At 32.9% G+C, this 144,179-nt stretch overlaps 6 protein-coding genes across 6 annotated transcripts; 2 read left to right on the top strand and 4 right to left on the bottom strand.

The window, feature by feature from the left end:
* Positions 1-2,552: 2,552 nt before the first annotated feature.
* LOTGIDRAFT_161297 (hypothetical protein) lies at positions 2,553-5,668 on the top strand (the record flags this gene model as incomplete). Its single annotated transcript, XM_009056620.1, has 3 exons — positions 2,553-2,567; positions 4,725-5,088; positions 5,286-5,668. 3 exons carry the CDS (start codon positions 2,553-2,555, stop codon positions 5,666-5,668), a joined length of 762 nt encoding a protein of 253 aa, XP_009054868.1.
* A 4,516-nt stretch (positions 5,669-10,184) lies between these two features.
* LOTGIDRAFT_161296 (hypothetical protein) lies at positions 10,185-44,952 on the top strand (the record flags this gene model as incomplete). Its single annotated transcript, XM_009056619.1, has 21 exons — positions 10,185-10,202; positions 15,979-16,070; positions 16,361-16,424; positions 19,284-19,328; positions 28,238-28,300; positions 29,683-29,757; positions 29,905-30,010; positions 33,596-33,597; positions 39,172-39,207; positions 39,621-39,779; positions 40,429-40,523; positions 40,766-40,770; positions 41,139-41,275; positions 41,935-41,996; positions 42,289-42,538; positions 42,994-43,095; positions 43,390-43,535; positions 43,725-43,836; positions 44,130-44,212; positions 44,430-44,610; positions 44,845-44,952. The coding sequence occupies 21 exons, from the start codon at positions 10,185-10,187 to the stop codon at positions 44,950-44,952; spliced, it is 1,941 nt and encodes a 646-aa protein (XP_009054867.1).
* Positions 44,953-63,029: 18,077 nt separating this feature from the next.
* LOTGIDRAFT_118026 (hypothetical protein) lies at positions 63,030-65,044 on the bottom strand (the record flags this gene model as incomplete). The annotated part of the gene is made up of 5 exons (XM_009056618.1): positions 63,030-63,203; positions 63,736-63,864; positions 64,275-64,464; positions 64,682-64,776; positions 64,949-65,044. Coding segments are annotated over 5 exons (684 nt in total), but the record flags the coding sequence as incomplete, so codon positions are not given.
* Positions 65,045-69,459: 4,415 nt separating this feature from the next.
* On the bottom strand, positions 69,460-100,108 carry LOTGIDRAFT_206444 (hypothetical protein; the record flags this gene model as incomplete). The annotated part of the gene is made up of 21 exons (XM_009056617.1): positions 69,460-71,011; positions 71,248-71,428; positions 71,686-71,768; positions 72,481-72,592; positions 72,782-72,927; positions 73,875-73,976; positions 74,125-74,374; positions 74,581-74,660; positions 76,021-76,169; positions 76,580-76,676; positions 77,250-77,411; positions 77,658-77,708; positions 79,199-79,309; positions 83,336-83,340; positions 86,444-86,621; positions 87,174-87,248; positions 88,894-88,956; positions 94,949-94,993; positions 96,001-96,064; positions 99,736-99,833; positions 100,088-100,108. The coding sequence occupies 21 exons, from the start codon at positions 100,106-100,108 to the stop codon at positions 70,904-70,906; spliced, it is 2,181 nt and encodes a 726-aa protein (XP_009054865.1). The 3' UTR covers positions 69,460-70,903.
* Positions 100,109-107,887: 7,779 nt separating this feature from the next.
* Positions 107,888-124,126, bottom strand: LOTGIDRAFT_232390 (hypothetical protein; the record flags this gene model as incomplete). The annotated part of the gene is made up of 26 exons (XM_009056616.1): positions 123,942-124,126; positions 122,624-122,722; positions 122,350-122,473; positions 121,862-122,018; positions 121,545-121,646; positions 121,244-121,333; positions 120,929-121,007; positions 120,500-120,625; positions 120,241-120,312; positions 119,778-119,971; positions 118,788-118,925; positions 118,202-118,311; positions 117,764-117,866; positions 117,071-117,445; positions 116,647-116,754; positions 116,344-116,410; positions 115,875-116,004; positions 115,550-115,625; positions 115,165-115,343; positions 114,778-114,933; positions 110,507-110,566; positions 109,934-110,090; positions 109,447-109,537; positions 109,150-109,230; positions 108,687-108,844; positions 107,888-107,955 (listed from the first exon to the last, which is right to left on the bottom strand). Exons 1-26 carry the CDS (start codon positions 124,007-124,009, stop codon positions 107,888-107,890), a joined length of 3,168 nt encoding a protein of 1,055 aa, XP_009054864.1. The 5' UTR covers positions 124,010-124,126.
* A 1,375-nt stretch (positions 124,127-125,501) lies between these two features.
* LOTGIDRAFT_161292 (hypothetical protein) lies at positions 125,502-127,942 on the bottom strand (the record flags this gene model as incomplete). The annotated part of the gene is made up of 6 exons (XM_009056615.1): positions 125,502-125,676; positions 125,898-126,016; positions 126,405-126,518; positions 126,773-126,853; positions 127,359-127,486; positions 127,825-127,942. The coding sequence occupies 6 exons, from the start codon at positions 127,940-127,942 to the stop codon at positions 125,502-125,504; spliced, it is 735 nt and encodes a 244-aa protein (XP_009054863.1).
* Between the last annotated feature and the right edge of the window lie 16,237 nt (positions 127,943-144,179).

The raw sequence follows: 144,179 nt of genomic DNA, 5'->3' as shown, positions 1-144,179 counted from the left end.
TATAACTAAGCGCTAACTTAATGTTACTATCAATGTTCAAAATCTGATAACAAAGTCAGACAGGTAAGTTTTTGTGGCCAATATCGATGCCGTATCAGGTCCGCATATAATACAAATAATAATAAAACAGTTAAAATAATATAATGAATGATGTGCAGGTTTATTCACACCATATAGCTGCTGTCGCTGGTCTGACACAAGTCGAACCACCAAATAAAAAAAGTATTAACATTAAGAATTTGAATCATTGGAATAAGGTATACTTCCTACGTGGAGGAAGATAAATGAATACACAGTAGAGAATGGGGGTTTCTATTAAAACTTGTAGTAATTAGAGAATTGTCATATTGATTTTATACAGACAATAGGTTTAATAATTACAATAAGAACTATCCACCTTCAACGAATATGTTATCGGCAGCATTATTAGCTGGCCAATATTACACGAACGTCTCGCTAAGTGGTGTGGAAAATTTCCAGTCATTATGACACTTTAATTCTCATGGGGGATAACTCTTGTGACACGTGCCCTGAACACGAGCTGCGCGTGTTTTTCACCAAACGAGAACGTGCTTTGAACCGACACGTGCAAGCAAGCATAAAGTCATAGCATGATAAACATGACAGATAATTATCGGTTTTATTCCATGTTCAGATTATTTCACTTTATTGTTTTTCAGTCATTAGATTGAATGGACACCCCAGTACGAGTTGGCAGGCATGAAATTAGGTGTTGAAAACAATTAACTAAAAACCCGACTAAAAATCTCATTCCAGATTAATCAAGTCCAAATGCCTTATTTCATCAATAATGGTGAAATATGAACGGGTATCAAATCAATTGAAACATATGTCTGAAGGCTTTATTAACCAACGGCCTCATATTAATTTACCAGGTCATACGTTTCATATTTAATGACTATTTTCATTACTTATATCAGGCTATTTCAGAATCGCTTTTAATTCTTGTGGTTTCAGTTTTCAATTTTAATAAAACTTTTTAATTAATATTTCCACTCAATATTATCATGTATACCTGTAAATGTCACTCAAATAGGAACATAGGGCCTAATTACAAAGGAGAACAGAAACATATCCTGGGACCCAGCTGCAATCGGTAGGCTACGGATAATCCGAGAAAGATCAATGCCGAAAGGTTTTGCCAAGGACCACCTGGTAGAAAAGATCCTTGAGTTGTTATCCTTGTAAAATATAGTTGTTTCTTTCTTTCTTTGGAATGTCTAAATTGACAAAAGCTCTGGCATGTTCTTTAGATACAAAATCAAATCATCAGGGCAGCTCTTTTAGGTGGCTCAGTGAGTTAGACGCTTGCCCGCTAACCTGAAGGTCCAGGGTTCAATCCCGGCAAAGGTCGAGATAACACCTTCGGATTTTTCAACCCGTTTTCCACCTGTCAGTGATGCAGGTAAGAGGGGCTGACATGGAAAAAGCGTCTAGTCGTTCGGATGGGACAATAAACCGAGGCCCCGTGTGCTACAGGCTGTGCACGTTAAAGATCCCTCGACAGTTGGAAATCGAAAAAGAGCAGGCTAATGCCGCTGTCCTGGCAAAATTTCCCTCATCGCACCCTGCATGGCGTTGCATTAATCTACATGGTGCAGAAAAGTAGGACGTAAAACTCCATTCATTTCATTTCATTTCTTTTAGGGAATTTATGTTAACTTTCGAATAAAGACTTCCGGAATTTGAGCAAAGGGTTGGAGTATAATGTCGTATTCTCCTCAATTATGGATGTAAGGCTGATTATAGAGAGGAGGCATAAGCAGAGTCTTAACGCAACCTTTCTTCCTATGAAGTAATCATATGGTATTTGCATCCATTTAGGCAATACTTTTTCTTTTTACGAACTTGACAATACAGGTGTTAATGTATGCCAATAATTCTCCATAAGCCACTGTCTTTTTATATAAACTATTTTATAAACTTGTATGTCTTTCTACTACATTTAGATGTTCTTTCAAGCCTGCAAAAAGTTACAACTATATCGTGCGAGAATAAGTCACCATGATATGACATTGTGCACAGGTGTTCTATTATTATACCTATCTAATTATATCATTATCCTCACTTCAGGTAACCTATTTCATCTTTTTCTTTATTTAATCATCTAATTACGTTATATGTACAGACCCTATAAGAACCGCTAATAACATAACCACCATGTCTCCTTCAAATTTAGCTAATTAATATATGATAATGGTCAAACTGCGTCCTTGTTATCTTCAGTCATGTTTGACCATCGGCTACTCGAATTAGTCTTCCTTCGCTGGCGTTTGTTAATTGCTTCTTGCATCTATTTCGAACACTATTATTGCCCAGCTGCTGAATTCAATGAATTACATATTGATACATTTGTATCGTATAGATTACTATAAAATTGTTTTGAACATTATTGGCACAGCACTCAGTGCATGCACTGCGAAACAATTTTTGGGATACATTGGGTCACTTGCTCACTAACCTGAAGATCCAGGGTTCAATCCTGGCATAGATCGAGATAATACCTTCGGATTTTTCAACCCGGTTCCCCCATGTCAGTGATGCAGGTAAGAGAGGCTAACATGGAAAAAGCGTCTGGTCGTTTGGATTGGACAATAAACCGAGGGTTAATTTGGACGGTTGCAAATCAAAAAAGAGCAAGCCAATGCCGCTGTCCTGGCAAAATTTCCCTCATTGCACCCTGCATGGTGTAGAAAAGTTGGACGTAAAACTCCATTCATTTCATTTCTATGGCCTTAATAACAAAGACCCATCAAATGTTATACATGCACATTGTCATTTGGCTACATATAATATTTAATTTAATTTTCCAAAGAATACAAAAACATTATTAAATGAAATGGATTGAAATAAAACAGGGGATGTAATAAAATAATCAGACTAGGTTTCAGCATATCCTGTCCAATGATAAATATGGGATTAAACTTGCATTTATTGGATTTTGAGCCATTTTTCTGTTTTTCTTTGTTTGAAATTCACAATTCCTGGAAACACGAATGGAATAGATAATATTGATAATAGACCAAGGTATATGAGAAGACAATGTGACTGATTAATCTCCATATGTTCAGGTTGATAACCCACAATATCGGAAACTAGTAGGATTTAAAATGATTTATTTTCATTGTATGTCCAGTATTATTCTATATTATTGACATATAATAGTCGAAAGGTTCATTTTGCCAACACAGCCGATAAGTTTTGATGTGTTCCTTGTTTGGTCAGAGTTAATGAGTGAAGTATTGGACCAAAATATCTGCCATTTCTTATCAACTTAACTCTTATATATGCAGCACGTATTTGTGTGAAATATAAAAGAGCGTCTCACCAACCAGTATAAACGCAATCTAATGATGATACAAATAGACAAATTATATGAATTAGACTAAATGTTCGGCAAACCTCTCCAACCAGAATTAGTAGAATGGTTAAACAGTTCGACAATGAAATGGTCAATGTATTGGTGGTGGTTAATTTGGTCTTGCAATCGATGAGAAGTGATTAATATTGATGGTGAATATTAAAGGAATAATCACTAGAATCTCCTGAGAGGCTTCTTAATGTGTTATATTGCTCTTCAACAGACAAACACATATCGATTAATAGACTTGAAGAAACAACAAAGAAGCTGTCTTTTACTGTAAGACAAGTATTAGGTTTATTCCACGCAAACTAATCATTAATTCTCACTGAACCTTTTTTTAAAAAAAAGAATTATAAGGAGAGTGGGGGAATTGTGATTGAAGAGAACAGAAATATTAAAGAATCAATAAAAGACTAATGGATCATTTTTTTCTCTAATCCAATATGGCGTGTTGTGTCAAAAGTTATTTAATTGTACCGTTTGTTCAACTTAACCCATTGATTGCTGCTTTAAATTGTAAAATTAGACCTTTAAGGAAGACAGTTCAGTTTCAAGAAAATAAAACAGCCAGAAGTGTCGTGTCAATCTCATTATAATTCATGAATCTGAACACAAACGTCTGCCGTCAAATACTGAAATAATCTTCGTGTTCATCCTTAATTATGAAAAATTTCTTTAGAATCCACCAGACTCTGTACTTCTTTTGAAGAATTGTGCCAGCCTCATCTAGTTTTTATACAACCCATGGGACTTCTCGAAAGATAAACGAAATATACCAAAACTACCTTGTAACAATCAGGATTTGTTCCTGGCAAAACCTTCTATTACAACCTGATGGTTATCTTCGACATAAATAACAAAAGCAATTCTTCAAAATATCTAAGAGAAAGGGGTTTCACATCACATCAATGCCATCTTAGACAATAAGACATTTCGCATCAGTAACCATAAACAGCATGTCTAAACTATCCAGATCATCTACCATTTAAAAACCAATCCTGTTCATTTACCATCAACATCAACTCAAAACAATCCAGATCATCTACCATCATCAGCAACTTAAATCAATGTAGGTCTCAATCATCAACAGCAACTATTAGCAATGCAGATCATCGACCAACAACAGCAACTCTTAACTTGATTGATCATCTAACATCAGCAGCAACGCAAAACAATCAAGATAATCTACCAATAACATCATCTCTAAACAATCTATATAATTTACTACCAACAGCAACTCAAAACAACCAAGGTCACCAACCATCAGCAACTCGAAACAATCCAGATCATCTTCCATCAACAGCAACTCCAAACAACCTAGGTCATCAACTATCAACAGCACAAAATACAAACCGACCACCGACCTACCATCAGTTCATATCATCTACTACAAACAGCAACTCAAAACAACCAAGGTCACCAACCATCATCAGCAACTCAAAACAATCAAAATCATATACCATCAACAGCAACTATCAGCAATCCAGATCATCGACCAACAACAGCAACTCATAACAATCCATATCATCTACTACAAACAGCAACTCGAAACAACCAAGATCATCTACCATCAATAGCAACTATCAGCAATCAAGATCATATACCATCAACAGCAACTATCAGCAATCCAGATCATCGACCAACAACAGCAACTCATAACAGTCCGGATCATCTACTACAAACAGCAACGCAAAACAACCAAGGTCACCAACCATCATCAGCAACTTAAAACAATCAAAATTATATACCATCAATAGCAACTATCAGCAATCCAGATCATCAACCAACAACAGCAACTCATAACAATCCGGATCATCTACTACAAACAGCAACTCAAAACAACCAAGGTCGCCAACCATCATCGCAACTCCAAACAATCAAGATCATCTAACATCAACAGCAACTCCAAACAATCAAGATCATCTAACATCAACAGCAACTCCAAACAATCAAGATCATCTAACATCAACAGCAACTCCAAACAATCAAGATCATCTAACATCAACAGCAACTCCAAACAATCAAGATCATCTAACGTCAACAGCAACTCCAAACAATCCGAATCATCTACCATCAACACTAAACAATCTATATCATCTATTATCAACAGCAACTCAAAACAACCAAGTTCACCAACCATCATCAGCAACTCGAAACAATCCAGATGATCTACCATCAACAGCAACTCCAACAGCACTAAATACAAGCCTACCACCGACGACATTCCTTAACAATCAATACCATCCATTCAGCAATAAGTCTGAAAACACCATCCGCCCTTAATTATAGACTGGAATTCAATCACAATTTGGCGAAAAGTGATACTAAACTACAAAAACTGTGAATTTTAAACATAGTGCTGAAACCTATGCTATGGCATGCTACTGCCTATTTAATCAACTTTAACAAAGATCCAATAATCCCTCGTATTTTAACGCACGAAAGGAATAAGAGAATGTTAAGCGATCTACAGAAAACCCACGCCTATAATAAGAAAAATTTTAAGCATATTTACATTGATGTATTTTTTTGTGAAACAACTATAAAATTGTGGAGTTTCTTGCAGTTGTTTGACCTTGTGTTATTGTCCATGAGATTATTTCTCCTCACTTGAACAGCGGACAACATTTTATACCGTCTCGTTCATCCAATGTTGATTTAATCGTTCCAATAGTTTCGTTCAATATTGACTTTTTACACCAATGTCTATTGACATTAGTTCATCATTGTATTCAAATCCGCGAGTTGTATTGGTCGTAGATTATAGCCACAATACAAATTTCCTTCTATCTTATATTGACGTTTATCTTCACCCGAGTCAACATTAGTTTTTAATGAATACCTTAGTTATTATTACCATATTAAAACATTGTTTATACAGCTTTCCTTCCTTCTTTATTGAATTTCACCCAGATCGATACGGTTTCCCTCCAATAATTATGCTGTTTTCATCAATTTCGCATTATGATTAATCGTTTACTCGAGTGCTAAGAAAACGTTTTATGTTTCTTTAAGTGACCTATGAAACAGCACACAAGTATGTAACAATAAGGTTAAATGTTTAAATACAACTACTTATAACATTAATGACATGTTTCAAAGAAAAGAGTTTCGAGAAATTTCCTAACAGAACTTAGCCAAGTTCCTGCTTCATAATTTCTCAAGATCTCATGTAATCGCCTTAAGTCTAATACAGTTTCTTTTCATGCAAAAATTCCTTGATGTACTCGAGAGTAAAAATAGTCAGATCTTAAAGAGATGGAAAGCACCGACCTAGAAATTGTTTCAATAGCCCATCTACGACGTCACTTTGATAATTCCGACGAGCGCTTGAGGCCTTAACATTACCAGAGAGACCATGTGGGTTCTCCTTATCTTTTCAACGACCACTCCAACATCCCAAAATCATTCTCCAAGCCATACAAATACAGCTCTTTAGTTAAGAAGGGGCGAAGTGAAGACGATAATGATGGAAACGGAGTGGTCACATGACTTGAACAACTCTCAACATTTCTCGGTAAGTGCTCTTGAAGTAGCGAGAAGATTAGCATCTCTTTTTCAATCAAATTCTGTCAGAAATTCGATGTCCTACTTTTATGCATCTATTTATAAAAGAGATTTGGGGTGCTTGAACCGATCAGAATTCGGAGGTCTTTCATCATTAGTAGCGTCAATCGGGTCATACTTTAGACGCCCTGGGATCTCTAGGGTAGACATGGAGAGGCCAGTGTATGGAGTTGTAATGTTCTTAACGTCAACACGACTGATTGCGTCTGCTTTAGACATTATAACAATATTGACAATGGCGATAATGAGACGAATATGGATGCTAATGCTTCTTATCGGAGCAGATCCGGTAACGAGCTATAAGCTCTTTAACCGACCTTAATTCTGACAATGAAGACGAATAGACAAGACGTTACCGGGGTTAGAAATATCATCTTATTGGAAATATCGGTAAACCATTACTCAATTAAATCGTTTCAGGTCTAATGTGATTTCCTCCGAGAGACTTTCCACGGGAATTCCAAATGACCTACTCAATATCCAAATATAAAATAAGATCATCTTTAACCGCTTATTTGTAAGTCATTAGCCTTTGTGCACTTCATACCTTTCCATAAAAAATGAAAAGAACTGAAAATAGACTCGCTTAATATGATGCTATGCGATTTTCTCAAAAATGTAAAAACAGATCGCTACCAAGATTTAGGAACTTGCTTCTATGATCGAAATTGTTTATACTCCTCCAGACGTCCAATGTATCTTGAACAATTTTGTACGGTACCATTTCGTGTTCACTTCACACGTTTTTTTTAAAACAGATATTGCGATATATTTGTAATGTAGAACGTTTGGGGACATGCAAAGATTTATTATTGGTTCATCTATCAATTTCAAAGCCAAATAAAGTTAACTTGCCTTTTAATGGTTTGATATAAAATATAAACCGGAGGTAGAATATACTTTTTTTAACAAACGATCGTTTGAAAATAATTCTCATCAATTTTTACGGCTCCGAAATTATTTTTTCAAACAACAAGCTCCGTGTTATGAAATTTACTATTTCCTGAAATTAGTAAAATCCATTTGCGCACCATATTGAGTTGGATACTAAATCCCTCTTTTCGGAAAATGAAGGATGCCCAGTGATAGAAATGGTAGATGTAACCTATGGTTGTATCTGCCTGAATAGAAGAGCATACTGATTCAGATAGTTTTGGTAGACTGTAAGACTTTTCTTTGGTCACGGTGCTCGGATGTGAGTGCATGTTGAGTTTGTTCCTTCCAAGAAAGATGCCACCCTACTGTAATCCATCGGTGAAATCAAGAAAGAATGATAAATATCCAGCTTTAAACTCTAGACTGATATAGAAATTTGAGGCACCACATTTAATTTGTCTTCGATTTAAGAAATCACAGCAATGCGGACTTCAAGTCTCTCTCACTTCCTTGATATCGTTTCTTTCAACTATCAAGTGTTTGGAATCAGAAGAAAACTAAACGTACAAAGCATGAAGTGGCTCTATTCTATTATTTTTCCATTATCAAGACAAGACCTTGGGTCAAAAACACCGACATTTGATTGTTTGGAAAATGCGTCATTTGGACAATGACAAATGAGTCATGTTCGAGACTAGATATAATTTTCATGACAGAGCAAACGAGATTTTTGTAAAAGAAACATACATATCGTGACGGAGCGTTTCATTTGTAGAGCTTTGTCTTCATTTCAATTTAAACAAATATCATTTCTCATCTGAATTTTCAGTTGGTTTCTTGCTCTGGGATCAACTTATCCAAAGATTTTAAATAGTCGACTGCTGTCCAACTACCCCACGTTTAAGCTAATCCTTCTGACAATCAAACAAAATAGATTTTAAAACAAAGGTCTGTTTAAATTCCAGAGTAGTCGATTTTCTCTTCTGAAACTATAGTATTTATGTTATTATTGCACAAATAATAGACAAACATTGCTCATTTTAAGAGATATAAATAATCAAAACCTATTCGTCCATTGTGAATCAACTTTTTATTGAATATTGGTCCATATGCTTCAAATTATATTGAAATCTGCCCTGTCTGTTGAATCTACTAATGAACTAATTATAAAAATGCATTATTGACTGATGATAACAAGTTGGCTTTTAATGTTTCGTTTTCCAATATGTTACATCTATGATTTTCAGATGGAGGAAATGGGAGGAGTTTTTATTTGACAGTTGTTTGTCAAAACCACGTGGCGCAATTAATACCATCCAATCGTTATGTATGGTTTTGCCACCGGTATTGGAATCAGTTAACTGGTTCAGACTTGGCCTGTATGGTCCATGGCTCGATGGAACTATTCCTTCCAGAAAAAGCAGGAGAGATAGCCTATTCCTATACCCCATGACACATGACCAAGTGAAGCCAGTCCTGGTCTGGACAATGCAGTGATGACAACACTAACAACCTTGATAGATATACAATGCAAACAAACCGGTATGGCATTGTACTATATGCACATGCCTGCATATAATCAATTTGTTGCGCAGAAAATTATGTAATCAAAGCCATTATTATGGCTGTACGTGATAAAGAGTGGATTCTTCACCACGTTACTTTGATGGACATTAATGTATGCATGAAAGGTGTTTGATTGCCAAGTAAGTCCTGCCCAGTCTCCGCCTTTTGTGAATAATCATCTACCCCACGTGGGTTGAAATTGAAGCGAAAATGGCGTCTCTTGTTGATATGGCCAATCATTCGTTTCCATATATGGAAAGTTATATTTGCTTTCTAGCATTGTTAGTGGATTGTACGATGGTTTAGATTATGTTGATGTGTGTGGTATTATCAATAGCCTGTTCACACTCACTTTTTTCTTTTCTGCTTTTCTGACATGGAAACAATGTGTGTAGAATAACGGTATATTTTTTACAGTGTATATCTATATTGCTTAGTTCCCGTAACATAGTTATATACACAGATTGTGCTATCAAGTCCTGTACGAATGTTACCAATAACAGAAAGCCAATGTGAATGTAGCGATGTGTGCTAATTTTATGAATGATCGTTAAATGAAGGATACTATGAAGACACGTTCGACTTTACTCGTGTTTTAGTTACTTGGATTATCGAGCGATAGAAAAACCAACTCTCATTCCTCCATTTGATGAATTTGTTTCGCGTTTTTTACTGCCATTCTGTATGACGTTAGAAATGGATTAGAAAGGCTACTTGTCTTGTGCTTTAATAGTGCTGCTAAAATTCTAGACATTTGCAGGAATTATATATACAAAAACAGGAAGTGAAAATGTATCCTAACAGACATGTAAGTAAACAGGGTTATAAATCATCTATTACTCTCTTTGATGTTTTGATTTAATCACTGAGCCATATCGAATGAGTAAGGAAGGTTATATTATGGTTAAACCGGTATATTATTTGCTTATTGCCCTTATTTAACGGGATAACGGTTCCAGATGAATGATAACACAGATGATGAGGTCAATATGAACTGGGGTGTATTAATATTGTTATTGCTCAGTGTATATATTCAGAGAAAATGATACTGTGGCAAACAAGAGGGATTATTCGGGTGAGAAGGGTTTAAGATGACCCCTGTGACTTGGAAATATGTCAATATGAACCAAAGTAGGCTTATATAATTATTGTTGTTACTCAAAATGGATCAATTATATTTCAATTTAATCACTCCATATACTGTTATATACTGGCTCAACATGGTGGTATTTACGATGAGAGATAACCTGGAGTAAACTCACTGGGATCTATATCATTGTTATCACATTGGTAATGCAATTACCAGAAGTAATTTGGTGTTAGTCGAAATAAGTGGTTACTCACATAACAAGCCAACAATTTGAAGGCCATCAGTGTCAATTATTATGTCCTGCCACTGTCTATTATAAGGTCCTTCCAGTGCCTTTGATTAGGTCCTACCAGTGTCTATGATAAGGTACTATTAGTGTCTATGATGAGGTCCTACCAGTGTTTATGAATGTCCTGTCAGTTCCTATGATAATGTCCAGGAAGTGTCTTGCCAGGGTCTTTGATTAGGTCCTACCTGTGTCTATGCTTAGGTCCTGTCAGTATCTATGCTTAGGTCCTGCCAGTGTCTTTGATTAGATCCTACCAGTGCCTATGCTGAGGTTCTGCCAGTGTCTATGCTTAGGTCCTGTCAATGTCTATGAGTATGTCATGCCAGTTCCTATGATAATATCCAGGAAGTGTCTTGTCAGTGTCTTTGATTAGGTCCTACCAGTGTCTATGCTTAGGTCCTACCAGTGTCTATGCTTAGGACCTACCAGAGACTTTGACTAGATCCTACCCTTGCCTATGCTTAGGTCCTGTCAGTGTCTTTGATTAGATCCTACCAGTGCCTAAGCTTAGGTCCTGCCTGTGTCTTTGATTAGATCCTACCAGTGCCTATGCTAAGGTCCTGCCAGTGTCTTTGATTAGATCCTACCAGTGCCTATGCTTAGGTTCTGCCAGTGCCTATGCTTAGGTCCTGCCAGTGTCTTTGATTAGATCCTACCAGTGTTCTGTGATAAGGTTCTGCCAGTGTCTTTGATTAGATCCTACCAGTGCCTATGCTTAGGTTCTGCCAGTGCCTATGCTTAGGTCCTGCCAGTGTCTTTGATTAGATCCTACCAGTGTTCTGTGATAAGGTTCTGCCAGTGTCATGTGATAAGGTCCTGTCGGTGTGCATTATTGTGTCTTACCCGGGCATCTAATATATATCTAATATTAGTTCTTGCATGTCTATGATTAGATTCTAGACTAGGACCTGCTAGAGTCTATGTATAGCTCCCTTGATAAGGTCCTGTCAGTGTCTATGTTATGATGATGCCACTGTCCTTGATGACCTCTTGCCAGTGTCTATGAGTATATTTTATTAGGTCCTGTTAGTGTCTATGATATGGTGCTGCCAGTGTCCATTATTAGGTCTTGTCAACATTTATGATAAGGTCCTGCCAGTATCTTTAATTAGCTGCTATCAATATCTGTACTGTTATTGTCAGTGTTCAACATTAGGTCCTGTGTGTGTTTATGATTAGTAGTCCAACCATTACGATAAGGTCCTACCAGTGTCCTGTTCTGCCAGTGTCTATGATTAGGTCCTGGATAAGGTTCTGCCAGTGTGTACAGTTAAGATGTCAGTGTTCTATGATAAGGTCCTCCCAGTCTACGAGTAGATACCATATATGTTATGATTAGGTCCTGTATGTGTTTATGAATCAGGTCCAGCCAGTGTTCATGATAAGAAACTGTCTACTGTATGTACTGACAATTGGGTCATTGGAAGAGCTTTGCCAGTGCCTGAGTGAATATGGTTATCGTTAAATACTCAGCTGTAGATCAACAATGACCTCAATTATCTCAACTTCTTATACCAATTTCATTATGTCTGTGAGTCGTGTGTACAGACAACTACCAGGCAAATCATTTTCTTTAGTAATATTGATCAACAAATTGCTGGAATAGTCTCAAGATTATGAACAACTTAGATGGAACTATCCATTATTACAGCTATAAGATTGGCTATAAGTGCTTTATAATTAGGTCATGGCAATTGTGCTTGGCATGATGCTCCTTTTTGGCATTTTTGATGATATATTATTTAAGTATGCAGATTTAATTTATGTGTATGAAAATGATTCAGGTTAGGCATCTAAAGTGTTTGAAATACATAAGCATTATTTGAGTGAGATTCTTGTGTGTACTCAAACCTTGAAACTTTCTCACAGGCTGAATATTGGAAACTGTGTTATGGACAGTATCTATTGAAGACCTGTTAACAAAATGGATTAGGGATCAGGCTTTAAAGAAAAAGTCCCCTTAATGGCCATTATTTTGAACCAGTTCAAAATTGAGTTATTTGTTTTTAGCGTTTTGTTTATACACCAAAGAACACAATGACATAAATTAGTGCAGAAGTTGGTGCCTGCTGTCTAGAATCTGTAAAAAAATTGCATTGATATCTTTCATCAATTTCAAACACATTTAAAATTCATTAAACATTGTGTGTTATGGATGATAACAGCTCGGATCAATTAATAAGACAGGATTATTGAGTCCAAATGCATAATACATCATCTTACGCTTCATTGACTGCTAAATTCTCTAGACTCTGTCATCCAGAATTGAATGATTAGTGATTGAAAGACTAGATGATCTGATCTATGTAATCAATATGAGACTTGTTGAATATCATTGATATTGCTTGTATATTATTGAACTTGTATATAAACTGCTAGTGAAATATTGTCCTTTGAAATACTGGCTATAGTTTGTATGTGTTCAATAAGAAAGATACATTGGACTACTTAAGTGTCATAAATGATTGAATGGGTAGAAATTGCTCTTGACCTAGTGAACATATTTAGCTCTACTTTTATTTCTTATAAGGCCTATGTATGGTTGAGTACAAAACAATTAATAATTGTTTATAAAAACTACTAGAGAAATATGATTTAAATCACTAAAAACTAAATCAAAGCGTTTTGATCAAGAGCGTTTGTGGAATGTTACCTCTGTGGTATTGTAACTGTTAAATTACGCATCTTTGCACACAAGGGGCTGATTGAGCACAATATATAGTTTTGAATATTGTGTAATGTTTTCTGATACAGCCTAGTAAGTAAGCATTGAAGCTAGAAATGAATTCAGTTTTGTATTCTCAATTTTCAGCATCAAATTTGGACAAACGACTGATATGCCTGATAGTTATCAATTTTCAACTGTTGAATTCTCTGTAAAAGGTGCCAGATGATAGTATTTAGGGATTTTAACAGAATTAACAAAGTCATCTACCAGCTGATGCTTTTGGCGTTAGGCATTCCAGATAAAATTCATTGCCATAGATATGCAAAACCTCAGCTCTTCATCCTATCCAAGAACCAAGACACATTACCTCTGTCATCTTCATTTCGAATATCCCAATGTCGGCCATCTTATTTGATGAAAGGAGCCTATATAGAATATACCTGTTGAATATGATTGACTATTTTGAATTATCCAAAATCCTGGATTACTGCCTATCATTAAAATCAGATCCTGTTATCAATATCAATTTTTGTCTGATCTATATTGAAGAATCACTCTAAATATTAAATGCTCAATACTCTTAAGAATAGGGTAAAAATCATGGGTGTTGACCAAATTATGCCCCCAAAAAATTTGTAAATAGCTTTAAATTTAGACAAGTAACACATTTTATACAATTTTATTTTCATACAAGAGGTTACTAAGGTCAGCCATTGAAGAATAAACCAGTTCAATTTGTAGCTTGTCGAATTGTCAAACTGTTTTTTAATGACCATCATAAAAATAATTCATGACTAGAGTTTGGTAGTCAGAGTGTTATCGACTAATATTTGAATAAAGTAAAAACTTGAGTTTCAAGCACATTATATTCTCATTACAATCTTCAAGTCTGAGTTTTGAATGACAATGAAGAAGAAGGAACAGATGGTTCAGACTAGTTTATTTTACTTCATGCTTCATCAAATGTTTCACTTCAAGTCTAATTAGTTATTCAGTGTTGTTGTTTTTAAGAATAAACTTTAATAGTTTGTTTCTTTATGTATCGCCTTTGAACAGAGGGCTTGTCATCAGATCACACAAATATAAAAGTAACATTTCAACAAACTGAACATAAGGGGATAGAGGAACTGGTTATGACATCAGAATTTGTTTCAACTTATAAAGGAGGATTCGAACCCACAGCACCTAATCGCCATGCAGACAACAATCTAACTTGCTACCAATAGTTTGGTGGTCAGGATCAGTTTAGCTTGTAACCATCTCACGATAGGCAGATCCAGGAATATGTGTTCAACTTAGTGACTTATTGAATAAACACTACCGGTACGAAAATTAAGAGCTAATGAAACTATGTAAACAATAGTTTGAAAACATTATCAACAGATAGACCATTGCCCAGCACAAACTGGAGTTGAATATTATAAATATTTTGAACTAGACTAGATGACATTTGTGCATAAACCTTCCCAACACGCTTTAATCTTTCCATTAAAAGCCATTGGTCTGTGATATCAGAGAAGATAATACATTTCCTGGCATCCATTTGTAAGACTGATTCTTTTACTGAAGCATGGAAGTCAGTCAATCAATTTCCGCACAAATGGGTTCTCCTCAGCAATGAAGGTACCCATGCATCACTAAACCAATTGATATACAGACTGGCACCTTTAAGCTTATGAATTTGATGAAATATGATTTATCATATCCTGAACAATGACCTTTGACCCCTTTCTCACATTGTGTCATTAATCAATATATAGAAATGTATATTCAACAAACTGGTAATTTGACTGGTAAATTGAATGATATTGATTAAGTTATATAGTCATTCTATATCAATTTGTTCTGCTCCAATTATAGCATAATGGTAGTGAATTGTTCTGAATAGAAATTAGTTACAAAGTTAAGTTAGGCATATTTGTAGAACCATTCCTGTGAACTGAATTAGGCTTAATTAATGCTGCAATCAGTGCAAACTGAAGTCTATTGTTGCAGAGTAAATTTAAACATAATTTTGTAGAAAATACTGAATTTGGACTTTCAAAATCTTTTAAGACATGAGCATTAGACCTATGACACAAGAAATCTCTCATTTTAAACTGACACTTTTGGTTAAAGAACAGATAAATTGAAAACATGTCTTCAGTATGATAAATCGTGGATCCTCAGAAGCTGAATTTAGTGTTTGCAAAATGAAAGATAAATAGATTGAGGTCCTGTTGCACCTGTATAAATAAAAGGGGCCCAACTTGAGGATCAATACTGGTGCCATGGCTATATACAGTATATTATATAACATGCAGTGTATGTTTGTGTGTGTGTCTTTTCAACTAAAATCATACTAATGACTAACTAATTTTCACATAATTAATAGACTTATCTATTGCTCTGTGACCTAGGCCAGTGCTTTCATTGAGACTCAATACACCCTAACACTGGCAAAATGTGTTTAAGACCCAAGCTTGGAAACTAAATGTCATGTGATCCTAAACTTCACAAAAATCAAAACACTAATTCTTTATTTTGCTTTTTTGTAGAATACACCAGGCCAGCCTATAAAATTTACAGTATCAGAATCATGTGATCGTATTAAAGAAGAATTCAGTTTTCTCCAAGCACAGTATCACAAGTAAGTGTACCATAAGTGTTAAGTGGAAAAGCATCAATCTGTGATTTTGGTTCTTGGGATGTTTATGATCAAATTCGCACAAAAAACTAAAAACAAATCTTTTTTTATGGACAATGTTTGCGAAAAAACTGAATTTGACATCTAGATGCCATATTGTTTACAGTTAGTAGCTCTGCAGAAAGCCACAAGAGGTGCCCAGTTGGTAAGTGTGCGCTGAATGGAGCTGGCCTTTAAATATTTGCTTTTGAAAGCTGCTCTTGTATTTAACTGTTTGTAATTGTCTCTTTTAGTCTGAAAATGGACTGTGAAAAACTGGCTCAAGAAAAAACTGAAATGCAAAGACACTATGTGATGGTAAGTATCAATATTCAAAGTATTCCGTACAAAATCAAAAACCATAGCTTTGATATTTAGATTCATTGTTATTAATTTTTATTTAAATTGCCAGCTACATCCAATTAATTTTTGATTAACCATTAGGACTTGTTGGTTTGGTTTTGTGTTCACTTTTCCACCTTACCCCTTCTATATAACTAGGAACAAGCCCCTCTCTTGAGCCACAGTATCACCATCTTTCTATCAGGTAGAAAGGTATGGATGTAATAAGGAAGATAATAACTGATAATTAATAGGTAGTTATTGACCAAGTATATATAATTATACAATACTAATGAACTATAGATTACATCTTAATGTCCGTTTTACTGGGATAAAAACAGGTCAAAATATTCACCATAATACTCACTAAACTATTTGCCCTACAGAAAACTATAAATTACTTAATTATAATTTACTCAGATCTAGTAGAATTATATTAATGGAGTTTTACTTCCTGTTGTTTTATTTGACCTGAAAGCACGAAACCACTGTAATTGGATTTTTACAATATTATTGTCAAAATTTCAGGACCATATCAGCAATTTTGACCATTATGAATAAATGTTAGGGCAAAGGCAACAAGTATCTATTTTAATGTGAAGTTAAGATGGAAATTCCATAAAACTTCTAAGGAACTAAAGATCAAAAAGATTATATTCATTATATATTACCTCAAAATTACTCTGAAATTGAAAATCAATGTTTTATAAAATAATGAAAGTGCAGCTGAATTTCACAGACTATGTACCTTAAATTGATAGCAGACAACAACTGGTTTTGAAACAAATGTCGGGAAACGATGAGGCAACAAAAGATAACATTTCCTATAAACTACTATCTTTAAATTGAAGCCAATTGGTGAATCTAGAAATAACTTGATAATCTTATCTGCTTTATGTATTCGTTTATTGGAATTGGAGCATTCTTAACTAAATTAATGAAATGTAAGAAAAAGGCTATTGGCAAGTCTACAGCAACTTAGTTAACTGATCCAGTTAATTCTAAGATTGGCAGATCAACTAATAGTTTCTTTCTGCTGGAATATTGAAATAGAGATATCTTTTTCTGAATGTATTTCATGCGAATTTTGAGACTTAAGACATGTATTGAAACATTTGGAGGAAATATAATAAAGTAAAAGTTTGAGTACTGTGAAAAGCTGTAGATGTGCAAGGCAAAGTCTAGCACATGATCAATATGAGGATTAAGCAGAGGTCACGTAAGACTTTGCAGAAAAGTACGAGTACCTAAATCAGAATTAATTCAAATACTGTATCAGAATTTATATCCATCTGTTTCACACTGTTAAATTTAATATAATAATTAAAATTGTGTAATCAAGTTAAATTTTCTTTAAAAAGAATAACAAATTTTACTCCATACATCTACCTAATGAATTTCAAACTTCAATTTGTCAATTCTAACAGTTCAGTTTGAGTTTTTCCCCCGCTATAAAAGCCTCAACTATCATTTTAGCCTAAAATTTTCATAATAAGACTAATTTATAAACCTGGTCAAACTATCCTCCCAAAGAACTTGCAAAATAAGAATTTTGTATCAAAATGTATATCCACTACCTCAGACTTGAGTGGGATTTTCAAGTAGGTGAATGACAAAACAATACAATCTGTGTGAATGAACTAATTAAGATAGTGAAGTAGCCAGAGTAAAAATAAATACACAGAGAAAATATTTATTGTTTATTTTCTCCTCTTCAATCTACACCTGCTTATCAATTGTTTCTCGGCTTCCTCTTCCAAGTAGCCGTTAAAATGATGTCAAAAATAGCACACTGCCAATAACTGCATAATTTAGCTACAAGACCATGTGAATTCACGCAAAAGAAGAGATAATTTCCTTCAAGAGAGACCCTTATCTTTATCTAAGTGGTGCTTGGATTTTCTTTATACCAAGCTAGTCTAATCTTTTGTCGTTTGCTGAACGTCTTGACTAGAGAGAAATAATCATAGCACAGCTTTAATTTTCTGATTACATTGCACTGCCGACTGTCTTGTGTTAAACTTGCCTGCTATTTATTGATTTTTTCTTTCTCGCTTTTATCTTTTCTCCTTCACTGCTCAAGCCAATCTTTGGTCTGAATAATTATATCTAACTGCACATATTGGCTTTTGGGAGGGATTAATTTGGCCTGGACATGAAAGTTTGCATGTTACGAGTGTTGATTGATCTTGGTATTGTGATGAAACTTGTCATTGTGATACCATGATTGGCAGGCAAACAATGATAATACCTCAGAAAGAGTGTTAACTGTAAAAATATCCCCTGAACAATAAACTTATTTCTTTTCTTATTAAATTAAAACAATCAAAACAATAAAACATCAACTCATAAAATCAATTTTTATAAGAATTGAATATTAATTCTCATAGAATTTATATAATCACATTCAATGCTGACTAGACATACAAAAAACATACTCATGAAAGGCTGCTTGTAACCTCAGAAATATTCCTTTTTTCAATGAACATATTAAAGACTTCATGAGCATTGTGACACACAGACAGAGCAAATGACATTGATCTACTGGCCTTATTATGAACAGCAACGAGTTAAAAATATTCTTGATGAAATTCTGGGTAGACTTCACAGATCTTTGAAAATTGTTCCTCAGAAAATAATTTCTAATAAACTTTTCAGCCTTTTTATCAAACATCAGTCAGAAACATTATACTTTCACAGAAGTAATACCTCTAATTTTCCTATTAATTTATCAGAGGTCATTTCATTATCAACCTCCTGTCCCTGTATTCACTTAGATCTTAATCTGATGTTTCCACTAGTTGTCTAATATGTCACTTTCCTCTTCCATTTCAGTATTATGAAATGTCATATGGATTAAATGTTGAAATGCATAAACAGGTAAGCACCATCCCTATTTCTATATTTTGAGAACTGAGAGAAGGGACACAGAGTTTCTTTCAGCAAGCATGACACCAAGGCTCCTGTATGATTTTTGATACAAATTTTGATTGTTTGGCCCCTGACCAAATGCATCTTGGTAGGCCTATTATTTTATAATGCAACAACCTGATACCAGAGATTTTTCAACAAGTTTCCGAGGTATTCAAACTAAAATAACTGTCAAAGTTAACGAACAATTTCAGAAAGAAAAGTGATAAAAAAGAATTTATGTATTTTTTCTATAAAAAATAGAAATAATATTCGTCTCAGTATAAAAATTAGGCTTTGAAAAGAAATGCATAAAATTGTCTCAAAGACAAAGAAATAAAAATTGTATCAATAAAGAGAAATCTTTTCAATCTTCTAGCTCAATAAGCTCATAGAAAACTATTAATAAAACAAAACTTAGACAAAATCAATAGCTCTGACCAATATTATCATGGTCTTTGCTTTGCATTATTTATATTTGCCAGATTTTCTTGTTAAAGCAGTAAATTAGTGGAGTTGATCTGATATAATGTTATTAAGACAGAGAGAAAGAAGCTCAAATTACTCATAATGAATTAAGAAACATTTTATTGTTGTTTTTATTTCCTCTGATCAATGATCATGTTTTATTCATTTAAATGTGATACTGGTCGATTGTCGTGTAGGCCAGGGGATTTTACCTTCAATACCACTACTTAGTAAGCTTCTATTAAAGGAACAATGGATTATTCCTGGATGTTATTAATGGTATTTTAGGCATTAATTCCATGGTGACATTGTACCAAATTGTCATACAGAATCTGACATTATTTCCAGGGTGACATTGTACCAAATTGTCATACAGAATCTGACATTATTTCCAGGATGACACTGGCACTAACTATCAGACAGAATCTGAAATAATTTCCAGAGTAATTTGGCATTAACTATCAAAAAGATTCTGACATTATTCCCAGTATGACATTGGCACTAACTATCAGACAAAATCTGATATAATTGCCAGGGTGACATTGGCGCTAACTATCAGACAAAATCTGACATTATTTCCAGAGTGATCTTGTAGGCATCTGACATTATTTCCAGAGTGATCTTGTTGGCATCTGATATTATTTTCCAGAGTGATCTTGTAAGCATCCGACATTATTTCCAGAGTAATCTTGTAAGCATCTGACATTATTTCCAGAGTGCCCTTATTAGGCATCTGACATTATTTCCAGAGTGATCTTGTAAGCATCCGACATTATTTCCAGAGTGATCTTGTAAGCATCTGACATTATTTCCAGAGTGATCTTGTAGGCATCTGACATTATTTCCAGAGTGATCTTGTTGGCATCTGATATTATTTTCCAGAGTGATCTTGTAAGCATCCGACATTATTTCCAGAGTGCCCTTGTAAGCATCTGACATTATTTCCAGAGTGCCTTATTAGGCATCTGACATTATATTCAATGACATTGTTGATGACAGTGTTGATTACTACTGAAATTATGAAATATAAAATTGACTGGATATATTTTGAAACAGACCCTGATGAGAAATATTTTGCCTGACTATATATAAATGGTTTGAAATGTCTACATGACATTAACATTGTAGTTACTTTCCTCACTGTACCTATATATATATATATATATATATATCCAATCAGAGGTTTGACAAAAGTATAATATTTATATATATTGTTTATGTGACAAAACAATAATTTAATTCCTAAATACATGTATAGAGATAAAATACCTTCTAGAAATTAACCTGAAAAAAGCTGGAATTTATTATTTACATATCAATACTATCAATAAAGTTGATCATCTTATCAGCATGGCCACATGTTACACTTGTATCATGGTATTGATATTTACCATTCAATACTGTAAATGTATTTAGTTAATGTTCAGTGGATATACCAGGTGTAATCAATCCATATTTTATTTGAATATTCTAATCAGTTTGTTAGATATAATTTAATCATTTAATCATGGTTGAGGCTAAGCATAGTCTGAAACTCTTGTCTGGCTTCTCATAGTTATTGTAAATCATCGGCTGGACAACAAAGGTTGAGATATATATTCTCCTGATCCATTCTAACAATTATGGATTTTTCAAACACTCCAAAGGCAATGAGACGCTGAATCCACTTTATCCTGATCCATTCTATCGATTATCAGCTATAATAGTCTCAAAACAATAGTTGGCATCAAAAATATATTAATACCTTATTAAGTAATAAACAACTAGACCCTGAGGGGTAACTACCAATCCTATAAATTGACAAATTTTTGACAAACAATTGTTGAGAAATTGAGAAATTCTCCAATTTTACATTTCTTTCAGTGAATTGTTAGTTATTTATTAAGAAAATCTAACAAATAGGTAATGGCAAGAGGGCTTTCGACTGAAAGTTGTGGTACATGCATGTTGAAGCAATTGTGGATAGAATGAGAGGCTGGCTTTAGATTATACCATCTGAACAACATAATGGCAGCTCGTGATCTTCTTAAAAAGATAATTTGAATGATGAGAACTTTAATAGTTTAATATGGAGTTATTATGCATGATTTATATCTTAATTCAAATATTTACTCTATGTAAATTGAATTATCTCTTAATAGCATAAATAAATATGGTCTTTTACTACACTTCATCGGCAATCTATAAATAACTATATAACTCAGTGAATTTTTAAGAAGGGCTGTGGAGTTGACAAATCTAGTTGCATAGTGGCATCAGGTTTATGGAAATGTGAACATGTCTGCTCAAAGTCCTATACATGTATGTATATGATTTCAACATTTGGTTGCTTACTATTTGGAATACTGACAAATCTAATCACAGACTTGCATGAGGTGATCTGAAAGGGGGTGTTTACCCTACCACTCTAGCAACACCCATTATGTCAATCATTTACAGTAATCCCAGGAGGGGTTACAAATAAATGACGGATAGCACAACTATTCTGAACTATTATTCAGTAATTCACACTGGTCAATTATTCACAAACCTTATCGTAGAATCTAATAAGGTGAGTTTAGCCTGTTCCTCCAAGACCACCCTATTGTCAATCACTGTCATGAATCCCAGGAGATGTTACAAGAATTTGGTGCATAATGCAACCCTTTTTAACTATTTTTCACAGTTGTTAATTATTCACAAACCCAATCACAGAGTAGGTGATCTGAAAGGGTGAGTTTACTTTGTTCCTCTATCACCACCCTCTATGTCAATCATTGTCATGAAGTGGAGATATTGATGCTCCTGAATTCATGGAGTACTCTTGGACTGAGTAACACAGGTTTAACGAATAATTTTAATCTTCAACTCATCTGTAGGCAGGGAACGTCAATAAGCAACACAAAGAAGCAAATACTCAGAACTAAACGAAAACACTGCCTGGATCTAAGAGCCATTTTACATTGAAATTATATGCTTAGTAAATATTGACATTGTTGTGTAAATATTCCCTTCTTTAGCCATTAGCCATCAGATCATTATTGGTATTTTGTGTGATTTGTCTTCTATTCATTTGGAGTGTTTATCTTTATATTCTCATAGATTTTATAATGCTAACAATCTATCAAGCAAACGTGTCGACATGTGTGCTTATTCGCTAGTATAAATAATAAAAACTTGAAATATTAAACGTACGTCTATTTCGTATTTAAGTTGTTATCATACGCGATCAATATTGCCAGTATTTGAAGATGTGTCCTAATGTAAGCATTATCTAGTTGACACAGCTCTTTGAAGTTTTGTTGTAACTACTTTGCATTAGTGTGATTAAGTTTTGTTAAATAAAGTCTGTCGAATTCTTATTTGAAAAAAATTTGAATGACAATAGCAGGTTTTTTTTTTATTAAAATCTAGACCTTAAGGAAAGATTTTTTTCAATGTGAAAAAGGTGTTGGCTTTGTGGAAATGAAAATTATATTGAGTATTTGAAAAATAAGATTTGAATAAGAGATTTAATAGAGCAAATGTCATTAGGTGTAGTTATGACGGATTGTGAACTAACTGTGTAGTTAATTTTGGGGTTTTCATACTTCAATACTCAAGCACTTTCTAATGCAGAATCTTTAACTTATAACTGTTTATCAATCCCAGATAAGCTTGATTCAGACTGTTGAAAAATTGTTTTATCTCATGAGATAATGAGAGGGATGCTCAACACCTGCTGTCATTCTGCAATTAAGATTGGTAGCTCCTTTGAAGAAAGTCAATATAGTAATTAATATATGGTACATTTGTAACATGAAGAATTCAAAAAAATAGTTTTTAATCACTAGTAGGAGTGCAATATTGATGGAATAAATGGTTGGAGTTCTCTTCAGTCTTTCTGATGAGTCCACAAAAGGTCCTCAGTATTTGTGTGAGTGTTAATATGAAAAAAAAATAACCTGCCAAGCTGGTTGCAGCAATATGAATTAAATATGTCTCTATTTAAAAGCAAAACAGTTTACGATCAATAGAAAGAAAGAGAAAGGTTTTAATAGGTTTTTTGTGGAGTATAAATCCTAATGAAAATAGATTTCAATGTTTCGAAACTAAAGACTTTGGCTTTATTTCTCGAGAGAAGTTTATTTCTTCGCACTAGTGAATGTGTGGCGTGTAATCAGCATACAAGTAATAAAATCAAGCTTTCAATTCCATCGAGACTGTCATTATTATAACAACTTCACGTTGATTCTGTCCAGTTCTTGAATCCTAGGGGAGACAACAAAAAATATGGCAGATAACGTAACTCTTTCTGAACTATTTTTCACACATGTCAATTATTCCAATAATGTAAAATTCTGTCTCCTGAAGTCTTATATTTAAAAATTTCAAACTTCCATAGGTAGAAACTCTGTTGTGAAATTACTGTAAAAAGTCCTTAATTGAAATTTTTTTTTATAGTCTGTCGGACAATACGTTTCAAATGAGGTAGCTCCAAAATGCACCAAATCTCATGAGAAAAAAGAAATAAAATGATCTGGTGATTTACTGCTTACTTATCTTCAATTTATTGCGGATAAAGTGATACACCAATTTAGTAGGGCAAGCAGTTCCCGTTAATATAGAAGCTGCTATCTTGACAAAATTTTCACTCCATGCAAAATAAGAAATTTGATTTCAATGGACTTTAGTCTTCAGATTTCAGTTATCACTCCAGCAAAATAATTTTCAATACAGTTTGCAATTTTTGAGAGCTCGAATCGTTGGATTAATTACGAAACCTTTGCACTGAAAAAACTGTGTCCGTCAAGATCTGATCTCCAATTAGTATTAAGTTGCATGTATAGAAAATTTTCATCATAATGAAACAAACAAGGAAGTTATATTAGATACTGAATATCTGTATTACTCTTATAAAATTAATCAAATCAAACTATATTAATTGTAATAAAAGAGATAAATTTGTGATTTGAAGTGAAATTAAGATGAGGATGAGGTCTCTATTACTTAATGGAAATTAACTCCAGACAAGATTTCAGTCATTTATTATGCTTGGCTAAAAGACTATTTAACTTTCCTTTTAAAAACTGAGTTATTGAAAACCGATGTCTGATTTTAATTCCAGAAAGAATCTGGTAATTTTCTTATCAAAATACACTACTGCATGAAAAATAATATTTCTTTCTCAATTGAAGTCAAAATATTGAATGAGATCTGAGAGACATGAACCTCTCAATTCTGCATACTAGTTAAAGAACCACATAAAACTAGTATATGGCAAATCCAAATAATTTGTGACTAATTGTTGATATGTTGATATGTCAAAGTCCAAATTTCAAAGTTCTTGTTGCATTAAATTTTTTTTAGAAAAATTAAAAAGATCACCTGATGAATGATGGTCTCACACTAAACATTCCTGATATGAATACTTATATGTGGACATTTAAATAGTGAGCCGATATGGAAATCATGTTGAACGTTTGTAAGTTCTGTAGAAACCTGACAAAATCAAGCCTGACAATACAAGTAAAGTTTATGTATAGCAAGGTGTAATAATTGGATACTTACTTTTCATTGATAGATTACATATGAATGTAAATACTGAAGGTATTTTGAAAGTGGGTAAGTCCAAAGAAGGAAGTGTGAATGATGAAGGTGTGAATAGAATATATAAGAATGTTTCCATGAGCTAGAAATATCGAGAAAGTAATTAAGTTGTAGGCTGTTCTCTAAGGACATTCTCTGTATTGAATTATCTTGCTGATGATTGTTTGAAAAATGGTTAAAATGATTAAGAAAGTATAATTAATAGTCTCAAGAGATGTGACACTCTATTGATAGCTTTTTGATGTAATTTTAGGTTAATATATTGAAGATTGATCAAAGTACAAAAAAAGATATATATGTTTCTTGACACTTTTTGCAACCACATAATGACACCTAATACTGCTTATTGGCGATTATAGAAAGTCATCAGTGTAAGTGTTATTAGTTTTGCTGATAGACTTTCTTATAAAATGAAAATTAAATGGAGTTATACATTCTACTATTAAGCTCCTAACTTTGTTTAAGAAGAATATAGTATTGGGTATTATATATGATACATTACTTCAAAATTTAAAGTTCTTCACTATGCAGGCATGTAGCGTGTTTTGTGCTTGTTTTTAATGTCCAGCTTCTTGGTTGAAACATGACTGAAAGAGTCTTTGGTTGGTCCTGTGCTGTGAACTGCGAACATTGGTTTCCATGAATGCAATGGTCAAGCCAGGAGTAATAAAGAATCCTTATTCTTTGGTTGACAATAATTTTGAGGATAATATAGATCAGTTATAGTCGACCTATGGATATTTGTCTCAATGAAAGCAATGACAAAGCCAGAAGCCATAAAGCAATACTTATACTGCCAGCTTTTATTGAAAAAATGCTGTTGTTAAGTCACTGAAGGAAAACAACAATCATTGTTATTTGAAAAATAAAAATTTGTTGAGTGCTATCCTATGGATATTATGACAATAATGGTGGTGTCAGCCCCTTCGCTATTCTGTTCAGCAAAGATAGATTCATTTACAGTGTCTTTGTACAAAATTAAACAGATTCAGAGCCTTTAATTCTTCAAATTTCTGAGTACAAAATCCGAACCTCAGCACCAATTCATTCCTGGGGAAGGGTCTGGGGGTGTGAACCTTTAAGTCAGCGAAGGATAGGAAAGATCAGTGTAATTTGACGAATGTGTTCAAATCTCCTATCATCTAAAAATAATTGAATCACATTTCCAGACTTTCTAATTATTGGTAGAAATTAATACAGTCATATCTTGAGTGTTCAAACAACCAGAATCATCAATTTGTAGGTTGATCATCCTGTCACTGATTGCTGGACTAACGCTCTAATGGCCAATATTGTGACTAGCCTGCGAGCGATGTCATTACATGATTACTACAGATCCAAACTGTCTCACACATACTGTAATTTGTATATACTTGTAAAGTTATTACTAGTTTAAAATAATATTGACTGACTCGATTTCTGCTAATACAAAAGATGGATGAATATTTTTTATGGCAATTATAACTCCAGTGCTCCTTTTGCAAAGTTGGAACATGAAATTTTGAAAATTGAAGCTCTAATTTTTGCAATACAGAAATGTATAGAATTAAATATTTTGCTGCAACTTTTGTCTCAATCTTGTAAGTAAGAAGATATTCCCTTGAACACCTGATATCAATTATATGAGATATCCAACTCATTTATTTTTAGCTTCAGGGGAATATTACCTTGAAATTATGCCATGTTGATACGTGCTTTGTGACAACCTGTAGCTTGATTAGTTTGTATAACTTTTGCAGACAATTCTTAGTGACTTATAATTTTTACTTTGCCAGGTCAATGTACCTTTTCTGATGTTCAATTTGTGTGGTGATTGGTTTGAAAAAGCAAAGCCTTTTGAAACAATGGATAACATCTATAAACTAGAATGATTGCATGTCCACTATAATACTTGATTCATATTAGGAGAAATCTTTCAATAAATAACCTAAAACTCATTGTGATAATTCTGTAAGACGTGAACAAAAAGATTGAAATGTTTTCATGGTGAGTGAAGAGTCACTAATGAAGATGAAGCACAATAAATTTCTATTAATATGATTGTATTTCTCTTTCTATGATATTGTCTTGAAATACCAGGGGAATATTCTTCAACCATCTGACATATTTCATTGTCTATTATGGCTTCTTTTCGCGCTCCAAAATCCGTAATTTTAGACTTGATATATTAAAGAAATACGACTCCATACAAGAGAAATATTGCCTGCATTTACTGTTCAGTGAAGAAGCCCCATGGGAGAAATATCTTGGAGTATGACAGTTATGATAAATATAGGAATATTATGAAGAAAGCAATTGCACTGTATCACATTTGGAGTGGAATTAAGACTGAACTCTCTGAAACAGCAATTTAGAATATTTCAATACCGGTACCACAGAATTATTTTAAAATCTTAATTTCATTTGTTGCATTTGTTAATGTTCATTTGTGTTATAAAGCTAACACAGCAATTAGAGAAATGGAAAGGCTTTAATCTGATCCCCAAAACGAAACCTGCAATCCATAATAACAGTTTTACATGATGAAATGTGGTAACAGTGAGCATATACCATGCCTGACTGCAGAAAATCACAACTAATTAAAGAAATGCCTGCTTGGAGTAGCTAATTTTTCATGAAGCTTGATTTCTGTTAGCTTTCATAGTAAGCTTCTTACCCTCCAACATATTTGTATGCTTAAAATGCTTAATCTGCTTATGTCAGGATTATCCAGTAACTACCTGTATAAAGAGGCTTGATTATCCAGGGTATAATGATAGCTTGTAAATCTATTGTAATAGGACTATTGTTACTAGTATTATATGTTGATTATTGATTTTTTTGACGTTTTTTCTTTATTCTAGACTGAAATAGCCAAGAGATTGAATGCGATCTGTGCTCAAGTTATTCCGTTTTTATCTCAAGAGGTTTGTATCTTGTTTATATCTCATCTTTTAAAGTACACTCTATCAGTTATCTCTCCAACCACAGTGGATTCTCAATAATCTTCAAACCCATCTGAAATAAACTCAGTAATTCCCAGATTCATAGAGCTATAAACATCATTAGCTAAAATCTTGGTTATCAGATTTCTCTGTATGAACCACAAATATTAAAATGTATATAACTATAATTTTATTGATATATCTGCAAAATTCATTTTGATTTGAAAATTTCATTATTTGATATTAATTTATTCTCATTTCCCAATCTGACTCTTCAGCTTGGTAAATATTTATCATAAATTCTTAGCATAAACAATTTGACTCATGAACAATTAGTAAGCTAGATTTTGTAGAATATCTTTCTGACCTGGCCTGCTGGTTGGTCTAAACCACCAGAAACACCAAAGTAATTATTTAAGGGAGAAGCTACAGTAGACAATATAATTCTATGAAAGTAATAAATAACGAAAATAAAAAACAATATTAATTACACAAGACTGGATCATGAATAAATTTTCTGCCCACACAGAACTGGTGATTGGATCATATTACCTCTCATTCTGTCTTCCAATTTATTACCAACATTTTTTTCATGTCAGATTCTATATCATCAGAAATAATAAAGAAAATTTAACAATTCTGTAGACATGGTCTACTCTTTATATCATTTTTATACAGTAAGAAACCTAAAAAATAAAGAGGTTCTCTGAAAGTTAAGAATTTGGGATTCTCCAAGATCATGTCAGCTGCTACCATTGATTATCCCTACACATATACAACTAGGTCAACTGAAATGCAAAAAGATATCCGGGTCATCAAACTTTGGCACATTGACTGAAGTTAATTACGAACAACCGCAATTACTATAACATCAACACCTTCAAATACAACTAGGGCATTTATTGGAAAGAATTTGTTTTATAATTCCAAGATTGTACCATTGGCAGAAGTTCTGATTCTCAACAACCTCAAATCCTTTCATTAATAACTTACATTTGCTCCATTCAGAGTCTACATTTGCCCCTATAGTACCATGGTGAATGTGTAAGTCTAGAAATTTTCCTGTTGAATTGAATGAAACTTTTGAAGTTATGATAATACCATATGTTACTTCTATTAGTATTGTATCAATTGTTATGTTTCATATACTACTTGTAGTATTGAGAATCAGGGCAAGGGGTTCTTCACAATCAAAAGCATTTACGTAAGTTTAGTGCTAAAGTGCTAAAATTGAGGCATATTGGCTTCTTTCAAGGAGAGAATGTATTGTCTAAAGAGCTACCTGACCTGACTTGAAGTTTGCTTGAAAACAATGTTCAATTTATATTGTGTCTTTATAATGTATTTTTTCTATGTCTTTCCAGCATCAGCAACAAGTGGCAGCAGCAGTGGAAAGAGCAAAACAAGTCACGATGCAGGAATTAAATGCTATTATAGGGGTAGGTTACAAGTATTTCACTTAAATTATTGGTATCAGTTGGTTTGGTAACAAGACAGTTTATTTTTGTACAGTCCCTAAGTAAAAACTATAAGTTTTGGACTATGGGACTACAGACAAATTGTGACATTATTTTCTCTTCTTGCAGCAACAGATGCAGGCCCAGCACCTACCACATGCCCATGCACCACCCATCCCAATGACACCTCATCCATCAGGCCTCCAAGCACCAATACCCCCAGTTTCAGCATCAGGTTTACTTGCATTATCACAAAGCTCATTCTCAGCATTGGCACACAGTCATGGATTGCTCAAAGAAGAAAAACGTAAGTATCTGATTTATTATAGTTATAAAGAATCACTTCACAGCAATATTTCACAAAAATTACAACTGGGATTTGAAGTGCCTTCCCAGATTCAGCCTTTTACATATTTAGGTCAACTAGAATAATGAAGAAGACTGTCCCTTTTTCTGGGATTTCTGAACCACATTACAAAAGAGTTAGTATGACATAAGTCTCTACTAGGCCAGTGCTTCTATAGGAGAGTATCTTCTATAACACCTATAACTGGGATTATAATGAGCCAAACAAGATTAAGGCTACCATATTTTTAGAATAAGCTAATGACAAAATGTTTATTGGTTGACAAATAATTGTGGTTTTTCTTCTCTTGATTTCAGATGATAAACACGTAAGTTAATTTTCTATCATTTCAAATATATTTTAAAATCGCAAGGATCATCAAAACATGTTCTTAGTTTAAAAATATCACTATGTAGGATGATAGCTTTTCAGAGCAGATATCTCAACACCTGATATCAAAAAGACTCAAGACTTTTCTGATATTAAATATATTTGATAGTCATATAGCATTGGCCATCATGTTTGTTTCTTATCTCTATACTTTGAATAAAGAGATTTTCATGATTCTAGAATCATAATTGATTGACACTGACAAAAGCAGGAATATCAAACAGTAAATTAACTGTGAGAGAGTAGAAGTGTGAAACCCAACACTCCCCCCAGCAAATTACATGTTTTACGAACCTGTTGTTTGAAGCTAAATGACTTGCAACAATTATCATTATCATTAACATTGTAAAAATAGAAACTCAACTAATTGCTCTGGCTTATTACTTTAATATTCCCTATCAGTCTGCCATTTTTAGAGTAATCACTTGGAAAACCATTTTGTTAAGAAAAAAATCAATACTTTTCACCCTTTTACAAATCTGTCACTTTTAATTTGATTAGACTTGTGATGAAGGTTTCAACCAGTAAATAAAAAAAAAAATCATCACATTGGGTGTTAATGTATCCTTGAATTTTATTCAATTGAAACGTATTTTTGCTTTTAAAGGATTTGTGTGAATTAACAAGTTGTGTAAAATATTTAATATTGTGGTGTCTTTGTGTCAATATTTTTACTGACAGTCAAGTGTTGTACTAGTAGGGCGATGAAGTTTACATCGTTTATTTGTTCATCCTTCTTCGTATCGCGAAGGCAAAAATTAGTTTGTCTTCTGCGAGAAAGTATTTTGTTCTAAGAATAAATAGAGTTTGAAGGTAGTGATTTTTCCTCAGGGTTGAGAGAGTTAGCAATCTCTTACAATGCCCAAGTGTGAAGTGTAAATATTGAGCTAGGTAGAGTGTTGTTAGAAGATATTAACTGTTTACCCTTCTTCCTCTACCACAATATTTAATGTCTGTGGAGCGCAATTCATGTTCCCTGCGTTTTTCCATTCTCTACTCTTGTTGCACGAATGAGAGGCTTGTTGAACAAACATGGAAGCTTCTTCTGTCCACATGCAATGTTTGGTCTTACTGGTGACAAAAGATTACTTCTAGCTTCCCGCCAAATGAGTTTATTTTTCCCAATGAGCTTTTGTTATTTGTATTCAGTTCTATATTTCTCAAGTTTGGAGTAAAATTAAGATGAAAGGTAAGCCAATATTGATTGTTTATTTAATGACAAATGTTTCTATTGCTAAATTCTTGACCCCTTTCAAATTCTTACACAACAGTGTATTTTTAACTCGGTAATGTCAATATCTTAAAAGATTGGAAGACTTTGATTGTAATAAAATATTTAATCACAGCAATCTATATTATCATTCGTGTACGTTTTTATATTGATTTGCTGGTTGTGTTGATGGTGCAAAGATTGTGGAATTTTAAAGATATTCCAATTGAGATGACAGTTATTATGTGAACAGCACTGTATACAATAACTGAAAATTTTTAACTGCCATTTGATTTATTAAGTAAGAAGTGCATTGTCTGTGAAGATTTAAATCTAATGATTGGGAAAGATGTAGTCATATGGAATTGACACAGATTTAAAACCAATCATTGCTATCAAATCATGCTTACAAGGATGGACTCTCTGACCAAGGCTTTGTGACATGAAGTCAAGATAACTTTGGTTTTTATGGTAAACAGAATACAATAATGTCAATCTAATTAAAATTAGGTATTAGATTTTAGTTTTAATATAGCGGAATATTGACTTCCAGGAGGGCTGATGTTAGGCCCTAACTGAAGTGGCTATATTGAAAATAAAAGCTATTAAAGAAACAGAACGAAAGTTTTGTCTAATTTTAATTAGATTGACATTGATATACTCCTTAAATACTATATGAATAAATTACAGAAAAAGGTAGAATAAGGTAGCAAAGTTGTCTATCAAGGTAGAATAGTGTTGGTTTTGGTTGGAAAAGAGGTTGAATAGCTTATAGCTGTGGTCAGAATTAATAATGAATGTTTATAGAAAAGACAGAGTATTAATGAAGGAAATGTTAAAACTGTGTTTCTATAATACTAATGTCTCAATCAAATAATCAACAAAACAAATAGAACCAGATAAGCCAAATAACACTGTGTGTATTGGCTGAATGAGAAAAGTTCAAGCGGCTAATATTTACTTTAAGACTTTGTGTTATTTATTGAGAGCTAGGCTTGTTAGTTTAACGAAGGGAGTTGAGTCCAAACATACATTAGATAGATATATACCTCCTATCATCTCTATATACTTGAAGTTACATGCGGAGTGTTTACCTTGACTTTATTACCTTTAACGAGTATTTTTACCTACTGTCTTCGTGCCTTTTAATCTGTAGAAATCTGTTATTAATATAAACTTATTATATCGAACACCAAGATCTATTTAATTTTCTTAGATAAATAAAAGCCTCATTAAACCCACCAGATACTGAAACTTTTTAGCCCCTGGGAATAAGAAGATCATATGTTGAGGAAACAAAGCACTTTTTTTGTGATCTAAACCACCTTTCCAATGGGTTTGCTTACTTTGCCCTTCAATAATGGAATGGAAATTATGATCATTTTGTTTGAACTCTGTTATATACTTCAAATTTAACACACACGAAAGCACAATCCACAGACAATTTTTTAATTTAATTACGAAATGAAGAATGAAATTTACTTATCAATTTTGCATCCCCCTTGTGTAGAGTTCATATAGTTTATAGTGTTAAATTGGTACCGTTATTGCACAATGTAGCTTTACTTCGATGAAAATAGAAGAATAATAAGGTTAAATCTAACTAAATATTTTTGTAACGTTTTTCGTATTTGACGTTAATTCTTTATTTGATTTAAACATTAGACTTGATCAATGCTAAATAATAGATATTTATTGATGTATGGCAACAAAACCAATATGTCAATTCAAGACATTGAAAAACACCATAGAAGTTGGTGTGAATTCCAAATGATCTATATTCTGTTGATGTTTTATGTTTTAGGTAAATTTCTATTTTTGATTTAGTAGGCATAGCCTGTTGCAGCACGTTTTACATTCTAAAGCTATTATAGTGGTAAACTATGACTTCTTTAACAAACATGAAGTGGACAGTTGTCCCTGCATTTAAAAGTCATTGATATAAAGTGCTTTTGGTGAATAATAGGTCGTCTTCAGTCTACCCAGCTGTAAATGGGTACAGATAATCCCCCAAAAGTGATTACAGTTGTCATCCTTCGAAAATATTTTATTCTTATAATTGTCTGATAATTTACCTACCTACCACCTATCTCTAGGTCTATTCTAAAAGATGATCCACTAATGACATTGCTTATCGTCTTTGTTCTCTTAGGCAGTTTTGATTGGAATATATATATCAGTTGTCTCTTTGTGTTCAGAGTTGACTTTTAAGACATGGAATGAGAGACAACAAGCAGCAGATCAAATTACTGGACAAATCATTTGGTACCATAAACAAGAATCCATTAAGAATTAATTGATAGCTACAGATCAATCAATAATACAACAGACTAAATGATGATAAATTAAATATTAGCTCTTTACCTTCATACAAATTACAATATTTAACTTTTTATAATAATACCCCTTAGTTCAGTCTTGTTTCATGCTTCATGAAATCTTTTGTCAAATTTATGGGTTTTGAATTAGATTTTTTATTTTGATAAATATTTGCTAAAACATTGTTTGGTTCAGTGAGTTTTAAGTTTGTATATGAAATGGAAAATTTATTCAATGACAATTGATTTTGTTTGGCTTCATTATTGTCAAAATCGTTTTTCCCACAATTTTATCAGCTATAATCTGCATAACTATAATAAGTTAAAATGACATGCTCAGGTCAGGGCAATTACTTTCCTGTTGTAAAATTATTCACTTGTTTTGTATGATATTAACTGCTGCATAAACTCGGCAGTATACAAAATCTTTGACTCACCATCATTTAAGAATATGTTGGTGCGGAAATCCTGTTTAATGTGAGATCCTCAAATCTTCCCCATATTCATGTATGATCACAGATGACATCTTAATATTTTGTATTGTGTCACGATATTAGTACCCATCATATGACAAAATGCCACTTAAAACTTTAGTATCAGATACTAAACTTTATTTCAGTTGTCTACAAATCCACTTTTATATCTATGATTTTTCGCTTTCGAAAACTTCTTCCTGGTTTTTCACTTTAACCAATTTCTTTTTGTATGTAAATCATAATGTTTACTTATCATTTCTTTCAATTTCCATTTTTCACAATAACTTCTCATTCATAGCTTTTTAATCCACCAGTTACAGTATGGCATAATTGAAGAGCCAATTTCTTGACTTGAAAACATTAGTTTAATCAACACTGGCCAATTTGAGTGTTTTCAAGACATCTGACTATGAATCCATTTTTATTTAAACCAATGAAAGATATTATCTTGTTAACATTGTCAATATACTGGTACTTCAATCAGTTTCTAAAGCCCGTGAAATCAGGAAAATTTGACATTGCTTTAGTAAATGTGACTAAGCAAATTTTTAATATCTACTGATCCATCAAACCATGTATTGCAATAAAGCAAATTTATAATGCGTTTACAGGAATTCTTTGCAACGTCTTCATTAGCCACATGGTGCAGAAAAGTAGAACGTAAAACTCCATTCATTTTATTCGTATTGTTGTCTAATTATAACGGCTGTTATTTTCTACTCTGTAATCTCTTTTTAGTTATCATTTTACAATTGCATCAAGTTCAAGCTTGTTTTAGAAACCCTTGTGTATTTTTTTTTTTATATAATGACTATGTTCTATTTAAACTATGTAAGCTCTTTTTAGTTATCATTTTGCAATATTTGAAAATTTAAGTTGTATTTCAGTGGAAAATCATTTTAAAATCTGTGTCAATGTGAAGTATATCCAGATGATTGCCTTGACTAGTTATCTGTTACAAGTCTGTCTGTAGTTCCACATGATTAACAAAGAACACTTCACCAACCATTCTGATGTTCTTTAATCAGGTTGTCTGTAGCACCATTGTAAAGACAATACAAATTGAATTGTAGTCTATATTTGATTATGTGTCTAATAGAAAGTTAATTGTTACTTGACTGTAGTTATAATTGGAAGTGCACTTACACTGATTTCATAATCAACAAAGAGCATGGACTGAATAAAAAGAAGACACTATAGTGTTCAGATATGCGGTAAAAGTGACTGGAGTTTTTTTTAATAGATTAATTTGCACTAGGTAACATTGTCGATAGGAACCTTGTTGACTATTGGAAGATACAGAAGATATTTTTGCTGAGAATGTAGACTGTATGCTCTACCACATATTGAGAATACTTATGAATCGTGCACAAGAAGTTTCGAAGAGTTAAAGTAAATAAACCCTGTGAGTTATGTGTTAGATTTGGCTTTGGTAAACATAACCTAAGTGTTTACACAGTTCAAAATTCATACGTTGTTAGTTAGCATTCTCAACTTAATACATACTATTTTATTTTGTTGACTTTAGATTTTTATATTCTCAACCCATTTTATCTGTATCAGAAAAATCCTAATTTTAATCTCTTATTGCCCACTTGAAACAGTAATACTGTATGAATTATTAAGCATCATCTAGCTGTGGTAATGAAATGGAATACTTAAAGCATGTCTGCCACTTGTAACACTGAAGAGGATGGAGGAAGTTAAATATAGAAACTTTTCCACTTATCAAAATGCCTTCAACACTCTATAGTTTATGATGAGTTAAGATTCTGTTTCTAGATTTAATTATATTGAAATGAGACATTGGTTTTGAGAATTAGGTTAACAGAAAATTAAGCTGTCTGAATAATTAGAGGGTAGAATAAAATGCTAAAATAACATTAACAGCTCTGTGGACTGGAAAGGGGTGTTGAGTTTTTAAAACTTAGTTCCGGAGTTGCAATTGGTATTCTGAAAGTGTGAGCAAGCTTTGTTAGCTTTACTAGAGACTATAGTAACTTAGACTCACTAGATGAAAGCTAACAGGTTGAAGAATGACCACTGGGTCAGCATCAGCTGTATCTGGTCAAGAACTACTTTTAAGTTCTAATTCATCATTTCAAAATAGCAACCTTGGAAAAAGCAGAAACAAAACTTCCCAAAGAACAACCAAGACATAGATATCAAGACAATTACCTTCTCATGTTTGCACAGTATCATGTGATGATAGGATGATGGATTTAAATTGCTCATCAATGGCAATCATACTTTAAATTATATGATAATGTATGATACTTGAAACATTATGACAGACCTAGGAATATTGGTACTTGTAGAATATTGGTTGGTGAATTATTGTACCAAGTGTTACTTGTATTGTCAAGATTAGATAACTCTGTTTATTTAGAGTCAAGTGGATCAAGTATGTTCTCTCGTAATATCCACCATGGGATTTCAATTGTGGATAACGATAATGAATTTGTTTACTTTGTGATTGAGTCTTTGTGATAGATAGCAGAATTTTCTTCATTTATTTGAAATAATTCTTATAATATGATTATTGATTCTACTGCTTCTAACAATTTGCATCTGCAATCAGTAGCCACATTAAATTTTACTTGGTTGTAGCAAGCCTGCTGCATTTGAATGAACTTTTTCTATGATTTCTTGTACATAACCATTCACAACTGGTTATTTTGCCCCATCATAAATGTGAATATGAGATCATAAAGGAAAGAAACAACCATGTTTTACGAGAATATTACATTTTAGTTTTTTGAGAAATCTCATTTTCCATCCTTTTGGCAATGATCTTTCCTGGATTATCCATATCCAGTTAGATATTACTTGATCAGTTTTCCCCTGTGGATTTTGTCTTATGGTCTGTGGTGTAGATAAATACATGTCTACTTATATCAGTTTTATAAGCTTTAAATCTGTTGATAAAACTTTAATTTCTGTAATTTCAGAGATCATCAGCATCTCCTGGTGACCGAGACAAGTATCGTCATCGAAGTCGTTCTCCTGAACCAAGTAATTCAACAAGCAACTCCAAAAAACGTCACCGTACAGATGAAAAAGCCACAGTAAGTAAAAATACACTATGCTTTGTTTTATAAATAATGATACAATTTCATACAACATGGCTCCTACAGCCAAAGTGATTGGTGATTTATACTTGAGGCATTGTAGATGGTTCAAGAGCTGAGGAAAGGTGTCCTTTTCAGAAGAAATATACTAAATTACACTCTCTATAACATGCTCAGGTCAGATTTAACTGTGATTTCATCATGAATAGGTCGTCTCAGTTGAATAGAAATCCTAATAGTCTAGTTAAGTTCAACAATCTGTAATAAATAGCTATGTGGACTATCTGAAAAGGATGCCGAGTCAACACAGTAAGAGAGTGGCTCCTAGTATTTGAGCATTTTAATGACACCTGTCACAGCACTTAAATCATAGTTCAGCTAAAAAAAATAAATGATTCTGAAGTAGCACAAGCAACGTGACTATGTAGTGCAACTCCAATACATATTCTGAACATTCTAGCTAGTTGATTTATATACAATGAATGTCAATTGTAATGTAAGGAAACACAACATATTTCTGACTACAGTATAACATAAAACATAAAAACACACTTGAAGTTATGTATTGAGTAATACCTTGTGACAAGACATCTTCTACTAAATTAAATTAACTCGCTTTGATTCTTACCAACTTTAACACGTGACACAAATTTTGTCTCTACTTGATTATTTTCTAGTCAACTTGAGAATTTTTTTATACATCAGGACGACATTTTTTTTCAATTTCCTTCATTTTTTTGTGGACAAGATCTTGCGTCATTCGATTGTATAAATAATATATCATTAAAATACAGACTGCTCATTATTGTCATGTGGCTTTCTTTATAATGACTTCTAAAACTTCATACGAACATTCATTTTCTTTTTTTTTATTTTATAGCAGAGTCTATTTTAGAATGTGGCAGATGAACACATTGTGAAAATGTCTGATATTTTTTCCTTCTCTCTTGATGATGAAACTTGTAAAAGATAAATATATTTTTTCTCTTTGATTTCAATTTTATTCCCATTGTCTGATACATTCATTCTCATACGTAAAACATTATAGTACTGTATTCTGCAAAATGCAACCAAAAGATTTCCATCTTTGTCTGTTTTTTTTACCAGTCACTCTTCAGTTCAGTTCAGATTGTTTTTTGTGCCCACTCACTTCCCTATTAGACAAATAAACAAACGATAGTCTTGGAGTATATGTGTCATTTACTTGTAACAAATGTAATAAATGACAAAAAATTGTATAATTAGTTAATAACAAAAACAACCCTAATAAAACAGATTAAGGATGATAACAATAACATAATGGAATTGTGTTAAGGCTCAACAAAAACATTAAACCCTGCCATACAAACAACAGAATACTGAGGATGGATTGGGGAGGCGGAGAGCATATGAATCTAATTGCTGTTTGATATCAGCGGACAATCCACTGAGTCGTCTTGCTGGGCAGTGACTGATAAAGTCAATGGTACTCAATCCCATACACATCGGTAGCCTTTGAGGCTTGAAAGGTAAACAAATCGCAAGTAGATGGCCAGCACAAAAACCACTTTACTATTTATTTACAGTAATGTTCATATTATTTCAGGAAAGTGATGCCGATGATCAGGATTTAGTGGTTGATGTAAGTTTCTTCTGATTTTCTCTTTTAACTATTTATTTTACAACATCATCATTTACCCTAATTGTATGCTGATATGAAAAGCAGGAGGAACAACTCCATTTCGTTTATTTTACAAAATTAGTCAGAATCACACAATCTGGACTTCAGAAACATCAAGCTAGACTATTTGTTAATGATGAATTCCTTTAATTGTTCTGATAAGCAGCTGACTGAGTAATATTTTACCTTCCCATAGCACTCTTTAGACTCACCTTAACTGATAGCTATAATAATGTATGGAAGTTAGGTGAATTGATCATGAAAACCTTTTATGTAGTATGTAAAAGAAAGATTTTGAAGAAGTTTTTAAACACCATTAACAAAATCTGGCTACAACATATATTTATTTAATGGCATAATAATAATATTTGCAGGATGCTGGTACATCTTCGCCTGTCAACGGTGACATTTCACCCAGAGAGAGAGAAAAATCATCTAAAGAAACAAATCATAAAAAAGAGGAGAGAAATACAGGAAGTCCCCGCAGTGATGCCTCATCTCACGCTAGCTCATCTTCATCAAAACATAAAGAGGTATTTTAGTATTTATTTTCACATTTACACAAGGATGTGCACATGTTCAATCAATAAAGCATATTTATCATTTTTGTTTGAGAGTGTAGTTAGTGCTAGAGTTTCTAGTCATATATCAGTAAATGCAATGCATTATGTCTGGTAATATAAATTTCGAAATTTGAGATATTATTCATTTATCCATTACATTTCGCATTTGTACTAGTTAATTAGTTCTATCAACATGTACAATGTTTATGTTTAGTCAATATTCTTTAGTAAAGTATATTATTTGAATTTTTGCTCGTATACATTTATTTATGACACTACATGGAATTTTATTATGATATATATAACAAATCTTAAATTCTTGTGTTTAATTACTCTTTGGCGTATTTTCAATGAATACTTAAATGAATAATTGTTCGACTTGCATCATTCAGAGTATAAAAACTCAAAACTGTTTTCAAAGAAAGTTCAAAGGATTAAATGTTTTAATTAGTAAAAGTTATATATTTAATTAAATTATATTTGTAACTTGATCATCTGTTTTTATTTTGATAATATCACACTAACATCTTATTTTTATCAAGAGTTATGTTAATTTACTGATATAAGTATATCAGCACGCTATGAGAAATGGAATTTAAAAATAAATTATTTTTTTCAGAACGAAAAATCAGCAACCCCTGTTTCTAAATCTGTGACTCCCACAAGCTCTGGTAATACTACGCCTGGACCATCTGCCAACTCCAAACCGGGTATGTTTAAAATAGATCTCAACTACAAGTTATTATCTTGTATATTTTACAGTAAATTTATACCAGGTGGCTAAATGTTCCACTATCAAAATAATAAACATTTTCTTGTATCCTTATTTCTCGAAATAAAAATTTAGATTTTTCTCTCTAAATAACATATTCTTTTACTTCATGTAAACCGATCATATTCTTGGCAAAAGAGAATTCATGAATGAAACTTTTCAAGAACTAATATGTTCTTTTAAGGTTTGGTTTGCATGACTATCCATGTTAAAATTAGAAATCATGGACTTACACATCATCTTAAGAATCTTTGATTATACCAGTTTTATTTGACTCTTTGAAATGTTTTTTTTTTTTTTTAAATCCAACAAATGTTATACTTCTGTTCTATTAGCTTGACATAACAGAAAGCCATATTCCTGCACTTTGGTCTATGAACCAATGAACATTTGTTTCTGCCACCATACTTCTCTGATTTCTCAATCCAGCCAACTTACTAAGGTAGCAAGCCCAACGATATATAAATATTCATACATTATTCTAAGAAAAATTGGATAATCTGTCATATTGTTAATTTGCCTATGTCTTCATTCCTCATTTGTTTGGTTATTTACAGGAGCTTTTCCTTTTTTACCTAATGCTAGTCATGCTGGATTACCAACAGATTTAAGTGCTAGTGGAGCAGCGTTTGCTAATCATGTTTTACACAATAATATATCACCAGGACCATTGAATAATTTTCCACGACCATTAGTAAGTTCAGTTTCTTTTCTTACATTTGTCGTATCAACATGCTGTGGAATTTAATAAGATATGGTTCATACTATTCCTAAACATCAGCCTCTACTCCAGCCTCTGATGGATATTTTGACAGTTGTCAGCTGGAAAAAGACCTTGTTAAATGGGAATTTTCCACACCTCCAAAGATGCATTTTTCTCGAACATAGCCTTGAATTTAGATGATTGTAAATTATTGTTGGGCATCACTATAACCTTTGAACTTTGACGCTAGGTCAGTTTCACCAAAAAAAAACTTTGATGGAACAGGAGACATGACATAAATGGTGTAGGGAGTAAATGTTGGTATGACTGAACTACAAAATATTCACCTTTCCAAATATGCAGATCCGAGGTGTCTATTTAGGTTTAAAACCTCTGCACTCAGGGAGATGCATAATGTTCCCTTTAAACAGTGCCTATTTTTTTCTGTCTCTACACCAGTTGACGAAATAGCTATCAGAGGCTGGAATAGAGACTGATGTTTCGGTCTAGGTTCATACCAGAAAGCACTACCCCTGTATGTTCCTAAGAGATTGCTTTGGGTTTTCTTCTGATATACTTCTGAAAATCTACAAAGGCATCATACAGGTTAACATTGTAGTATTTATAATTTAATGTGATATCTGCTTCAGGTTGGATTTGAACCTCATACAAGTATTAGACCATCTCTTGGTAACATCCCTGGTGGAAAGCCGTAAGTATTCAAATAGATCAATTCAACTGTCTTGTCCTTTGATTCTGGTACCACATCCCTAATCTTCAATGTACAATCTTGTCTCAATATACCACTGTATGCTGAGATCTTCCTTTGATGAGGCAGATAAGATCAATTTCAATATGTTCTTGGTCTTCAAAATAGTAATTGTCCTGTTTTTTCATCTTCATAAATGACTTCATAATACATAATACTATTGATGTATTCTTTCCTCGAGGTAGCAGATACCAAAGAGGGAACTTGTGTTCATCTTAATTCTGTTTTATTTCAGAGCATATTCTTTTCATGTGAGTGGTGATGGTCAGATGCAACCAGTTCCTTTTCCACCAGATGCTTTGATTGGTCCAGGAATTCCAAGACATGCTCGTCAAATTAATACTTTAAATCATGGGGAGGTTGTTTGTGCAGTGACAGTTAGTAACCCAACAAGACATGTATATACTGGAGGAAAAGGTTGTGTTAAAGTTTGGGATATTAGTCAACCAGGAAATAAAAGTCCTGTTTCTCAACTTGATTGTTTAGTAAGTGTCTTCACATGATACTTTATGCCCATCTTGTTTGGTTGGTCAGTAAGGACAGTAAGCTGTTGCTGTAGCTTGATAAGCACTTGCTTTATAATGGTCATGGCTTGACACTCAAGCATCAGATAATCTTAAAAAGAAGACATTGCCAAACAGATGGAGTATGAATCATTATAGGGTGTCCAGTTGAGTATATTTAGCAGGATTTTAGATGTCAGAAATATTAACAGGAAATGTGTGGATGACAATGCTGACTTTTTCTTTTCGTGGCTTTATCTCAGAGCTTGTTTTTTAAACTCAACCACAGAAGTGCCATTGCACTTGTTTTACATTCCATCACAGTAACATATATTTTATGCAGTCTATTTGCATTTTTACTATTACTCATCAAAATGAGAGAAACACAACCAATATTTTATGACAGTTTTATGATATAATTTCCATCTGTGTTTCAGCAAAAAGATAATTATATCAGATCAATAAAATTATTACAAGATGGTCGAACATTAATCGTTGGTGGAGAAGCCAGTACATTATCAATATGGGATTTAGCAGCTGTAAGTGTCTAACATTCTTATTTGAAAAGTAACTTTATTATAGACTTAGTATTCAAATTCAAAAACTTTAATTACTTGCTAACTGAACTAGATGGTATTGAACAAATAAGATGCACGATCATATTTTGTCATAGATCATATCCTTGAGGAAATAAACAAGAGTACTGGTGGGCAACAAAGTGTATAAAAGTAATTGGCCATAAACGTTGTTGTAGTTCAGCACCCTCATATTTTTACACCACTCTGAGTCGATTTATGATAATTCTTTTAATTCTTGACATTCTTTAATTGCAGTCAACCCCCAGAATAAAAGCAGAATTAACATCGAGTGCTCCAGCTTGTTATGCTCTAGCTTTAAGTCCTGATAATAAAGTGTGTTTTAGTTGTTGTAGTGATGGTAATATAGCTGTATGGGATTTACACAATCAAACTTTAGTCAGGTATATATAAGATATCAATTCAACCTCTTGAATTAAAGTCCCAGAGTTCATTCCATGCTCACTTTATATTAGTCTGCAAATAATAATAAATTTCATATACAGGTACCTCAATCCCATTCTGTATTCAGTGTTTTTTTATGATATTGTCAATCTCGCACCATTTAATTCATCATTACCAATATTTTTCAGACAATTTCAAGGGCATACAGATGGAGCTAGTTGTATTGATATATCACCTGATGGTAGTAAATTATGGACTGGAGGTTTAGATAATACAGTCAGATCCTGGGATTTAAGAGAGGTCAGTTGCCTTATCTTTTATTGAAAGCTTTGAATGTTTTATTCATATAAAGATATTGGCCCAAGGAAACATAATAGGATACAAATTCCCATTTCTTTTTAATCCATAGCCAGATCAGCATCTATGAAGCCTACAAAGGCTCTGTACTCTGTAGACTGATTTCAAAAACTCATTATCCATTTTTTTACATGCCTGTCCTTTCTATTCAGCAGACAGCCAATAGTACAAACCCTCATTCTTTACTATTGTGAGAAAAAATAGGTCATGTGAACTTGATTTTCATTTCATTATAGGGGAGGCAACTCCAGCAACATGATTTTACTTCTCAGATATTTTCACTAGGATATTGTCCTACTGGTGACTGGCTAGCTGTAGGGTAAGTTGTGCTACTTTTATCAAAACATAATTTTGTATTATATCAATTGACTTGAGCTTATCATATGCTGTAAATAAGGGTACAGTTTACGAACATGTTAAGTTTTCTGTTTTGTTGAAGGATGCATAAACAAAGTAAGCAATTGTCTGAAACCCGAGATCTGAAGAGATTTGTAACTTTTCAGTTGTGTTATATATGTGTTTTTGTTACTTTTCAGTATGGAGAGCAGTAATGTGGAAGTTTTACATCACGCTAAACCTGACAAATATCAACTCCATTTACATGAAAGTTGTGTTCTTTCTCTTAAATTTGCATATTGTGGTAAATGGTTTGTGAGTACAGGAAAAGATAATTTACTCAATGCCTGGAGAACTCCATATGGTGCCAGCATCTTTCAGGTAAGTTGGAATTATAGTATGGGCTTTAAAATCTCAAAATTACCTAAATCTACAGTCTCAAATTTGTGCTTGTTCTTAATCAATGGACAGTAAAAGAAAGTAGACTCACCTTGTTAAAATTTTCCTTTCTGCATACTCTTACTTGATGATTTTTCCCATCTTCTTTATTTATTCTTAATATTTTCTATAATAAAACAATATTTATTATTAACATTGTATAATTTGTATTTTTAGTCTAAAGAATCATCGTCAGTGTTAAGTTGTGATATATCAGGAGATGATAAATATATTGTTACTGGATCAGGAGATAAAAAAGCTACATTATATGAAGTTATATTCTAAACTGACTTGAATTCTACGAATATTTGGTGTTCATTGTGAGTTGTGTTCACACTCCCAGAGTTTCTTTACACTTTGTTTTCTTCAGTATTGTTTTGTGGATTATAATAACGAATGTTTGGAACAGGACTGTTTTATATCCAAAACCTAAATCATCTGTTTTTAAGTAATGAAAATCTGGAGATGGAATAATCATGCTATTGCTCAGACTTTTTGAGATTTTCGAAACATTTAAAGATCACTTTTCATTCTATCCTGTGGTTTATGAATCTTATGTTTTAGATGACTTTAGTTTAGTCCTGATTTAAACTGTGTTCTTTTGGATCCGTTCATAATCACCAACTTGTGTACCTCAATTTTAATATATGTGGGACTTGTCCTTTCAACATAACATGCACTGGTATATAAATTTTGAGAACTGTTCTCATAACGAATCAGTCGGATGGAAAATTCACATAGGAAAGATTCTCAGAATGATCTTATGTTGAAGAAGTTTGTGTGTCTTCATAGTTTTGAGCATGGTGCAAGTCAATTCTTTTTCAATACCATTTTTAACAAGTGACACGACACATCAGTTAGAATATTTATGTATGGTATCGATTAATGAATCAAGGATTTATTCTGTTATAGTGCTATTCTTTATTTATTATGTCTGTGTTGTCAATTTTCAGTTAGGGACTTGGTTAAAATCTTACATTTTGATTGTTTTAAGATATATTTAACAGATTTGCTATCACACGTGGGATTTTTATTCAACACAAGGATCCTTGTTCTAATACTCCTCATAATGGGTCATGAGGTATTAAAGAATGTCGTTAAATTTATAAATTGGTTCTAGACTAATTTACCTTTAGTCTCATATATGAGATCAGGCTATCATTTACTGTGTTATGGTAGACTATGAAGTCTATGGCTATCATTTTGACATTCCAATAAGAAAGAACAATAACTAATATAGAGATATAAATTGTATATTGTGTATTTTAAAGAAGAGAGAATTGTATTATTTGTTATTGTATATTTGTGTGAATAGTAAATTATAATAGTTCAGTGGTTTCTACATGCATTATTGTGTTAATTATATAGATATCATAATAACATATCCTTTTTATTATTTCTAACATAAATTCTATTGAATTCAATTCAAGATTTCAGACAAGACTTGGGAAAAATTTTTATGACACAAATGTATAAATTTTTCCTTAATTGTTTGCTATTATAACAATATATGCCCATCTTACGTGTGGGCGTATAAAAATCATATATATGTCTTACCCAATTTCATGAACAATTCATCTCTATCACTAAAATCAGATCTGAATACTATAATGGGTTACATTTGTGTGAAATTTTTCCCTCCTCAAGACTATTGTCATAAACTTTAAGTACTGATAATCATATTAAAATAAGCTTATCAAAAATTAATAATAATTTTGATTGATGTTCTTTCAGTGTCAAATATTAGGAATCAACCATTCCTTTTTCCTTTCTGCAAAATATCTGAAATTGGCATTATGGCATGAAATGAATTTAAAATTTTCTTTATGAGACAATAAATACATCAACAATTATCATTTAATTGTCTTACATATTTTTTTTACATTGAAATTGTCTAAGCTTATATGAGATATTTCTCATACCAATCCTGAAAAGTCACTCATTAAAATCTAAGAAGATATTTCTTTAACTGAAATTTGTGTTATGAGATATCACTTTGTTTAATTGGTGATATACCAGATACTTTCCATTGAATTTGTCTATAGATATGAGATATTTCTCACAGAAATTGTCTATATCATCCATTCATTCTGTGAAATTTGTCTAATGAGTTAGGAGTAGGAGTTAATTCTTCACTGAAATTTGTTTTCAAGAGATTTTTCATTACTGAAATTTGTCTTAATAATATAATTGTTAGTCATGTTGTTTTCTACCTCGGTTTGTACATCTTTGATCACTCTATATATACTGTATTTCACAAATTCTGTACTAAGTTCTGAGTTTTTTTGTAACTTGGTGCTTTATATTGTTCTTGGTAAAATAAATGTGCTAAGAAATTATGTCTTTTGAATTGCTGACTTTGCTACTTTTACAGATTGGGAGGGCTCTGTATTGTGTGACATACAATTTGATAGCCTGATGATTAAAAGTGCTATCAACAAGGCCAGATATCCACCTTAATAGTTGGCTTATGCTGTCCTGTCGGTGCTTAAGTCTGGCTATGCAGTGGCTCAGTTAATCATTTGGTGTAGGGGACACAGAATGGCAAAAGGACAATTACAATGATACGAAAGTGGAGTGCTAAAGACATAAAGCTATGTTCATTGATTCATTCCAGACCGATCGGCCTATTTGCAACATCCAAAGAGTCATAGGCCTAATGCAAATGGGCTATGATTACTCAAATTTGATCTGAATCTTCCTGGTGGGTTTGTATGAATACTTCATGATGCCTATTATTTCCATCAAATACATTACTTACTTCCGTTTGAATATGATCTACTGCCGCTGGTTCGATTTCTGTCTTCAAGGAGAGGGTATGCGTCAGCAGATTCAATTGTAAACATAACTCAAAAAATTGATCGTTTGGATAAAATAAAAAAATTGCGGGAAAGTCAAGAAGGGAGAAGTCATTGCAATAGTAAGGGAGTAGCTTATTGTTACGTTCTGAATCTGAATGTGTACGTCGCAGGTCCTGTTACAGCATATACGCGACGGGAAGAGAGTGCTTAAAACTTAATTGATGAACTTTGTTGGTAAGAGCACTATGCTGTCTTCCAGCTGGTTCCACTCGATAATTGTATCGGAGAAAAAAGATAGCTTATAATGTTCACTTTTACATTGTAGTCTTAAAACATCTAGTATTCTTTGTCACTTGATTGTCTATGATATTATTCTCAAGAAAGTCAGGGTTATGTGTTGCTTTTATGCGCCGTTTAGATTCAATTTGAGTTAAATAGTCATGACAATTGAAAGCTGGCATCAGCCCCTCAACCACCCTGTAAAAGAAAGTGGGACGGATCACCTTCCGTCTGTCTTGTAGGGATGTAGTTTTTGTGACACAGCCTCCTCCTGATTTGTAGTCTCCATAGGAAAACCTTGCAGCTTGGCGTTGGACTCTCTCAAGTCTGTTGAGTTGGGGTCTCAGACTACTGAGCTGTACTCTAAAGTAGGGCAGACTAAAGCTAGTCAGGCAGATCTTCTGCAAGATTGGGGGCAGTATTTGAGATTGCGCTCGAGGAACCAAACTTAAGAGTTAGCCTTCTTGACGAACTCTGTGCATCCCAATTCAGGTCTTCAGAGAGTGTGACTTTCTGTTGATGCTCATGATGTAGCATTTCTTTGCATTGAATCTCATTCCCCATGATTGTGTTGACCCATAATTCAAGAGCTTTGAGGTCCTCTTGGCGGGTTTGATGATTTTGACGAAATTTGATGGCGCGATAGAGTAGGCAGTCATCTGCAAAGAGTCTAACCTGGGATTGACAGTATCTGGAAGGTCATTTATGTGGCTTAAAATGAGTAGCGGTCCGTTATTCATTCAGATGCAAATGATACATTACACAGAAAGGGTATGTTATTAGGCTTAACATATGTGGACAAATATCTGAATGAAACAATAATTTCAAGAGATTAAAAAGGATATTGTGCCTGTTATGGTATTTTAATGAAGCCAATTTTATCTACAAGGTTGTTTAGATTCATAATAGTCTCCAATTTCTTATCATATTTCCATAGAATGATAATAAATTATGCCAGTGAAGTGAAGAATGCTATTTGATAACGATATTTGTTTAAAATCTGAAAGTTTAATTAGAAATCGGGCTAGTTTTATTTCATGTATCCCACCCCGCACTCTGTTTATTTAATCAATTCACCAGCATTAAATCTCTCTTACAAACTATTTCTATCTTCTTGCCTTTCTCTATTTATCTAGTCATTATTTGATAATTCAAGTCGTCCAATATCAAATATACATTTATTAAGAAAATATTGAGATAGTTTGTGGGTGCTTGTATTTATCAAAGTTCACCAAGTACTAGCTGGGTGTACATATTAAACTTTAGCAACAATTTAACGTGTTGCAGTTTACACCAAAAGTTCAACTACAAAGACTAAATTACATTGAGTAAACAAGCTGGGATTTACTTGAGAAAGGTCAAAAGGTTTGACAGCGAATCGGATCCATTAGAGTCGAGCTGTCGAGTTAAAAATACACACTTGAATAACAACAAATAGCGTAGGTCAACATCAAAGTGCTGGAAAGACGAGAATTGTAATGAAGACTGGAATTTGAATCTACCTGTATTGACTTAATATATCTATACGTACATTGGTACGCTTAGTACTCATCCACCCCCGTCTACCCTTTTAGACTGATTGAAATAGTCAACAAATATAGCAAAAGGACTTCAACCATGTGACAATACCAACATTGGTTTAAACGACTGCAAGTAAAACGACTGTTTGGACTAAATAAATACCAGGGGTGGTTTGTTAGACAAATATTTGAGCAAAGTTAAGTGGCAATCGCCAAGTTTGGAGAAGAAAGACCTCCCCTATTGGACACAATAAGGAGAGATTTCCACTAAATGTACCATCACTTGAATAATGTCAATATCCCGATGTTTGTTTAAGTTGTAATATCAGTGAATACCATACCTGATAAAGAATTGAATTTGATAAAATATTAAAGTTGAGCTTAGTAGTGCAGATTACAGTATCAATTATCAGATAGAAATATTTAAACTTTGGAATTTAAACCTTGTTAGAGTTAGATTCATGTTACGGTTACACCACTTCAAGAACTCCACAAAACTTGAGAATTTAGCTATCTGACATTGTTAACTTTGGCTTATACACAGAGAAATGAATAACATCAAATTGCTATCAAAAAAGTGATTTTCAGACAAATTCAGCTTAACACTCCTTTGAAAGCATCCATCCAGATCCAGCTACTGTACTGTGGGAAAATGTTATAACATCGCATTGCTGCAAGATGATTTCCAAATCGTATGCCATTGAAGAAAGATCCCACGATCCCCCTAACAGAGCAAAGGTCAAAGATTGGCATTCCAAAAAAAAAAAAACTAAGTTGTAAATCACGAACACACTTGTAAAGTCTGAAGAGCCAATTTACCTTCTACACAATTATTCAATATTGCCTGTCCACAGACAATGTAATGGTCAACATATTTCATTAGTGCTGGGTACTTCAACTTGATTGAATGACTGTCCGTCTACTCAAACCTCTTCTTGTTTAAAGATTATTGAAAATGGCATCTACTCGTAAATAAGTCAACTATAGTTGGAATTTTCATTAGAACATTTAATGACATTTAGGATGTTTAGTAGTAACAACTATAAAAACTTCCTGAAATCTAAAAAATGATTTGTTTAAATCCATGTTAGGAGACGATTCACTGACTATCGATGTGGGGAGTTCCTGGTTTTTAATTACAAGCATCACCATCTAACACCAGCAAGTTTAGATTGCAATGGTAATGTTCTCTTTTAAAATAACAGCTACCATCTTTGTTTTAAACAATGAGTGTGGCAGCTCGAAATAAGCTGTTTTGTGATTGTTGGATACCAATGTTAAAAGGGTAAGCTCGGAAGTTACTTGGATTGTTACTGCTCATGATTTATAAGCATCGTCAACTCTTTACGAGGAATTTTACAGCACATTGGTGTGAAATGTATACTTAAGTATATATATTACATGTTCCGACTGTGAAATTGGACTGTCATCACTAACCTTACGCCCCTCCCTTAATCCACCAATCCCAACCCTATCAATAACCACAGCATCATCAACTCTACCCTTTTCACTGGACATGACATGGGTATGGGTAATGTTCCAAAGTGTGAACTTTTATGAAACTTACGTGCCTCAGCATGAACAATCTATGTAATAGCGACCCCACACTGCCAGAATAAACTGTATTTAGGTACACGTAAATGTGAAAACAATCAGCTTCTCCCTGCTTTTATTATATTAAATAAAATATACTTTTCGCCAGAATAAATAAATACCAAACGATGACCTTTCAGGCAGTGTTATTATATATCATAGATGTTGTAATGTTCACATATTTCTTAGTCATGTTCTAGCTCTATTTCAAACAATATGGTTTGAATGGTACACATCCGTTCTCTAATCTACATCATATTCTATACAACTTCAACCAGAAAACATAAGTCTTTGTTTATTTGCCTGTAGCCGGAATCTAGATTGGTTTTTGACTTTATGAATGCACCGACTAACAGTCACTTAATCTGTAATAACTGAAACCAAATCAACCTTCCTCTAGCGATGGATTTCTCTCTCTGTCTTATCTATTTTCATAACTCCCAGACCCATATCTGGTTTCTCATTTGATAAAAAGATCATTCATTTAACAAATAACAGTTCTAGAACATGTGTTGATATAAACGAACCGGGCTAGAGGCCACACATGATAATACATTATTGGTCAGAGGAAGAATGACCCTGGGGAACAGGTTGCCGCAAATGATATATCTTTCGTTGGTGCTAATTGCCAGTATAACCTTCACTGCACACAACTTTATTGCAAGGTTAATTATAATTGGAAAAATGCGCAATAATTTTTTCAAGTGTGGAGCTGTAAGCTGTATAGGTGCATTCGATTCGTCTGATTCCAGATAGCAAGTGCAATTGGCCTCTAGAGTCTCGAGCTTCTGGCTTTGTTGGACACGTTGGAGCACATTAACGCTTACAGACTGGTATGTGTAAGAAAACGAATACATTTGCACTTGAATTGACTGGACAAAAAACGAAACGTGGTCTATAAATGGCTTCAGGGGATTATTTAACCTTTCAAAAAAGACTCAAAATAAGCAAGCACAATCTGTGTGGAGAATTTAGGGCGTAGGTCTCTTGTTTATTGAATAAACTTTCTTTACAGTATTAATGTAAGATAGAGGAAATAATAGCAAGCCAAACATTTAGAGAATGATACCACCAAGTGTTGCCAAATGAACACAGATAGTGTCCCTGGAGAACAGGTTCGCGTTATATCTGGGAACAAGAACAAGAATTAATTAGGCTCAATTTACTTGGCCTAATTTAAGTGGATTTCACATGAAGATGAAGTCGTTATCTAAACAGTGTAATTGGTTCATGAGCTTATTATATGAGAACTTAATCCAAAAAGAATCATAATCCATCGCTTTTTGCCCTTTGAAAGGCAAAAAGGGAAATAAACATACATGATTTGTAACGGCTCCTTTCTTATACCTGGTTGTCCTTAGACAATAATACCCAGCCACTCTTAATATCAGAACTTATTGGTAATTCTAGATACCAGAGTATAGTGGAAGATGATGTACCAACACTCCGATTGATACTGCTCCATTAAGTTAGGATCCTATTATAGAAAGACTACTACCAACGCAAGGTTTATTGAATGAAATTGGTTCAACCTTCATGCACGATAACGTTTCTTTCTGTTTGACCATATCGTAGTGGATCCTCATTGAGACAATATCTACTCTTTCCTAATATGATTGCCAATATCCAATGACAGACCAGTCTATATTTACTTTGAACATTGAAGATTGAAAATTTCAAATTGGCTGTTCACCCCAGACACTCCTGACTCGAATTAAAAAGTAATTTGAAATGTTGATATATTGAACAGTCTGTGATTTGTTGCAGGTTTTATCATCAAGTGTCATGGTGAATTATTTATTTATAAAATTCGTTTTTCTCAACTGGCATGTTTGTGATTATTGGAGTAGATTTGATGGTGCTCGACTTCTATCAGTCTTACCTCTTGAACACAGCATGTTCCCAGAATATACACAAGAAATATGGCGTATTTAGTTCTCATGTTTAAACATGTACTCAATGTGAAGACAGGAGCCTGTTTAACCATGAATAATTGTATTGTTCAAGTCATTTGATTGGTGAACACTTAAATCGATTTTATCAGCTAATCAGATATCTTTATTTCTTTAAATCTGTGTGGTATTTTAGTTACAATCTTGACAAATAGGCCCAAGATTCATTTCTTAAAATGTACGAGCAATTGCTAATCCACACCTCAAGTGTGTTAAATTAATACCTTCCTATTTGGAGATTTGAAATTTACATAAAAAACTTAAATTGAAGCAGTATTTGAATTAGTTTTGGTAAGTTCTATGTGTCAAGTGACCCATTGACCTTAAATGCTGTATCCAGAAGAGACCGGAAGTAGATCAACATCGTCACAAACCAGGAGAAATATTAGTTAAGATCGGACGTATTCAGACATACTATTCTTTGTTGTTTTTTTTGGGGGATTTTAACACAGGTAATGAAATTCGGTAAATGACATTATTAAAGTTTAAATATTTCAGTTGGGCAGACAGCTTCATCATACAAGAATCAACCATTGTTTACTCAATTTACGAAACGAAACTATGTTGACATGAATAAATACAAGTATTAGAACATTAGATCATATATCTTCACATTTTAAACCTAGAGACAATAACGTGTTCTTTTATATCGTCTTGGTTAACCTTCTTATTTTGAGACGGAGAAAAAACACAGCCTCATTAGCCGTTTTTTATATGTGGGCGTTATGGATAGAAGTATTTACTTAGTGAAGGAATACAATACCTACTTTATTGTATTTTAGTCTCTGAACAAGCGTATTAGTCATTAAAGAACTAATCTTACAATAAGGAAAGGATAGGGTGTGTTTTGTTCTCGTCTCTTCACCACTTGCCAACTCAACAGTCCAGCTATTTTAACAACTCTCTTTGTACTAAAACTAGCGACTGAAACTTCACACCAATTATACTGCTGGTCTGATTAGCTTTTCAACATTTATCTGCAAGCTGCGTTACCTTCTCACTATACACTGTAAGAATTCTCAGTATAAAGTTGTGTTAGTATTCTAGTCTGAGTATTGTTTTGCTGCATACCTTCGGATTTTTCAACCCGGTTTCTCCCTGTCAGTGATGCATGTAAGAGTGGCTGACAGGGTTAAAGATCCCTCGACTGTTGGAAATCGAAAAAGAGCAGGTTAATGCCGCTGTCCTGGCAAAACCCCATGGTGCAGAAAAGTATGTTGAGTCATAACAGAAACATCAGCGAAGAAATATAGTACATGTAATTACGTTATACTGCGCTTTTTGACACGTATATGCCTATATTTAACAGACATTGTAATGTAGTCCTAACAAGTATTGTACTCGTATTGTTACTAATACTTCAAAACACCAATAACAGATTTGTCCATGCGTGAGTCAATCAACAGTTTTTGAAACATTCATGTCGACGAAAGAGAATCATTTGACAAATAGGCTGCCAAGGTTGTAATGTATTTTCACTGGGAGTTTTACAGTGCAGATATGTCTAAAGTATTCCATGTGTTGAGATTTCCCTCATCTTGTTCAGTCTGTGAGATTATATTACTAAAATAACATGAACTGTGTTAGTATACAATCGTTGAATTTTTCATCCCTCTCGAGATGGTAAGGGCATGAACCTTGAGGCAGATGTGGGCTGGTTTACTGATAACGTATTTTAATATCAGCTGGGTATCTCGCCAACGTTCTTAAACAAACCTCTCAATGTGTTCTCACCTTCCTTATTGGCTGCTTCCACCGTCAAATTATATTTAACATTCTCATAAGATGTTATTGATGGAAAAGACTTGACTTTGGGGAGGTTTACATGCCGTGTAATCGACAGCGTCAGATGTCTTCTAAATTTCCTCTTAACCCCGCCTTTATACCAGAGACATACTCTGTTTTCAAGATGCCAAGATGTGTAAATATTTAAAGTAGACATTGATGGTCGAGTCTGGTACATTCTTAGAATTATTTGGATTTAGTTTTTGTAATTTACTCGATCTGTTTCCGTAAAGAAACGTGTAATATGAGTTAAGAAAATGGTGGTTTCCATATCCTGACAACAACCTGGCGATGACACAAATTGCTGGCGAGGAGTGTGTATTACGGTTGCTTTGCCTGTTACTTTTGTGAATCGAGACAAACTGGTTCATAAAATTGCACAACTTCCTTGCAGAATTTCCCCATTTAGTACACTGCAAGTTTTTGTCCAACCTGTGTAAGATTTGGAACGTTTCTCTGACTATAATCTGGTGTCCTAATAAGTGCTTTACTTATAGCCTGTATGAAAACTACTTCCGGTCGGATCTCGCGCAATCCGAACCATCGAGTTATTTCCCTTTTCTGAATCCGATAAAGAATCATATCTTGGGGAAAGTTTAGAATTTCATGATAACGGTATGCACAAAAATTCTGTGAATTTGACACAATATAATCAGCAGGAGGTCAGCAGGTTTATGATGTCTGGCATATTTGATAGAGTACTTTCCATATAAGGATGTTTAAGAACAATCTCATTATTGTTATCTTTGGCATCTTGACTGAACATTAATAATTAATGGCTCTTGCCTCGTAATATCCGCATGCTCCAGAACATGAAATTATCATTTAACTGAACGAACTTATTAACTGCTGTAGATCAAACTAGCAAATAACTTGGCCTAATAATGTCGGTAATCCTACTCTCGTGTTTATTAAATTAATATGTTCTTGCTTATTACCTCTAGTCCGTCGCTTATTACTTTAAAAACCTTCTCCTCATTTCACTAGAGCGGTAAATAGATCTACCATAGACCAATCTAATTTTCTTACATCTGTCACAACTTAGTTCAAATCACGTAGTTTTCTTTAATGAGGATACATGCCAATCATTCTAATGGGCGGGCTCTGATTCCCTTTAACTCATCTCTTATCTCTAAGGCTATTTGATTACAGTTATTTATAATTGTGGCCTATAGCTCTCTCTAACGATAGTAATACCACGGATGCTGTAACCATATCTGTCCATGATATTTGCGTCATTTCTAACGTATTTCACATGACAAAAGGCTTCAGATAACGCAAACCTTGAATTAGTCCATCAGAGCATTGAAAAGCAAAGATCATTTATCTTTGGGGATCACCCTTATCACATTTCACAAGATGACTAACTGATACACTGCTATTAAGACGGAAAGACAGCTATCTGTATCCGTCTATATCGGTCGAAAGTTTATATTAATCAAGCCTGCTGGCATTTCTGACAACATTATTTCGAGAAGACCACGAATATTTGGATGTTTGGAGATTCGATCAAAGTATCAACTGACTAGATAAATGGCTTTTTATCTGGAAAGATGTAGAAAAGTATATACATACAACATACGGTAGCCACCAACTCGAGAATACAACTAAACAATTCAGCCATCAGATATCATTGTTTTGGCACTAATCTAAGAATTGTCTATGTTATTTACATTTGATTATATGCTTAAATAAGATACATCACTGATGCTTAGACTAGCAGCAGCCCGACCACCTATATTACTATTATTTTAAAGTAATGTTTATTAAACAAAACTGTATCACCTTCACAACTAAAAGATGTTTTTCGATGCAAAGTAATCCAGCAAATTGAAACAGATCTTTTGGCACAATTTACCGACGTTTTGTATTACAACGTACACAATGGAAACCTGGGAGGTCCACTCTTTTCTGGAACAGTATCAACAAACATGCGTCTACATGTTGGAGTAAAGAAAGACATGTTATGTAACATTTGAAAGCTGTAGTAAGCGAAGACTTATAAAATAAACTTGAAAGCTATTTAGAGACCAATTCTATATTATCACAGATGGTCTGGGTGTTAATTATATATATAATGACGTAATAGTAACTATATTTATTATGATGTATCGAAGGTAGATAATAATAAACACAGCAGAATATCAGTTTCATGACCTAGCTGGTACTGTATATCAATATTAGTTTAAATAAATAAATCATCATTAGGATAGTCATAGGACGTTACAGAAGAGCTTCTACGGAACCCAACAGAACCCTGCTGATATATCAGCAACTGAAAGATTTCAGTAAGAATTAGAAAGTTATAGATGCTTACAGAAGAGCTTCCACGGAACCCAGCCGAGTAATCAACGATTGCAAAACCTTTCACTCACCGATGTAAGATCAAATGCTTATTACTCGAAGAAAAAGCCTAAACTTTACATAATAAATGTAGATGTATGCAACTTCGCTGACAATTCATTTTGCGCGTCCTTTTATTTGTAAATAGATGGCCTCAAAGCACATGTATCTGTTTCTTCTGGCACTACGAAGTAAACTGGAAATAGTTAAACATTCGAACAACCCAGTCGATGCTTATATCACATACTCAGTTGTTTGAACTTTGTTTTTATCATGATCATCATAAATTATTATATTGGTGTTAAGGTGTTTTAAGACGAGTCCCAATAGGTCACAGAGCAATAGATAAGCTTAGTAATTATGTGAAAATTAGTTAGTCATAAGTATTATTTTACTTGAAACATACACTAGCACTCTGATATATATTATACTGTAAATAGCAATGGCAGAATGCATTTACCGGTAATTGTGTACTTTTAAAAAAAAAGTTGTCCCCCTTCTGAACATTATGAACAACAATAGTTCTCGTAACATTTATAAATGTAAAGGAACTTAAAGTGGATTACGTGAATGAAGCGAAGGTCAAGAAGTCTGCGAACCTTTGTCTTAGCTACTTATCAAGAACAATCTACTCAAGAAGCACCTATCAATTGTAACCAAAAACATGTTGGACACCTATTTTAAAAATTATGGTCATTCAGAGGGGGTCATTCTTGTCTCTATGACATTTAATATCCTTAGACACTTCAGATAATGTATTCCTAGTCTTAACAAATAAATATAAATCAAATTGGACTTTGACTATTTACTACCTAATCGTTATTATATTAAACTAGTACAATAGGTATTACTGTAGAGGTTGAAGGTCCCCAGTTCATTGTCAGGTAAAAATTTGTGAGATCTCATGCGTTTCAATGACATTGAATTCTTCATTTCGATTAAGTTTCCAGTGATTAAATAAAACAAGATAGTTCTTGGTTTACGCCCTTTCACAAGTAATATCCATAAATTAGTTTATACCCAGGGCGATAATAAGTGGGGTGAAAAGAATGTTGATAATGCGGCTCCAATTTGATAACCATCTCACAATGATCTTACTATATACGTGGTACTTATCAGATCACTGGAGTGGAACATATCACAACATTTTCTCCCTTTATATTTAACAGTTTTTACGTATAATCAAGATATACTTGAACAAAGTAGGTTTGAACTGAAGTTATCCATCCAGAACAAAATGACCTGGTAGATCAACTCGTTGAAGTACACGATAAACGAGCCGGATTGATATAGTAACGATAATCACAATGGCTTAGTAAAGATTATAAAATACTTGGAAGATATTAGAACTGACATGGTCAATATCAATTCCTATATTACTAACTGTATTAATATCTTAAGGATTCTTCTGTCAATTGTCATTTGTGGTCTGTAGTCCACATTGCACAGCAAGATCCATAAAACCAAAACCATGCTGATTATTGAACATACAATCAGAAGACGCATTGAAGTCTACAAGTTGGTCCCTGGCTAATCGTCCGAAGCAACAGGATTTCCTCCTACGATGCATCTTGTACTACAGATTCAACTGTTTAAGTGAGTTCGTTTTGGAGATATCTTGAAGGTTGGTGTTAGATTGGTCAAATACATGACCTGATTCGAAAGAAGGTATCATCAATAGCCAAAGTTACATGCTTTGAAGTCTTGAAATCAAATTTAAGTGACTCTGAGCTCTGTATAGTCCAAATGATATACAATTGATAGTCAAATCAAAATCAAATTATATTACAAGCTTTTACAAGGTTTCCTTTCTGGTTCACGTTAGCGTTTCAAGTCCACGCAAAAGCACATAAATATTCCAGAGAACATAGATAAGCAACTATGTATGAATAATGAAACATTTGGTCTTTCAATATGATAATTTATTCAGAGATCAATCAGATCAAATATCGACCTGAATCACCCCACTTGATAACATTCATTGATCCCACAACCATTGTAACTCTAACCCGACGATGACAATATCAACCGGTATCGTAACTTTTCATTGCGAGATCTTTGTTGCAAACAATACTGCTAATGCATCAACAGTAGAGATTAGCAGCCATCGAATAGTGCAATGTGGATATTCAGAAAGAGTTGACCACATCAATAACCCAACTTTGCCATTGTATTGTATTGTTACTGAATGAAAGAGTGCCAGTAAGCAGTAGACAGCGAACACTCCGAGAGAGACAAACCCAGCAGTTCCTGAAGGGTCCGTGTGTCCTACCTCGCCAGTAACATAATGCAACGTGTTTAAACCTGGGACTACTAGCTCTCCTTTCCACTATCCAGTGTTGATTTTGGAAAAATCATGGTGGAACTTTGAGGTTACTGCTCTGTACGTGTGCTATTATTTAACTGAAATATTCCATTAAGCTGCAGGTTACCAATTGACCACCGATTAAATCACTTGAATCTTCAATATTTGAATCCTCATAAGGATGGATGGGCGGAAAGTTTACCTGCTCCGCCTTCCGTGTCATATTGTAAGTTTGACAGGTAAGAACATGTCCAAATATTTGAACAGACTATAGTGTCACGCCTTTTGTATCAGAAAGCCACCAATGAACTAAGAGAAGAGTTGTTAAGATTTTACAAATTAGAGTAAGAAGATTAGGACAGGTGGGACCACTGTTTGTACTGAGAGACAAGTTTACACATTGTGAGCAACCCAGAAAGACACGCTCCGTTTCCCGACTCAACTATCACCTATAGTATGACCAAAGGGCTTAACGTTTCATGGTTTTATTCGCCTTTAGCAATATATATGTTCTGTTTACTTCAATGTACGATTTTGAATAAGAAGATGAAATTACAACTACTTAATCACATGCGATTTTTTAAAGATTCTTTTCTTTCCTTTGTTGGTGGGTAATCTAGTGCACCCTTGATGTACGTGGTGGGTTTCACTGAATACCAAAGAGCTTTATAATGAAGTAGACTTGTAAATCAAATCTTGATCAGAATAGCCTTTAATTAGCAGCCATTAGCAGTTCATTTTCTTTTGGTAATTTTCACCTATCTCAAAGCTTATAACCAATCATTGCAAATCAGAGTTGGAAATTTAAGAGGGTAAGTGATATGATGAACTTGTCAATTACCTACCAAAATATTTCAGTCTTGAGTTGCCGGAGAGCCACAGTGTGGGAAATAAAATGAATATTTCATACACGTAGCTAATTAATTAGAATTACGCGGTTGTTAGGTGCAAAAATAATTGGGTAGTTACGGGGAAGAAAAACCATTCTAATAACAGGCCAATGAGGAATTAATGTCAAAATAAAATGTCCCGCCCAACTCTCCTATAATTGACATGCGACTATTTCTCGCCATGGGCAATATTCATGCTATTTCTGTAGTGTATTTTCACCGTGAGATAACAAATATAATCCCCTTTGGTGGTTTGTGTTCAGTGAAACGAGACATATCTTTCACGCCTCTGTAGTTGACAGGGCTATAAGTAATGCGAAGTGCTGGGCTGTGGGGTGACGACTCGCTTGACCAACCACATGGAAAGACTGGCTTGTTGGACGACAATGAACTCATCTGTTAGCCTAACTTTGCCAATGTTATCGGGTACACCACTGATCAACGATCAAGAAAAATAGACAATCTTAAACCCACTATTTCTCTTTTTTGAAGACACAAACAAGCTTAACACCTGAAGACCAGTATATTTATAACTACATTGTGTTTTTATTCAACATGAAAGGTATTTTCTTATCGCCCTGTCTATTCCCACCACTAAAATAAATTGTTTCCAGACGTCTTATTTAATAAGCCATTGTGAGAAACTTTATAAGAAAGAATGGAGTGTAATTTGGGGGCGCCGTCAAGCTTGAATAGTATTTCATTTAAAAGGCGGTAAAATTCTACTTAAAAGCTCATTTGCATAGTTTTAAATATGCAGAATGGATGGACGGTTTGATATTCTGATCTTTTAAGTACTTAAATGTGAAAGATTGCACAAGATTGTCACCGTTGAAGCAACACCCACTTTCAAGTCCACTTGTGGTGTGTGGTTCATAATCAAATTAAAACCCTTTAGATTCATAGGAAGGATATAATGAAAACCACATATATGTATTATATTGTAATACCCATCCCCAAAATTGTTATACCACGTATTTGTATAGATCCATTGCTCCTATAATCCGGAAATCGGGATGCAGAATTGCACATCATAAATATGAATATGGTACTTTAATTCAGAGATTGGTCTATTGTTTCTAAATAATTCGGTTGGTAGTTAGATTGTCGTCTGTTAGGCGATAAGGTGCCGTAGGTACGAAACAAAGGCAAGACAAATTCTGATGCCTGTGAAAGTTCTTCAGAGAGTCGGCCTCACTTCCTAATAACTATCAAGATATCAACCTGTTAGTTCAGACTTGGATACCCAATATCAACACAAGATATGATAATATCTATGCCATCCTGATTATCAAGGATGTGACCAGCTTGCTGTTGCACCCTCATCCTGACAAATTAAGCCAAGAATAAATTTAGCCATGAAAACCTAATCGTTTCTATTGTGTACAGGAAATGTCATGATTACCAGATTCCAATATCACCTTCTGTGTGATTGACATGTGACACATTATCTTTCTCTCTTCAGATAATAACATGTAATATTGCATGGTGGTATTATCAACTACCAAACCAACAGCACCAATCATCCAATTTGAACCAATCTAACTAACAACTACTACGACTATCAACAACTACCTAGTTAGCGATATTAGCATCCGCTGGAAGCGAACGTTAACTTTGCCATCTACCTCCCTACCTGCTCGATGATATAGAATGAAAGATATGTGGTACCAGGACTGGTTTATGCATGGTATTTTCATTGAAGTAATATTTTCCCCGATGGCCAACGAAATCTAAGAAAATTAGAGAATGTTAGATTGATATCAACTGCTGAAATATTATGATGATAACTCTATTGGGAATATAGCATCACAAAATTATTCTTCACCCAACATTAATTATTACATCACACTGTTTCCCTAGCATAGTTTGCAAACCATGTTTAATTTTGGAAGATTTCTCTTGCAAAAGCTGTAAGGGTCTTGCCATCTTAATTTTGATTGGATTTTGTTTTACCCAACTTCCCGACAACCAATATAACAAGGACACCGGAAATTAAGATTATGTTTGCAATTAATGGCGGTGATTGGCCACGCAAAAAAAATATCTTCCTTTAAATAGCTTGAAATCACCTGGATTTAATCTCTCTATCTTTATTTTCACTAATCACAAAAGTAAAACAGTCTCCGAATAATTGTATTCAGGACGGATTGAAGTATGTGTTGTGTCATAAAGACCAACAGCTGTTTAATAGATCATTTAACTGATAGAAAATATCTCACTACACGCATGTAACTCGAATAAAGCTGCTTCAAGGATTATATCATTAAGAAAGCTGAAGTTGTTTTGAAAATAATCGCTTCAATGAATGTTAAAGGAACGTTTTACCAATCGTACCTTAAGTCTTAAAAACGAGAATTTTTAAGCTCAGCCAATCGACAATAGAGTCCACAGGTCAAGTCCATGTCAGGCACATGGAAGTGACCATTGTATTCAGAGTAGGCTACATGAGGGCAGTGGAGGCGCTAGACGTCCGGCTGAGGGTACATAAATAGGGCAAAACTGACTTAATGGTTGAGGGGCGTGGGGGTAGGGAACAACTGTCAAGGTTGAGATTCAAATGAGGAGAAAGCCTCCCATGGAGCTCTGAGAGGGCTCTTCCCCAAGAAAAGTGATATTTTAAAATTTGTTAGAAATTAAGTGGGGATACAATTGGGGGTACAAACAATATGTCTAGGGGGAACCCATACCCCCCACTGGTGCTGCAAGTCTAGTCAATCAACCACATTGATCTAATATTGATATATGACAGTGGTCATTCACAATGGCCATATAACTTTAAAAGATTCTTCATAATAAAGCTTCCCATATCACAAATACAATATAAAAGAAATATTTAATTATGTATATATCCTATAAATAAAAATTTAAATGAGCTAGAAAAAATGCCTTCATCAATCACACTTCCCCTTATGTTCTCTTTCTTCTTTCTCTCTCTTCTTCAAAACTGATTTAGGTAACCGCTTTGTCCATAATCCATTTTTGATCTTATAATCTCTACTCTCCTGAGCCTTGGCACCATGGTCTAATTGAAATTTAACTAAAGCTTCTAATGGTCTTGTTAATATCTGAAAACATAATCAAGTTCTTAAGCAAAAAATATGAGTGTAGTGACTCATGGTCCTTGACCCCTGTTACTCACAATTGGGTCAATTTTAAAAAGCATGAGCCACAAAATTCACATGGATGGTTTTTTCAGAGGCTATTCAGTTACACAATCTTCTTTTAATCAGATAATATCATGTAATCACTCATCCTTGCTATGTGCTTTACTTGAGGAAACAGATTCAGGGGCTGATTTGAATCTTGAAGATATGGTAATAGTCTTCAGAAGTACTATAAATTGCATAATTCCTTTAAACATACCACAAAGTAGGAATTTTACTGTCTATTTCTAAATATGTCTTTTCTATATTTGGTCTAAAAAAACACTGATTAGCTTAGCTAAAAAATACTTCTGTTTCTTAGACTATGGTACGATTGGTCAAGGGGATGGCAAACTTATCCCTTTAACAACTATATCCTGTAGTATATATAATCCTTAAAAAATAACAGCCTCTTTAATACTGCAGCAACAACAAACAGAAAAGTTTGACTTACATCAGCTATTTCTGGTTTCTCTTCTAAAGTAGATAGAGCTAATGCTACTGATTCTAATGTAGATAAGGAATGGTCATTAGGTTGGGTTCTAATACTATATTTGCTTCTACCAGTAAAGTGTACCTGTACCTGAATATATAAGGTTGAAAACTAATAAGTTCTGAGCACTCTTAAAGATAGGGCTACTAAAGTATTGAATCTATTGTGAGAAACCAAATTGCAGATCAGCATTAGATTTTCCTCAAGGTAATCCAAAACATCTGGCTCTGTTCCAGCCTCTGATATTTGGACAGTTGTCAGCTAGAGTAGAGTCAGGAGAAATAAGCCCTGTTTTCAGTTAAAAAGTCACATAAGTGACTTTTTAACTGAAAACTGTCAAAATAGCTATTGGAGGCTGGAATAGAGGCTGATGTTTTGGCCTATCCAAAAGGCTGAGCAAACAGGATAAAGTCTAAATGCTCAATCTGTTCTACTTTTGATTTTAATATCATGACAAATCTACAGCCCTCGACCTAAATCACAGGAAATGCATGGCCAACCTTTTTTGGAATGTGTAACACTGGATTTTGGTGATAAATTCCTTTAGCTTGTTGCCAGGTACCATCAATAACAATTAGATTGTATTGAGTTGACAAATCATTTGATATATTTTCAATATTCACAGCATCAGGACCTGGAAATAACAGTAATGTATTTGGTGCATTTATAACTCCTTCTAGATCTGGAAATCTGCAAATGAAAAGAAAGTTATGGCTATCAACACTTTATTTACTGGGGTTATTTTTAAGCGTTGACTAAAATCCCTTTTTAACCATTTGATCATTCTCATTGCTCATATATCTTTTAAGTTCTTGCTAGTTTCAAGAAGCCAATTGAATACATGTTTCAATGTTTATTTGGCAATATTTGCTTATCCTTTTCACATTGTAAAAATACTGATACTTACTTTGAGCGTGGATATTTTTTGCCTTGAATGAGATGACATTTGTGTGAAGGTAAACTTCTCACAAGCATTGGAGCAGTTCTCAAACATCTTGTTTCCTGTAAAATGATGAGTAATTCAATTTCCACATGCGTGATTTAAGTGCGAAAAAAATGTCTTTGCAAGAAAGTATTATATAATACAAGTTTTAACACAAGAATGACTTTCTATTTTGATCAGTGGACAGTTTATAACTGTTGCTAATACCATTGAAAATATTGTTATTATTACCTCATATGGATGTTGTAAAATGTATAAATTGGTTTCAATTGCAATTGGCTCATTTGGTAAATAGGGACACCAACAAACTTTGATGGGACGCCTGCAAAACACGAAATTATAGTTATTATTTCATTATGGACTTTGGTAAGACTATTGTCTGAGCAATTTTTACCATTATTTGTATGAGGATTGAAATAACAGCTTCAATATTGTACCGTTAGTCTAAGAATGTCTTTGTGATGATGAATATAAACATGAGCACACATTATGACCTCAAAATATTTTTACCAGAGGACAATTTTCAACCAAAATTTTTGACTTTTTTTCAGTTGAAAGAGAGGAATGTGGTTTTTTTTCAATGTAAAGTTTCAAAACTAATATTATTTATCAATGCAAATACATTTTAAGACTACCAGTAGACTATTTTGAGGCTGCTATTCCAATTCTTATAAAAATAAAATAAATAAAAATATTTTGCTGTGCAAAGACAATAGGCCACACCTTACCAATGTACTATTTTTATGCCAATTTGCTCACTTATGCAGTATTTAAGGCAATAAGTCACAAATCATAAATGGTACAGCCTGTTCGGTCTCTGTTTTTCGTATTATCCATTGATCTACGATGAAATATCATTCTCGAACTCGAAAAAAACGAGTTTTCTTACGAACATAGTCTGCATTCTTCTCTGCGAACATTAAGAGGCTGGTAGGTCATTGTTTCCTCTGCTAGGATGGATATCGATGACATAAAATCATCCGATTCATCCTCACTGTCTGTGAAATTGGAAATATTTCCATGTTCTTCTAATTCAATGTTTACATTCATGGGCGCAGCCATTTTGAAAAGTCATGTAACTCATTGTGAATAATAATCTAGACTACAGTTAATTCTTTTCTCAGACCAGAAATTTTGATGATCTAAAACATTTTTCTTTGACCTTTCAGGCATATATATGTGAACTTCTGCGCATTTGAAATGTTTGATGGAGGTCCATTTTGAAGGTCTAATAAGTGCAATGGCTCTCTGGATTTTACACAGGCTATAAATATAATATTGAAGAAAAAGGATGAATCTGACTGTTAAAATTGTGTCAGGGAGACTACTAGTAGTAGGTTACATTGAAGAGTGTCAATAACCAATAAGTATCGGATAAAGTTCTCTTCAAGTGAATACAACGGAAATTGACTTTGGCACAATAGGCATTCATTCAACAACGTATAGTCATATTGAAACAGTTGAATACACAAGAAAACACTGATCAGAAGAATTAAAGGGGGGATTGGAATAGGAAGAAAATATTTTGTAGTGAATTGACAAAGGTCAATATTTACAACTCGATCTAACATTGACAGAGAGAGAAGTTTGTCGTACTGTGATAGTATTTAGATAGTGGTTGGTCTTGTCAACAATTTATCTCTCTTGTGTTATCTTCAACGTGTTTTGAATCGTCCTCAATCCATGAATGCAATTGAACATTTGCTTCTATAACCCACGAGCTATATAGATGTATTACTGAATGCCATCGACAAATTCCATCCAGAATAAGGATGATTATGAATGCAGATTATGAAAAATTTATAGCGAATCATCAAAGCTGCATTTAAAAATATCCCCATTCTTATAATTATCAAAAAACTACAAGTAAAACTAAAAGAGTGACGTTGCGCACTTCAACTCGGTGATAGATGTTATTTAAGTCATTGCTTCCGCGGTGGCTCAGTTAGTTAGATGCTTACGCGCTAACGTTAAAGATCCCTCGACAGTTGGAAATAAAAAGAGAGAAGGTCAATGCCGCTGTCCTAGAAAATTTCCCTCATTAAACACTGCATGGCGTTGCCAAATTAGGTCATAAATCTCTACTCATTTCATTGATATGTTGATAAACCTACTCGTAACAATACACCTTAACCTCAATCCTGTAACAAAAACTTTCTTGCACTAAGCACTATTGGAATTTGGACACAATATCAGTCTCCAAACAGGAAATAAATCAACCCACCAACATAACAGTCCCATCTTCTTTGTCTGATTCTCTGAAGACGATCTTGAAACATTTGAAATAGTTCGCATATATCGTTCAGATTCTAATCTAAATGTCAATTCTGCTGTAAAATGACCCCCGAGTTTCATCAAACAGACTGATTAGCACCGTGTTGAGGCAAGGTGGTGAGCAGGATAGACTCTAAAGTGCCAGCAAACATCAAGTCAAAACAAAAAATGGAGGATCACTTCAAAATAAACATTTTCAAAAGCATTTAAGAACCTGGTTTAAGTCGGGACCCTCATTGCAAATATTTCGTATTTACCTTACCCATGTAAACAATGTACACACAAAATATGTTTTCTGTTGAAGCCGTTTAATAAATAAACATTTTCTACCTCGCAGATTAAACAGTTTTTGTCTTTTAACAAGTTTGAAAAACAAATATTTTATTTCGTTGGGACTTCCTGATAAATGAACAGTGATAACAAGCGACAGTTTGTCAAGCTTATGCAGATTATTGATATAGAGACACGACATTTCCAGAGTTCTTCACATTCCACGAAACCGCAAAAAAAAGCGTATTTTGGGTTTTTCTCAAAGGTTTTTATCACTAACGTTGATATCGCATAAAAGAATCCCCCGGATAATATGTTTAATAGCGTGAGCCAAAGTTTGATTTGCTCAACAGTCAGTTCTCAAAACACAACGCTTTCTGCAAGGATACTAATGTATCTGCAACCTTTCAAAATTAATTCATTACCAGTGATAAACGTCTTTAAAAGTTCCGATTCAAATATTTGAATGACACCTTCTGATCTGCGAGCAACTGAAAAAAAAAACACCAGCAGACTGATATCACGGTCATCTGTGATTAAATCGGTCCAAAAAACTCTTGGATTGAACAACACCAACTGTGTCAGTATTGTCAGTACGATCCAAAAGGGTGGTTCGGCGCATCGAATGAAAAACAAGACCTCTCATGGCGTCAGTGGAAAACATCTTTTATTTGCAAGCAAATATTATGTAATTATATGGAATTAGAGATTTGTTTGTTTGGAGTCAATGTTGACAAAAAGGGAAGTGAATTCCTTGGGATATTTGTTTTGATTTGAAAATAAAGGAAAATCGGAAATCAGATAAAAATGTTTGATCTCGAACCCGTACAGTGGCGTTTCTACGGAGGTCAGGCTCCCCAAACCCCGGCTTCGCCAGAAAAAGAGGATGATCCGGTTTTGGCCCCAACTTTCAAAATTTGTATAAATTTACATAGTGAAAGCATAGCCTGTGCTGATCAGTAGAAAATACCAGGATAAAATGACCATCCGAAAGGCTTCAAGCTCCAAGTTGCTTGACTTTAGGACGAAGATCCCTTTCAAAAGAATGAATCATTGCAGAAGAATATGATGAAGAACAAGTTGTACTCATTGAACTGACGACATAACCAAGATCACAAATTAAACATCACCGTTCGAAAACCTCGTCGTATGCACGATGTAATACGTTCTTGTATGAGTGAAGTTTGAATTACTCCCACTAACAAAACACTAAACACTTTATGTTGGACTCGAATCGACAAGAAAGAGATATTTGGCCAGCTCAGGCTCAGTGTGTATTTACTAGTCAAATAGTCGTAATCTGATTGCTTCTTCTTATTTATTGATAAAGGCCAAGGAAGTTTACTGTGGTTAAATTTGAATAAGCAGAGTAACACACATTCCCGCCATATTGACTTTGTTTCAGAGATGGTTCTTGTATACACATGCGTTAATTTACACACATCCCACATACGACCTGCCTGATATGTTTACTCTCTTTCTAAATATAGGGTTTATTTTCAAACTAATTTGTATTTGATATCACAGAAACCCTTTAATCTGAGATTTGAAAATTCATATTCCATATCAAAATACCAACGATATGATTCCTTTCCATTGCTCTTAATTCCACATTGCTGCACCTTGCTAATAGCTTCTGATTTACGTAGCTTTTTTATGACTTTCACAGACAGGTAGGAATTAACAGAATCCTCATTTCAAGATACAACTGCAAGTGGTGGGTTTATTGATACCTACAAATTCAAATTCCTTCTCAGCTTATTTGAAGATAGGTGAGTTGTGTACCTTAAAAATAATTGCATTCAACAAATTAAAGTTTATTGAATATTGGACTCTTATACCAGATAATGAAAATTTTTAAACATTACTTTGTAAATTTGTTATATATATATTATAAGATATCTTACAATTTTAAGGTAACTGTATGAGGCTATAATTTCAAACTGATCAAAGTGTCTCATGTAGGACCAAAATCAATCATGAATAGTGGACAAGCATTAACGGCATATGAAATTAAAATGCTTGCTGACAACAGAAGACCATGGCCCCATTCCTTCAAAATTGGCACTACTACCATGTCATAGTCTAAGTTTGGAATTTTACATTGAGAAATACCATAGCCTACTTAGACAATATTGATTATAAGATTAAGAGTCAGCTCTAGTTTGTGGATGGGTCAATTAAAATAACAAAATTTTATGTATAATAGACAGTTTATTCAAAGCACCAATATATTTTATCTTGAAATCTTAATCCAAGTTAACAAATATAACAGAAGAACTCATGTGTTGCTCTAGAAGGTAGGCCTAAAAACTCATAGGTTTATATTATTCACAAATTTCAAATCTATTATGGATGGTGGTATAGCCAGAGTAAACCCTAATACAATGATTATTTTGAATCCAAAATACACATTTACTACACCTGAGAAAGGTTCCATTAAAACTAAAGTAAGAAAAAGAGAAAAGAAACAACCATTTTTTACAAGGATAACAACTTATTTTTGCGATGATCCTTTCTACCATCTGGTCCTTTACAAAACCGCTTGGGGATTGATCTTCTAGTATTATTCTATTGGACAATAAAAAGTGCTAAACACAGAAGATAATTAAATAAAGTGAGAAAAAACAAATACAGAAGGTAACAGTGGCCTTATAGATACATAGTTTGTCAAGTCCACTGAAAAATGACCAAGACTACATGCCTGCCAAAATGTAAGAATGTAAATATGGAACACAATAAGAACTGTACACGTTGATGAAGTCAGCTAGACTCCCACTAGTATGAGTTAGAAAGAAAGCATTCTGGAAATACTCAATCCATAAACTAGTCTTATATGGTCAAGGTCATAGACTAATTTCACCTTCTATTTGAAGAACAACATTAAAAAGTCTTCATTTTCACATTTAGACAAAAAGAACGAACATGTTACAAATGTTTCCGTAAACTAGGAATGAACTTATTACACATGTTAATTATCATATTATTATGCTTCATATACTGTACATGTGTTATTTTATATTATACTACAATCCTGGTTAATCCAGTCACACAATATATTTATAGAATGATTATCCAGACTTCATATTGATTCGATATATTCTTTTATTAAAACTTAGTCATGAATCAAGATACTAAGCAAGTCATTAATTTTTTGTTGTTGATATTTTCACATACATCCATTCACAAGTTCCACATCCTTGGAATAACATTTAGCCAGACTGGCTATTGGCTAACCGTCTATTTGAACACTGTCATAGAACATCACTTATTTTACATCCATAATGTAGTGCAGAATTTTAGCACTTTTTTGTACAATATTAAATATACACCAAATTCACTTCTGTTACATTCAGACACAAAATACTCTTGATTTTCTGTAGGTCCCGACTTATCCATTAAGGCTAGCAGCATCTATGCTATGTATATCCATTTAAGGGTAATCATTTCCTTAAGTCCCTCAAGCAGTTGCTTCATCATCATCTTCTAGAAATCGTATCATTTTACTAAAAAATTCCAGTATTCATTACTATAGTTTGTTACTCCTGCTTATTCCAAATTAGCATCCACAAGTCTTCAGTATGCCAAAGGTCACTGATACTTCTCAACTTTAATACTGTGTTTAGAAATGACTTAGTCAGTTTAAAATATAACTTCATATAATGTTGCTTTTTTATCTCCTGATCCAGTAACAATATATTTATCATCTCCTGATATATCACAACTTAACACTGACGATGATTCTTTAGACTGAAAATACAAATTACATTATGTTAATAATAAATATTGCATTATTACAGAAACACCTAATGGACCAATGTAGACGAGACAATATCACACTGTGTACAAAGAGGAGAACTACGCCAGGACGACATCAAAGCAATAATAGTCTGATCCACTCCACTCCAAATTGCTATCTGTCATGGGATTTTAAACAGTCAAAGTCTGTAGCATACAATATAATTTACAGTATAATTCCAACCTACCTGAAAGATGCTGGCACCATATGGAGTTCTCCAGGCATTGAGTAAATTATCTTTTCCTGTACTCACAAACCATTTACCACAATATGCAAATTTAAGAGAAAGAACACAACTTTCATGTAAATGGAGTTGATATTTGTCAGGTTTAGCGTGATGTAAAACTTCCACATTACTGCTCTCCATACTGAAAGGTAAAAAACACACATCAATAAAAACAACAAGTCACAAATATCTTCAGATGATAATTTGATTACTTCCATTCAGTAGGTCTACGTTTCCTTCCTTCATTTTGCATACTACACTTAACAGAGTAAATTTGACTTGTTCTTGTAATGGACTGTATGAAACTTATATACATTGACAACCTGAGATAAGCTCATGTCAAAATTATTTTATTTTTACCAAATCTTTATGTGCCAAATAAGAAACATAGCAACTTACCCTACAGCTAGCCAGTCACCAGTAGGACAATATCCTAGTGAAAATATCTGAGAAGTAAAATCATGTTGCTGGAGTTGTCTCCCCTGTAATATAAAATAAAGAGTTGGTAAACAAAGGAAGGAGGTAAGAAAGGTCAGTCAGGCTATAAATATAAATTATTTAAATCTAGAAAACTCTAGAACTCAATTTATTTAGTTAATGAAGACAGGTAACACCATGCAGTGTGTAAAAGTCAGTAGACATAATACAGGATATACATAATTCAAAACTAGAACAACTTGAACTGAAATGAAAAGTATGGAGCTTTATGTCCTACTTTTCTGCACCTTAAGGGCTAATGAAGACAAGCAACACGAAGCAGTGTACAATGAGGGAAATTTTGCCAGGACAGCTGCATTAGTCTACTCTTTTTCGATTTTCAACTGTCAAGAGATCTTTAATGTACACAGTCTGAAGCACACCAGGCCTTGGTTTATTGTCTCATCCGAAACGACTTGCCCCTTTTTCCATGTCAGCCCTGTCAAGGTGCATCACTGTGAAGGGGAAACCGGGTTGAAAAATCCGAAGGCATTACCTCGACCTATGCCAAGATTCAACCTTGGGCCTTCAGGTAAGCGAGCAAGCGACTAACTCACTAAGCCGCTGTGGATCCACTAAAACGACTTGAAGAAAATCTATGTTGAATATCAAGCAATCAATCAATTGTCCATGCATTATAACTAATTAAATTTATTTAAGATGTTTAATTTTTTCCAAGGTGTAAAGTTTATGTAGGTGCCACTATAGTAGACTAACCTCTCTTAAATCCCAGGATCTGACTGTATTATCTAAACCTCCAGTCCATAATTTACTACCATCAGGTGATATATCAATACAACTAGCTCCATCTGTATGCCCTTGAAATTGTCTGAAAAATATTGGTAATGATGAATTAAATGGTGCGAGATTGACAATATCATAAAAAAACACTCAATACAGAATGGGATTGAAGTACCTGTATATGAAATTTATTATCATTTGCAGACTAATATAAAGTGAGCATGGAATGAACTCTGGGAATTTAATTCAAGAGGTTGAATTGATATCTTATATATACCTGACTAAAGTTTGATTGTGTAAATCCCATACAGCTATATTACCATCACTACAACAACTAAAACACACTTTATTATCAGGACTTAAAGCTAGAGCATAACAAGCTGGAGCACTCGATGTTAATTCTGCTTTTATTCTGGGGGTTGGCTGAAAGATAGAAAATACAAAATAACAGAAATCATTCAATGGTGAAAACCCCCCAAAAAAAATAGCTCTTCCATTCTTAAATTGTGATTCCAACTTCATGATATATGATCGGGTGATTTTACAAATGCAATACATATATAGCTTATATGTTTTCTATTATAGACAATACTTCATCGGTTAGCCGAGTAATTAATAGTAATAAAAACTTAATTGATATTCAACACTGTTATTGAAGTGAGAAATTTACTTGATATTATATTATAATATTACCAGCTGACAACAATAAATAGGCCTATAATATTATGAACAATATGAAAAGGGAAATTTGAACATATTACAGATAAATGACCTTGAAATGACCAGACACTGACAGTTTCAAATATCTGGTCCCCACTTGAAAATGTTAAGCAAAATCATGTGGATGGATAGAATGTTTAGTCCTATTGGCCCTAATTACTGAGGTGCCAAAAATTATAAAAGGCCACAAAATGTATTAAATTCTTGTGAAATAATCTCAAAATATCCCAAAATTTCCAAAGTGTGTTGGAACACTAATCAGAATGTATGTATTCTTTGAATAAATTCACTGGAGGAACGGACATGTGCCTGCTTGCTTAGCTTAGTCTTCAAAGGCAATGATGTTTATGTCCAAAATTTCTCTGCAAATCATGTAGGCTCTAAATGCATTGATGTAAGAGCTCATAATTGTTTCTCTTTTGAACTATTCACCATTATCTCACCCAAAGTTTTTCAATTAAAGCATGAGCAGATTGCTCATTCTATATGCCATATATTTGTAATCATAATAAAAAGGAACTTTCTACAAAAGTTGAACAAAGTTAGGGTAGGAGGGCATATTGATTCTCCAAGAACACTGGCTAACTGTCAAACATGTGACTCACACCTCACAAGTTCAAACTGAAATTATTTTAAAATTAAAGACTTACAGCTGCTAAATCCCATATTGATAATGTACTGGCTTCTCCACCAACGATTAATGTTCGACCATCTTGTAATAATTTTATTGATCTGATATAGTTGTCTCTTTGCTGAAAAATCAGAAATGATCTTTTTACAAATAATCTAATTTTTGGAAATTTTCACATAATCACAATACTTACATTTGCAAATAATTTTCATGCTATTATGTCAAGCTGTAAAAAATTCAAAACATCAGCATAAACTGAAGACACTTACTAAACAATCAAGTTGAGAAACAGGACTTTTATTTCCAGGTTGACTAATATCCCAAACTTTAACACAACCTTTTCCTCCAGTATATACATGTCTTGTTGGGTTACTAACTGTCACTGCACAAACAACCTCCCCATGATTTAAAGTATTAATTTGACGAGCATGTCTTGGAATTCCTGGACCAATCAAAGCATCTGGTGGAAAAGGAACTGGCTGTATTTGTCCATCACCACTCACATGAAAAGAATATGCACTGAAAAATAAAAGTAAATTCATTTCATTCAGGAACAGTACTGAGATCATCCTAATGTCAGTGGCCTTTTTAAAAATTATAGTTATTACTAAATAAAAAACAAATTTGCATGTTCTAATCTTTTTAATCTAAAATTATTAAATGATATTACTAATTGAAAATTACGTTAAAATTAATAAAATTAATAAAATTAAAATTACACTTACGGTTTGCCCCCTGGAATGTTGCCAAGTGCGGGTCTCATGTGTTCATGCTGGGAGGGTCCATCATATCCCCCACCTCCTGGCTACAATAACATATAAAAAACACATCATCTTTATTAATAATTCATAAGGCGTCATTATCATAATATAATAAGTTATATTTCAATTGCACCATAATTTCATTACCTTATTATCATCAAATTATATTTTAATATTTTTATGGGTTTTTTTTTTATACTATGCAATAACCTTATGTTATATTTTCACTATGTTATAACCTTATAATGTTATAATTTCATTATGTTTTAACCTTATAATGTTATATTTTCACTATGTTTTAACCTTATGTTATAATTTCACTATGTATTAACCTTATGTTATAATTTCACTATGTTTTAACCTTATAATGTTATATTTTCACTATGTTTTAACCTTATAATGTTATATTTTCACTATGTTTTAACCTTTTGTTATAATTTCACTACATATTAACCTTATGTTATAATTTTACTATGTATTAACTTTATGTTATAATTTCACTATGTTTAAACCTTATAATGTTATATTTTCACTATGTTTTAACCTTATAATGTTATATTTTCACTATGTATTAACCTTATGTTATATTTTCACTATGTATTAACCTTATGTTATATTTTCACTATGTATTAACCATATGTTGTATTTTCACCATGTCATGTCTAGTTTTTAAAATGTTCTATTTTCACTATATCATTCTATGTCCATGTATACATGATATGTTATTTCTAAATATTTTTATATTTCTATATTGCACTACAATTTATGTATTGAGCCCTACTCTTTAATAGTAAGTTTTTTTGTAATTCATCAATTTTTTACATTACTAACAATGTTATAACTTCTTTTATGTTCATGACATCTGTTGCTGAAATTTATTAATAATTTCTGTGTTAAATTCAGTGTTGCAGAAATACATTGCATTCATAATTATTTTTCTTTCCAGATCTCTGACTTGGAAAATAAAAATTCATTATATAGCATTTTTCATTAATACATGTACAACAAATTTTAACTGTTTTCTTCCCTGCCACAATGTAGATTGTAAGAATATTCTTACTAGTAACAATTTACACAGGCACTCATCCAACCAAATGGTTTTAAATAATTTTAAAGCAAAAATCCAATATATCTTCATTTAAATTCTCTACTTAACAGTTAATAGGATGAAAAAAACATGCTTGACTGTCAATTATAAAATGTTCTAAGATAAGTGTACTATTAGTTCCATCAGTGGTTCATATTTCTCAGAAGAGAGAAAAATATATGAAAAAGTTTGTATTAAAGTAAAATCTTCAATGAATTTTTCCCTGAAGTGCCATATCTTTCATGTAAATTATAATCAAGATAAACTTCAAAAGCCTTTTTTGAGGTTCAGATTCTTTAAAAAAAAAAAATACTTACCATGCTGGGGTGTCTTTGACCAAAATTATTTAAAGGGCTTGCACCAATACCATTATGCATCACACCATTGGGTGGGTAACCATTTGGACTCAGTTCAGAGGGTAAGCCCCCAGGAGTACCATGAGTGGGGTGAGGCATAAATGGGTACACTGAAAATCAGAAGATTATTGTATAACTCCTTGCACACATGTTCTTTGTGGATTTAAAACTTTCATACACAAAACTCAGGGATCAAATTAATTGGGCCAATATTGTGAGAAAACTACAGTAAATGATCTTTGAAAACTTGTAGTGCACTCTCACAATGGTACAAATAGTGAGATTTTCAGGATCTTCAGACATTTTTTGCCAGATACGGAAGTATGAGTGATCATGGGAGAAAAAGCAGAAACTGAACTAAAAACCCAAGAAATCCATAAAAAACGAATCCCCAGAAATTATACTGATACACAATATGTCAACAAATTTATCAATAATCAAGTCTTGGATAAAAAAAAAACCCATCAATTTATGATGATTATCTGTTTCAAGGCAGATAAAGACTATAAATAGACTGTACCTTTATTAGGTGGTCCACCTACTGATGGTCCAGGTGTTATGTTACCAGTACTTGTAGGTGTATTAGGTTTCGATACAGGTGTCACAGATTTATCATTCTATAATCAAATATACACACAAAATTAGCAATATGATATTATTCCAAACTAATGTTATTCAATACGGGACACCATACCAACATAAAGGATTCACAAAACATTTTTTCAGCTGCATTGGATGTTATAACACCTAAAGCATCTAATTGCACGAAATGAATTCAAGTTAAATGTCTCTTATTCATTGTAATTTTTGAAGAAACTTGCCATCCCTATCCTAAAATTTCTCTGACCTTTTGGTACTTGATAGTAGTGAAATATGATCTAGTCAAGTTTTTTTGGACTTGTAGAGAAACAATTGTTAAAATCATCTTTTAAGCAAATTTAATGCTTCATGAACAAATGTAAATGGATGAAGTTTGCAAATAAAACTGTCTCGGTCTGCACTATGTGGACTAATGATTATGACAAAAGGGATTGTATAAAGAAACAAACAAATAAGAACAAAAGCAGTTAAATTAAACCATAAAAACTTCATGGTGATTCAGATTTAAAAAATAACTATCAATTATGAATATAAATAGTAAACAGGATATTGTTTTTGCAAATCTAAAGGGAAGACAACAATTTATTTACCTCTTTCACCTTGGCTGAACCTGAACTGGCATGGGATGATGCATCACTTCGCGGACTGCTTCTATCATTCATTTCTTTTTTATGACGAACTAGTGCTGGATCTTTACTGTCTTTAGGTCGTGGTGAAATTTCACGGTGTCCATTCATTGGTGAAGTGTTATCCTGAAATTGATATTAATGGAGATTTATACTCAAAACACTTTCTAATCCTAAAATGTCAAGTTGTACTTGAGTCAGTTTTATTAGGTTATTATAACCATGTCAAATGCATTTACCATGTATATATCATTATAATGTAATACTTCTTAATTACTAAAGAAAATCTGATTTTTTGAGTATTTTTAGAAACTTTACATTGTTTCATGTGTACATTTCAAAGCAAAGTCAGAAATTTGGAAATAAGCCTACCTCTCCAACATCAACAACTAATTCTTGGTCACTTTTATCTCCATCATCTTCCTGTAAATACATTATTTGAAATTAATGAATAAATTGTATCACCATGTTCATCATTATTATCATTATTCATTATGGTTATCATTTTATTATAAATTATCATTATTATTATAAAATGAAACTGTAATACTTTAGGCCATATTAATAAACAAAAGCTGAAAATGGGTAAGAAGGTAACATGTTACACGGCTAACAATAGGAATAACATCTTCTCTCCCAGGGACTACAAAACCATGCCTTCCACTATCTTTATAAGCTGTTTTTTATGATACAATTTAATAAAAAAAAACTTACAAAATGTCTAATTGTGTTAATGGTTTTTATTTATGGGACTAGTGTTTAAAAGATAATATTGAAACTACTATTTTTTACTAATCAAGCGTTCTGATATTGGTTTCAAATATTTGCACTGGGCTTAAAAGAAGCAATACAGGATAATTGGAGAAAACAAAGTAATAATAAGAATGAAATTAGAAATGGAAATTCTAAATTGGTTTTCAAATAATGATATTTAGAAAGAGTCTAGCGAAGGAACTGCAAACAATTCTTCTGCTTACCAAAATGGAACTAAATCAATTGATTTTCCTTTAGGGAGAGTCATAACAATAAATATTTAAAAATATTAGTCTCTGTTGATCGAAGCCAACAGGCAACAATTTTACTTATTTATTAATTCATTTTATTTCACTATCCTTTGGCTAAAAACGGGAAATTCTTTTCAGAAAAATCTCCAAATATTGATTAAGCCTTCAGGGACAGTGTTCTTTTAACAAGATTTTTTGTGGGAATTTTGAAAAAGTTTTTAGAGAAATAAGGATGATAAATAACATTAATTTGTAAGAAGTTTCCGATGGTAATAAATAATCAATGGGGAAAATGATTGAGAAGGTTTTGAGACCTTTGACCCCATTCTAATCTCCTATATTTTAATCCATTTTTATCAAGATTATTCTAAGAAGATTACAGACTTTTTTTTTTAAAGACAAAAATCAATAATTTAAGGAAAAAATCTTATTTCCTTCATTTTTTTCCCTTCAAGTTACAACTGATTGCTTAGAGACTTATTCTTACACCATGGGTACTCCTGAACTTCCTTAAATTTCTTACAATTTGACATTTAACATTTTCCAAAATCAAAAGACTTTTAACAATACTTTTACAGAAAACAATGTTGCCTATCTTTGAATATAAAAACATTGCATGATACGATGGAACAATACCAGCGATATTTGTTGTGAAAAATAATTAATGATTGCTGCGTGACATTTGACAACTATTTTTTTTATTTCTTATTTAACATAGATAACTTGGGTTGCTTTCAGCTGATAAAGACCCTTTTTACGGCTGGGAATACTGGAATACTGATGAAGATGACTTAATTCAGGTCACAGTCTTTTTTATCTTACTAAATATATTCTTCAATCAAACTCTCAAGGCTCTAACAAACTGCCAGGCTAGAGTTTTCTCTATAAAAAAATATACTCAATACTTACTACTTTTTCATCTTGTCTGCGTTTTTTGGGAGGTTCACCACTGTTTCTGACATCCGGTGATCTACTTCGAGGACGGAATTTTTCTCTTTCAGCTGGAGATGCTGATCTTCTCTGTAAAATATAACATAAAACAATAGAGATCTAAATATCAGTCTTACTGTTCTATATCTCACTAATTGTATATTATCTTGTATTGTCCTTCTATTCTGCATTTACTATTATATACAGACATTTGTTGGTCTTATTTTCCCTTTATATTAAGAAATATTGAATGAAATTTTTCATCGTTCCTTTTTGCACTACTGTATAATTTGACAACTCTTCCACCAATTTCACACTTTCTATAGAATTCTTAAGCATGAAATTGTAAATGCACCACACAACAGAAAGTAATAACTTATTCAGAGCTTGATGTTCCATTCAAAGCCAATTTAAAATGAATTTAAAACCAATGAGAGGGAAATGGGGTCATTGTATTAAAAATACGATCAACATTACACCTTTCAACTTGAACTAAGATGTTAAATAAACACAGATTGTATTCTATTTGAAATCTGATTAAAAAAACAGTCAATAATTGATCACAAATTATTCACAAAGACATCAACTGAGATTCTCTACCATTGATTCAACGTAAAGAAGAAAATAAACATTTACTTAAGACAATTGAGACATTGGAGTAAGCCTGTGGAGTGGATTGAAGGTAAACACTAGAATAGTTTGTATTATCATCTTCATATTACCCACTGACCCAACAGTTCCTGTGTGGTAGCTTCAGGCGTTTGCTGTCTATATTTTGTTACATACACAACAACAGGTGGGGCAGAATCAGATCTTTAATATGTTAAATTTTGTACATTTCCAGTTCCTTGTCAAAGTCTCCAACTGTCACTGGAGATCGAAATTATCTGCACCAACAAGAACTTTTTCTCTGGTAGCCAAGTGACCTGTATCATTAACAAAGGACACTGGCTTGATTCTATCAATGCAAAGAGTTAAACCCGGAGATATAGTTAAGGGAGTTGAAGTTAAAAACACTAAATGGACTAAACATGGATTTATTCTATTGGCCTAAATAAACTGTAAGTTTGTGATATAAACTAAACTAAGATCACAATCAAGTGACTGTCAAGTGTTGATAAAGGATATGATAAATAATATTTGAATAAATACTTGAGCAATGTTGACGCAGAAACAATATAGACCACCTGACCAAACGTACAGTTTACACACATGCTTTTCTCACCATTCACCCAACCAATTTCAACCAATATATCAGCAAAACTAAGTAGCCTTCAAGAGCTCTTTTAATATATTTTACGACAGGCATTAGAATAAATATATTAATAGGACAACAACCAGTTTATTTAACTTTATGAAATTTTATCGATGTCTCCACCAAGATTACTTATTCACTTATTGACTTCTATTTACACAATGAAATCTTTTTAATTTAATGATTGTTTGCTTTAAAAAAAATTCTCTTTAACTTTTAATTACTTTTTATAATCTTTACATTCATATCTCAGCAAGGAGTGTCAAAAAAATAGTATTATGTGGTTAAATTAAAAACTCCCAAACCACAATATTTAAGTGCAAATTACAGTTATAATAGTCAACAAATAAAAGGTGAAACACAGGTATCAGATATCTTTGTTACTTAAACAATGGTGAAATTCAAACCAAAAACTGATCCAAGTGCAATTTTTAATAGAAGTAGGAAATACCTGTACTAACACTGATTGAATGGAATAATAACACACTGTCATAATTGAAATAGACTTTGTTTGATCTGAAGTATTCAATTGACCTTTTACAATGTAAGGCATATAGGTGCACATTTACCTCTTTTCTTGAAGCAAAATGGGGACAATACAAGACATGGTTTCTTGGTGGATGAATTTTCCTTGTTTCTGCTGTTTAATCTAAACCTAGCTTATCGTAACTCTTACTTTAGAGTTCAGTGGCCATGTTGTTTTGATGCTGTCTGACAATTTTGAGGGTGTGGTATCTATTTGAAGTCCTTTTTTTAAAAAAATAAGTTGTGAACCAAACTGGCTCAAGAACATAACTGATCAACAAAAGAAGTCTCAAAGTGTTAATTGAACTTCAATTTTAGTATCCAAATGGTATAGGGTGTTATGGAAGCACTGGCCAACATCATAAGAAGAAAAAATTGATTTGATGAAACACAATCGATCCAATAAAAGACAGAGTATATTCAAGTGAAAGATAACAGTAATATCTTTATAACCTGGTATAAAACTACAACTTGACTTTATAGATTGTTAGTTTAAGTACATATAGATTAGATTGTCAGTGTAAAAACACAATTAACAAATAATAGACAAGACTTTTAAACAGTCAATAGGACTATTGAAAATATTTATTCTTTTCTTTCAAGAGAAGTTGTTATGCTAATTTGATGTCTTTAATGGATGTCTTGTCAATTGCTTGATTTTTTTCTTTTCTTCAATTCACCGTCTTAAGTAGATGATTAGTTGATTGTCTTATGCTTCATATAGAATTTCACATTTTAAAAAAAAACTACATAGTTTGCAATCTTTTTCAAATTAGTACAAACAATACATGATTTTGCATTATAAATCTTATCTTCTGTACTATGCTCATTTATGTCTCTTTGCAGTGTTTGGTAATCTTGCATAAAATTTGCATAGAAAACCTTAATGAGACACTTAAAATTCTGCCTTTCTCTACAGGGTAAACTCTATTTCAATTCTCACCAGCTCATTCATTAAAATAAACTCATTTGGCGGGAAGCTAGAAGTAATCTTTTGTCACCAGTAAGACCAAACATTGCATGTGGACAGAAGAAGCTTCCATGTTTGTTCAACAAGCCTCTCATTCGTGCAACAAGAGTAGAGAATGGAAAAACGCAGGGAACATGAATTGCGCTCCACAGACATTAAATATTGTGGTAGAGGAAGAAGGGTAAACAGTTAATATCTTCTAACAACACTCTACCTAGCTCAATATTTACACTTCACACTTGATGCATACTAAACCCGGCTACCTCTACACAAACCAATGAGGAATTGGAGACAGCTCAATGAACGAAGAATGTCATTTACTTAAGTTTCAAAGTAATACAAAGCTGATGAAAAACTATTTGTAACATTTGTTCAGAATAGTTAACATGACAGAGGCGCTTTCATGTTTACTATAGTGTGAGTTGCCAAGCACATATTTACTTGCACCTAATATTTGTTAAATCTTTTACGCCAGATTTTTTTTTACAAAGGTTGTCGAGAATCTATATATCAAGCGAGTAAACTGAAGAAAATGTCAATAATTTTCACTGTCTGATTATTTAACCAAAAGCTATTTCGCCTCTTCTATGCAAATATTGAAGAGAAAAAAACTTCTGACAATATTTTGTGTGGTAAAGAATTGATTTCTTCTGTCAAAGTCGCCAAATAAACAATGAATAAATTTTGCATAAACCCATAAATTAGACTAAAATATCTAAATGTGATATTTCACACCATGCATCATGTCTTAAATCAGTTCAATACCAGCTTTGTGATTTCTCATTCGTCTAGAATCATTCAGTTTATCTAACCTCTGAAAACTGAGAGTGCTTGTCTTAGCCATGTCTGCATTATAAAAGAAACTGAACAAACTTGATCAGTTATACATGTATATAGACTCCCCACATTTGACAAACAGATAGTTAACTGAAGATGGCATGAGACTTTCTTGATAGATGTTGAACTCAATGCTTAATTAATGAGATCTAATGAGTCCACAAGCCAATAGGAGGTAAAGCCTAAAAGATATTATGACATTACTGATGAAAACTAAAAATTGTCCATAGAGAAAATTATAGTTACGCCCCTTGAATAATACGAAATTGTTCAAATTAAACTAATTCAATAAACAATATACTTTATATTGAATAATCCACTATATACATAAACCATAAACACACTCAAATACCATAGGATCAATTTTAAAAAACATCCTGAGATCCATTGGAAAAAATTACATGAAGCCCCCAGCTAGTTTGGACGACGACATGTAGTATTTTCTTGGTACAACTATGTAGGATATTGATTAACATGGTAAAAGAAACATGTTATAACCTGAGGCTATTTACTATCAACTAAGACATACAATTCCTATAATTAATACAAATATTTGTACACATAGCAAAACAAACTTTTATATAAACGTTACAAATACTTCAATATTATTAAGTTTGTGGGATGTAAAATTGACATTTTTTTTATTACATGTCAATCAATACGCTGTCTCTCTCAAATTTTTTAAAACTTTAATCTTCCATAACTTTTTTTTTAGTCAGAATAGTACCTTGATATTACAGTTGGACATAACACTTCAGTATATCAGTTATTCAGACGAAAATTCAATAACCAACAAGGGCAATAACTCTGATTTTTAAATTTTAACTTGACTGACTAGAATGACTAGCGAATATAGTCAAAAAAACTTTGCTTAAAATTCGTTTACAATCTTTACTATCAAAGTTTTAACTCTTAACATTGGTTTTTCGTTAAACCTTCAGCTGATCAATTTAGACACGGTATTCAGATGAGAATTCTGAATTTTTCTAAATTCTAAAAACATTTGCAAATCTAATCTGAATTGAAACCTCTCAACTCTGTGTCAGCTTAAACCTTAGATGTTTTTATGATGCGATTAAAAAGTCGCCAGTTTTGTCAGTAAAATGTCAGCCATGTCAATACCAAGTGTTCAATCTTTTCTCGTGTATGATAAGTCAGTGAGCGTCATCTAAACTTCATGCACTAATTAAAACAAGATTAAACGATTTGAAATTCTTTAAAATTTTACATTTCACCTCCTCTAGCAAACAGACCCACAAGTTGAAAAACTCGCGCGACCAAACCTAAAAAACAAATTCACCAACAATTTGACTCAAGAAATTATCAAGTATATCTTAATCTCCACTGCACGTTATAGAAAAACAGCAAGTATTGAATAGCAAACGCTCAGAGACATGAGGTCTCGGGAGTTTTAATTACTGTCGACAAAATGAGTGAAGAGTTTACTTTAGATCAATCGTTTTCATTCCTCCAGACTCTTCAACCATTCAACCAATAAATGTGAAAATACGGAATGCATCAATCCAACAAAAGGTGATTTTAGATAGATGAGGATTACTAACATGTCAACATTGAAGTAATCTGATTCTTCTATGATAGACAAGCACCTCATTTAACAAGTAGTACCGTTGTAGACATAACACTTAGCTGAGTAAGCCACGAGTAAACACTCATCATAATAGAGAGAAGAAAGGGAGGAAAGGCTTGAATCAACATCACGACTAATTTGAAAGAACAAATATGAAGAGAGTTTTACACATCTATATTGCTCTCAAGTTGCTGTAAAATGCCTGTATCACAATTACCCTCATGAACAGAAGCCACATTTCAAATGCATTAGGCAAATGAGAATGAACTAATTCCATCAAAAAGTTCTTGCTTATGCTTTGCTTAAAGTTCAAAGTATTAGGCATGTAGCATTATCCAGTATTTTTATCTGGTAAGATTGAGCTAGAAGTATCATTTCTGGAAGACCTCCATTATCTCTCCAAACTTAACACCTTACTGATCTTGAGAATAACTGAATTTGTTAAGTAATATTATTTAGATTTATGGTGGAATATAGGCATATCTCACCAACCAGTACTTCACTGGGCTATTGTATTCTATAATACATGTATCCTCAATTCATATCACACATGATGCTCTGCTGCATTGAAATTTTTGTCTAGTACTCTTACTAATACAACTATTGTTGAATTTCAATAGCTTTCATAATATTGACAAAAGTACTAGAAATTATTACATACAAATATTTCAAATATGTTTTAACTGACATTTTGTTTACTTTTTTAAATGAAAAAAAGAATATGAGTAATTGCATCATTCTCTAATTACAAACAGTTAATTAATAAGCATATATACCGTACTTTATGAGGTTTTTACAATACAATAGACACAGAGAAAAGATTTCCAGCTTGAAGTTGTATTTCAATTGATAGAGATCATATGACTACTAGAATGACTAAGTGAACTCTCTGCAAAAGAGACAGACTTGCCAGTTATATGCAGCCATGCTTTATGTGTTTTATTTGACTGATGTTGATGACACTTTTTCTCATTATCAATCCTCATGAAGACAGCTACTTTTGGAAATTTTGTTTAATTTTCCAAATTAGGGATCTAGACGAACTGGTGAAAGCAAAAAGGATGCAAATTCTCTATCTAATATATAATGTAATTTCTCCAAGAGAAAAGTAATTTAATTGACATTGAAATATCTCTGAACTCCTAAAAATATATCTTAGTATGAATGTAAATGTGTATGACAAAATGTAAACAAAAGGCAGTATAATAACTTACGTGTTTTTCTTCTACTGAAACAAAAACAAAATAAAATGTATTATAAAACAATATATTATTATATAAAGCCATTATTAAAAATATTATCTGTGAAAGGTCTAGAAGGGGTACATATGTAACAATTGAACTGTTTAAAGTGTAGCTAAGCGATATTAAAGTAAAAAACAATTTTGAATTCTTGGAGACAAAAGTCTGGAATCTTTCTAGGTATGTTAAGCAAGCTGGCTAAAGTCTAGCCAATTGAACTTTTGTATCGGTAGTTGTATCTATGCAATATTCAGTTCTTGGAGACAAAAATCTGGATTTCCAGCTCGGAATCAATAGATGCACATTAAGCTTGGTTCAATGACTCATAGAAATAGCAACAGGACAGCTGTTCATACGACTCATTGATCAAAATATTGGACGCTACTGGTGGAATGCTTTCAATGTTTATAGAGAATGCAAGCTTATTAATAAGATTTGTGGCTGTGAAGTAACCCAGGATCAAAATGGCACAGGTGTCTGTATTTTCACTTGGATTAACAGTCATCACATAAAACTAAGCAGTCTAACAAATTGTCTATTTTTGCCTCCATGGCAGAGAATTCATCACTTAGAGAATATCTCTTATCATTACACATGGCTGCAATTTTCTTCTCTTTCAGTTTCAAGTTTTATTCACTATTTTCCTATTGCAATTTATTTACCATTGTGAAAAACAAAGATGGCTTCCAATGGGGTCAAAGGGCAATATGGGATGGTATTTACCTATACCATTTACACTCTGTTCATGCAAATGGATATTGGTCCTCCTTTCTAACCCATTCACACTCAAAGAATGCTCAAGACTTACCATCTTTCAATGCACTGAGACTGTGAGGATGTGTTGGAAATGATCCATGAGGCAATGATAATAATCCTGATCCACCAGGTACTGACGAGAGACCACCAGGGGGAGGTAATCCTGCAGGATGAGGTGTCATAGGTATGGGTGGAGCATGTGCATGTGGTAAATGCTGTGCTTGCATCTGCTGAAATATATGGAATTTATATAATGTCTGGTAGAAATTGGTCAAAAATTTTACTGTTCGGTTCATTTTCCACATCTTCAATGCAGTATTAAAAATCACTGCAAAAATTCATTAGATATTCCAGACAAGCATGCTCTTAAGATAAGACAGACTTTTGTCAACTTGACATTCCCTTTTCAGAAGATATGACTTAGGGTTTTGTTTTACAACAATGGACAATGAAACTCCTGTAGAGTTTTGTGCAAAAATGAATATTTCTCTGAACTACAGAGTTGTAGTTTTATTTAATTGTACGTTTGTCAAAAGTGTGTCTTTGAAATACACAGCAGAAATCTTTCAAGTTTTCATGCAAAGAAACGACATGTTTCTCCAAACTATGACATTTGACAAGAAGAAGTTAGTTGTGTAAAACATTACTGTGGTATCTATTAAGTTTATTGACCAAACAGGTGATTCAGTTCAGGTCTTAATAACACTGAATTCTTCCTGGTCACGATTTTAAAACAGGTTTCAATTCAATCAACAATTTAAAACCAACATGAAATAACTTACACCAATAACAGCATTTAATTCCTGCATCGTGACTTGTTTTGCTCTTTCCACTGCTGCTGCCACTTGTTGCTGATGCTGGAATCAAAATGAAGATAAATGAATATTTTAACAATCCATTTGATTCTGACAATCAGAAATAAGAAATATATCACTGTAGTCTTTGGCTAAAAGCCTATTGACACCTACATGAAATGAATTTATAAGTTATAACTGTCAACAGCCAGTGAATTTATTATAATCTTACTTTTACTTTCGATGGGATACTATAGAGGGCAGTAACCTGATTTTAAAGGGAATGTCTGCCTGTACATTAGTATGATGAAGCATCAAACTTAGACATTGATCGTGGTTCCATAAATGAATGTCTGTATATAAAAATTCTCAATAATTCTAGTGTTTTTTTTACCATAAAACTAACAGAATTCTGGACATAAAAGAAATATCTGAGATAAAATTTTACAAATTGAATCATACCGAGCGTAATTTATTTAAGATAAAAAGTATGATAGATGTAACAGGAATAAAGGAACTCCTGCTTGATTAATGAGAATAAGGTTATGCTATTAATGGGAACACAGACAACCTTGAGACGGTGCCGTCACAGTTCTTATAACTAAATACTGTCTGTCTACCAATGTATTATACTCTGGTTTCATCTCCTTGTACTTAAATTCTACTATATAACAAGATTTTTTAATTAGAATTTATGACTCAAAAGCAGATGAATCCCAATTTTGAAAATACCCAGGATTATATAGCTATGTCTTTTTTCACTTGAGCAATTGAAGATAATAATTGGAAGGATCAAGATAAGAATCTAGAAGTCAAACACTCATGACAGCCTGATCTTTGCAAATTTTTTCTATTATAAATATTTGTAATTAGGTTAGAAATTTCAATAAACAAAACTTAATTCAATTTCATATAAAAATTATCAGCTTTTAGCTTTAAAATTAGTCATAAAATTGAAATAAGGAATAAAAATATGAAATAAATGAAGTTAGACTGATTTTAATCTCTTAATATAAATTCATCAAGGCGTAAACTTATCAAAAGAAACACATTGAAAATAAATCACAGCTTATTTAGCTTGAAACGCCAATAAAAATTGTAAGAAACCTTGTCCAAATCAATCAAATAATTCAATTCAAACTTTATTAATAACGGTTTTCCTTCGGTTTTCCTTCTATCGATGAAACAAGATTTAACCACAGCTGTAAGCTGTAAGAAACGGTTGGTGGAATATGCCCCATAATATCAAGTGAGACTATTTGTGATTTTTGTAAATCACTTTTTTAAAATAAATCTGGGCATGACCACATTCAGACATGAAGTAACTAAATGCTTTTTAGGACATCTGCAATAATTTGAGAATGAGATATTTGTCCAGGGTTCTTGCTAATCGAAAATAATCCAGAAATGGCTTGCTAATGAGATAAACATGATTTCATAACTGACACTATGCTAGTTAGGAAATTGATCTTCAAGTAAGAAAACTGTAAATTTTTAATTTTTAGAGGTGTATTAGCAAAGTAAGCAAAATCTATTCATATGAGCAAATGATCTTCTTGCCTATTCCTAAAGCCAATGGATATTTTGTGAGCAGTCAACTCTTACTTAATTCTTCAATGAAAGTTCACTGGAAGCATCAAGGCATTTTACACTCATCACAATATGAAAAATAAATCAATATAAAATAAAGAAACTATTACAATCATACCTCTTGGGATAAAAATGGGATAACTTGAGCACATATGGCATTTAATCTCTTGGCTATTTCAGTCTGAAATACAGAAATATTTACAAGTTAAATTTGATAGGCTATCAGATTTCACCACTGAATTTGTTGCAGACACAGACCTTTCATTATCAACATATTTCATAGAAATATCATTTTGTGCTATAAAGTTACATATAGCACTTCGTTCATGTTGTCTTGAGCTTGAAGAACTTCAGTATTACTTGTATATACAATCGTTTAACCGTGCACATGCATCAGGAATGAATAACAGGGCTCCGCACATGCATCAGGAATGAATAACAGGGCTCCACTGTATAATGATAACATATTGCAACATGTGTAGCAATTTGCATTTTAACAAGACCATTTGTATGACTCAATACTATATGAGCATCATTTCAAATTAGTTTCTCTTTATAACTCATTACTTATCTTGCTGATTTGATTGACCACAACAACAATCACCAACCCCATATAGTTAAACAAACAAATTGGAAGTTACATCAATAAAGCTGAATCAATCATAATTCTACAGCATTGCATGCATTGGCTGCTTTAACTCTTAATAATCCAACCTCTTAGTTTCATTATTGTAAACATTCATGACATTGACAATGAAATATAATTCCCAAATGCTTTTAAAGCCATTCAACCATTAAATAAGTATTTTGAGAGCTATTTATACAACAAATTTATCTCAATTTATTTTTTATAATTCTTTCCCACTGGGTAGGCTTATAAACTTCAAATCTTTAACCATAAACACAGTAGATAGTGGACTAATCTACTCCTTATCCATAGAAGTACTAGAAACTGGACTAATCGTATAGTATTTATTGTTCACAGACTATATAAAGCCTAATTGTGTATTCCTAGTCATAAACTGGACCACCTAGACTTAACTAATCTTCAGAACAATAGTCATTCCTTCATTCACTATTACAATTACTTTTAAACACACAATCTTTTGTTAAAAATAAAATGAATTGAAGTTTTTATATTACAGAGCTTTTGCAGAAACAATGAATGATTTGAGAGTGCAGGATCGTATTTAATGTTGTTATAGGTGTTATAGAAAATACTCTCGTGATATACTGCATTTAAGGATCTTACAGTATTTCAAAAATAACAATAACTGTGGAGTGTAAGAAACTCTCATATAGAAGCACAGGCCTAGGTCACAAGTTGGGATTGTGGATTTCAGCATTGGAATACATCAATTTGATAGAAAATTACCTACAGTGTAAGACTTAACTTCAATGCAAATATTTTCAGCTGTATAAGGAAAGTTGAATCCGTTATAACTATAGTGTTGGGTGTTATAGAAGATACTCTCCTATAGAAAATGACCATATTATAGTGTATAGGAAACAACGACAATAAGGCCTACACGTAAAAACAATTTTTTGTGGAAGCACATAACAAATTTGAATTCTGAAAAAAAGCATGATTCCAAGATAAACTGTTCCTCACATTAAAACTGAGCTTGTAGCTTATAACCTGGTCATGAAGATAGTATTTGGTTCCATAACAGTATTAGTAATCAGGTAATCAGTGTAAAATCTGTATTTTGACTTCCGTTCAGCTTAATTATTTCCTGATAGTATTGGAGCCTACCTTAAGCTTATAAACATGATGAGGACTAATAGCTCTGTCACATATAATATTTTAGATTGGAAGTAAACATCAAAAATATCAACTTTGATCCTTTTCAATTTTCTCTAACATAAAGTTGGCTTTGACTTTTTCTGGATCTATCATGGATAGTCATAAAGTCATAGGCAGAAGGTGCAGCCGCCCCCCTCGCGGCCCCAAAAGCAAAAGTCTCATAACTAATTTAGAAATTCGGGCAATCTCAGATATTTCACCCTGCAGACGTAAACCTGGCTCCGCCACTGTAGTATTACAATGATGAACATTGGTTCACAAAAACTGAAAAGTCAGACAGGATTTCACACATCAATCTAAATTGAAACCAGTCAAATGTTACAACCCAGAAAATGAGAAAAGAAAAGAAAAGTTTTTAATAAAAAAAAATGAAATGAGAATAAAAAGTCAGACAGTCCTAGCCGAGGCCTAACAAAACTTAAAACACTTTGTAGTGTTGAAACAACGTATTTAATATTGAAATAGGTTGATTCGGATACAATAAGCTGTGTACAAATATTGACTTAGTCAATACAAGAGATGGTATCGGCCGAGTGGGTGCAGGTTCATTTCTTTATCAAACACACACTCTATTGTCAATAACCTTTTTCCTTATTTCAATATTAGTCAGTTTTAAATAGTTTTCACACAAGCAATGCACCAATGTTATTTAGATAAGATTCAATATGCCATACTTTACATATTTTCTTTTTAATCCCTACAGATTTACCAAATATTGACTTAATCAAATATTTATTGGTGATTTTTACTTCAGCTTTTCATAAATACATCTTGTAGTTTAAGTAAATATAAATTTTAGAAGCGTATCCAGTATCCAATATCTTTTTTGCCTTTTATCATCTGTTTCAGATCAGTAACCCATCACTTAAAATCTGAATAATACTTTTTATAAATAATAAATGTTTGTCAATTTCTCTGTATTGTTCTTTTCAAATATTTCTGTCAGTTTAAATAGAGCAAAAAATTTCGGGTTCATAGAAGTCAGCGAGAGTGAAATAACCACACCCATGTAGATTTTCAATCCAGTCTAACAATTTAGAATGATATTTTTATTATGAAATTGAATAGATGAATCGATTTGTTCAATCTTTCATTATATTCCATGAAACTGCCAAGCTTCATAGTTTATGCTCAATCTAAATTCTAGATGTGATTCGGGTCGATGGGGCAGTGTACTCCTGGTCTCAGGCCCTCAAGTCACAGGTGTTTTGTGATTACTCTTAAAGGTGGACCAATCAAATTGACCCTTACAAATCAAATGTAATTCGTTCAATGGTGTTTATGTTGGCCCACTCAAGAATAGTGTTATAAAAAGCAAGGAGTGAGAGAAAGTACTTGAATTCTTTTGTTTGAAATCACTGACACCAAGATACACATCACTGATTTTTCTCGTAACAAATTTGTTTCATCTTATTATTATGGCCCAAGTTTTAGGGAAAATTCAAAATCAGATCAGATCAATGTATTTTATATCAGATAGAGTAATAATTTGATTCTGTTCTTTGAACAGATCACAACGATAAAGTTTCATTTTTTTCTCAAAATTTTTAAATCTCCACATCAAAATCATCAAAGAAACTTTTTAGGAAGAAAGTTGCATCTTAAAAAGACATTATTCTACTAGAAGAAAGGAATCACTCAGAGAATTTTAAAATTTCTATTAAAGAATAGAGTAAGTGAAAGTAAATTAGAACTAAGGTGACATAAAGAGTAAACATAAAAGGGGTTGTATGGCTTTTTCTTGACAGTGCATGGAGCGTATCTGCAACTTCAATAAGCACAAATCCTACTTTTAACGATGAAATTCAAAACAGACACTATACAAGAATTAATGCTGTGTCTTTAATAAGAAAGGCGCACCTTAATTGTACCCAGCAGTCACTTAACTTTGATACCTGATGAAATAAGGCTTTGTTTCTATATTACCAAATGGCGAATATTCAAAGCTGAAAAAATATAATGCCCAGTTTGCTATGACAGACAAGTGCCCATATTCTAGCAATGCTTTATCATCCATGTTAATGTCAGGTTTAACAAGCTTGTGAAAACTGCCTGATAACTATATATTCAGATCATACAGCTTAAAAATAACGAATAGTTCGAGTACATTTTCATTTTGGCCACTTCCTGATCTTTCCTTGTTATAAGAATGTTAAGGTCAAATACATGTGCCCCTTTTCACTGTTCTCTTTCATCTGATCTTATTTAATAAGAATTAAAAAAGATACATAGATGAAGGTATTCACATGAGTATAAAAATTGGGATAAATGAAGTATTTGGAGAGAAAAAAAGATTGAAGGGCTTTTAAAGGAAATTAAATGTTCAGTAGTTGATGAATGAGAGAGCTAAGAAAAAATCAATACGTCTAAAAGGTCTTCACAATCTAACCTTAACACTTTTGATCAATAGTGCAGTCAGGCATGACTAACTAAGCGCTCTGACTCTCAAATAGCGTGTGTTTGGTGAAACGGAACACTATACCACCTTTTGCTAATTCAAAAGTTTCTCAAGAGCAAGCAGATGGCTGGTTAAATGACGGGTGAAAGAGGCGGAGCTAATTTCTCGAATATTCACATCAAAGACAGACGTGACTGATATTATGATTTGATTTCATGTCTATATCCAATCTTTTTCATGTGTTTTTAATAACTGAGGAGGACAAACGAACTCAATTTAATTCTGTAGTAAAAACTACAAGTTTGAATCAATATCAATTATCAATGAAGGATGCTTAAAAATTTGACCTAACTTTTTACCGGAATTAATCGATTTTAAATGAAATTTATTGCAAGGCCATTTGACATTTTTTTATTTTTTAAGAAACATTCGTCAAGAGCACCTTGTTTTCAAATGGATAAGAAAAATGTTAATTACAGAAAAAGGCAACCTTGATCTTGTTGAATTAAGAGAATTATTCATGAAATACAATACTATAAAAACATATTTATGTGAACTGATTCATTATTCGTACTAAGATTTTTTATACTTTGTTGAAACTATCATTTCTACATTATTGTTAAAAGTGTCAGGTATTTTTTTTTTTAATTTTACTTTTATTTTAATTGGTTAAAGTTTTGATGTGTAAACAAGGATGTTGATTTGACAGTAGAAAATACATAATGAATATATGATTTACTGGTATGTTATTTCTTATGCCAATGGCAGCTTTTTTTTTTTATGTGAAATTAAAAGCGGTACTAGGTAAAAGCAAGCCAGACACAACTGAATAAGAATAGCTGTCATAACCTTGGACTGCACCTCTTATGCAACTGAATTTTTAGTTGTGTTTGGCGCTTATGACCCCTTTCATTATTCGCAAACCAGTACTGTTAATTGTTACGCTGCGAGGGCACCTTCAGCCGGGACTGATTATCAATCACCACAGCTCTTAGTTCATACAATGTTCTTGTAGTATGAAATTGTATGTATGTTGGGTTAAATAAGCAAATTGATAATAACGTAACATTGCTTAATCCCCTACTGATGGATTTCATACAATAACTACATAAAATTTGTCCTATATACAAGAAGACCAAAAAAACTAAAAAAAAAAGTAGCAAATTACCAATCAATATTATTAGTTATAAAAATTATCTTTAATAGTCAGCAATAAATGGATGATCAATGACAATGAATTGATAACAAAGTTAAATTGGGCAGAACGATATAAATTTATTGAATTAACGAACATACTTTCATAGACACAAAATACTCTCTTTATCTGAATTATGTGGAACATGCATTAATTGTCAACAAGCTGGATCATAATAATGTACCATATGTCATGAATTGACTATTAAAGACATATTTTCATCTAATTATTTGCATCATCAGCCGATTTCAGCTATCTTTATCACTTTTCAGGCAAAAAATCAAATATCTGATTCTCAGGCAAGAAATGAATTAGTTAAATTTCAAGGATGTTATCAGTATTCTCAGGAGCGTTAATGACAAACAAAGATATATCAGTTATATCAGCATGTGAAATGTGAAAATTAATATCTTTCATCTGGTAAAGTAAATAATTAAATGACTGTATCCCTTCAACAATGTATGCATTTCATCTGAATATCAAATTGTGCTAGTTTTCAGGAATTTTGCACATTTTCATGCCAGAATTTCATTATAATAGATTATTATCGAACAATATAAATATCAGCATGATTCATGTGGTGAAGTCAGAATAGAGATGCACTAATCATGTTCCTCTGTAAGACAGCCAAACAACTTATTAATATTGAAGTTTTGAGTTGTATGATATCTACATACAGTGATACCTTTTTTTTTGTAATTTTTAGACCCATTTTTTTCAGAACTCTGTTGAACCTTTTAATCAAATTAATTTCAAATAAAATTGTTGCTTACCTGTTTATGCATTTCAACATTTAATCCATATGACATTTCATAATACTGAAATGGAAGAATAACTTAGTATTTAGTAAAGTGTGAAGACTATTTTCTATTAATTGTGAAGCTCAACATTACACACCCAGAGTAGACTAAATAGCACCAAAGATCAGAACATTCTACAGCATTGGTATGCTGTAAAAACTCAATATGTCATGTTTCAAGTTGGAATGAAAAAAATGTAGTCTTCATATGCATGTATGCAGTGGACATAAATTCTCAATCATTTATTTTGCATCACATATAACACTGCAAAAAGTCATACCTCTTGTCGATAATATTCAATTCTAAAGGCAACTAAGAAAAAAGTCCCCTTTGAACAAGCGACCTAAATTTTCTAATTTGAAATAATCAGTAGTACGGTTTAGTTGAGATATCTCTTTTGAGACAACTAATTCCATTTTGGAAGCCAATTTACTATCTCTAGTTTTCATTATTCAGTCGACATAATCAAAGAAGAGAAAATTCTGACAGTGTTCGGAAATCAATAAGACTGGTACGCTGTGCATTTAAACCCAAATAATCTTCCAACTTTCAGACCAACATATCAAAATCTTCACGAAGCCAAAAAATTAATTCTTGAATAAGATAGAATGACTTGTGAGACGAATTTCTAAATTAAAAAGATTAGACCTCCACATTTTTTTTCAATTCAATCAAATTATGATGAAGGTTGACATGATTATTCCAGTTAATTCAATAAACTGATAAATATGGGCCACTCATCATCACAGAATAATCATGTGAACTCTCAAAGAGGGATTCATAGATAAAGTTCCATTACAGAGTTGCTTCAGGTTCAGCATGTTTACAGACTTCCGTGATATAAGAAAGGCGGCTATTGTAGTGAAGACAAAGACACAGTTTGTAATAGCTTGACATTATGAAGATGCTTAACATGATAATGAGAACACTTCTATTGCGTCATAAGTATTGCAAACCTCATTTGCACTTTTCAATGTACTAATTTGAGTACGAACTTCTGAAGTGATCAATAAATTAGTACTTACCATGACGTAGTGTCTCTGCATTTCAGTTTTCTCCTGTGCCAGTTTTTCACACTCCATTTTTAAACTGCAAAAAACAATCACAAACTGTTAGAATCAGGGGAGAAAATCGGCACCTCCACTTCTAATTTCAGCTTTTGATCCCATTATATGACCTTCTGAACACTTAGCTTTTACCTCAAAGGTTCCAAGAGGTTTGGAGTACAGGATATAGATGACAATTAGGAACATTGATTGTTTGACAAAAGTGACAATTAGTATAGATATGATTCTCACAGTTAGTGTGTCACCCGAGCAATTCTCAACCCTATGTTATTGGGCCTTATTCTTTGAGCTTTATCTAAAGATGGTTCTGTAGTATTCCAGTCATCTGATTGGACAATCACTAAAATTGTGTTTGAAGGCAAAACATTGATTGCAAAATATGTTTTATCACATAAGGCTTTCGTGATAAGTGACGTCATCAAACTCTTAGTTTTAGTGGAATTGCAGAAACCACAGACGTCTGATTGAAAAATAGAAAAGGTGCAAATTGATGCTTTCAGTGTCCCTGATATACATAAAATTTTTAGAAAACCTCTTTACGATCCCTTTAAGATCAACCCGTAAAATATTAAATGCCTTGAGAACTGAGATATAGAGCTGGTAGAACCAAGAATCTAAGGATGAAGAGTGACTTTACTGCTTATATTCAAGCATTGAAAATGGAATAAGAGATTCGCATTTTATACTAATAACATACTGCACACTTCAAACTAATACTTTAGCATTTTACAGCTAATCTCAATCACATGTATCTTGATTTCATTATCACAGTCATGTGCACTGTATCTCTATCATACACTCAAGTTGTACTTGCTTGATAATATTGTTGATTGTTCTGTTGATAAGATTTTCAGTCATACTTGTTTGATTAGTCAAGTATCGACTAAAATTGTCTTTGGTCATTAATACTGTTAGATTACATAGTGATATCTCATAGCTCCCCTTTAATCATTCAATAGACTTTAGATCTGTCTTATCCATTTCCTCTCAACCAATCAATACTGGTGGCTGTAATTTCCCCTAGCCTACCCTTCCTAATCCATTCAAATTTAATTCTTCTGCCACAAAGAAACCAGACTGAGATTCTGCAGGAGCTTACAAGACAATCATAATATACAGTCTTCTGCTAAATGTTATTCTAATTATTCATATTTGAAGGGTCAGAGGTCAAATTTCACCACCAACAATATACCAAATACATGTACAATACCAATTGAGATTATACATCATTAAGGTAAACAAGATAATTCAAATAAGGTTCAAATTCTGCTTCACATTTGACCTTGTGATATCAGTCTGTTTTGAAGGGTTAATACTTTATCTAAACTAAGACAAGGTGGTCAAAGTGTACATGATATGCCTTGGTGATGCTCAGTATATTTGGCAGGGTGGTAGGTATGGTCTTAAGTAGGAAGATGGCCTTTACAAAAACCCAACAGTTTACACCCAAAGACATTGACATTTTCTGCATGAACTAGCTTATTTCATTTCAAATGTCTTCTAAAACTAAAATACCCCCCATCCTACCACCCACAATTTCTTGTCCCAAAGTCAACCACAAATGGGGCATCTACAGTGTCAACACCAGGTCACCATGCTGGATCATGCAATAGAGTATCATGGGACAAATTCCAGCAAAGTCATTTTCAAAATGTTGTCTTTTCTTTAGTAACTACATGTCCAATGTCCAGCAACAATGTCATACTTGATGCTTGCACATCTAATAATCAGTTATTACATTTCTTAAATATGGTACAGAATTGTAAACTCTAGCAAGAAACTCCACCCTATATTAACTTCTATTTGAAGCTAAAGTATAATTATTTAATACAGAGTTGATAGAATCACAACCTGTCAAATTAAGAAATGTCATTTCCTTCCTCATAAACTAATGATATTTAAATATAGAACTTATTTATCATCTTAACCTAACACTCTACCAAATCTTTCTACCATGGGGTGAAACAAACTCCTACATCAAGACACCATATTGCTTTCAAAGCAGGATATCCTTGCCAACCTGGTTCCTTATTCACAATTGATTTTAACATTCTTTTCATCTTATTGATCAATCAATAAAATTGATCTTAAATCTAAATTTTTAACAGATTAAATTATTTCCTAAACTATGGATGTTATTGATGTTTGGCTTCTGAAAGAGTGATAACCTTGAAAAGACATCTTTCCTAATTCTTCCACTTGATCCAACTGTAAATAGGCATCTTTCAGGATCCTTGTGAACCTCAGTTGCTATACAGGCTTTGTGACAAAAATAAATAACTAACAAAATCTCACAGGAGAGTGTTCAACTGCATTGTTTTGGGGTTTTATGTTTTGATAATTTTCACAACAGCCACTGGAATGTACCAGTTTCAATTCGTCTGATTATTGCATTAACATCATAAATATAGTAAACAGCTGATGTCCTTGGAGGGAGTAAAAGTGAAATTGAAACTTGTTTTGTCCAGCATATACCAAGAGCCACAAGGACAGAAATAACTAGTTCACCAGACTGGAAATGTCATCATAATAAACCCATTAATAATTCATGTAATGAGTGACAAATCTAATCGAAAAAATATTACAACCACTAAACTGGAAAAAATATGTTCCCATGGAAACAGTCAATTTAATAAAATGGATGACAGGATTTGGCTCCTGATGTCAATAATGATTAGAAAGGTTTTTTACTCTAGTGATAATCCAAACATTCTGTCACCTGGACGAAGATCAGACTTTCTTGAAAGACAATCAGAATAAGTGCTAAAACCGTTTTAGGTATCACCAGCTACTGACAATAAGGAGCCATGGTAGCTCAACAGGTTTTAAGCTTTTGCTTACTTATTGATCCATGGTTATGCTATGGGAATAAAATTATGTGTAAAGCACATGCTCTATAAGAAAGGAAATGAGTCTTTCATCTAACTTTTTCAATAAATGATTCCTTTTTCTACGCATGATCCTATCATTATTGTAAACCAATGAAATGTACAAAATGAAATGAATATCAAATCCAACGCCAACATGTGACCAGTTCTAACTCTCTGCTTCAACAGATGGTTAATCACATGTGACATGAATTCAAATGATCTAACAGTTTTTCATGCTGAAAGTATCAGCAATAGGAATATGGTACATAAAGATTTAACAGTGATGACAATAGTAACAATATGCAACAATGATATACTACTGAGACACAATATCAATTTCATGTTGACTTTCATGGAGCATTGTTACTTTGAGCTCAGGATTTCTCAATAATAAGCTTAAGCACTAAGCTTACAATACTCAGACTAAGCTGAAATATCTATCAATATGCTAAAAGGGGAGGGAAATGTTCAACTACACTTCAAAACAACTTTAAAACTCATGATAAGGTAGAAAGTGGGTCATAACATTACTGTTGTGTATGAAGTGGGGTATATCAGTGATATTGACCTGATTCTTAATAACTGGTGGGAAATACTGAAGTGATATATTATACTCTTAATGTAATAATAGTTTAACCACCTTTCACTGTAAAAAAAATTATGTTAAATTCAACAACTTTTTGCATTAATGATCCAGCAAGAAATGAGCAGTTGTAACTGGGTGTTAAGAGTGACTCATGTTATATATAAATATACACACAACATCTATACATCTTGAACTTTGTAATATTATCCATTAAACAAAATATTTAACCCTACTAACTTGTGATACTGGGCTTGGAGAAAACTGAATTCTTCTTTAATACGATCACATGATTCTGATACTGTAAATTTTATAGGCTGGCCTGGTTGGTGTGGTCCCTAGGAAGAAAAATGTATACTTTGTATATCAAGCACATTACTATATAATCCACATTCAATAAATAATACGTTTGAAAAAGCTAAAATAAACATACAGGCCGACTAAAACCTGGAGAATTCATGGTACGTTCTTTCACCTCCGCTGCTAGCCCACTTCTCCCGGGAAGACACAAAGCGGGTTACGAAGACAAAGAGCGAGAACAGAAACGGACGGCTGAGTCGAAATTACAATACAAGAAGATTATTACACTTACAGGGTGACGGTTAGGGTACATGGTTGTAGTCCCCGCCCTCAGTTCGAGGCGTTAACGTTTGATATCAACTTATTATTTCTTCTGATCAACGTTCACTGTAAAAAATACTGAGTGAAATTCAGCTAAATCCCTCCACGAATTCTAAAAGGTCAAATCCGTAAGAAAAGCACTCAATTAACCATCGTTGAAACCCAAGTCATGCGGCGGGCAGATGCCACCAGAACACATTAGAAGATTATAACGTAGACTATATTCCGTTGGAAAGTGTTCGGATCAATTCCAGTAATATCCAATGTTTCAGGGCAGTATAAGAGTCCAATATTACACAGAATATACACAAAATTAGGTCTTGTGAACACAACCTTCAAAGCCACACACTCAGTAGAATTCTACACGCCGTATTGCCTCAGTAACAATAGAAAGGGCGAATATTTTCCAAGATTAGGCTCGCAATTTGATTGGTCAATTTGACCACACCTTTTACAGTTCACCCCACGTGGGTTAATATAATATTCACACTTTTCACACCAATTCAACCAATCAGATATCACAGAGAGCTGAGTCACCTGACTTTCTGTGAATAATTGTACATAAATAAGGAAATTTGTACATAAATTACTGTCAATCAAAAGCACGTGAATGGAAATGGCGATATTGCGAAATACTTTAAAATAGACATAAAATCCTAATTAGAGTTTCTAGATGTGCAAAAATAAGTGAAAAGATAAATTCTGAATTGAATACTTATGCTTTATTTCACAACATCCACATAAATTCGCAGCTATACATGCAGATAACATGTAGGCCCTATTAGGGGCATACGGAGCAGCTATGCCTAAAGCTTGAAAGCACATTTACTCTGCAATGCTATCAATTCTGTCAATTCGTAGCAATTGGTAACATGAAAAGTAAAGACGTTGAACCGATCACAAACTTAATACTTCAAAACCACCTCCCAGAATTAGTCTCAATAACCAAATGATATCTAACCCTCGTGGTTTTGATGTTCAGCTGTCAAAATAAACCCCGCCTACTTGTGTGGTAAGTGGAAAAACCTGGTTAGAAATCTAAGAAGAAACGAAATCTAATTACTGCGATAATTATAAAAATAATGTAATTATTCACATGTAGAATTTCTAAAATGTCTTTATATTGATTTTAATTCACATCATTCCTCGAATAAAAATTACCGCCATTTCAATAAGATTCCAGACGTACAAGTTGAAAATAGACTTTTTGAATAATTAAAGACACAGGAAGAAAGTTGGAAATTAATTAGCACGTGAATAAAATCCCTGAAGGCCAAAGGGAGATTAATCTTCTGGCCCTTTACCTTATCTCTGTTGCTATCTTCATCATTAATAAATAAACAGCAGATATCAGATGCTCAAAATGGAAGTGGACAATGTTGTAACACAGCTCTATGCATATATTAAATCTCAGACCAGTTTTCCAAAGCCATTTTTTTAGCTGTAATATGTTCTTGTCACGCTTTTCACCTAAACAAAGGACGACACGCAACCGTTCACATTAGAATCCAGACATTCGCAGACGTCTCAATGAAAGGAAACGAAGGAATGAAACGTGTCTCCATGGAACTGAAAAACATGGGCGTACGCACGCGACATAGTTCAAAAAGAAGAAGACGAATGTTGATAATGAAATCAAAACCAATCTTAAAACAGCTTCATACACATACAATGATCAATTCAAAGTCCAGAATGAGGTTAAATATACCTTGTGACTTTAATATAGTCTATATATCAGATTTTTGAAATAATTTCCAGTGCGGCAAAATTTCGTTCCACCAGGCTTACGCATGAATGTATCAATTTAATTTTGATAATTGAACAAATATGAAACTTTTCCATTCATTGTTACGGTGACAGATGGGTGGCAAACACAATAGACTGGAATTAGAGACACCCTTTAACCAGAATAAATTATCATAATTGTCACGATTGGAAAGACGCCAAATATGAGATTATTTCAATCCAGTGTTTGTGCCTTTAATCCCCGATGCTTGACTTAACGTAATCTTCTAATATTGCCCGGTTTTATCATTGTACTATATCAATAAGCTATTGTAATGAATAGTTATCGAGTGATTTGTAATCTTCTTTCTTATAAATATCATTTTCTAAATTGATCTGAAAATATTTTCAACACCAATAATCAGGGAGATTATCTTCAATCGCTTTCCAAAAATAGGCAAAATCAACAATTTTGAAACATGAATAATATATGTATATATTTAGACACTTAGAATATCTGAAAAAAAAATTGAAATTGGCAAACTTATAATAGTTGATACTTTATTCATAACAATAATTTTTTTTAAATCTATACAGTCCAACCAACCCAATCTAGTAGTTCGACCTACCAAATCTAGACAGTTATACCAACCCAATCTAAATAGTTCAACCAAATATAATAGACGCCAAATATGAGATTATTTCAATCCAGTGTTTGTGCCTTTAATCCCCAATCTAGATAGTTCAACCTACCAAATCTAGATACTTCAACCAACCAAATCTAGACAGTTCACCAACTTAATCTAGCTAGTCTAACCAAACAAATCTAGACAGTTCGAAAAATTGGACCAAGATACTCCAACCAAACAAATCTAGGCAGTTCTTTCAATTAAATCTAGATAGTTCAGCCAACACCACGAAATGTATACATATATGTATTGTTCAACCAATTAGGGCGAAGTCATTTAATCCAGAGGGACCGATCAACGAAATCTAAATAATCGATCAATTTACTCCAAATAGTTAAACCAGACAACCAATCGAATGAAAACAACCAATTATAGAGAGTGTAACCAAATCTAGATAGACCGAATAGCCAAACCTAGATCTGTACAACAACCAAATCTAGATCTGTAAAACAACCAAATCTAGATCTGTAAAACAACCAAATCTAGATCTATATACCAACCAAATTCAGATTTGTAACACAACCAAATCTAGATCTGTATAGCAACTAAATTCAGATCTGTAACAAAACCAAATCTAGATCTGTATAGCAACTAAATTCAGATCTGTAACAAAACCAAATCTAGATCTGTAAAACAACCAAATCTAGATCTATATAGCAACCAAATTCAGATTTGTAACAAAACCAAATCTAGATCTGTAATACAACCATTCCTTGATTGTTCAAAGTTGAGTTGTTATATGATAAAATTCAACCGCCATACACCATTTTTATTGAAGTGATAAAATATTATTTACTCACATGGCAAAATAAAACCCAAACACTTGAAAATAGTTCTATGCCATTTTGTTTTATATCTTTGTATAATCTTTGTCGAGGTTGCCCACGGTATCCGGTATTGTCTCCTCGATATCCTTCTTTAAATCAACGTTTTATTATTTTTTTAAAAACAGTATTGAGAACAACATTATCCTAGTGGGAACATTGGAATTAGGTTATTGTACAAACTGTCAGAACCATTGAAGCGATTTACAATAGTGGTACTGACAATCTATTTCCCTTGTTGCGTTATCGTGACACTAACCTAAAGGCACTTTTACACCATTCCTATACTCTTAATGACTTTTATTCAAGTTGGAAGTTAAAACCGAGGATTCTTTAACATCGGCACATTGGGAACTGAATTGTTGTTCCATGCGATCATGCACGTGATCAACATGCAAACCCTCAGACCTTCACCACTGTCAAGGGATATCCGGATTAAATATGATAGGTAATATCCCCGTCCTTCCAACTTAGAGGCCTACATCTACGCATTATACACGCAAATATATGGTATACAGAAAAAATATATTTTCTGTGCTAATTGGAATTTACTTTTTTTAGTCAATTTAACTTAGTTGTTGAATAAATTAGTGCTTCGGAATCGATGCCCCTTTAGATTAAAGCAGTTTCTTATACCATGATCTGTACTCTTTGCCAGTAATTATGTCATTTAACTGCGCATTATACACGCGAATATATTGTATATAAAACATAATGTGAACTGAATAAATTGATGTTTACTTTCATTGGTTGCAGATTTGAATTTCCCTCAAGACTTAAGATTTTTTTTTATTATACCAGTTTGTTTTTTTACAGTCAACACGAAGTCGACTTTAAATTTTTTCCCGAATCCATTATGATGTGAATCAAATTAGAAACAATTATACAAACATTGTGAAAACTGAGTTCAATAGAGGTTTACCTTGTGTTGTAGAGTGTTCTGTTAAAGTATAGAATGATTTATAATAGTTATTATACACTCCCGATTGTTATTAATATATGTCTATTTATCTAATCACTTCCAATACTAAAGTCAATATTGGCTGACCAGTCAAAGAATAAACACTTCACTTCACCTATTTACTTAGCCAGCACATGTCTACAGCTCGAGGCAACGGCTAATCAATGGAAATCTGTCTATGGGAGTGAAAGAAATGTTTTAATCAAACTCTCAAATCAATAGAGAGTTTTTTGTCAAACATTATTACAAGGTTCTTGTTTCACTCATTTACAATATTTTATAAAACAAACATTATTTATTGATAAATTGTTCAGTAGGCCCATGTTTATTCATGAATAATAAAAACCCGTGTCATGCTCTTTCTTAACTAAGTATGTTTGAAAACTAAAGTTTCGTTCCATTGACATAATATCATGTGTGACATTTTTAATCACTAATTAGGTTACAATCGGCAAACATGAAAGTGCCAATATGAATTGGTTGTAGTGGAGAGAAGAGGATTATAATACCTCAGAGTTAAAAATCACCATTTCCAGGACCTGGGGCAAAAGTCTACCTCGAGGAAAATGTCTTCAATTGCATTTTATATAAGGCTGCAAAAAATATGGTAGGTTTAAATCTTTACAAACCGAAAGAAGATAACCAGACCTGAGTGTAGGACCATTTTTCTATGGAGTGGTGTAAGGGAAGTAAATCTTGTTTCCAGACCACAATAAAATACTTTTCACGCTTGACTTAAGTAATTGAAACAACTTTATTATTCACTATATTGACCTCCCAACATAAAACAACAATAAAATGACAAAAATTAACAATTTTGGACATGGATAACTTAAAAATAAAAGCGAAGCTGGCTGACATTAATGAAAGGGTCTAGTTTTGTCTCAATCATAGCTAAAGCAGACCTGGCTAGTGCTGGTCCAAGTTTCAAAAAACAATATGGACTGGCAGCCAGGAGTAGTTCGGTGAATCAATATTTCTGTTCATTGGAAGTGCAGTATTTAACTGTAACTACCATTTTGATATGAGATTTATGACATCACCAAAAACCAAAACCACCATATAAGGAATAATATGTTATGTAAGGTGATATCAAAAATCTGATATCAAAATGGGAAATATGGGGATTTTTCATTCAAACTTTTTGTAAGGCTAAAATAAAGCTATATAGATTAACCTATTATACTCAAAAATATTGACCATGACATGAGAAAACATCAAATATATAAGATTATTATTAAATAATACAATAATATAAATATTATATTAAATACCACATTAAGAATTCTGTTTTATTCCGACGGTCTCATTAAGAACTAAAAATTAAGAATTTTCTTACAAGCCTTACTTTTGTAACTGTAATATCAATAAAAAGTCACCTACAGTTTCAACGCGTTACAGAGCAAATCACAAATACAAGACAATATTATAGAATAAGAATAAAATATTAACACAAAATGTTTCAACACAAATTACACCTGTCGTCATAAGACGAAAAACATTTTTTAATTTGTTCGTCTTAGGGCGACACGTGTTATTTATGTTGAAATATCATGTGTTTAATATTTTATTAAAGAAGTGTGCTTATTCCATAATATTATCTTCTGTTTGTGATTCCTCACTTCTAAATGTTGTTCAAGTCATATACTACAGAACAAAGGTAAAATGAATTTAAAATAAAATATTTGAAGACAAAATATGTTAGTGCTAATAGGTCTTCTTTAAAAGAATACACAAAGCCAACATTAGAAACCAATTTGTCAATCATTGATTATTAAAATTATCATAATTAAAGACTATAATTACATACTAATTAGAATGTAATGAACTCAATAATGAAAAATTGTCTAGTCAATACAATATATAGATTATTTTAATTTGATATCTTCAGAGAGAGATGATTTACCATATTTATATTTCAGCCATGTACAAAATGCTATATTCATCCTCATCTTTTACTGTTTGTTAACTATGCATATTCATGGATACAATACTGAATCCTAGTTGAGGTCAAGGAGCTAACTACAATAATACGACTATCTCCAAAATATCAAGCTATTACAAACCATGTCTATTACAGGGACATCATTAGGCGCTTTTCTTGTAAGACAGTACATGTAGTTTGTAAATGTAGTGATTTGATTGGATCATACACAGGCGAATAATGCCAATTATAGCCCTAGACAGAAAAACTGTAAACAATGTGACTTCACTGCACATGTATTGGAAGACTTTGGCTTTATTTGCTAGCCTTCAATTCAATAAAATTGCTGCATTTTGAACCAACTGTGACATATGAAAAGTGTGTATTGCTGTCAAGGTGCTAGATACAGTTTGTAATTGCTAGTCATCGTGAAGATGAAGATCCCTCAGAAAATAAAAACTCTAATAATAGATAGGACATCTCAATACTCAATAATATTATGCAGATGCTGTTTCTGTACTCTCTCTCTCTCATTACCACATAAATAAATTGACGTGGAATTATATTTTCAACTGTTTTGCAGATTACAGGACTAAATAAAGACAAGCCAAAAAATGCTATAATAGAAATTTTTACCAAGGACTGGAATAAAGCATTCGTGACATAAAAGGGTATGGAAAATTAAAACCCTTTGTTTTCAGGAACATACATGGAAATATATTCAAGAAAATACATACATGCAGTAGTTCATTATAGATTTTTGGGGTGTCTAATATATTGCCGGTACACTATGCCTATAAAATGCCTTGCAAATTTCTGCTATCTAGCTAGCCAGTTATGATCAGAATGAATAGAGTTTGCAATCACAGGTCATCCAGAACATTTGAGGATGTAATATGGGTTATGGCTTAATATACAATGAACACTAATTACAGAATCAATTATCAGACTCCACTAATTAGAACTAACAAACTGATAGAAGACAATCATGACTTAATAATAGGGTGGAATCAAATAATCAATGTTAATTTATCCTTCATTTCTATAGCAGATCCAGGTACCAAGGTCATTACTACTTTGTGATGTTCTGAAACCTAGGTCATTGCTAATTACAATGTTTGCAAAACTAGGTCATTATTGTTCAAAATGTACAGCAAATCTAGGTCATTTCTACTTACAATGTATAGCAAACCTAGGTCATTACTACTTACAAGTAAGTAAACCTAGGTCATTACTACTTATGTATATCAAACCCTGGTCATTACTACTTACAATGTATAGCAAACCTAGGTCATTACTACTTACAATGTGTAGCAAACCTAGGTCATTATCTCTTGTAAACCTTTGGCAGAATGTCAACATTGAAAATTCAAATTTCACAGGGAATTGCATCTCACATTTGTCGTCTGTATATGTTAACCGGAATAGAATTGGCAATTTTCTGTTCTCAAGCTTTTTAGATTTCTTCCTTTTAGTACTCATTCATTTATTATCTTCAAGATAAAAGAGTGAATCTGTTACTGTTAGAAAGTGCTGGAGATCCCTTCGTCATTCTGTTGATAGTTGATTTTAGACGCCACGACCATCATTCTGAATTATTCTGCATGATGATTAGATATGATAAACCATACTAGATCAACCAGATTCTTCAGCCGCTATTTTTGAATACATCTTTCCATTTCTGTATGAAGTCTTTGATATTTTCAAAACAAACTCCTGTAAGAGAAATATACATGTATCATCTGATTTAAATACACCCCTGATTACCATATAATCAAATATATTTGTAATGAATTTACCCACTAAAATTGATCTATTTCATTGGGAAACTCTGAAATTGGAATGAAAGTTGATTCTTACATAAAAACTACAGGCACAAGCTTAGTTGACTGCATTTCAATAATTACAGCAGACTAACTTTGTGAAATTTTTTGAATGGTCAAAATCATTAAGCATTCAAATAACTGGTAGTATACTTATATTTTTCATTGGCTGCATGTATACAATGCTATAGAATTTATGCGTAAATTTGAATCAGCAAAATCACAAAATGGTCTGTGATTAATTAAAATGGTGGCATCCACAGACTGAAAGTCAGATTCAACAATAGATTTTTTGCTTCATTTTATAAACTAGGATTCATCAGGTAATTCACTCAAACAACATTGGTTTGATGCAAACTGTTGAAATGAAATTAAGATACTACTTTTGTTTTACTTTGTCTTAAAAAGAACCTCACGTTTCCTCTTTAGAACAGTGACGGTAGTTTAATTTGAGCCACGTTTTTCAAGAAGTATGATCCAAGTATATTAACTAGGTCAGGAATGTGGTTTCGTATGTGTGTATCAAACTGTTTTAAAATCCTGTTTTTAACTTGTGCTAATAATCTGTTAATATAATCATCAATTATTAGCAATACTGTAATATCTGGAAAACTGTCACCTTACCTTGTTGTTGAGTAGTTGTTATAACTTGATTCACAGTTTGAGGCAAATTATCAGTGTTCATTGTTTGTCCTAATATCACAGTCACCAGTTTACCATTTGATATACATCCTGTCTGCCTAGCAAAATACTGGGCACATCCAGACAGCTCTAATAAACACCTGTAATATACAAGGAAACTTAACAGATAATAAGGTGTAGAGAGCACATTGCAATATAATCATCACATTAGTATTGTTAACTATAGACTCTGAAAATGAGTTGCCAAGTGGACAAATCTGTTGAGTAAGCATGTGTTGTACAGATCATGTTTAAGACTAAAATTATCTGAACATTATGTAGCTAAGACAAGTCAGTCTACACACTGCTAGTAGCCCTACAGTTCACAGGTGAAGGGGGTGATACCTTCCTGATTTTTTAACTGAGTGAACTGTTGCTAGATCTCTACATTAAAGATTTAACATACCAAATATCTCTTTTACTTTTCTTCAAACTTCTAACATTAACACCATGAACTGTTTCTTGACCTTTCTGAGCTCTGATATACCTAATTATTAATCAAAATTAAATATTACGGAAACCAAGGATAGCAAATATGGACCAGAGTGATCATGCTTACGGTTTTGGAATACATTATTGTATAGATAGTTGCAAATGATACAAGTCACGATGAATGTATTGACAATTTCTTCTGGGCACACAGGAGTATTTGGACATTCATGTTACCCCTATATCAGACCTTATATTATTAAAGTGAACTAACCTATTTCCTCTTTTGAATTCCATCTCTAACCATCTAATTGCTTCCCTTGACTTACTGTTTTCTTTCTTGATATAATCTAAACCATCAATCACTACAAATATTGATAGAAAAAATGCAAGATCACAATCAAATACTGTTTGTTTTGTTGCTTATATAAATACTGGTAGGGGAATATACCAAAAAATATTTACTCATTGTATGAATTGTTTTAAAACTAAAGCAACAGAGTTTTCCATTTTCAATGACAAAGGCAAGCACTCTACTTTCAATTTATACTTAAATATCAATACGATTTCATATTTTCATAAAATCAGTTGAAACAGCAGGAAACAATAGTTATTTTGATAAACAAATGTGAATAGGTGTCTACAATCTTTATCCATATAATGAAATTCTCTATAAAATATGTCTTAGCGAAACCTTGAAAATAAGTTATGAAAACATGATTAAGAAATACATAGAGCGATATCATTGAATATATACTAACCAGAGAGAGGTATTATAATGATACTGCATCCTAGCTGTGTTAATTGTTTAATATATTGTAATGATGTACACAGTGTGGTAGTATCTGGTATGATATAAGGAGGAAATGTTGGTTGATCTGGAGATTGTAACGATCCTTCCAACTGGTTTACTTCATCCTACAACATAATCAAATATCATTCTTAATTATAAATTTCACTCAGAATAAGGACTAAATTCATTGGACGATTTTAATGTTTAAGCCATCTTAAGTCAATTATGAAAACTGGCTTTAAATCAGGCTGTTGATTCATATTTATTTGCTAATCAGACAAGATCAGGCTAAAAGGCAAAATTCAAAATATTTTATTTGACAATGCACATAAATACAATGTAATTTACTTTCAATTTCTGCACTATTTGGATATTTACAATACTAGTATAAAAATCAAGAATAGTATGCTATCAAAATTAAAACTCAATTTATGAACAAATCAGATCCAATGATAACCAATTTATTGTTGCTTCATATTGCCCATGCTTCAATATCTCTGTAGACAATTATTATAATAATCATAACAATATGTTAATTTACTTGTAGTCTAAGTTGAGCCATATCTTTCATTAACTGATTTCTTCTTCTATCATCTTCTCTCTGTAATATATAATGACAAATACATATTAAAAACCTGAGAAATATACAAAATAACACTAAATGCTGTGGACAAAGAATCCACAAATAAATTATTATAAAGAAATCCATGACATTTGGTTTCAATCAAAATAACAAAATGTTCTATTACTAGTAAAATTCTACTTTGAGGAATTGTAAATAACAACACTATTCTGGATATACCTTCTCCTTTCTTTAATTTAGTAACATTTCATTTCCCATACAGAAATATCTATCGAGCTTAAACAGAATTACAATAATAGTATATCCATAATAATGATTAAATTTCTAGTGTCTAGTGTACATTCTACTTTCTAATGTCATTTAAAGATAATAGAAGTGACTAACTTCATTGCATATTGACAAGTTAAATAATAAAAAAGCCACCTAAAAAGATATTTACCAATTAGTATTGAATCAGAATAAATATCACATGACATGACCTAACTTACATCATAACCTTATCATCTCCATCAATATAAACTTCATCTTATTTTTACCCACCCAAAACTAAACATAATCTACTCACATATTATCTTACATTTCTAAATATTTTCTTAATATATCTAGTGTAGAAATTTATCCCCATCATATGAATAGACATTGAGTTGTTTGCCAAAAATAACAAACCAAATATACCTCAATAACATCAAATAACACACAGTTTTTACAGTAAACTCAACTAGTATACAAAATATAACATAAACACATAGATATTCATTTTACCTACATGGCAAGTCATGATAATGGTTAAATGAGGGATGTTGATTAAACCAAATTAGCCAGGTTTGTCTGAATTGATGAATAAAATGCATTTAAATGTTTTATAAAATATTTAATTGTTAAATAAATGTGAGATTAATATTTTTCACCATAATTTACCATTTAATAAACAGAAATTAACTTTATTAGGATCATTATTAAGTCATTGTCCAACCTAACTAATACTTTTTCATCACCACCACAGCAATAATACATATATTTATACTCCCATTCCAAACCACCAAACCAACCACCCAATTGATCCAGATCCAACGACCAACTTCTACATTAACCAACAACTATCTATATTGTGACATGAGAATCTGCTGGAAGAGGACATTTACTGTCATTTATATCCTAAACATCCACTGTTAATATAATTATATTCACTATGCTATTATTCATTCCTCCATTGGCCAACCATATAACATATTCAATAAAACAATGTTAAATATAACAGGAAACGGCAATTAAAAGATGAAAGTGTCATGTAAATATCATTTGAAAATTATCCTAGTAAAATATTATTCATAAATCAATTATGAGCTCAATGACATACTCTGCATATTAACAAATGTATTAGAAATTCTTGGAATAATATTCACACAGTTTTCGGCCTCCTTCAAAAAGATATAAATCATCTAGAAATAATATACCTCTATTATTTTACCATAACTCAATCACCTATCAAAATATTCCACCAATCTTTTAGCACCTCCAGATAAAAAGAGTCTGTATTTATAGAAATTCATTACAAGCAGGGCTTTTAAATTTCAAGCATTTATAATTGATATGCATGTTTACAATAAAAACACAGAAAAACATAATTCACTTGAAAAGTGAAACAAATTGTTTATACAGATGTAATTCTTTTAGTCATTGACATAAATAGTTTTTGATGTCGACAAACCACACCAGACTAAGAGAACAATTGCCAACATTTTTGTCAAGTTTCCTTCTATCTTTCATGTGGGAGTTATAAAGAGAAGACAGAATGTTTCCAGTGTAATTTTATATGAAGCTTAATCAGTATAAAATGTTAGCCATATGTTCTCTCTTTACATTTTGTGTATTCAGAGTTAACAATCAATATATTTTGGTTAACAAACTACTGTCAGTTGACTAAAACTTTTGAGAGAGAGTTAAGAGCTGATACCATGTCGACTCATGAAACACTGAACAACGGCACTTAATAGCATAAGATAACATAACCCAACTCCCTTATTATAAAGTAAATGGGACCATGCATCACTTTATCCAAAAAGAATTTTTACTAATTTGATCAATTCTATTTTAACCAATGAAAACCACCTTGCATGCAATCATTGATAATAATATTCACGAATTTCAAGCATTTTAATTTTTTCAAAAAACAGACTTTAGAAATAAATATATGTAGAAGAGTGTTGATTGTTTGGTTTGAATACCATGCAACATCATGAATATTAACTTAGTCCCAAATATGAGCCTAATATGAAGTTTACCTGCTATAGAGTGAAACACAGTAGAAATATGAAAGTAATGCCACACATGTTGAAGAGACAAAGATACAGACTGAGATACAGCCCGTCGTTAGGGTGGGGTCCATGGGGGCTGGGCCCCAGCAAGTGAGAATTAAACTCCAACAAAACTTTCTTCAGATCAGCAGAGATTGATTCATTTAGTGTCTTTGTACAAAAACCAATTCATTCCTAGCGACGGGGCTGCTGAGCTATCAGTATATGCGAGGTTTAAACTAAAGTACAGCACTATTCATTGAATATCTTGTTATAATTAATATTTTTTTTTAAACTTTAAAGCATTGTCATTTAAAGTAATTACTGCATGTAATAATTCTGAATTGAACTAATTGAAACAAATTGATAACTCTTTCCTTCTCTTTATTGACAATATGAGAACACACTGTAGATAAATTACTAACTATATATGTGAACTGGTATGTATTTTAGTAGAATGTACTTTCATTTTAAGCTATTCAAAGCTGATTTCATCAATCAGGCAAAGAGTTGGTAAATCATTATATTTCATGTCATCTCAATAAATTATTCAGAAATCAATTAATTAACAGTTGCAATAATTACATAGTTGCCATTTGTTACAAATAGTCATAAATATGTCATTCTAAAAATAGATCCTTCATTAGTTGTGTTTAGATGAACAACAGGCCTGTCAGAGGAATTAGAGCTCTCCTGCTTTGTAAACTAATAATAACCTGCCACAGTAATTTCAATCTTTAAACTCACTAATTTGATTGGCTGTAATTTCTGACCAATCAATGCTTGAATTCATCAAATGGTATAATTTGCATACTTGATTGACACTTATGTGTAATTTGACCGACAGAAAAAGGGGGATATGGTATTTGATATCCCTGATTAATTCACCAGCATCATATCAGCCCTCAGTCTGATAATTAGAAACCAGAGCTGTTTTGTTATACTCGGCATATGTGACTACATCATACAGCTTAGAGTCTCATTGTTCTAGACTACAACTTAAGTTTCAAACAGAACAAAGGCATTGGTATTATCATTTCACATTAGTCACTAAATATTTGGCTGTTTCACACATCACTTACTTCTGTCTATTTTGAACACAATCTTAGAAAAACCTTTAAAACCAATTTTTTATATTTTTTATACAGAATAACAAGTAAGTTAGATAAGACTGTTGTACAAGTTAGAAAACTAAGTGAAAACTAATATTATTGCCTCACAAGTTTTCATGTTTTTTGTTGGTTTCGGTAACATTCCATAACAAATGAAAGGAAGTGATGTCATGTTAAAAATTTAAGAATCAAATATTACCATCTGGAAAAAATATGGTTTTTAAAAAGCTATATTCCTAGCTTATAGTATTTTTTTTTTACTTTCACTTTCACCAAGCCTCAGGCAGATATTTTGACGATTATCATTTGGTGCAAAGCAATTGCAAAGCTGTTGTTTTTAGGTTTCTAACATATTTCCCGTTGTAAAATTCCTCTTAATTAACATATTATTTTCCACTCTTATATCATTCATACTTTATATAATGTGCAACTGGGGGGAAAAAGTTTTCATTATACAAAGATAGGAAGTTTATTACAGGTTTGATGTCGTTTTGGAAGTCCCTATAACAAGCTCATCTGACTAACCTATTTCAAAAATGACAAATATCAAGTCAACAAATTTCTGCCATTTTGTGCGTAAAGATTATAACACAAGCACCAAAATGTATGCCCAAGAAGAATGTATCATGACAACCCTCTAACAATGTTTCAATATGATATAACATAAATCTCATCTAATACCATAAGGCCAGAATAATACTAGTCTTTAGGCAGCTAACATTCTTAAATTTAAGACAATTAAGAAATCTTCTACCAGGTTGTATTGGAATGAGTTTCCAAATTAACTTTTGGTTTAAAATGCAGTGTAAGGGAGATAACTCACCATTCTATCTTGAGCAGCTTTCTCTGTTTCTTCTTCATTGCTATTTACAGATGGACCAAAAAACATGGCTTCCTCAGGTTTATAGTTGAACTCTACACACTCTATTGATGACAGATAATGACCAAATTGTCGTAAAGATGCAATTCGTAAGAAGGTCTGAAAGAATGAGATCAAAAGCAACTTAAGAATTAGAATTCCTGCATCGTATTTGAAGTCCAATCTCATCAAAATTAGATTTAGATTCAAATGGATCCTGTTTTAATGAAGTTATTTTATCCAATAAAAGCATGTTATGTATTGATGTATTTTTGGGATAGCAAAATCAAAGGTAGAGCAATATGACAGCCTCTATTGGTTTTCCCCATTTTAATACGAATGTGAACTAACCTCTTGTATCTCAGTTAGACTGGCCCTCGTTTTCATCACATAATTTATCCCAGCCTGAACATCTACTAAGGGAGGTAACTGACATAAATTATAATCTTCTTTCAGTGGATACACTTGTTTCCAGTCTTGTGAATGAATGTCTAGTATAACTTTCTGTAATCCACTGAACCAACACTGGTCTGAAACAGACATGTTTTGATATTTTAGTTTCCTTGCTGACCATTTTATCATTTCAGCAGCATCCATAATTTAACACATTTTTTAAAATAGGGTGGACTAAAACTCTTATTGATTAGAATCTACCTATGTTGATAAAAATAGACATCTTAGGATACTGCCCAATTCCTTTGCAAGATAAGTTTTACTACATTGAAAGGTCACTCACCGTGTTCAACAAGCTGTCGTTCTTTAGGCAAAAAATTTAATAAAACTGACAATCTACACCATAATGAGTGTGAACTCTGAAATTCAAAACAAAAAGCAGTTTACTTGTATACCACATAGTTTGTCAAACAAGGAATGATCAAATGAAGTTTAAAAAATCGAGATATTATGACTGCATCGATTGCAACTAATCAAAGATCTTGGTAATGATTGTAACAATTATTATTGGTGTTCTTGACCTTAATGTCTTAATTTTTGCAAATGATTTTTTGATTACAAAAGTTCAACTTAATATGTTTTCTATGGAAGTAAGTAATATAGCCTACCTGAGCACAGGTATCTATGATATGAGAATGACATTTCATCCAATCAGACATGAGCTTTACTGTGGGTAATAATCCTTCTGAATTTAATACATCTAGTATGTTCTGAATTCTTTGGTGGTTGGCTTCAGGCCTGTAATATATAGGATTATCAACTTCTGATGAAATCATCATTATACTTAATATGATTAAGTTTTGTGGCCTCCCTCATAAAGCAATGAGTTTAAAAACTCATTTGTCAACAAATTAGAGCAGGATTAGGGGTTCAGTAAGGATAACATGATCTGCCATGCTTGAAAGGGTGATAATTGTAGCTGAGCTCAAAAAATTAGATTGTAATAAATATAAGCATATCAAATAATCTGATGAAAATGGTTGATTATCTGTTGCTATACCATCTAGGATCATCAAAATGTCAAAGAGTGCCTGAAAGAGCAGAAACCATTACTGATAAGAAAGAGAAGCACCTTACCTTTCTTCATCACTGGTAGAACTGTTCTCTGGAGCATCAGTTTCATCTGTTAATGTACAGGCTGTATCTAAATATTGAAAAAAAAAATTAAACAAATTTACACTAACCAGACTTTTTTTAGTAAAACTCTGAAAGGTAATGTAAAGAGGTTTCCTTAAAAATTGATGTGTATTCTCAATTCTCAAACGTCAAAGGTTCTTGCAATCAGTGTCCCCAATTAGCATACAAAACCTCTTTACAATCCCTTTAATTCCTAAATTTCGGTTGTGAAATGACTAGAATATACTGAAGTTTTAAAGGTACCTGTATCTGTTGGTATTAAACTAACTTCTGTATCAGTCTCTATGATATAATTAGCTAGCTTGTTGGTGATATCAGCCACATGTTTAGCTTCACTAGATGTAGAAAATCCTAAAAGATAAAAAAAAAAAACAGGAAAGTGTGACACTTAAACACAATAGAATAACACAATTCGGAATAGAATAATGGATTGCCTAGTAGACTTTGAGAATATGGAAATAATTTAATTGAGTAATTTCTTACACTTTAGAAACATTTAATGAATCATAACAACTAGCCTAGATTCATTCTGTTTTTCGGGGTAGGGATATCCTTTATTTATCAAAACAGTCAATAATGTGAATAATTTATGATCAAATTTATCTCATTTATGTGATTGTCATGCCGATTTTGTACTAAAAAGATTAAGATACAATTATTATCTTACCAGGGGGAATAGAGACATCTTTCTTTCCTTGAATAACATCACGGTAATTCTCATATTCTGCTTTATCAATTTCATCATTACGATTTCCAGATTCTATATTTTGGCCTAAAAACGTGGAAGCTGAGAAGAGTTTAGATGAGAAATGTGCAAGATTATCAGGTGTCGTATCTGACCATGAATTATTACTACTCGAATCTCCAGCAGACGTCTTATGATTAGAGTTATCTCCCTCCATGTTAGTCTTGGTTGTCAAGTCTTGTTTGATCTCCTGACTATTCATCAGACCTTCTGATAGATCCGAGTCTGAATCATGATCAAAATAACTGACTAAATCTTCTTCAGACTCATCGGATATAAAACTGTCATCATTGACCCCTGAAAAATGAGCATCAAATTGTCAGATAACTTACATAGTTTTGCTCAGGATGAGAATAATTGCATTTAGGCTGTATTTAAAATTTAACATCATTCCATCAAATGAAGGAAAAGAAATTATTTTCAGTCCATAATACATGTCAACTTTAAAACCAAAAATACAGATGGATTCATAACAAAAAAGAGGTAAGTATTGTTGAATCGTCACATATTTACAAAAAATAATGATAGCATCTCTCCTTATGAGATTAATTGATCAGCTATGAAAGAAGCAAAGCAACAGTCTAATTTAGTAGATATATTTATATTAATATTCACCTTCACTAAGATCTGAGGCTTCAGATAAATCTGACACTTCACTACTGTCACTGTTCTTTCTTCTCCTCCGTCTTCTTATATTCCTTAATCTACTCTTACTTTTCTATAAAACACAGAAACACATCAATAAAAATAGTATATATTAAATACAATCTTTTATGACTGTGACTAATAAACTAGATCTTCATATCGTTTCAACAGTTTATCAGTCCTTACTAATGTATACTTTGAAAATTGCGGCAAACATACAAACATTGGGTATTATTACATTACAATGATACTTGGTCAAATTTGTTGTGAAGTCTAACATCAACCTGTGTTGAACCAAAGAATTACCAGCCATCCACCACAAATGATACAGAAAAGTATGTAATCAACTAACTATCTAATGAAGAAGGTAAGTAAACATAGCTAGCAAATTAAGGCAATCAAACTCACCTTTTTATTGCCACCTGATTTCTCTATATTGGGTGAATTCTCATTAGTTTTCTCAGATTCCGTTTGTGTTTTATTGTCATCAGAATCATCATTCTCTGTAGAGGAATCATCTGTGAACAAATTCAAACAATGCTGTGAACGAATCTATGAAGTCATAATGGGTCTTTGGAATTGAGTTCATTCTGACATGTTACACTCCAAAGAAACAGGATGGAGAACCAGAATAATAATACAAACAATAGCTTTGATTACATCCATCAACCAATGTCATTCTTTATGACATTTCATTTATATACTTTGAAAATTGCGGCATCACCAGACAAAGTCTGGAAGTAACATGCCTCATACAAACATTGGGTGGACCAGAAAAAGCAATAACGCTTATTATTTCTGTATTATTTGAAAGCTAACTATTGGTGAAAAGATCTCTTACATCTATGCAAATATGAGGTCAAAATATGACAGTATTTGCTTTGATACTTTGATCCAGAAACGAAACTTTTTTTGACTGTGCCACATATATCTTTCAACTCTGTATTGGACAACCTCTGATTATTTAACAAATCTTATATCAGTACGTACTTACCTAACTGGCTAGTTTGAAGTATTTTATTAGGATTTTCTTTCTCATCTAAAGCTGTTTGTACTCTGATAACTACATGATTTAATATATGAGAGAATATAGCTAATAGGAAAGCTATGGCAGCTGCTACTTGTCTAGATCCTGAAAGATAATAGAGCCATAAGGATAAGTACAAGTCTTCAATCTCAGCTAGAAATAGTATGACAGGCACTGACAATGACCTGAATCTTTGAATCTTAAAACATGAAGCCATGTGGGAATTCTCAAAGATAGTGAGAAAATAATTGGAAGCATTATTAGAGAAAGAAAATAAGACAATACAACTTATAATGCCTAGTTCACACCAACAGCGAATGCTGCGCTTTAAATCAGCGAGCAAAGCGCCATCATTTTTTGTTTACTTTTCCTAAAATAACACGATCTCTACGCTCTGATAAGCTCTGATACGAATTGGTTACGCTTTGGGGACGAATTATTTCCCGATTTGATCAGGCCGTGTTACGCTTTAAATCACACTTTGATAAGCTTTATTAAGCTTTGATGCGGTTATGACGCTTTAAATCACGCTCTGATACGATTATCAAGCTCTGTTGTGCATTGTTAAGCTCTGTTACTCATTAGAAAATTTCGAAATGGCCGATTTCATGCCGCTTTTGATCAAGTGGTGACAGACCGTGAAGAATGGGTTCCCCGCTTTGAATAAAGCTCTGTTAAGCTTTCCTACGCTTTGAGTCAAGCTTTGCTGAACTTTGTTAAGCTTTGATACGTTCTCGGCGCTTTAATCAATTCGTGACAGAGCGCCCAAAATTTTTAAACAGTTCAAAATTTTTTGGCGCTCTTGCCGAATATCCATCTTTGCTCAAAGCTTTCCAACAATCTATTACGACCCTGGCGCTTTAGTCAAGCTTTGTTACGCTTTGGTACCGCTTTAAAGCGCGATCAAAGCGCCGCTGGTGTGAACTGAGCATTAGACATTAAATGAAAACTACATACCATTTTGTTGTAGAAGGTGTATTGTACATATACATGTAACAACTAATTTAAATACAATATCATCATCTAGATACTGTAACTGTTCTAATGTTACATATTCTTCATTAGTATAGGCCCCAGGTTCATAAAACATACACCGGTCAAAATTCTTTAATGTTTCTTGACAAACTTCCTGCATCTCACTATTCTCTATACTGGAAATTTAACAACAAAAAATAAAATACAAAGAATGATAATGCTTAAAAAGTCTTTGAAGTACTAAAAAAATGACCCCAAAAATCTCAGATATTGCAAAAAGCTTCACTTATACCCAATTCTAATATTTCTAAAATAATACTAACTCTAGAATTACAAAACTGATTAATTATTTTGTTTTCTTTCAGGCTTTGACAATGATTTGTCATACAAAAAGGGAAATGTTGGTACTCTGTGTTTTATTAACATAAAAATAAAATACACTTACGATTTCGAAGGTTCTAGGAGAATTTCTAAAAGATGCAGAAATCTTACAAAAAACATTCTGATATCTTTTAATCTGAAAATATAATTATCAATCAATGAGAATTTCAAAAGAACAACGACAAAAATTGTGAATAGGAAAAGGAAACACTTAAAGATGCCATTTGTCCATTTTAGTTTTGTATGGTCTGGTTTTGGAAACTAGTCTTATCAGTCTGATCAGTACAAGAGAAACATAATCCTGCTAGAAACCTAACACATACCTTTTTTCATCAGGTTTGAGATCATTAAGATTGAGCTGTGATAATTCATCATATCTTTTATTGTTCTTCTCAAATAATTTCTTTAAATTTCCTAATGCCCCATCAAATGGTTTCTCACTCGATAAACTGAAAATAAAAATAAAAGAAATGATATAACATGTTTGATGATTATAACTTTAGGTAATTTACTGTACCATACAGTATCTTTAGTTCAAATACTTGAAATTGAACCAATATCAAGATAACTGTCCAACACTTAGCACATGATGAGGTCATGATAATTTCACATAAGATTGCAAATAAAATAAAAGTAGAATTGGAGTAAAAAGTAATAAATTGCCACCTGCTGTTTAAATGAAGTCACACACTTTCTTACGCAAGGTTTCTGTTTGATCAAATTTGGTCATAATATCATAATGTGAAACATACCATCTAATATAATGATAAGCAGCCTCTGTATTATAGTATCTTGATCCTGATAGTGTTCCTAGTTGATTATGTGGCATTCCTGTCAAATAAAAATAAATATTTCAAGAAATCCATCATAAATGCAAGAAAGAAGTAAAAAAAAACATTGTAAGACACATAAACTGTCATAGACTGTATTATGTTCACTGTTTCAATTTGTTGCCATTCATTCTTTCCATTACAGTTTTTGGAGATAATTTTAGTAAAGCTATCATAAACTATAAGACTCATACTAAGAGACTTGGAAGCTATGTAAGTTAAAAGAGAACAACCTACCTAATTCAGGTAATAAAATTAAAGCTTGATAATAATATCTTTCTGCTATAGAACCACTGACACCATGGTCAAAATCTTGTTGATATCGAGCTTAAAAAATAATCAATCATTTGTTAGATGAACCCATAATATTTGAAAAGAATCTGACTTATCATCTTTATAATAACCTCCATTTCCAAACAACATGTCTGTCATATTTCAAATTTCTTACATCTTGCTTGTATTTCCAAAGCATCATATGACTTGAGATTATGTACATTAGCATTTTGTTCAAAATAAATCAATAAATAAGCTTGCTCACCTATATCTCCTAAACATATTAAACATCTATGACAGGCTTTCATAGCCCATTCTAAAACTTGCTGAGAGACCTTTTTATTGTTAGGACTTGTTAATTTCTTTACTAAAATAGATAACAATATTAATACACAATTGGGAAAGAAATAACACATGTTACTATCAAAGGTAAGTTGCAGAATGTATGAAATGCAGAACAAAATGTCTTTACAATTGACGTTTCATTATAAACCATCCAAAAATGAAATATATATAATATAACACATTTTAATAAAGCCAACTGAAAAATACAGAATATCATAACATGTATAAGTAGCTTACATCTCTTAGAATCTATTACAATATGGAAGTCTAATATTCCTGCTAACTGTAGAGAGAATTCTTGTTGTAATTTAAACAGTAAATGTTGATAATAACCCCATGCTGATGCTAAATGAGATCTGTATGCTGTCTGTAATGAACTATGTGGGCGTAAATGCTGAAAACAAAAACAGTAGTTGAAAAAGTAACAAACTAAATGATGTCTAAGTGGATATCAATGCAATGCATGACCAATGCAGGAGAATTCATCATTTTAATCAGATGTGGTAACAGCCTCATGTAACTGTCAGGGTTGATAATGATTAAGTGCCATAGATGCAAAATTCCCATGGCTCTGAGAAAAAATTTGGGGACTATAAACTTTTTTCTTAGGGTACATCAAACTTATTAAATCCCAATGTTCCCTGATTTCATAGATATTGTCAATAAAATAGTTAAATCAATTTCATGTTGTAAGCATAATTCTATCATAGAGTAGCAATAATTACCTTCTTGTTCTGTTTGACAACTTGAATTATTTCATAGAAGACTTTTCTCCATAAAACTTCTTCAGCTTTTCTACCATATTCAGATGGATTGTAGAACATTAACCTCTCACAATATTCCTTTAATCTACAATAGTACACTTCAATGTAAAAATTCATGATACAAATTGTCATTTCTATCACTTTCATTTTAAAAGTTGTTAAGTTCATATTCAAACAGCTATAGCTAAAATTAAAACTTATGAACGAGTATAAAAACATTTTTGCACTAACTTACTTATTTCTAAGTCCAACACTTTCCTGGGAAAAAACCTCCCTGTAAGCCTTCTTCTGCTTTGTTATATCATCTAATTTTTTGATTGCATCCAGGGCATACCTATAATGAAAAAACAAAACAAATACATGCTTTATTGCACTTTATCAATTTGTTAAACATACTAACATAGTAAAGGAATCTGTGTGATTGCGATGTATGCAGCATACCACTTTCATATTCAAATTTGTTTTTTTATCAAAGAGTTATGTAAAGAGCTGCTCTAGTCATAATGTTTACTGGGGCCTTAAATGCCGGATTTCCGGAAAGGATTAATAATTTACATGAGCGACCTTGCGCACCTCTGCATTAGTTTGTTTTGATAAACATGGGTTTTCTCTACAATATCAGCTAGTAGAATGAATCCAGTAGTTTCAAGCAAGGTAAAGTGTAATAATGTATACTTTGACAAATACAAAATGGCGGATTTCACTTATTACCAAACGTCACCATTTTTTATCGGCCGAATTTCCTTATAATCCCAAGCGCTAATTGGAATTCCAAGTGTCGTCTGCTAGAATGTAGTCCAACGAATGAAGTCATGTGATCAACTAGCGGATTCTGTGTCAGCAGAAAATTTCTATGGAACACAAAGTGGACCATATTTTTATGTTGTTTCAGTGACTTTTAGCAATAAATCAAGCTACGTATCTTATTTTGTCAGTCGCTATTTTTTTTTAAATCGTGCTTCTTTGAAGGAATTGTCACTAGTTATAATGAATTGATATTAAAGATAAATACTAAGAAGTTAATTATACCACCCAGTATCTATACAACGTGTTTTTCTCAACTTATTTATAGATCAAACATTGTACACGAAAATAGGTGACGCATCCTGCCGCCGTTGCCGAGTTGGTTGCTCATAAAATATGGGTCAAAGTGAAGGATTCATAAAGAAAATCGAAATAAACCAATTTTAATTATTTTGTAGAGTATCTGAGGAAACATCTAAGACATAAATTTTTTTTTCGTTTTTTCAACTTTGACGAAATTCGGTGTTGAATCCTTATATCCACGAAAATAGGTTACACCACTGTACGGAAAGACAATGTCAACATCATCCAGTTTGTGTAAGGCCAACATCAGCACAGCACAGGTGTCTGACTGAAAATGGAACTGTGTAAATCAATATCCCTAATACACAAGTGAAATGTATCAACCGAAAACAAAAAATAATATTTTTAGAGGATTTGAAAGCAAACCATATTCAATTCAATGTCCAAGAAACTTCATCAATGTGAAGAGAAATTTGTAGCGAATCAAATGTCAAAAAAATGATTACTTATAAACTCTCTTTGCTTTATCAACGTCTGGTTTTGTCTCGGTGCCCGAACTTGATAATTTCTTCATCCTTCTTGTTTCTTCTTGGTTGTTCCAAGAAATTCATCTCCTCAGCCACCTGTCAAAAGCGGCATGTCATTAAAATATTGATGCGGTTCCTGGTTTCGATATCAACATTTCCATCACTCGCCATACTTGATCACGTGATTCGCTTTTCCGCTTCCGTTTCGAATAAAACGTAACCACTCATTGCTACTAATGATAGCGAATTTATAAAGAAATGGTTGTACAATTCCACAAAATGGGCACTATTTTCACTGCTTATTAATGATTACCGAATGTATTAATAGGCTTGATAATCCGTAGAAATCAGCACTTCAGAAACGCGTTGTGACCACTTTTCGTAAGAATTGTTTTAACCGGCGAAAAAACTTAAATGTTACATCATCAATCGCTTTGCATTTTTGAATTATTTGTTTATGTTGTAATTAGGTAATTTCTTATCATATTGATGTATTCCAATTCCGAAATCTATAGTATCTATTTGTGACCTTAGCCAGTGCTTCTAGAGTATCTCTTGTAAAACGTTACACAGCAGTGGCTGTCATGATCGGTATGGAACATGATCAACCATCCTCGAACAATGGATAGGCATAGATAATTCTGTTTTTCGATCTTTTCAGTTTTCACGTTGGATAATGGCAACAGCAGTGACTCAACTATCATAGGGAATGGTTGAACCAAGTCCATGGGCAACCCTAAGATATCTGCCGTTAACAGGCATTAAATTGGCGAACAAAGAGTTCTCAGAATGCAGAAGAGCATAATATGTTAAAAAAAATTCTCGGGGTGGGGTCCCAACCCACTTAAGTCTATGGACTCTCATTTGTCCAGTTGAGCCACCGGGCAACAGACTATGAAATAAGTTAAAATAGGACCGACCTTTATTTTTATTTGTTGCTTACAAGAATTAAAGGGATATTCCTGTTCAATTATTTGATTAAGATCTTTGCTTTCTCGCCACCACACCGACATTAAAAATAGAACTGGTTGTTAGAAATACATATTTTATTGAATGGTAACAACATAACAAATAATAACAATGATGCACATATAATGTATAATACTGAAGAGAAAAATCGTGATCGTCGAAGGATCTGCATCTGAAATATATGGAAGCAGGAGCCCAACCAATCAAGGCAGTTATCGAAGACTTATAGAAAGTATCCTTACAATAGACTCTGATCAAAGAACACCGACGACGCAGAAAAGGTGCTTGTTATATTTAAGTTAAAAATGCGTGCTATAAGCAAGCCCTACTCAACGTCTGCGATATGGAATTTTTCCGAAGCGGACACCATCCACCAACAAGAAGAAGAAGAAGCTATAAGCATTTGATGTGGTAGCACGAAGCATGAAATATATTAACTGAACGAAATCGGGTCGTTACTTTTCCTTTTACAAGCAACATCTGAAGGCGATCCCGAGCGGACCTGAGGAATGACTATTCTATGCTGACTAAATTAGTAAGAAAATGTATCAGAATAATGAATATCATGGTCTATGGTGTTACATGAATATGTAAATAGTTGGTGGGTAATTTCAATGGGTTGTTCGCTCTTGTATGAACAACCGGAAGTGTGCGTGGTGTGCTAACTGGTGTTATTGGTGCAGATTCTCTCTTATCTCCAGAATTTGAATTATTCTCAGGTTGGCTTTCGTGAAGACCTAAACATCTGAAATCGAAAAATAGATTCATTGCAACTGCGAAAGATTCTATCGGGACCATCTGTTCTTGTTTGAACATTTCAGTTCCGGATTCCAGAACATAGAAAAAACATAACGAGTGGTTAATGCCGTTTTGGCATTTCCTTTTTTGATATAGGATCTGCATGGGCTCCGTTTCCGACACATCAAGTAGGCATTAGGACTGAAGTTTCACTTTTTCAATATTTACCTGAATAAAGTTACGTAAAGACTAGGTACTAAGGGAAGAACTTCACTGGCAGCAGTATTCAAAATATCTTTGGTTAAAGGACGGCGCGACCAAACATTTCGATCTTCTCGTAACAATCTCTGTTCAAAGTATAAAAAGGTTCTTGAAAAAGAGCCATTGAAGGACCAGCATCGGACAACGGACAATAGAAATGTCGTCCGTTTCTATTATATTTATGCTAGAGAATCGGCTTCAATAAAACGGGACGTTAGAAGCCTGTGATACTGACATTGTTTGCACTGTCGATCCAACTCAAACTGCAGGGGCAGAGATGTTAATAGTTTCTAATCTTTCTGATAATGCATTGTTCTTTTGTCCTGCAGGATGTCAATGTGTCTCGGTAGTTGGAAATGGAAGAAGTGTGCCAGTTCCGTTGTTCTTGCCAAACGTCCTTCAAAAGAACATCTTAGTTATTGAAACACGTTTAATATATTGGTACTCTTTCTCTCACTTTGTCCAGCCTCTCACCTGTAATTTTGCTGTAGGTTTATAATAGTCTATATTATATCTCTCTAATAATGCTGGAAGACTCAATAACCGTCTAGGTAAACCTCTTTTAACCATTACATCTCCATACTTCTCCTGAACAAAAAATTAAACATGAAATTAAGTGAAAGCCTCAAAACTGAAGTTCGGTGAAATGGTATACCGTGAATGTTTTTATATACAGCTCCGCGACATACAGCTTTATAAAAGCTGAGAATTGCCAAATACAGTCAGACCGATGACCACTGTGTATGTCATGGGTCTTAAATGTAATATGTACATCTAAGATAGGGGATACATTGGATTGGAAATCATTTGTGAAATCATGTTATCGATGTTGTCATACCTACCTGTGTATCAAAAACTTGTTTCAGTCGAACTTTAAACTGTTTAAACAGGCATGATGCCTGTAACTGACTAGAGTGCATGACCTAAAACATACAGAAACTTCAACTATCAAGACGGGAAAAAATTAAGCGCAAAAGTATGGATTTAACATAGTGGCAGGTAAAATCAGAATGGAATCTAACTTTGTAAGTCAAAGCTACAGTAACAGTACTACACTGACAGTTTCTATCATGCAAACATTCATAAGTGTAAATCACTCTGGAATTCTTACTCCTGGTAAGAGTTTCTCTAAAAAGATATATACTGAAACCAACTCGTTTGCAACCTTTTGCAAGATGGTGGCTCGTGATTCAAACTATAAACGACTGTATTTTGTAATGTGAGCATTTTGTATTTTCTTTTCCTCAAAGTTAAATGAAAAGGCCAACGGCAGTTAGATGGAAATCTGACACAATATCAAACTTGAAACCTAATGAGTTCTAGATATTATCAACTATGTGATCGAAGCAAAAGGAAGTGCTCGAGTTTACACATCTAGGCCTATTAGTCGTTAATTGCTGACTAGTGTTCCAGATCTATGGGATATACCTTTACATTATCTACAGATTCTATTAATCTAACCAATCCACCATTTAAAAGAATATTCTGGTCTGCTCGAATATCAAATATATATACATCGCCGCTAGGTGTCGATATAGCTATTAGAGTTATTGTCCCTGAAACATCAAAATAATATATATATACTTCAATAAATAATTCACCATAATTCAATGGTTTCTTCATTCATTAAAACCCCAGTTACATTCACCGGCTAAATAATTGCCATTTGTCGAGTTGAACTAGTTGATTTCCAGTAGCATCAGTTGTGATAATTTAAATGCTGAGAAGACATAATGGTCCAAAAAACAAGTTTCTGAAAGGCTACTTTCGTTGAGTTAAACATGTTGTGTTATTCACTTGTCTTTTTGTTTCAAAAAGAACTTTAGCGCCGATATGTTTTTATGTTCTCTTTTCGCAATGCTCAGTATTTGTTGGCTGAGAGGTAGGTACTCACCATGGGGCCCAATCTCAATTCCTTTACATGCAAATCCCACTATAGGTTCATCTTCTAGGATACGATATATAACTTTCTCTGCTGTTGTGACATTATTGATCAAATGAATTTCTGGCATTTTTTCAGCTTTTTTCACTGTGGATAACAAACGCTAGTTTCAAAGTTATGAAAAGAGCAGGTCACAGGGGTATGGTTTTCTATTCATCCTAATGCCATACATCATTTATACCTGTACGTATAAAATAGCCCCTTCTTAATCCATTTTGTCATTGATTTTACCACAGAAACAAATTCAGATTGCGTGTAAATTGACAGTTAGACAAACACTATTAATAATTGAATTTAATGATCTGATCGTTAACTAATTACTATGGCAGCTCAAAAAAGGTGTTAATTGGATCGGTATTCAACTGTAGGTGACAGACTCTCAGGGTAGGTCCTACTGTATGTCACCTTACTGGATTGATGAAGAAGGCCACATCAGGAAATGATATTAAGTGTAGTTAGTAGTGACCCCTGGCCACAGGTAACTTAATTGATTCATTGGCGTCTCTACGAATTATAAGGTGGAGGGGCCAAGCAGAGCACAGACAATAGTCACGGGGAACTCACACCACTCAGCATGTAAGAACGTAATAAGAACATTAAAATTGAGGTGCTAAAACGAAACTGAATTGATATGCACCTTTACATAGTCTTGTAGAGGTAAATGCCTGTTTTATAAACATATCAGGAATATCAAAAAGTATGTGCATATCTTCTCATGACTGAGGAGAACTATTGTCCCTTGACTTAGACCAGTCCAGTGTTTTAATTGAGGCACATCATTCAACTTAGCGCTATCTTTATTAGTTGCCTGTTATTCAATGTAATTTCTGTGTGTTATTTTTAAAGTGCGATGTTCATCTTAAAGTTACCCCAAACTAGCTCAAAAAGCGAAGGCAACTGTTTCGTATAATCCAGGTAAAAGTAATCGTAACAATGATGCCCACTGTTAATGGGTTAAGGTCAGGTGAGAGAAACGAAAAGAAAAGTTTGGATTTGCCAAAAATACAATTTAATTCTAAATGTTTAAAGTGTGATAGGTTTCTCTTCTCTATAATCCGAAATTCCCTCATAACCATGGCCTACTAAAAAACCTGTTTATGGCGACTATTATCAGACAAAGCAAAATAAATTACTCCAGATAACATAAATAACGGAATACAATTCCTACAGTGCGATTCACACTGTTAAAACTATCTGTAAACGCGATGCATATTTTGGGAAATCATTGTGCTAAATTGTCATTCAATATCTAGTTTAATAAGCTGTAAGTAGGTCAATGAAAATGACATCTATGTTAAATATATATAGTATCATAAGTGAAATCTCAACAATATACTCATGTTTATTTCCCGAGTAGTTTTTATAATAACAAAACGAGTTCCGAATTAACGAGTGAAAATGTGTATTATATTGATAGTTTAGTATATTATATTGATAACAATTGAATAATAGAAAAATAGGTATAATATACTCACCAGGGCAATCCTTACTGTCAACTCAGGTATGCTATAGCGTCCACACACCATGACAACACCTCTTCTATAGAGAGTGGTATAAAAGGGGGAGATAATAAAAGATAGATTTAACGATTATTTCAGTCTATTAAATCGATCGTTACAATTGTAATCTTTCAATCAGACATGATAGCCTATATTTGCACTCTGTCAGTCACAGAACAATAAAAGCATACTTTTGTTACTTTATCTTGAAGCGACAGTCCTTGGCCCTGTATTTAAGATTTATGGGTCAGGTAATTATGTCCGTTGCTCAATACATGTACTTCAATACAAAACAATACTTCTTGACAAACATGTACTTCAATACATTACTTCTTGACTTGACAAACATGTACTTAATGCGATGGCAACAGTATAGATCAACAGTTTTTAGCAGGCCTTTAAAAAGCAACGGAACTTCATATATCAAAAGCTTTTCTAAAATCAGAGAATGCGAAAACGTATCACATAATGATGTAGGACATCTATACGATGCAACGTCTAGTATTGAAATGAGTTTTACGTCCTACTTTTCTGCACCATATGGCTAATGAATGTTTTCCAGTACAGCGGCATTAGCCTGCTCTTTGTCGATTTCCAACTGTCAAGGGATCTTTAACGTGCACAGCCTTTAGCACACGGGGCCTCGGTGTATTGTCCCATCCGAACGACTAGACGCTTTTTCCATGTCAGCCCCTCTTACCTGCGTCACTGACAGGGGGAAACCGGGTGGAAAAGTCCGATGGTATTATCTATGCCGGAATTGAACCCTGGACCTTCAGATTAGCGTCTAAATCACTGAGCCACCGTGGCCCCCACTTCTAGTATTGAGTTATAAAAGATAAAACGTTGGTTTTTAACGGCAGTCAAATTGCTGTCTGCTGGGGAAATCTTAGGAGTACGGGCCGAAGGCCTGTTGGGAGGGCGGAATTTTGCTTGTATTTTTCTTTGTTTCGGGGTTTTGTCTGATATTTTTACTTATTATTTTTTACTTATACGCTTATGGGGGAGGGGTATAATGAAAGAAATATAAATAAAAGACAACCATATAAGATGGATGTATTTAATCGGAGCAAGATATCGAGCAATAACCCGATTACAGAGAGACGACCTTTTCACCAGAAAGTCACAAAATATCAAAAACGTAACCTTTGATACTATTTGAATAGAATCAATACATCACTTCGAATACCCTTGTATTATGTACTTTGAACAAACTTATCAAGCGTTGCGTGACAAAATTGTGAAGAGAGATGTCTAAAATAACCCCCGTTGCTCCAAAACAATTAAAACTTTTGTCTTAAATAAATGTTTAACACACGTTCGATTCTTTGATTTACATGAAAACAAATGACTAGTTAACAGGCCTAACAAATTTGTTTGAGCTTTGAAGTAACCAAAAATAGAAAGTATTTTTCAATAAGTCAATAAACAAAATAATCTTACACAATTAGCCATTTGCTTGACCAGTGTCAGAATTGAATTGGTCATTTGCCGAACAGTGCAATTTTGTGTCGGAGTAACTGGACGGAGTTGATACTGGACACTTTTATCATATACCATATCTGGATATCTGCATTTTAATGACAGATGCTTTAATGTGTTATTCTTGGAGAATGATAAACTCAGAACTTTTCTGATGACTCTTAATGAACTTCGTAAGGATTTTTGTTAGAGAAAGGAAGTTTTCGAGAATATAGATGAATCCGGATATTCACCAGTTTACCTGTCAAATAAAATGCAATTACCAGGAAGATACAGGTTATGAAAATCAAAGGGTTGCTGACAGACCACGAAAATTAAGATCTTAGTCCGGTTCGTCATTTTGAATTGTTCCTCAATTTATCAAAATGACTTATTGTTATAACTTTAAGAACTGAAGTGTATTTTATGGTTTGTGAAGTATAACAATAGAAATAGCTCAAATTACAGTAATAATACTCAAAATGAATAAGAAAGTACATAAAGAAAATAAAGGCTGTCTGTATACTCCATCAGGAAGTTTGGTATATACATATCCGTTAATAAAGATAAGAGCTCGACTCGATGATAGGTCGAAAGTAATAAATATTGTGAGTCATAGCGTCGTCTCACATAAAGTCACAGTCGTTCATATCAGAAAACACGTAAGTTATTTCATTTACTTATACATATTTATTCCTATATTATTATGTACAGACGACGAATATGAATATGAATTGGAGTCTTCAGACATAAAATGAGGAGAGTGTGATAAAGACATTAAACTGTCAAACTAGCAACTTTTGTGCCTTAAGTACAATGGTCTTGTTACAGAAAATATTAATCTTACATAATATATATCAGCATACTAACTATTTCTTTCTTTTCCACTATGACAACTTCAATATGAAATGATGAGCCTGACTTCATCAGGCATATTAAAAGAGTTGTAGTTTGCAAAAACCGTTTGAAATGTGAGGCAGCTTCGTTTGCCATTTAAAGATGGGTTTCATTATTTGATTAATTTGTGATTCTAATGAATTATCATGTATTCTTTATCATATCATTATTTTCTTATATTGCATATAATTTAAGTTTTAACCAATCATAAATGTCCATGTATGTACAGTCTGGATAACAATCTCAATATTTTACTGAATATCAGTCCGGTTATGAAGTCTATTTACAGTTATATGATTTTATGCAGGAGGTAATATGCAAATCTTGGTTTATTCGTAAATGTAAAATGATGTTATAACATTTACAAATACATCCTTAGACTTTTGAATATTTTGATAACTAAAATCAGACTTCTAAATTTATCATGTTTTATATTTTCGTTATGATGTCGGTTCAAATGGAAAAGTAACCATGGCATCGTGACATATGGGGGCGTTTCTAGAAAGCATAGGTTGAGGGGCCACAAAATTTTCCCAGGGGCACAGGTCATTCTTTCACTGTGCAAAATGATAAAATAATTTGAATGTAATCGTATTTTCAATATGTTCATTCATAATAGTAAACCATATAGGCGTATGCAATATATTTGCATTCATTTAAATCAATCAATGGAAATCTGTCTAACCATATAAATGTTATAATGCCGAATATTCAAACTGACTTTAATGGGTTGGGTCATCACGATTTATAAACATTCTTTTTATTTCTAACAATTTGATTGAATACAAAATGGTATTTTTTAGGATTATGATTTAAACTTTTTATGTTGTGTTACTTATATAAAATATTCTAACGCATAATCTGTTTGTGAAGCCTACCCATTACACCTGTAAGTATATATCAAATCTTTTTAACTGGAATATTACAGTTTTCAAAATAAGGGTAAGGTCAAACTTACATTAATTAGAAGTAAAGCAAGGCCTATGCTTTTATCATGAAATATATTATATCATTTAAGAGACATATTTTAAACAACTTAATAGGCCTACGCGCCTACGTTAAGTTTCCGTTCTCATGTATACGTGTCTTTCTGTGAATTGAATCATTTCATATCATATAATTATTCTCTAGAAAATGACTTCTAAACATTAAGGACATAGCCATTTTAAACAATTACAGTTACTTGGAAAGGACGTTCTTGGAACAATCTAAGAGATAATTAAATTTTGGGAAATTGGAATAGAGGATTTCTCATGACATCAGTGGAATAGCTCAGTCGGTATCGAATTGGATTCTTGTCTTGCAAGGCGATTTGGTGCGGTGGGTTCCGAGTCCTCATAAGGTAAGAAAAAGTCTGATTCCAGGCCCGGTATAATCTTTCATCCCCTAATACCTACTATACTTTGCTAAGGACCTGAAATGAAATGAATGGAGTTTTACGTCCTGCTTTTCTGCACCATGTGGGCTAATGAAGACGGGCAACGCCATGCAGGGTGCATTGAGGGAAATTTTGCTAGGACAGCGACATTAGCCTGCTCATTTTCGATTTCCAACTGTCGAGGGATCTTTAACGTGCACAGCCTGTAGCACACGGGGCCTCGGTTTATTGTCCCATCCGAACGACTAGACGCTTTTTCCATGTCAGCCCCTCTTACCTGCATCACTGACAGGGGGAAACCGGGTTGAAAAATCCGAAGGTATTATCTCGACCTATGCCGGGATTGAAATGCTAAGGACCTGAGAGTAAACTGCAATAATTGGCCACCTCTTAGTAAGTATATATCATATCATCCCGTCTGATCAAATGCATAAATTATCAAATCTATATTATATATAGGCCTATATGTACATAACATCAAGAAAATTTTTGTGGTCATTCAAGTATGAAAGTAGCCTAGTCCTACATAAGATTATATATAGTAAAGGGTAGGCCTGTAAATATAAATCATCTTCAATGGATTGACCTATATACAGCACAGGTGAGATGAATTTCATATCCTCTCATAGAGACTTAACAGACTTAAGTACAGCACGAGTTATTCTGTTAAAATATTTTTATTATTCATGAACTTCAAATATCCTACGCATAGCCAATGAAGAAATGTCAAATCGTTCAGCATTTGTGAAACTACAACGGAAGGACAACGAGAAAAATGGCATAAATAACAAGACTGGTAATTGTTAAAATTGCAAAATCCAACGATTAAAACGCCAATATTTTTTTAGAGAATAATCAAAAGTATAATTTCTAGCCTATTTAATTATCGATCATTATATCTAATAGACCTTTTCAAAGAATCAAGGAAGTAAATTGTTTTCAATGACGACAAGGAAGGTTCTAGAGGGATACTCTTAATTTCGGAAGAACCCACACTGGACGTAATTTCTACTACTCCCGCTTCCTTGACAAACGACGTAGGACCTCGTAAATATTTTTAATATTATTATTAAAAGGGCATACATGTTCCTTCAATGGCCGAAAGGATGTTTAATAGGACCTTTGAATTCGCAGTAGTGATCACTGGACTCTAAATCCACCTACTACTTCCCGGAGACATCGACGAATCATCCTGAAATTACTTTCAGTGGTTATTATTAAGTTTTTATCCCTTCATGATGCTTTAATTTCAAAGCGTTCTTGACAAGAATCTTGTGCAGACGACAAGAAGATAAATTTTGAACATGGGAAATAACTCTTCTTGGCTTTCTCTCAACTTTTTGACAGTTCAGCACGTGCCTTTAGCAACAGTTCTATAAATAGTAAACACGTGGTACAGAGAATTTTAACCAATCAAATTACATTATCACTTTCAGTCCGATAATGAAAATAAAAACATGGCCCAAAACACATTTACTTGTGTATCGATCGGTAGCCGAGAATTACTCTCATCTCACGAATACTGTGCTAGTGACACAAGGTCAGTGAATCAATGTGAACTCAATTCGGATTCTAACATTACGGATATTTACGACTTTCAAGCTCCGAAACAGGCTGAGAGACCTGCTTTTAAAAATGCAAAATTATGTCAAATTTCGTCTGTGAAGAAAACTGGATCGCCAAATAAGTTTGTCGTAAGAAAATCAGTAGAAACCACTTGTCACTGTGGTGTCGTTGCTGACAATGGAAACTCTGTTGACTCAGATTCAGAGTGTCGGATAATGGGTGCTAACCACTCTTATTCGCTTAAAGCACGTCAGGAAATGAAGAAGAATGGAGAAGGAAAATTTAGCAGCTCAGATGATTTGTGTATCAAACCTGAAGAAGATAACATGTCTGACAAAAGATCTTATAAAGAATTCCACACACTTTCTAAGAGAGAGAAGGAACCGATTCCTTCCTCTCCCACAAGCACAAAGGAAAATGGTCAACAGTATTCTTATGCATATAGTGAGGCCAAATGTAATACCACTCCTAGGAATAGGGTAAGGCAGTTTACCTTTTTAACAGGATTTTGATAGAGCAAATACAGTTGTTTGTTCACTGGGATTGTTATGTGCCAGGTGCACTTTTCAAGTTTATTTGTTTGTAGTTAATGACAGATGTGCATCACAATTTTAACAGTGAGAGACATGAAATTGAATAGGTCCTACTATGTGTTACTGGAAGTTTTGGTATATCAATACAAATATGCATAAGTTTCATACTCAATCAAGTATTACATAACATAGCATGATATCACTTTATAGATCATTAGTTTGTTATTTTGTCAAACATTGTTGCTGTTTGATTTCTTAAACATGTTACATCACTGGAACAAAAATGTGTTTGAACAACATCACTGTGTAATAATGAAATATTTTCACTGTTAAAAAAGTGCTCAATACAATTCTAGAGTGATATAGAAATATTAAAATTATAAAAAACATCACTGTAATATTAGAGTTGAAAAATGTAGGCCTATACAGGTTTTATGATGATCACAAATCCTAAAACAGCATTTAGATTTCAGTAAGATATTTGGCTCAAAGCTATGGATTGGATTTTGATTATAAAAATCCATAAAAAAATGACATCTATTCTAAAAGAGTGGTTTTACAAAATACTGATATTCATCAGCATTTGATGCAGAAAAGGTGTGGCATTTAAGTAACTCTGCTCATAGGCCGAAAATATTGTAGGGTTGAGATGACAGGCGAATCATGACCAAAGGCGCGAAAACACTACTTGTCTGTCTGAGTTTTTTTGATCGGTGCCCGAAAAAGATAATATTGCTCTCCCCTTTCCCCCCTACTGGTACTTGATGCATTTGTCTTCATATTGTTATATATATAGAAGGTTATATATAAGTATGATGATCAGGTTAGTCATGTGAAATCAATATTGTATGATAATCAGGCTGGGAATATTGACATCTATTGTTTTGTCTGCTTAATCATGAGTCTATGATCCATGACATGCAAACTAATAACGAGCTTTTTCAGATTTTCATGCTCAAACATTTCCATAAATTCTTAACCTTGTGTCTTTGAAAATAAGCTCTCTATTTTGAATGGAACTGAACAACAAAATATGACCAACTCAATTTTATTCAATTATTTGCTTAGCCTGCATTTCATTATTATATGATAAGGGTGCTTGAAAAAGGTGAAAGCTGAAGTTGGTTAATTACTTGGTTAATAATCTTTATGCACTACCCTTATATTAGTAAGATTTATTTTTGGTTGCATACACAATTTCTCATGGTATATGCAAAAATGGTTGTGGTATATGTTGGTAAAAAAGGAAACACAATCTATCTTATTTGCATATCATCACAATATTTGACGATATTTGTAGCCCATTATAAAAACTTAATTATTTTTATTGTGAAGTAGGCTATAATGAGTTTAATTGATGAGCATAGATCTATAAATAGAACATATCTACTTAGTGTTTCATTAAGGCTATGACATAATCCTGAACATGAATATTAATGGTAAATTATGTCATTCAAACTGATAATGAGCAATGTCAGATTTTAACTAAGGTGATTTGGAATTTTTTCTGCTAGGCAGTTAGGTGCTGTGAGTGCTAATCCACTTCATGGTAAGAAAAATTCTGATGCCATGATCAGTGCTTCTGAAAATTGGTCTGGTTTCGAAGTCACATGTTAGGATTTGGTTTTATACTATGGTATATTGTACTTTTGTTCTTACTTTTGGTCTTCATATGCTTGACTTAAAAGTAAAATTTTGTTCTCATTGGGATTTTGATGTTTGATATACTGGGAGATATGTTCTAACAGTAGCGAATTGTATACTTAACATTATGCTTGGTATTACGGTGTATTGAGACAAGTCTCAATAACAGCATCAGTCTGGTGATGCAGTGCCCTAAATTTGAATTTTACTTAAGGCAGAGGCTTGCAAATTCCATAGAACATATTTTCCAGATTTAACTTTGTGCTCCTACTATCAGGATAAAAACATCAGAGTTGAGGTGGTCAGTAAAAAAGATAAAGCAGATGATAATTAACATCATTAATTTACAAGATTACTAATGATGGTAATTAATCATTTAATTTGACATGCACATCATTTAGTCAATGTGTGCATCATTAAATCTATCATCCAATGCTATGATAATCATTAATTTTTATTACCTTCAACTGCAAAATGCAATAAATGCTTGAAAAAATCTATTATAGTATTAAATTATAGCAATTATAAAAAGATCAATTTTGATCAATTAATTTGAGTTTTTGCTGCATCAACAAATAAAGATAAGAGATGAAAAAAAAAAACAATATGCAAATTACATCTGGAATTAGACAAAGAATATTATAGTTTACTTGTCAACATGAAACAGAAAATTAACTATCAAATAGATAATGGAATGGATAATATTATGCCAGAGAAGTGAAATGTATTTTAAATACAATTTGAAAATGGAATGGAGTTCATAGTAAATTTCTTTTGAAAGATAATTTGGGGTGTTTATTTGTAGCCAAGCATTACTATAAGATATTTTTGTTTGTGTGTGTTGAGCTTATTTATAAGTGTTGTGATAAGCTGTATTTTATGGAACACAAAATGAAAGGAAATTTGGATAAGGAAAATTTGTATTTACAACTTCCTTAGTGAATAAACTTAAAATATCTTGAAATGTTTAATGTGGGGAAAATACACAATGCTTTTTTCCACAAACCTCAAGGTTTTATGTTGGAAGATTGAAAGGTTTTATTGACCAAGGCTTATAATAAAATATATTTTTTTTCCTCCTACAAACTTTTTTGTACAGGAAAACATAATAAATCACATGTTTTTGACAAGGATTAAATTTGATTTGATGGTTTCCTGAATTTGACCTATTTGAAATGGTTGATATGAAATGCCTCTGCTGCCTCAAGTGAGGGGAAATACAAAGTTTATAAAGCTTTCCATCCTTTTATTATGAACCATATAGGACTAATGAAGTTCAGCTTGTAGTGTACAATGACAGAAATTGTTTCAGCAGAGTCTACATGATAATGAGTGCTTGATTTCAATTACTTCGTCTTCATAACCCAATTAGGTGCAGAGGGTAATATATAAAACTCCGTTCATTTGATTTAATTTTGCTTTCGATTACCAACTGTTACACACTCTGTAGATTATCATCACTAGAGAGGTTTCTTCTGTTCTCTGTGGGAGCCGCAGTGGCTCAGTGAGTTAGACGCTTGCTCGCTAACCTGAAGGTCCAGGGTTCAATCCCGGCATAGGTCGAGATAACACCTTCGGATTTTTCAACCCGGTTTCCCCCTGTCAGTGATGCAGGTAAGAGGGGCTGACATGGAAAAAGCGTCTAGTAGTTCGGATGGGACAATAAACCGAGGCCCCGTGTGCTACAGGCTGTGCACGTTAAAAGATCCCTTGACAGTTGGAAATCGAAAAAGAGCTGGCTAATGCCGCTGTCCTGGCAAAATTTCCCTCATGGCACCCTGCATGGCGTTGCCCGTCTTCATTAGCCCACAAGGTGCAGAAGAGTAGGACGTGAAACTCCATTCATTTCATTTCATTTCTGTTACTCTGTATGTACTGGTCTCTGTCCTTGAGTCATTTCTTCCTCTAGCTCTCTCTTATAAAGTACTTGCAATAATGATGGAAACATTAAATTTTAGTACATAATATATAGGACATTCTAGTGCAACCAGGTTTGTCAGAATGCTTACCTTCCTAGTACTCAATGACATATTATATAAAGTAGATTGAACCAATATAAAGATCTAGGGTATAGGATTGTAACTGTGGTGTGAAATACCGGAGTCTTTCCTTATAATCTGATGGATTTGAACAATTAAATGTCAGTGGTCAAAGGGATGAGGTTACCTGTACTGAGAGACTTGTTCTTGAAATCAGACTCACATTTGGGCCATCAACCGAGTGTGTTTGATTGGAGCTCTGAAATGGCTGACTCATTTGGCTACTTTTTAATGAGCACACTAAGTCAAATATTGATGGAAATTTTTGCTCCAGATTTTTGTTGAAATAACTTGATAGAGTACCACTAAGCTTGTTAATTTGGGTTGTTTGTCAATCATGTGAAGAATTTTGTTAGTACTTTAAAATCTGAAGTTTCATGACAGTGAAATTATTGATGAGTCCTGCATGTTTTTATTTCTAAACCTTTCTTTTTGATTTGATAAGTTCTTTACTGTTTTAGTGCATCAATTTAGAATAAAAGATTTATGATGGGTTGTGATAAATTTGTTTTGAAAGTATGCAATGTGGTATATGTAGTTTAGAGAAGATGTTTGAACCTATGTTTATGAAGTGTTTAGAATCAAGCTGTTGTTTGAAGTATGAAAAGGTAGAATCTAATAGAGAAGATGTAGAACAAAGAGTTGAGTTGTATTATTACCACCTGTTTCTCATTTACCTGGATTTTTTATCAACAGATAGTAGGCCACTACTGTTAAAATGACTTGTTGTTTTGCTGCATTGATATTTTGATTGTTGTGCCAATCTCCATCAGAAAGTTTTGATACTTCAAATTTGATATGGCTGCCTAACATCATGAGTAACATGCTTACTTGACCTTTCCAATTGATTATTAATAATTTTGATAACTGGTTGAGCATTTTCAGGGGAGAGAATTAAAAAGAAATCATATCAAGATATCTGTAAACTTGAAGCGCTACTCTATGTAGTTTATGGCAATAAAGTTGGTCTTGAGCATCGTATCATCAATATTTATGCTCAATTCAAATTAGTTATCAAAATGTATCCGGATGTAAGTGATGTTATTTATTCCAATGTACATCAGGGTACATTTCTATATCAATTATTTGGGTATTAGATACAGTAATGTAGCACCAATAACAGAAATACAGTTAAAGCTTCTTTACTGCACTTCTTTTGTTTTGATCTGTTCTCTAACATTATATTGAAAACAGCTAAAATTCTGTTAGTGCTTGCTTAATATTCTGATATTGTGAACCCCCTAGAGTTTAAGTGAACATTGGCCTTATTAATATTAACTACTGTCTGACTTAAGTACCTTATTATCATCAAAGGAATACTAATATCATTTGTATGACCATGAATTAATTTAGGAAAATTGTGTTGGTTTATGCTAATGAACTGAGCACTCATTGATACCACTCTTAGTGTACCTGTAATCAAGGTTTTCAAGTACATTTGTAGACATTGGAGTAGTTAAAAAGGGAAATCTCAATTTGATCATAAGCTGATCTGTTTTAAGCTTTATCAATCCTTTTTAACATTCGATCATGAGTGCTTTTGAACATAAATCTGTTTTCAATGAAAATTTTGATTTGTATTCAGTTGGGGCAAAGGCCTGAGCTATTTGATTAGTGATGGTCAGTTACTGTACATCTCTTTAATGTCAGTGAACTGTTTTTCATGCACAATAAGCTTACACATTGTTACCTGTATATGGAAGTGCTCATTTACAAAAAGGAGGTGTTAAGGTTCTCTGACAGCCATTTTTATTCTTGACCTGAGTTTTTCTAATTGACCTATGGTCAAATACATGTTACAGGCACTCAGCCAATTTTATCACTGTCTTGAATTGACATTGAGATTGTTAGTAATGTTAGAGTAGCTGATATATTTGACATCACTGGGATAATTAGACTGTAGGGAATTGTATAGTATTCTATATAACATTACTAATTTAAAACACCATTGGAAACTGATTTGGATTCAGTTGGTTTGAGTCAAATTCTATTTCCAAATTTTCTCATGACTAACATACTATCTTTTTTTACCTTGCCTATTATCCTCATGACTTAGTTCAGTATATTCATATGAGCAAAAATATAAGTTTCAAAATAGTACTTATATTCTTAATATTCTATAAAACAGTATTGAATGTAAAAACCAATGTAAACTTGAGGATTTTAGTTGAAATCAAATTTTATCTTTGATTTTTGTAGATTTCATAAATAAATGAGCAAGATTTACTTCAGTAACTTATATAAAGAATTTGCAGTTTGAATCATCAGATTTCAGATCCTGAATAAGATATATTGAAGAAAATCTGTATTCCTCTGGGATTATTTAATATTCATAGCTTTAATCATTGATCTTTACTTGTATTGTGTGGGTGTAGTCTGTTGTAAGACAAGGAACTTATATATAAATTCAAATTAAAGTAATATCAGTGAACTTCCACTGCCAAAACTTGGTTGATAACACTGCATTCAGAGATCATATAATTGTATGCCTATGTTTTAAATTAATAAGTTTTGAATTGGATGCAGTCAAATGAATCTGACTGTAGGGAAATCTTAATCACTATAAAAGACATAAATCTAGACCTGTCTTGAAAGACTAGTCTTTGGTATTTGAGATATTTAGGAATGAAAAGTCATAAAAATCAAGACAAAATCAGAAGCAATTTCCCAATTGTTAGCTTCATCAGTAGCTAGACGGAATGTTTTAGACAGGTGACCTTCTTCAAGGTTTTATTTCTGATATGGTTTTGTATTAAATAGTCGTTCCTTCGAGAGGAATTAGTAATGTTATATTGCAGTTAGTAAATTAATATAAAATGAGGAAGATGACATCAGATCTGACTAATCTTCTAGCAGACCAGGAGAGAGAATAAACACAAAACAGATAGTCACTTTGGTTCCTTGCCAAAATTTACGTGTTATTTTTCCCTCATTAAAATTTTCCACTATCAAACAGATTTAACTTTGAAATATTTTAACTGATGCATCTTAATCCTTTTAGCAATTAGTACCAGCACTCCACTGACTAGACTGGATATCAAAGACTTCTAATTTATATAGAAGACTATGATAAAAAGTGACCTTAAGTCCAAGTCTAGTCCTGTATCAATATTGGATGACCCTGGTGTAGGATGAAGAAAGACTTAGGTCCACAAGTTGACCATATTTAAATGGTTGTGGGCAACAGCTGGACCAAGTATTGTACATATGAAACATGTTGCTTATCTTGACAGGAGTAATCAATGCTGAAAACTTGTCTAAATAAAGAAAAAACCAAGTATTTTTTTTCACTTGGCATGGCTTCACTTTATGTTTTCTTTTACTGACCATAATAATTAGTGCCAAACTAAAAGAGTCAAATTTTAAAACATGCACTAAAATCAACTAGCATCTTCATAAAATTTTAAAACAGACATAAAAGAATGTACCAACAACTTATAATTTTAATCTTCCATGAAATTTGATTTTTAACACTTTTTTAAATAGAGTAGTTTGTTTTAAAACTTTTGACATCTGAAGCTGAAACTGTAAAATTATGTGCAGTTTAAAAATAATGTTTCACATCTGTTCCATTTTCTTTGAGGTTTTCTGCAGCAATTAAAATGTTAAAATGAATATAAATAGGATATATTGTTACATACTTGAGACCCTTCCCAATTTAATGCCATCCATTCTTGATTTATATTTTGGTGCCTTAGCAAGAATGTCGCTCTGAAATTGTAGCAACAGAACCATGTCATTTGAACACTTCTTATTGATTTTGGTTTGTCATATTATTAAACACAAAAGAGTTGAGTCTTCACCAAAATCAAAGCTTGATGATTTTAGCTCAATTGAGAAAAACACAATAACCTTAAATAAATGTTGAAAGTTGATTCAAATGCAAATATTTTGGTTTTGCATAATCTTAGAAATTCTGTCCCACTCTTCCACTCTGAGACACTGATAGTGTCTTCCCTGTGTATTTGTAATTAGAAGTATGAAGAAATTTTGATTCCATTTCTCACACTGCAACATTTGAAATCTCATGAACAGTGAAAGTTATTCAAACAGCAACTGTTAAGTAAGATTTATAGATTCGTTAAAAAAGAAACTTAAGAGTGGTGCTTGATGATAAAAAATATTTATTATATTTTAATTGTGAGGTTTGCTATTTAATGCACATCTCCAGCCAGCAGATTTCATAATATTTTATTTCTCCTCAATATTTATTATGATATGTTGCACTTGGGTATTATTAGTTTATTTTTATCTAAAATAAATAAAGTCATGGTTTATAAACTATAAAAACACTGTGATGTCAATATGATGTATGTATATAGCATGGTGCTGGTATTTATCCTGCTATTATTAACACATTCACAAATGTCACATGATCATTTTGCAAGAAACAGTTCTACAAGAAATTTAAGCATTTGTAGGAAACTAAGTTTAATTTTGGCTTCATTTTAGATAAAATGAATAAATTCAGGTTTACTCTATCGAATGTTGAGCTGATGTAATGGAAAAAAAAGGAACAGTTGCATTGATTTATATTTTAGAGCCTTTTATCTTAAATTCTGATCAAACTAAACATTATCCATTTGGCGCTGGAAAATGTGAGAAATAAATTGAATGAATTGAATAACCTGCAGTAATGTCAAAGTCACAGTTTAAATAAAAAGTGTTTTATGGTCAGCTTGCTTTGAGAGATAAGTTCCTATGCTCATCTTCCTTAACTCAAAGTTGACCAAAAAAATGTTTGTAAGTTGTGAATGCCGATTTCCAGAAGGTGGCCATCATAACCTCCTGAAAATACAGCTGTTTTTATCTCGTGTATTTAAAACTCTGTGATTATATTACTTGTCTATTTATCAACTCTGGGTGTTTTTAACTACTGACTAAACTCAGCGAACCTAGGTGATATATGTTTTAACTTCTCATTTCACTCTACCATATGTCTTCTTCATATCTTCTCAGATTATTTTTTAATAAACCGTTTTCCCACCTACTGGTTTAAAATGTTTTTTGCTAAGATGAAAGTCAGGTGGTTTTTAACTTGTTGAAATTTAACCCTTTTTTAATTTTTCTTTAGATATTTACTAGTGTTGAGGGATAAGACTCAAGTGTTATAATATGGTGTAACTGAATCTGGCACATACCTGAAAAGCTCCAGGGTTTTTGACACTCATTGACTCAAATTTTGTGCATTTTTACTGTGGAAAGTTTGAATATTTAGTTTACAAGAATAACAATGTTGGCACCATGTAAACATCATTTTCTTATACAATCCATGTTGAAATTCTAACAT

The sequence above is a fragment of the Lottia gigantea genome (genome assembly GCF_000327385.1).
Source record: "Lottia gigantea unplaced genomic scaffold LOTGIsca_28, whole genome shotgun sequence".
Taxonomy (NCBI): Eukaryota; Metazoa; Mollusca; class Gastropoda; family Lottiidae; genus Lottia; species Lottia gigantea.
This window is presented reverse-complemented; position numbering and strand designations above follow the sequence as displayed.